Source organism: Telopea speciosissima, chromosome 3 (genome assembly GCF_018873765.1).
Source record: "Telopea speciosissima isolate NSW1024214 ecotype Mountain lineage chromosome 3, Tspe_v1, whole genome shotgun sequence".
Lineage (NCBI taxonomy): Eukaryota > Viridiplantae > Streptophyta > Magnoliopsida > Proteales > Proteaceae > Telopea > Telopea speciosissima.
In genome coordinates this window covers 12,451,539-12,595,717 of record NC_057918.1, presented here as the reverse complement: position 1 = coordinate 12,595,717, position 144,179 = coordinate 12,451,539, and the positions used below count along the sequence as shown (strand labels likewise).

General features: G+C 38.0%; 8 protein-coding genes and 1 non-coding gene across 19 annotated transcripts; 2 read left to right on the top strand and 7 right to left on the bottom strand.

Moving 5' to 3' along the window:
- Positions 1-17,666: 17,666 nt before the first annotated feature.
- LOC122654698 lies at positions 17,667-18,547 on the bottom strand. The gene has a single exon (XM_043848908.1). The coding sequence runs from the start codon at positions 18,410-18,412 to the stop codon at positions 17,909-17,911; it is 504 nt and encodes a 167-aa protein (XP_043704843.1). The 5' UTR covers positions 18,413-18,547; the 3' UTR covers positions 17,667-17,908.
- Positions 18,548-20,915: 2,368 nt separating this feature from the next.
- LOC122654697 (ribulose-phosphate 3-epimerase, chloroplastic) lies at positions 20,916-28,188 on the bottom strand. Of its 2 annotated transcripts, none has more exons than XM_043848907.1 (10): positions 28,000-28,188; positions 27,348-27,462; positions 26,478-26,618; positions 26,206-26,319; positions 25,292-25,370; positions 24,351-24,460; positions 24,182-24,238; positions 23,679-23,748; positions 23,373-23,485; positions 20,916-21,290 (listed from the first exon to the last, which is right to left on the bottom strand). In XM_043848907.1, the coding sequence occupies exons 1-9, from the start codon at positions 28,116-28,118 to the stop codon at positions 23,436-23,438; spliced, it is 855 nt and encodes a 284-aa protein (XP_043704842.1). In that variant the 5' UTR covers positions 28,119-28,188; the 3' UTR covers positions 20,916-21,290; positions 23,373-23,435. The 2 variants fall into 2 exon arrangements, with proteins under 2 accessions (XP_043704842.1, XP_043704841.1); XM_043848906.1 differs by having other exon boundaries at positions 20,916-21,226.
- Positions 28,189-31,506: 3,318 nt separating this feature from the next.
- Positions 31,507-37,540, top strand: LOC122655845 (galactoside 2-alpha-L-fucosyltransferase-like). Of its 2 annotated transcripts, none has more exons than XM_043850210.1 (3): positions 31,507-31,807; positions 31,976-32,047; positions 36,014-37,540. In XM_043850210.1, exons 1-3 carry the CDS (start codon positions 31,567-31,569, stop codon positions 37,465-37,467), a joined length of 1,767 nt encoding a protein of 588 aa, XP_043706145.1. In that variant the 5' UTR covers positions 31,507-31,566; the 3' UTR covers positions 37,468-37,540. The 2 variants fall into 2 exon arrangements, with proteins under 2 accessions (XP_043706145.1, XP_043706144.1); XM_043850209.1 differs by having other exon boundaries at positions 36,008-37,540.
- Positions 37,541-40,954: 3,414 nt separating this feature from the next.
- LOC122654824 (peptidyl-prolyl cis-trans isomerase NIMA-interacting 4-like) lies at positions 40,955-45,485 on the bottom strand. 3 transcript variants are annotated; one of them, XM_043849084.1, is made up of 5 exons: positions 45,394-45,485; positions 44,461-44,608; positions 42,800-42,909; positions 41,625-41,767; positions 40,955-41,133 (listed from the first exon to the last, which is right to left on the bottom strand). In XM_043849084.1, exons 2-5 carry the CDS (start codon positions 44,603-44,605, stop codon positions 41,091-41,093), a joined length of 441 nt encoding a protein of 146 aa, XP_043705019.1. In that variant the 5' UTR covers positions 44,606-44,608; positions 45,394-45,485; the 3' UTR covers positions 40,955-41,090. The 3 variants fall into 3 exon arrangements, with proteins under 3 accessions (XP_043705019.1, XP_043705018.1, XP_043705020.1); XM_043849083.1 differs by having other exon boundaries at positions 44,461-44,617; positions 45,394-45,473; XM_043849085.1 differs by having other exon boundaries at positions 44,461-44,626; positions 45,394-45,459.
- Positions 45,486-53,460: 7,975 nt separating this feature from the next.
- On the bottom strand, positions 53,461-55,622 carry LOC122654822 (transcription factor MYB106-like). 2 transcript variants are annotated; one of them, XM_043849080.1, is made up of 6 exons: positions 55,613-55,622; positions 55,311-55,510; positions 55,095-55,224; positions 54,324-54,618; positions 53,663-54,290; positions 53,461-53,582 (listed from the first exon to the last, which is right to left on the bottom strand). In XM_043849080.1, the coding sequence occupies exons 2-5, from the start codon at positions 55,441-55,443 to the stop codon at positions 53,688-53,690; spliced, it is 1,161 nt and encodes a 386-aa protein (XP_043705015.1). In that variant the 5' UTR covers positions 55,444-55,510; positions 55,613-55,622; the 3' UTR covers positions 53,461-53,582; positions 53,663-53,687. The 2 variants fall into 2 exon arrangements, with proteins under 2 accessions (XP_043705015.1, XP_043705014.1); XM_043849079.1 differs by lacking the exon at positions 55,613-55,622 and having other exon boundaries at positions 53,663-54,618.
- A 12,492-nt stretch (positions 55,623-68,114) lies between these two features.
- Positions 68,115-82,518, top strand: LOC122654823 (probable complex I intermediate-associated protein 30). 2 transcript variants are annotated; one of them, XM_043849081.1, is made up of 7 exons: positions 68,115-68,232; positions 71,289-71,402; positions 73,113-73,163; positions 80,593-80,684; positions 81,276-81,356; positions 81,544-81,642; positions 82,186-82,514. In XM_043849081.1, exons 1-7 carry the CDS (start codon positions 68,181-68,183, stop codon positions 82,372-82,374), a joined length of 678 nt encoding a protein of 225 aa, XP_043705016.1. In that variant the 5' UTR covers positions 68,115-68,180; the 3' UTR covers positions 82,375-82,514. The 2 variants fall into 2 exon arrangements, with proteins under 2 accessions (XP_043705016.1, XP_043705017.1); XM_043849082.1 differs by lacking the exon at positions 73,113-73,163 and having other exon boundaries at positions 68,166-68,232; positions 82,186-82,518.
- Positions 82,519-85,584: 3,066 nt separating this feature from the next.
- On the bottom strand, positions 85,585-89,327 carry LOC122654855 (F-box/FBD/LRR-repeat protein At1g13570-like; the record flags this gene model as incomplete). The annotated part of the gene is made up of 3 exons (XM_043849123.1): positions 89,265-89,327; positions 89,060-89,143; positions 85,585-86,559 (listed from the first exon to the last, which is right to left on the bottom strand). Coding segments are annotated over exons 1-3 (1,122 nt in total), but the record flags the coding sequence as incomplete, so codon positions are not given.
- A 2,940-nt stretch (positions 89,328-92,267) lies between these two features.
- Positions 92,268-140,293, bottom strand: LOC122656772 (60S ribosomal protein L44). Of its 5 annotated transcripts, XM_043851418.1 has the most exons (25): positions 140,132-140,290; positions 137,318-137,412; positions 136,965-137,168; positions 135,169-135,438; positions 134,948-134,974; positions 134,763-134,836; positions 133,832-134,521; positions 133,675-133,720; positions 132,878-132,970; positions 132,734-132,789; positions 132,369-132,525; positions 130,250-130,461; positions 130,107-130,170; positions 124,333-124,503; positions 124,199-124,229; positions 122,751-123,931; positions 122,050-122,124; positions 121,901-121,917; positions 120,794-120,797; positions 105,754-105,933; positions 105,512-105,586; positions 105,355-105,415; positions 100,866-100,874; positions 96,096-96,102; positions 92,268-92,277 (listed from the first exon to the last, which is right to left on the bottom strand). In XM_043851418.1, exons 2-22 carry the CDS (start codon positions 137,387-137,389, stop codon positions 105,356-105,358), a joined length of 3,759 nt encoding a protein of 1,252 aa, XP_043707353.1. In that variant the 5' UTR covers positions 137,390-137,412; positions 140,132-140,290; the 3' UTR covers positions 92,268-92,277; positions 96,096-96,102; positions 100,866-100,874; position 105,355. The 5 variants fall into 5 exon arrangements, with proteins under 5 accessions (XP_043707353.1, XP_043707355.1, XP_043707357.1 ...); XM_043851419.1 differs by lacking the exons at positions 92,268-92,277; positions 96,096-96,102; positions 100,866-100,874; ... (3 more) ...; positions 121,901-121,917; positions 122,050-122,124 and having other exon boundaries at positions 105,753-105,933; positions 123,152-123,931; positions 140,132-140,293; XM_043851420.1 differs by lacking the exons at positions 92,268-92,277; positions 96,096-96,102; positions 100,866-100,874; ... (16 more) ...; positions 137,318-137,412; positions 140,132-140,290 and adding an exon at positions 127,081-127,108 and having other exon boundaries at positions 105,259-105,415; positions 123,152-123,158.
- Positions 112,569-112,640, bottom strand: TRNAP-AGG. The gene has a single exon. It is a non-coding gene; the product is annotated as a tRNA-Pro (tRNA).
- Positions 140,294-144,179: the final 3,886 nt, after the last annotated feature.

Genomic DNA, 144,179 nt, shown 5'->3' with positions numbered 1-144,179 from the left:
TCGGTTATCCATTTACATCTCTATCTGCAAACAAGTAAAGAAGAAATCTGATTCAATGCAAAGCTATTTATCATCCATTCTTCTTCTAACTATCACCAATAATCCTAGAATTAGGGTTTCAACCTCAACATTGATATTCGATTGGACATGCATATATTTGGAGAAACACCAAATTGGAACACCCTTGGGATTACAAAATACAATCCGGCTACCAAGTGAACAACCATCAACAGTTAATTTTAACCAATTTTATTATTGGCTTCCACCAAACCAAAGATCCATGGAGCATTAGGAGGCTTAGGATCAATTCCAAAGGCACAAAATATAGAACTTTGACTTGTTAAGGGTCTTCAAATCTTCCTAAAAAAAATTTCTGCCCAAATCTGGTAAGGAAGCACAATCAGACCTGCCCCCCATATTTGTTTTCTGGTTTTTCATTAAGGGACTAGGGTTTCTGAATAATGAAAGATAGGCCATGGAAATGATGATGTAAGGGTGGTAGCCATATTGATAAATCATAACAGTTTGATCCAAACCCTAGAAATTGGAGTCAGAAACAAATTTTTTTGGAGTTTTTGATTCAATAAATTTAGGAATTTTGTTTCAAGAGGATTGATTTTCTGCTATTGTACCAATTAGAAGTAAACAAAGAAAGAATCAAACATGAAAATGAGCGATTCAAGAGAAGGTTGTTGAAATTCTTTTTAGCCGGCTCCAAAGCCTTCGCCCATGAACTGTAATTGTGAAAAGATTGGAAGATCTAACCAAAGAACGTGATAGCCCGATAGACTTGTTCCTATGATTTGATCTTTCCCAGTAAAACACAACATATTTAACTTCCAATCGCTACTTTTTTATTTTTTTGGACATTGTGCAAGAACCTTGAATCGATGTCATCTCGCCCCATGAGCAATAAAGTCAAAAATCACCGCTGATACAAGCTTACATTAATTGAATTGAGCAAACAGGACAAAACGAAGAGAACTTATCTGCTTTTCTTTCAATTTCAGTCCATTTCATTTCTTTGATACAGAAAATAAGTGTATATTATACCCTGGCCTCCTCCATATCCAACTCCAGCACGACATGATCAGTGCATCAAACAAAGTAACAAAATTCACTTTGTACATATTCTTCTCAAAATATCTGTCACTGTACTTGATTTGTCTCTTGAGGGACCCCAAGAGTCACAGATCGCTTCAGAATTCAGATGTGGTGGGGTTGTGAAAACCCTTAAAAAAAGTAGCAACAATAATTCTTTACTTTTTTGCCTTTCCTGGCTTGATTTTGTCTCCTCAATGAATAATGGAATAATGGACCTAGCGGTTAGGCTGGCAAGTGGGAACCCCCTTACCCATTTCCTTGAGGTCCCAATGTATGTAATAGAAGAAAGAATGAGCGTTTTGTCAAATAATGGAGACAGGTTCTCTTTGTTCAGTTAAAACTTTGTAAACCAATCCTCCATTCAAGCCTCTTATCTCATCCTCAACAATGGAGGCTAATAATCTCACATCACATCTGAAATCTAGCAATTATTTCGGTTTCGATTTTGGTTGAAGCGAAAATCGCATTCAAACTCTGTAAACATGCAATGCTTCTAAAGTTTCCATAGAAAACTCGAACCAACTCGGTTGAGCCATTTCGACAAATCGCAACTGAAACTAAAGATTTCAATAGAAACTCATATTTTGAGTTTTTTTACCATTCCATTTGCAATCTTTGCGAAACAATGTAACACAGGCTCCTATAACACATTTATAGTGAAGATTTAATGCAATACAATAAGATTTCTTGAAGATTCATAGTTTGAGGTATTACCCATTTTACCCTTTTACTCCAAAAGTAAATTTTTATTAAAAAAAAATTAACATAATATGTAATAGTTAGGCTTCAAGGACATGCCAATCTACAACTTAACGGAATTGGATTTATTTTCTTTATTTTTTAATTATTATTTTTTATTTTCTAGTTTAAAAAATAATTTTTTTGCAACAAATTTGTGAATTTCCATTGTTTATTTGATTTATTTTGATTTATTTTTGTATATTATAGCACTAAATTATGTGTAACGGACTATCTTTGAGAAATATACAAGCAAGTTATGTAGTATACTACCAACTTAGGGTACAAAACAAAACTAACATTTTGAATGTGTTTTTTAACAAACTAAAACTTCCGTTGTGTGTTTAGGATTGCTTAATTAGGATCACTGTAAAATTGTGAACCAATATATGAGCACTGAAATTCTGTGGTTTCGCAAAATATTTTGATTTCGACGTCGAAACCAACTTCTTGAATGGAGGACCAAAGTGGTAATTGAGGGGGGGAAAAAAAGCAAGAGAAGTGCAAAATCACTAATTTTTGGTTCTTTGATAACAGGCCCACCGGGCACAGTAGTGATGCACCTGAGATCGTATCAATAAGATGGAAATCCGACATTGCTCCTTTCATAAGTATCTAGAAGGGAGTTGGGGATTGGAGCTGTAATGTGCACCAAACCCACCAACCCCATCCCTCCTTCCCTCCCCCAACCACCACCACCACCACCACCACCACCACCACCACCACCAAAAATCCAATCAAGAGTCCAATCATCACCTAGTCTTTGTACACACAAAATCAGAGTCCTAGTTTGCATACCTTACATGCCAACCTGTGTTCTGTAGAATCCGAGGGGAATGTATCACAGTTTTGTACTTTCAACTCTGAAGCCTTCAATTGGAACCATGTGTTTTGGACGATGGCATTTACTTAGCATCCCTACCTGCAGAAGAAAACGAAACCCAGGAGGCACATGCAGGCATGCATATAGATCTGAATATGAATCTGTATTTCTCAGTTCCAAACATACACCATCATCAAAAATTCAAAATGATGAATGACTCTTTCCAATGCGTTCCTGTGTGAAGTGGATTGAATATATGCAGATCAGTGCATTTCCACAAGCTTATATGTCAGTATATGTACGGTCAAGCGGACAAATCTTACAGACTAACCTAACCAATGTAACAGAGCACCTTCTGCATCAAGTGCAGCACCATGCCCTCATTCAGAATTTACATACCCTATTCTTGCATCCACCTTGTCCAAGCCAAGTGAACAAATGACCTGACAACAGAAGTCTGCATTCCAGTTGAATCATCTTCATCTATCTAGGAGTGGAATTCCAACTTATGACACCTTTTATTACACAAATCTTTAGGCTCAACCAAGGCTTCTGTTTGAAGCAACTAAGCAAGCCTTAAAATCAAGAGCACCCTTTTCCATGTTAAAGGGCTTGCGATCCTGTGATCTCCCATGCATTCTGGTATACAAGAAATGGGACCCTTGAGGAAAGGACCAGAGCACAAATATTTTCTTCCCATCTCCATTTAAATGTTTCCTCTTTTTGTTCCAGTTCTCTTATTCATCAACTTCTGATTTTGCTAACTCCATCAAATGAAAGATAGCTTCCATATAATGTGGATGTCAATCCAGCTTCCCCACCCCCCCCCCCCAAAAAAAAAAAAAATCCAAAACAAAACAAAAAAAACACATAAGGGAAAAAATGGTAAAAAGAAAAAACAACAATAACAACTGTATGAGATGAGGCTAATATTCAGAGACGAGCATTTTCCTGTCAGAGATTAAGACCACGACATCCATGGTCCACATAAAAACCACACCATACGGTCCATACTACCAACAGTGCAGCACAAATTGGTAAGAAGGTAAACCACAGGTTTACATGGGATAAATGCACCACCAAGCTTCATAGTCCTCAGCGTATAGTTCTCAGTTAAAAGAAACAAATAAAAAAGGAACAGGTGACATCATCCAGTAGGTTCATGTGGTACCCATGGTCAACCATATTAGTTGAAGCCTGTGAAAGATGCAATACAATTCTTCTCTGGTCCAAAGTTCGAGATCCTGGAAATCAACTAGGATACAGATGGATCACAGTGAATCACATCTGATATCTCTAAAGATAAAAAATCACTGAATTTGGATGGCTCAAAAGATGGCAGCTATCACCACCTTTTTACATTCATGCAAGTACCCAAGCTTTTCTCTCTTTTGCTTATGGTTGTCAATGCTTGAGTAAAACCATCAATGTCTACAGGTAGCCTCAAACATGAAATTAGGATTCCACTACCGAATCCGGAGGCCTACTGTACTACAAAATAATATTCCAGTTATTATGCTTGAGGGTTGTCTAGCTAACAAAACTTATAAGTGGTAGGCTATATTGCTGAGTAAATCTACGTATTTCACATTTTCAGTAATAATTCGGTCAAAATTACTGCTTGGATGGTTCAGGGGATCATATTCATTAGGATTGTTTGCATGCTTGAACATATAGAAACAGAACTAGATTAAGATTTATCACAAAAAAAAAGACCTTTATCAGAAAACATAGACACCATGATTAAGCAATGAGGGTGAGGATTAGGGCCAGGGCCAGGGCCAGCATCAGAAAAAGAAATAACAAGATCTGAATAAGCCTTTTTATGACGCAGAACAAGTGATCAGACCTAATAGGGGCAAACTTGAAAAGTTGTCTACAGGGAATAAACAAAGACCTTTGAAGTAGTTCAGAGATTAGATAAGCCAGTGACTCTGCTACCCAAACACTTCCTGAACCCTGGACTACCTACATTGACAAGGTTAATACATGGGTTTGGAATACGTGTGGAACACTAACACACAGCAATCAGGCACTCAAACATGTCTCTAAAGAACAAGATTTAAACCCTCTCCCCCTTCTTCACATATAAACAACCATTTTTAACCAATTTTTTAGCCAAGCCGTATACATACACCCTATTGTAAAATAATCCCCAACCAGAAAATTCTAGTAGAAGACTAGTGCGGCAGGATGGCAGACACTGATAACAGAACCAGAATTGAGAGAAAATGTATAACTTCAAACAAATAAATCAGAATGTCCCAATATTTCAATCGAGTGGTTTATTCTACTGGTGGAACGAACCAACAGAACCTGAACTGATTTTGAATTTTTTATAACAGAATAGGTACCTTCAGAGTTGTTCTACTGCGACAGGATTTCAGGTAGCAACAATCTAAATTTTGCAGAACTAAGAACAGAACTTCAGAGAATGGACTAAAAGGAACTTAATTCTCAGATTATAACAAACTCAGAACAGCACTTTATGAGATTATAAGTGTTAAGTGTTATTAGGTGTTACCATTATTTTAAGAGTATAATTGGTAGTAAGTAATAAGATAGGGTACTGCTGTAATTTGTTTACTTAAGTCGTGTCCTTACTTGCAATTTCATATGCAATAGTCTATATATACAATGGGGAGGTATTAGTTAGACAATAGACATATTGTCTAACCTCTAACTCATCCTTCTTTCTTCTTTGTTTGCTGATTTGTTAGGGTTTGATACTATTACATGGTATCAGAGCCTAATTAATCCTTCTTCAGTAACTGTTTTGATTGTCTACCAAGGAATTTTCCTTTGTGGTTCGCAGCAACCTCTGCTGCCATATCTTTTTGTAACCCTAGTTTGATAATATGGAAATAAACTAGGGTTTCCCTCCTACATATTAACTAAAACAGTGCTTCCATGGGTTCGTCTGGTTTCAAGAATAAAGTCATATCAAAATAACTGCAGGCGGTACTGTACTCTGTTTTCTGGATTTGTTTGGGCTGAATCGATATCTACCAATTGGTATGCATCTATCCATCAGTTTAATCTGAAGTTTTAGGGACTTATTGGCCTTCAGGTAAGCACACTCGATCCTAATTGAGGCTGATCAGAGCCCCTTTATCTATCAAAGAAGTACATCAATATATTGCTGGCAGTACCCTGTTTTGGTATTCTTTTTTCAAAATCTCATTCTGCAATTAACCTGAATCTGACCATCAGACTCAGTTGGGGATCTAGAGTGTTATTCCCCACTTTGGAAGGTCTTTCGACCTTGGTTTGGAGGCCATCTGCCTCTCAGATTGGATTTAATTTAAAACCACCCAAATTCTGGGCTTTAGTTTCAGAATTACATTGTTTTTATATCGCTGGTCATTGGAACTTCATCAAATAAGGGTGATACCCTGGGGTTTACATCCCCAAGTCTGCTGTTATATATTATCAGATTTGAAGACTAATCCAACAATGTTTACACTGAGGTTTTTGTGAAGTATTCATTGCTGGCCAGAGGTTACTTTTCCTAGTCTTATCGATTTCTTTATTGTTGGATTTCTCTAGGGGCTGCATCTGTTATTTTTATCTGTTTTTAAGCAATTTTATAATGAAATAAAGACTCATTTTGGTGTGTCCATTAAAGTTCCGCTCTGATAATGCTCGAGAGTATACTCAACGAGCGATATCAGAATTTTGTTTTGATCATGACATGATCCATCAAACTATTTGTACATATACTCCTCAACAGAATGGTGATGGATGAGAGGAAAAACCGGCACTTGCTAGAAGTTGTTCGATCCCTTATGTTTCATATGCATGTTCCCAAGTTTTATTGGAGTGACGCTGTACTTTTTTTTTGGGTGAATAAATAATTCAATAAAAGAGAGAAGAGAACAAGAGCCCCAAAGAAGCTAGATACAGCGGAGCAAAAGAAAAACAATACAGCAGCAAGCCATCAAAGAGGAGGGACAGCTGGCTGTAAGATAGACAAAAGGTAATCCCAAGGAGACAACAATAAGCCTGTTCCTTGGGGAGTCTGATACAAGCTTGGGGGGTAGAAGAGAAATTTCGGAGCTAACATCAAAGGAGATGGCCTTCCAAATCTTTTAATGATCGAGAGTTGGAGGTCCATCTGCGGAGATTACGCTCCATCCAAATATGATTGATAGTGGCCCCAAAGGCAAGCTTGCCAACTGTATCACAAATAGAATTCCCCGGCAAAGGTCTTGTCAATCCAAATCCATTCTCTTGGAAGAGAGAGGATGCTTCAATTTCTTGGTCAACATTTCTTCAAAACACCTTTCCAAACAGTTGATGAGGAGGGGCAGCCAAAAAAGAGGTGCTCAACATCTTCGTACCATAGTTGTCAAGGCGCCTAGACGAACAAAGGTTATTGAGGGGGTAACAAACCAAGGCGACATCAACAAGCCGACAAGGCGTCGCCTAGGCAACACCAGAAAACAAGGCGAAAGAAAGACGCCTGGACGCCAAGCCGTCGCTTGACGCCTAGGCGACGCCTTGACAACTATGTTTAATACCATTCCAACATAAGCAACATGCGGGGGAGACCAGAATCTGCCGAACAAGGAGTAAGGATTGGGTGGGAAGGCAATTGGAGAGGGCCCTCCAGACAGTGAAGCTGTGGTGGGGGATGCGACCTTTGAACCAAACAATCTTACCTATGGAGATAACGGACCACGGGAACGAACGAAGTCCCAAACGGAGGAAGAGCTGGAAATGCCATTGGAGGTGGGGAGCCAAATCACTGAATCTCCTTTACCTACGGAACCCGGATGGAGGGGAGGTCAGGACTTCCAAATGTTAGCTAATGTCAGAGAGGAGGTGGTTGGAGGAGCCCAAACACCATAAAGGATAATAGAGGCCATTGTAGCCTGTCTATCAATGCCCGTAGAAAAGATCTCTCTAGCACCCACGGTAGATGAAAGGACGCCCCATAGATGCCAATTATCAAGCCAGAGGGATGTAGAGACATCATCCTCCATCTTGGAGCGGATGGCTCCAATAGCAATGGACCTAAGCTTCAAGATTTTGCATCGGAGGAAGTAGACATTGTCTAAAGAGACTCCATCTAGAGAAGGCCGAATATATCCAGTCTACCCAAATACTGTCTTTTCTAGCCACAATTTTTCATATCAACTTGAGGATACCTGCTGAGTTGACTTCATTTATCCTTCTCAAACCAAGGCCTCCCTCCTCTTTGGGGAGGCATACAGCAGCCCAACTCATTGGGTGGAGGAATCTGGAGGTTTCTGCTCCCTTCCAGAGAAAGGCACACATAAGGGACTCCATTGCCTTGATAGTGGATTGAGGCAGCCCAAAAACACCTGATTGGTACAAATATGAAGATTGGAGGAATGATTGGATCAGCTCCAATCTCCCCGCATAAGAAAGAAGCTTGACCTTCAAAATTTGGAGTCTCTTACAGATAAGATCAAGCACGGGAGTGCACTAATGAGCTAACAACCTGGTAGGATTCAACAGAAGCCCTAGGTACTTGATTGAAAGGCTCCCTATGGAGAATCCCATCATCTGAAGGAGGGAGATCTTTTCTGCATCAGAAACCCCTACAAGGAAAAGATGAGATTTAAGGAGGTTGATTCGAAAGCCCGACAATCCCTCAAACCGGTTCAAATAGGACATGATGGTCTCAATGGAACCAAGATCAGCTTTTGAGAAAATCATAAGAACATCAGCAAAAGCAAGGTGGGTGAGCCTAAGGGACTTGCATTAGGGAATGGGAAGATGAGGTGGAGATCCGTGTTGGATTGGATACTCCTAAAGAGAACTTCAAGAGCCAAAGAGAAGATGAACGGAGATAAAGGACAACGTTGGCGAATACCCATAGAAGAGGAGAAGCAGCCGGCAGGGCTCCCATTGACTAGGGCCAAACAAGGGGAGGAGATAAAAGAGTATACCCAATTGACAAAAAAAAGAGGAAAGGACATCCAGAGCATAACCTTGGAAATGAAATCCCATCTGAGGGAGTCGAAAGCTTTATGAATGTCAATTTTCATGAGGGCAGATAGATACTGGGATTTTTTGTCAAATCCTCGAACAATTTCATGGCAAAGAAGAATATTGTCAGATATGCTTCTACCAGAAATGAAGGCAGATTGGTTAGGGGGCTGACAAGGGAGTCAATAACCAACTGAATCCAGTTAGCAAGAATTTTGGCATGGGCCTGAAGTCTAACATGAGAGAAGTTTCTTTTTTAGGTATGAGGTGAAAGAATGGTTAATTCCGTTGATCTGATTGGGATTGAAGAAGAAGCTTTTGAGGGCTTTGATAGATAAATTTTAATGATGTCCCAACATAAGGAAAAGAATCCCATACTGAAGCCATCGAGACCAGGAGCTAGGGGTGTCAATTGGTCCGGTTCCTTAACGTTCCGGCCCTAAGGGTTCAGGACCAGAACCGAACCAATAAGCTAATCGGTTCCAAACCTGAGATCCATGAACATTAACAATTGGGTGTGTCGGTTCCAGTTCCTAAACGGTTCCAAGCAGTCCACAAAAAATTAATACCCTAACACATGCTACATATATTCCAGAATATTATAATAAGATACTAATTTCATTCAAATGAGATATGCTCATATGCAACCCACTATCATTTTTATTTTCTCAAATCACGAAACTAGTCCATATTACCTCTTGTTTTGTATTCAATAATAAATATCAACACCACCACCCTCTTAAGTAAGGATAATTTATAATTATGTTCTTAAGTTGACATTCCCAAATGAACGTTTAAATTAACAACCAAATCTTTGGTAAAAATAGTATATGAGACAAGTGGTACCAATCAAAATGAAAGACTTAAAAATAAAGGGTTACCTTAGCTCTCACGACCTTTAAGTCTTAAGAATTATACAATATATAGAGTTAGAATGTGAATTTGTTCCGGACTTCCGGTTCCAACAGTTCCTAATTGGTAGATCCGGAATCGGACCAATAAGTTATTGGGTGGGTCGGTTCTGGTCCAAAATTGACACCCTTACCAGGAGCTTTATTAGCTTTGTGGGAAAGGACCGCTGCGAGGATCTCATCAACAGATGGAATTGCTTGCAAAGAATCAATGAAATGGTTGGGGATGAATTTGTTGAGGAGCCCCTCAGGGAAGGGGACAGGAGGGAGAGGGGGGGAGGATAGAAGATCTTAGTGAAAAAGGAAACTGCCTCGAATTTAATAGCATTAACACAGTGAAGGGGAGAAGCGTCAATAGCAATAAGCATGGGGGTGGAATTAGCATTGGAACGAATTTTGAAGGACCTGTGGAAGTAAGCATAGTTGGAATCTCCTTGTTCCAACCATTTGATCTTGGATGTTTGCCTAAGAAAGCTTTCTTCTTGGGAAACAATGTAGATTAGCTGAAGAGAGGTTGCTTTTTCCTCTTCAGCCAGGGAGGAGCAGTGGCTGTCGGAATGAAGCCTTTGCTAAATGGAAGCAAATTTTTCCCGCCAAATGGAGACCAAGGAGGATATATTTCCAAAGGATGAGAGGTTCCAATTTTTAAGGGAGTCTTTGACATTCCAAAGTTTTTTGGTGAAGGCAATATGGGGAGAGGAGTGGGCATGGATGGTTTGTTCCAAGCTTCAATAACAGTGGGAAGGAAATCTGGATGAAAAGACCTCAAGTCCGAGATAGAGGGGTAGTTGACAATGGCATGGGAAGAGGGAAGGCTGAGAGCCAGGCTTCATTAATCATGATTCTGTTGAGTTTGCAGGCTATTCTAGTGTAGCCGCTCCTTCTATTGTGCCAAGTGGATTTTGGACCAGACCATCTTAGATCATTCACCCCAATGATATCAATAGTCATTAAAGGCTTCCACTGAGGCAGAATCAATGCCAACACCTCCCTGCTTTTCATGGCCAAATCTCACAAAGTTGAAGTTCCCACCCACCCCCAAGGAGGAGGATCCAACCTGTGGGAGATAAGATAAGGTCTTCCCACAAGGAAGCTCTCTCAGAGGAATGGTTGAGGGCATATATTGCAGTGAAGTAAAAGATGTTAGCACCATGGGGGTCAGATAATTTGAGATGGATGAACTGGGGGAAGGAAGAGGTAACAGAAATATGGATTTTTGTGGGGTCTCACATAACCCAAATGTGACCGAAAGGATTATGAGTAATTGGAGTGAAAGGACCATGAGGGGGCAATGATGGAAGCAATTCGCTCAGCATTCTGGTCTTGGACTCTAGTTTCCAGAAAACAACAAAAAACTGCATGATGCGATTTAATCTGATTTCGGACTTCAGCGTGCTAGCCAAGGTATTTAGGCTGCAGACACTCCAAATGAGCCCTTGCATCATTGGGTAAGGGGGAGGGGTGGTGTAAGAGCCGAGGAACACTTGGATGGGGAGCGGCAGAGCTGGAGGATGGAGTTTGGCTCTTATGCCTGTGTTGATATTCACATAAGGGGAGAGAAGGCCTGACTGAAGGGACCAAGGGATTAGAAACCTCAGCGAAAGGGAAAGAAGGGGCGATGGAAAGGTGGGAGAGAGGGGGGCTGCACCAGGGAAGTAGAGTGGAAGGACGAAGGGCTTGACAATTCGGGCGGAGAAGAACGGGCGATGGAAAGGCAAACTAGGTTGGGTTGATCACTAACCCAAACTGAGAGGACATCAAGCATTGTAGAAATAATGGGTCAAACTGGCAAGGAGAGGGTCGGGGTGGGGTTAAGAAGGGGATGGTTAACCAAAGGGGCACGAGCGTTTAGGTGGACCGAAAGGGTGGGGGAGGAAAGTGGGCCCCATACTTGCAGGTGACAGAGGTAAAAGGGGGAGAGTAGAAGGAGAAAAGGGAATAAGCTTTGTGGGGGGTCTTTCCTGTTGCAAAGGGATCGAAGACGGAGGAGCCAAGGGAGGAAGGGGGTTGGTGGATGATGGAACTGAAGAGGTAGAATGGTACCTGGGGGAGAGTGACCTGACTCTTCGACCAACCAGAAGGCTCGATGGAAATTGCATAAGCAAACAAGGACTCTGCAAGAAGGATAGAGCAGTGGGTGACATCTTCGCAAGCAACGAGGGTATCTAAAGTTGAGAATCAGTTCGGACCAATGGTCTCAACCAGAGGGACCGTAGGACAGTTGCAATCATTGATGGCTCTACTAAGAGGAACCCGAGGCAGGTTTTTCACGCCTTTTACGAGCTCTGGTTCTTCTCCAACCACGTTGGGGCTGCGAAATCCGATGGTAGGAAGGCCGACAGTGTTGTATGGGGGGAGGGAGGTAGATGATGGACTCCAAAGGGGATGGTTGAGGCGAATGGTGTTGGAGGGGTCGAGAGGACATCGGTTGCATCGCAGGAGACGCTAGGTTTGGAGATGCAAGACTTGGGAGTTGTGGCCAAATAGGTTGCATATCAAGCAATGTGGTGGTAACCATTCATAGCAGACCTCCTGGTTGAAGGAGAAACCCTCATCGTTGGTGACAATGATGGGGGAGCACGGAGGGCAATTCACGGAGACTTCGACGCAAATCCTCGCGAAGGCGAGTCCGTCCATCTTTTATGCGTTCATCAGTGAAGAGAGGATTGCTAAGAACTGACCCAATGGCACTGCGGCTTTTTTCACATCAAAAGTGAAGAGGAAAGCCTTGCCGCCTGGGAGAGCAATCCAAAGAGGAATGGTTTTGAGATCAACATTGTTGAGTTGCAAATACCGGTCCCATTCATAGATGTTACAGCGGCTAAGCGAATCAAGGCGGCCGAGGGGGCTAAAAAAGCAAGTCGACACCAACAAGGCGTCGCCTACGCGACCAAGGCGACACCAGAAATCAAGGCGGGAGCAAGGCGCCTGGACGCCAAGGCGTGACCTTGACAACTACGGTCCCATTGACGGAGGAAAATGGGCTTCTTCCCCACTGGCCTGGGACCTCCTTCGAGGGCTCTCATCTTGTCTTCTTTGTCAGAAAATTTGAAGATGAAGAACCTTTGATCCATCAAGTAAATATCCAAAGTACTTTTAGTTGTCCATTGTTTGCTAACAGAGATTTTGACAATATGGAAAGGGGGTCTGTTATTGCTTGTCAAACGTCTAATGTTGCTTATCTTGTTTCTCAATTTGTTATTGTATCGCATTTTCCACCTTTATTACGCAGATTTGCTTCGTCTTTATCTATTGTGTCTGTGCCTACTAAGTATCAGGAAACATTGTCGAATCCTAGTTGGAAGAATGATATGGATGTAGAAATGGATACTTTGGTGGATTGTTAGACATGGTCTCTTATTGATTTACCCTCAGGGAAGGAGCTTGTGAGGTCTCATTAGGTATACACTGTAAAGTACTTACCAAATGATTTGGTTGAGCACTAAAAGCTCGCTAGGTTGCCAAAGAGATACACTCAAACATATAGTGTCCACTATTTTAAGACATTTTCCCCAATGGCTCACCTTAACTCTGTTGGTATTCTTATCTCCTTGGCTGTCAATCTTGATTGGCCTCTGTTTCAACTAGACATCAAAAACTCATATCTTTATGGTGATCATGACAAGGAGGTATATATGGAGCAACCTCCAAGGTATGTTGCTCAAGGAGAGAATGCGTCCACAGTTTGCCGTCTTCACAAGTCCATTTATGGGCTGAAACAGTCTCCTCGTGCCCAGTTTGATAAGTATAGCAAATTTTTTGGTGGTTATGAGTTTATTCAATGCTTCTCTGATCAATCTGTATTTGTTCGTCATCAGGGGGCCAAGGTCATCATTCTAGTTATGTATTTTGATGATATTATTGTTTCTGGTAATGACTCTTCTGGCATTGAAATTGTCAAGGCATATCTATATCGGGATTTTCAGATGAAGGACTTGAGGATGCTTAGGTACTTCTTGGGAATTTATGTTGTTCATTGTAAGAAGGGTTTCAGTTTATCTCAAAGGAAGTGTAACGAAAACTTAAATTACCAACCAGAATCTGAAGAAAATGAGAGGTGAGAGATGAGAGAAGAGAGAATGTGAGAACTATATGATAGATTAAGAATGATCTACCACCAGCCCCCTTATTTATATTAGTCAAACTGAAAAACCCCAATCGTGACACATATCTTAACAGGAAGTATGTCTTGATCTTCTGTGTGAGACTGGTATGTTGGGCTGTAAGACCGTTGATAGGACCTTTATCCCCTCAAGTACAGTACACCCTCAAGTGCACCAAAAAGGTACATCTGACGGTGCACATGCACTTGGGGGAGTGTTTTAAACAAAATCACTTTAAGGTGCACCGTCAGATGTACCTTTTTGGTGCACTTGAGGTGTACTGTACTTGAGGTGATAAAAATTCCCATTGATAACCCTATGGATCCTAATCTGAAACTTAGGGTGTGTGATGATAAAGATTTTTTGGACAAATATCAGTACAGGAGGCTAGTCAGGAAGCTTATTTATTTGACTATTACTCGTTCGGATATTTCCTTTGTAGTTGGCGTTATTAGCCAATTTATGGAGAATCCTAAATAAGCTCATTGGGATGCTACTTGCCACATTTTGAGATATCTTAAAGGTGCTCCCGAGAAAGGTCTTGTATACCGACGTCATGGTCATACTGATATTGTAGGTTACTCTAATGCCGATTGAGTTGGTGCTACAGACGATAGCAGATCTACTTTTGGGTATTGCATATTGTAGGTGGTAATCTTGTGACTTGGAAAAGTAAGAAGTTGACTACTATAGCTCGATCAACTGCAGAGGCTGAGTATAGAGCTATGACACATACGGCAGTGGAGTTGACGTGGCTGAAATCCCTCATTCAATAATTGGGTTTTTCAGTCACCAAACCCATGGAGATGTATTGTGACAATCAGGTTGCTTATTATATTGCAAGTAATCCAGTGTTCCATGAACGGATGAAACTTATTGAAGTCGATTATCATTTTGTATAGAATGTTGTCAAGCAGAAGTTGGTTTCCACTCTGTTTGTTCCTTCCAGTAGTCAGCTCGGTGATATGTTTACTAAGGTGTTGTTTAAGCCTGCCTTCCTCAATGGTTGTTCCAAGCTGGGCATGGGAGATCTCTATGCTCCAGCTTGAGGGGGAGTGTAAAGTGTTATTAGTGTTATTAGGTGTTACCATTATTTTAAGGGTATAATTGGTAGTATGTAATAAGATAGGGTACTGCAATAATATGTTTACTTAAGTCGTGTCCTTACTTGTAATTTCATATGCAGTCATCTATATATACAATAGGGAGGTCTCGGTTAGACAATATGTCTAACCGAGGCTCTCACATTTCCTCTCTCTTTCGCAATCTTCTTCTTCTTCTTCTTTATTCTTTGTTTGCTGATTTGTTTGGGTTTTGATACTATAACAGTAAGAAGACCAGAACTGAATCTGAACTAAAAACAATGGTGCCATAGGGGAGAAAAACTGATAGAAATATGACCTGTGAGCTTGAAACAGAGATAAATTTGCTAGGAATCCACCTAAGCCCCACTTAGAATCTACCAAGCACACTACTGAACCCACAACAGCAAAAATTCAGAAATATCTGAATTGTATTACTTCTCAAATCGATGGGTAGGCTTATGGCCTTTACATCCATGTATAATGTGAGTTAACCCAAGTAGGATAGCATCAGAATTGACTACAGAAACTTATCCAAAAGAAAATTGATAATAAAAAAAGAAACCTATTTTAGTTAAATACTGACATTAGAGATAGAGATAAGCTAGAATTCTAACATCTTATCTAATCCAGATAAAATAATAAGATAATATGAAATATAGGTAACATAATTGAAAGAAAACAACTACTTAGTCCCTAAATTAATTAACTAATAAATCCTTTAATCCTACCTCCTACCATTCATTTAGTTTATTACAACAAAAGCCCCTTGGACCAAAGGCCCAACACATATGTAACTTAACCCGAGGTTAATTCCACTAAAATAAGCCCATTTCTCTAATTTATCTGCATCATATCCCTTTATGGATACATGTCATTGTAGCCTAAGTTTTGGGATTCAGGTGGATCCAATTCCTTGATGCATATAAATACCTGATCCCCATACCTAAACCCAAGTAATATAGCCATTGGCATTATAATTTTTCTCCTTCTGACAGGACTTCTGGTTTGAGAGTATCTGACGAGGTTTGATAGGCTGAAAGTCAACATTAGAAAACCAGAATTGCAAAGAACCAATATTGGGCAGAAACTGAACAGAGTTATATCTCTCAATCCAATCATCCAACGGGCTGAAACTTGAGTTGAATGGAGGTCCTAATGGGTAGGATAGGTGTCTAAAAAATATCAAGGCAAACCAACAATTGGATTAAAAGAAACAGGCATGATTAGAAAATAGAAACTAAGAGAATTAGTAACTCAAAGAAGAGACCATAACTCACAATCTGCTGGTCAAACACCTACCAAGTTCTGGTCGGAGATAGTAAGGAAGGAAAAGAAGATAATATTAAAAGTTAAAGCCCATCCGATGGTTAGACTGGAAGGAATGAAAGCCTGAAGTTCTACAACGTAGAATGGACAAAACAGAAACCTCATAACAGAGAAAAGTTAAGAAAACCTGCAGAATAAAGTGAGGAGTAATAGGAATGATCAATAAGAATTAAATACAAAAGAGAGTTCAGATATCACCCAAGGGTAGGCCATGGTTGAGAGAGTATGCTCGCTGGAACTGACAGAAACTGAAGAAAAAAGAAAAGGAAGAAGAAGAAGAAAGGACATGACTTGGAGTCACCACTAAGAGGGCTGGAACTGCATCACCACAGTCCAAAAGGACAACATCACTACTGCATCAACAAGGCTGGAGCCAAAACTCACTCGTTTTATTCAATCATTAGAGGGTTTAAGCCCCCTTTTTATAACTTCATAGGCACCAACAAAATAGGAAACCTCTAGTACGGTAGGAGGATCCCTTACAACTTAAGTCTTCCTACAAAAATAGAAACTATCTAGAACATTTACAAAATAGAAACTATGGCTGGATTGCAGCATATCTATTCAACCATACAAAATAGAAAGTAAGAAACAACAAAGTGAAACCCCAATCCCCATAAATGGCTGAAATATCATTAATAGAATATTCCCCACTCAAATCCCCTGTAGATCTTCTAGAACATCCTTCAAATCTCCTCCCTATGATCTTCAGCAGTATCTTCTTGCTCTACCAATTTCAAGATTACTATGAAGTAATTTAGGGAGCACTTAAATCTCTATTTTTTAATTATAAAATGTTGAATTTCTCAAGACAATTCGGCACATGATTTTCAAGTAACACTCTATAAGAATGATTCTGGACAAACCCTTTTAGTGTAGTTGAAATTTTGCTCAAATAAATAAACTTCCATTCAGGGATTGAACATAATTTGTGTTTAAATTGCAGAATCAGCATCCAAGTATTCTTGGAGAAAATAAAGTTTAAGGTTACAGGGATTTTATTTTGAAAAGAATCCAGGTGATCCTTTTCCAGGTCCTATTGTTCAGAGGATTTGAGGACATTGCTCGATGCAGTCCACTTGAGTTATCTTTTTGTTTTCATGCTGCCCCCCCCCCCCCCACCCCCACCCCCTTCATCTTTTCTTTTGATTACAGTTCTACTAAATGTAGACCTCATATGTCCTTGTTCTCTAGGGCTACAAGGGAAGGAAGTCATGAGGATGTAGGCCGAATGTGTTGAGTCATTGACTTTTAAATTTGGGAGCTGCTACAACTAGGTGACCTTCATAGATTTCTTATTTCATGAATGAAAATTTTTGAGCAATCTAATCTAAGATTCACTCTTCGGTATCATAACACATTCAGTAGCAATGGTAATAACCTCCATCATTCTATGGATATGCAATCAAAAATAATTATGCAGTAGAAAAGTAACAACCATATAACTAATTCCTCAGCCTCTAGTTTTATGGAACATATTTGCTGGAACTTTAATTAATTTTTGCCACAGAAAAATCTAGCATTGACAAGTGATAACAGAAACTTTTCCTGAGTTAGAATCAATGCTATTAGTAATTTTTTTTAACAAGAACAAGCATATTTAGTCTTGAAGAAAAGGCTACTGATTAGTTAAATTTAAGTATTCAGACTTGGAGACAAATTTAAACAACAAAAATCTCATCCATTTATTTATCCCCTATGGAGAACACCAGTGACATTGAGCATTAAAATAGCAGGATCTCCTACTAACTTGCCTCCAAGGATCTGACGGTCTAAATAACAATTAATTGTCAGCCGAAAAATTAAATATAAATAATTTTTATCATGAAACAAAAAATAACAAAATTGAATAAACCACTACGCTTCCTGTTTATCCTTTGGCTTCGTTTTCTGCTCTGATTCCCTCGAAGCGGCTTCTCGCTCCAATTCCTTGGACACCTCTTCTTCTGCTGCTTTCTCCGCCCGAAGTATCGGTTCGTAGTAATTTGCATGAGCTTCCATACACTTATGCAAAATTCCCGTGATCGCAGAACACTTTTCGACCACATCCTCCTGGTTCTTCTCTGCATCTTCGACGCATTTTTCCCAAGAGATGAAACTATCTCTGCATCCACCTCCCTTCATGTACAAACAAAACCCACATTCTCCCTCTTCCTCATCTTCTCCATCTTCACCTTCTTCGCTTCCAGAGACATTCAACTTATCTGAAACTCCTGAATCTTGGCCTTTATCATCGACAGAAAGGTCTGAAACTTCTGCAGGTGTTTTGATTTCAGAAGGAGAAGGATGGTTTGAGGTTTCAGGAGATTCGGAGTTCGCAGGAATTTCGTTCTCTAAACTTTTACTAGCAGAGGACGACATGATCGAAAATTTGACGATTGCTGGTGCTAAGTTGCTTTTGTTCTCCAATTCTAATTGTAGTTCGCGTTGACACAGCTTATTAGGACCTCCAATGGTTTTGTACTTCTGTTAAACCCTAAACCCACAGCAGTCACTTTCGCTGCAAGCGAAGCTTTGGTTTTCTTTATACAGGAGAGTCAGCAGTCAATCAGGACTCCGTTTTCTTGGTATGCGGCAGAAAAAGAAGAAGATTCTATATACGGTGAATTGCCTTTACCAGTCATAATTATAATTTTTTTATGGGAAGCAGTTTTCTGTACGGGAGTGGGGCCTACGCCAATGCTCCAATGTGTCTATCTCTCTCCTTCTTAAAACAAGGGGGCAGAGGTGTCTTTTCACATGGAAGATGAGAGAGATAGGCTCATGGGAGTGCTGGCGTAAGCCACACTCTCGAACAGAGATATTTTTCCCTTTTTTTTTTGGGAAGAATGTTTTCTGTGCCGCAGCGCAGCTTGCGCCCAGGCACATGGGCAGCCTGTGCAGGGGGGTAGGGTGGGCGCAATGACCACCCTACCTCCCGGCACAGGCTGCCCATGTGCCTCGGCATAGGCTGCGCTGCTGCACAAAGAAGAACGCCCCTTTTTTTTATTGTGATGTCAAGAACCTTTTGTGGGTTTTTTATTTTATTTTATCATGGTAAAAGGTAAAACCATGTAAAGGTAGGGGTGTGTCGATCATTTTGCACTTGGCTATGTCTGGGCGTAGGTACAGGCCCAATGCACGACTTGGTGGTGTTCCTTTTCCCTTACCTTTTAGAAAAAAAAGAAAAAAAAAAAAAGGAGGGAAAATCATGTTGTAAGTTTGTAATCAAGACTATAACTTTATGTTTTTATCCATTTATCCTATTTTTTAAAAAAATTAGCTTACTCGCGGGTAAAAAAAGTTTTCAAAGTAAGTTGAAAGTGACTTATAAGGCCACTCAATGTGGTTGAACATAACCAATGATTGAACCATTGATTTTTAAAGTGGTAGCTCTACAATGCTAGCAAAAATGTCCTTTTTAGTATGGCAAAAATTTCTGAGGAGACCAAGGTATTTCCCATGGTTTAAACACTTCTAGGAAGCCAGAAATCTGAGAAACATCTCCCTGAATGTTGGGGTGGGTATTAAGACTGAACAAAACATTTGACTTCTGAAAACTAATTTCTTGCCCAGACACAAAGCAATAGGCGGACAAATGTTCATCAACAATTAACCTTCAACACCCCTTGCCTTTGAGAAGAGCAAGCAATCATCAACAAATAATAGATGAGAATGGATGAAAAGATAGGGACTTAATGGGCATATCTGACAAAGGCCACGATGTGATTGAACATAACCATTGATTTTAATGTGGTAGAAAACAGTGGTCACACATTACATAACTGAATGCAACCAAATGATAGAAAACCCAAAACACTGAAGTAAATGTTCTAGAAAAGGCCATTCAACCTTATCATAGGCCTTGCATAAGTCAAATTTTAAAGTCATAAAGTCCAATTTCCCTTTGCCAAAACGCATCTGATGAAGGATCTCATGAGCAAATAAATAATGGGGGTTTGGGAGGGGAGGAATGGGGGTTTGGGAGGGGAGGGAGAAGGGAATAAATTTGCTCTGATACAGGCTAATAAGGGAGTTAAGTTCACAATTTAATCAATTCACAAGACATTTTTGCAATAATTTTGTAGAAAACAGTGCATAAACTATCGCCCTAAACTATTTCAAGTTAGTTGGGTGTTTCATCTTGGGAATAGAATGTTGATCGATAAAAATATTTGAGCAAATCCGAGTAGTGCAAACCACTGAACCACAGCTACAATATCAAGCCTAATAAGTTGCAAGTTGATATTCTAAACTTACTAGACATACCATCCATACCAGGTGCCTTGTAAGCACCAATATGGAAAGCAACCTTGTGAATCTCCTCGGCTGAGAAGGGTTGGCACCAAAATAAGAATAGATGGATTTTGTGTTTTTTCAAAGGAATGGCGAGGATCATTGTGATAATAATAAAGCTTGAATTATCAACTAGGTATACATTGGAACACTCACAGTGGGTGAAATAGATACCTTTTCTTTTTTAATTTTTCTGTGTGTGTATAAGTGCCATAGGCACATTAATACTTGATTTTCAATCAAGGAAATCATCAAATCGAACTGGCTATTTTTTTGAAAACTGATGATTTACTAAAAATCAAATGGTTTTATTCTAATATGTTTTCCAGTGCACTAGATTAGCCAGGGAGACCGCTCTGATTAGAAACTTAAAAATCTTCATGTTACATCCAAAACCTCTTGCCACCCATGCTGTGCCAAATCAATAAGCCAATCTCATCCGCATGATTAGATTCGGTTAGTTCAGTCATGGAGTAAATCCCATTAGAACCAGAGTTACTTTTTTATTAGAGATAATCTTTTACATTAACCTAACTGAATTCAATCTATTGCCAACCCTTTTTAAGCCAAAGAAAAAAACTCTCTATCACAAATTCTTTCAATTTAATAGATGAAAAGACAACACAAAATATTTGTACCAACTCCATGTCATTCTACCAATCTTGCAAAAAAACAGTTTGACAATAAAAAAAAAATACAAAGATGTAGGTTTAGGAACTGCCCAAGACATCAATTGGACAAATAACCAGTCAAGAAGAGATGTAATGAAAAATTCCTTTTATATTATGAGTCCCCTATACAAGATATGCTACAATAACTCACACCAATGTGAATTCTGGTTATCAGAGACTTCTTCGCCTATTTATTTTACAGGTCACCGCAGATCTTTAACAGAAATACCTGTACAGATGATGCCAATTAGCTAAAAAGTATGTCATTTATTTGGTTTTGTGCAATTTCTTATCTGCAGACATGAAGATGAACTACTGACCCAATAGTTAATATAAAAGATGGAACCAAAACAACGTTGATAATTACGAGAGCGCAAAACCCTTCACATGATTTAAAAGAATAAATAACAAATGCATTTATGCACCAGTAGCCAGCCTTATGAAAGCTTATTAAAATAATGTGAAATTTTTATTAGCAGAAGTTGGTGACAATTTTTTGGAAATAAATATGATTATTTAAAAAATACCATAAATATATATTTCAGAGAAGGAAAGAGGTAATTGGTATCCTTGTAGCAATTAAAGTTGACAATATATTTTTTTTATCTATGTAGTTTTCAAAACCTAGATTACATGTCAAATAAATTAATGAATAGTGTTTGCTTAAAGTTTAGCCCATTCTCTACCCTTTGAACCCATCTTGATTCAAACTTGTTGAAGATGTCAATTAGAACATTCAACAGGACAGCTGAACCATTGGGCAGCAGGAACATGTTTACTCATGCCAAACAGCTCACCACTGTGCTAAGACTTCAGCAGTGTCTCAGTATATCAAAACCCTAATAATGTCTATAAGAATCTTAGAAAAATCTATTTGACCCAGCCCTGTCCATCCTCTTGAATAAGTGACAATGACTCAGCCTCATTCATAGGTTGGTCGATTGACGAGGTTTCGGAACATAAGTGCAAGAGTATCTCATATTGAAAAGGGCTAATAGACTTTCCCTTTGAACTTTCAAAAAATGTTAGCTGCACATGATCAACACTGTGCACTCACAACTAAAACAAATTATTATGTTCACCAATTTATTATAATGTTTAGAGTTATTTAAAAACTCTTCTCATAATGTTAGTCATAATATTTTTGTTAAAAAAATATTTAAAATACATCAAATGATCATATCTTCATATTGTACCAAATTTTTATCATAATCATCAAAACTTTGAATCTAATTTTTTCATATTTATAAAGAAAATAATTTCCACAATTCCAAAACCTGAACCAACCCCACACTTTTTCCTCCTCTAAAAGGTTATTTCTTTCAAAAATTAGTCCTCTCTTGATCACAATTTAAAAGGAAGACTTCGGCATAGTGATACTCTCTCTTTGATCTTTTCTTTTAAGCATGATTTTGAGAATTTCAACCAAAATTTGTTTGAAAAAAAAAGGCCAGTATGGCTGCTTTGCGCAGAACAGAGAATTATGCGGTCTGCACATTTTTACTGCCATGTGGTAGGGTGATGTGGCTGAAATTTTATGGGCAATTAGACCTCAAGGTTTTCTGCTCACATGTTAAGTTCCAGCCAAATGGAGTTGGCCAAGTGGAAAATCAGAGCTTCAAAAAAATCCAGGACTATGGGAGGGTGCAAGCAAAAATATGAAAGGCTGAAAAATAAAAGGGTGCATGGACATATATGGAGGGGTATATGATTGAATAAAAGTCAAGAAATTTGACACGTGGCCAATTCAGAGCATTTTCTAGATATCCAACAGTTAGAATCGCCACATCACCCTTTCACATAGGACAACTAAATGGGCAGACCACAAAAGTTTTTCTACTCTGCGCAGACCAGAAAACCTTTTGCCAAAAAATAAAACATTATTTATTTAATTTTCGCAATATCTTATAATTAAAAAAAATAGCCATCACCTGCATATCATTGAAATTATTAATATTATGAATGTTTCCTAAGAGAATTCAGGAATCCCCTTCAAAAGCAAAATGCTGCAGCTAATCTTTCACCAAAATTGCAAATCATACATATGAACAATTCGCATACAAACAAGTCCAATAATATAACAACGAAAAACCTCTTGTTTTAAGAAGCATGATTAATGTCTGACGCATCCATTATACCAATATAGTGATTTATTACCTTTTTCTTTTTTCTTTTTCTAGGAAAGAGTACTTGTCCTACAAATGGTACACATCCATTTACAGAACAATTTCATGCATATCCAGAAAAAGGCATTAGTTTTACTCTAACCATTTATTCTACAAGGATTGACAAAGAAAACTTGATTCATTGCAAAACTGAACGCATACTTCACAAAATTCATTGAAACTATTAAATATATGAACAAGGACACTTACATGGAAGCAAAGAATGCCGCATCACTTACTGACTTGAGTCAGATTTTTTTAGAGTTGTTCAAACTATACTGCAACTGCTACAGGCTTTTTGCTGGTCTTTATTCCTTTTATAGCTGCAATACAGTTAAATTAGATGTCAAAACACTTTCATGTTTGAATAGTTCGATGTGTGCCTTCACTTTGATATTAATGAAAATAATCAAGCAAGAAACAACATAAGAAAGAGGTTCTCCCAAGCAACATTTCAGTAGGAATAATTTTATCAAAAAAAGAAAAAACATTTAAGTAGGAATAATGAGTCCATACCTTCAGCATAGTTTTTAGCTCCAAAGACAGCAGAACCAGCAACCAAAGCATTGGCTCCAGCTTCAATGACCTGCCAGCAGATTGTAGATGCAGATGAAAAACATTAGATCATAACCAAAAGCACATAATCCCTGAAATAAATACCAATGTATAGTGTTACAATTTTTTTTTGTAATGTCTGTGCGTGTAAGAATAACAGATTTTATTAATGGAAAAAAATGGTTGTACAATCCAAACAGGTTAATTGTACAACCCAGAAAAGAGCAAAAACAATGTCAAAACAGCTTGTAGATACAATACATAAACTTCCTTTCCTTCTATCCATTTCTCAAATCAGTATGCATATAGTGGAATAATATAAAACATATTAGAACGAGGCTAAGCCTCATCTAAATCTTCGTTATCAGATCCTCACATAAATTTTGGTCTCTCTTCCCCCGGTGTGCGTGAGTGTGTGTGTGTTGCCACTGAGAAAAAATGACAAAAAATTTTGAATGCGATACCTTATATGCATTTGCTGGACCAACTCCACCATCAACTTCAATCCATGGGTTCACGCCCTGCATAAGGAAGTAAGCAAATATTAAAAATGCCAAGGTATTTCTGTTCACACGCTGGAATTCCATATTAAAAACTGGAATCTTGATGAGGGAAATTCATGTCTCTTAGTACCTTCTCAGCACACATTCTTCTCAAGTCAGAGATTTTCTTTACTTGGCTCTCAATAAAGCTCTGTCCCCCAAATCCAGGGTTGACTGACATAATCAAGACCAGGTCAACCACTGCACATGCAGAGTAGATAATGTGGTCAACTCTATACACATTGGCTAAATAAATACCAATTATAACCAGGTCTTTAAAACATCATATTGGCAAAGATAATGAAATAAACATTTTTACTGTAACTTTTGACATGTAAATAAAAGTTGCAACCTAAACCAATGTTTATGTAAATAATCTCTTAGGCTTATTTATTTAAGTTGTTAAGGGGTCGTTGGAAGGGAAAAAAACTTAATAACCCATTTTAGAAACTAGATGAAAATTCACCTAAATAGCTAGTTCGATGTTCTACCTTCAAATTTTAGCTTGCTTGACTTGATGATACTATTCTGGTGCCACTACAAATGACACTGGAAAAAGGACATTCACCCTATTGAATCTAAAACTAGAATAATCATTTCCACACTCTCATCCCACCCACAGGCTTCCAAATTCCTGATCATGTCTGTTTAGTCCCTGACTATCATCTCTTTCATTTTTCATCAGTTTCCCACAAATGTATTCGATACTCGATGTTACCTTGTCTAAACAGCTTGCTTTCACTTCAGAAATGTAGTAGAAATCACAACATGAAGTTAGTAGAATTGTAGAACGCACACTTGATTGTCAGGCACCTTTTGTTCCAGAAAAAGGCTAAAGGCAGTTATCACAAACTAATCACAAAAAATATGGAGCCAAATACTCAATGGCATCTTAACCAGAAAAGTACATCAAGGTTTTCGGAAGAAGCTATGCAAAGAGGTAACTGTCCATTCACCTACAAATTAGTAAAGGCACTCCTCAGACTGACACTGTAAAAAAATCTTAGCATCAACTTTATATTCTAATATTACCTTCAAGTACATATTCTATGGCAGTAAGAGGGGTAGCAGGGTTTAGAACGACTCCAGCTTTAGCTCCCAGGCTCTTGATCTGAATCATAAGAAGCAGGTCCATATGTGTAAAGAATATACAAACAGAGTTGTCGAGCGGGGGGGGGGGGGGGGGCAGTATATTAAAATAAGAAACTAAAGCCATGAAATGGGTAAGATTTCCCTGTTCTTCACCTCTTACCCTCCCCCACCCTTTTACAGATGCTCCCTTGTTTCGGTTGCTTCGGAACCATGTTGATTAGTGACAGTTCATAGGTTCAAACTTGTACGAACCTTTGAATCATTGATTTCACTACAAAAGAATGGGTTTGACACCAAAATGGGTCAAGTGAAAGTCATTAGGATCTTGCCTAATCAATACTAATGAATACTCTTGACGTGGATTGTGAATAGATTTTTCAGCATCATATTACCCCTTTCAAGCATCTTCAAGACATTTCAAAAGAATGTGGATGCAGGCATACTACAGAATGACTGAAATATTCAGGCTATCCTGATCATCACCCATCCCAAATGAGTTATAGTACCAAAATTATATCCATAGGGACACAGAAACATATGTCTCGATGTGTAACAACAGCAGAGTGTTCTTTAGTCTGACAAAACACCAATACATTGAATGATCTGAAATCTTAGGTTTGTGGTATTTGTATCACTTTCATCACTACAACCCATCCAAGTGGGGGCCTCTCATCAAATGGGTACAGACAAAGTCTCATATGCTCATAGCATAAAAGAAAGGAAAACTTCTCCCCTTTACAGACAGATACAACTATTTTTTCACCCCCTCTCCAAATATAGGAACCTTAATCTGATATCCAACAATAAAAATTATCTTGAAATCAGGATAATCATGAAATCCAGAGAGATCTTACTTGATTAACTGTACGATGCAAATGTATGGTGGCAGTTTGCTCACAATGAACACTGACAATGTCTGCCCCAGCCTTGATAAAATCTGGTACCCTTTGCTCAGGCTCCACAATCATCTGAAAAAAAAGGTTTGTCCTTCACATTAGAGAAAATCTTATCTAGTTATATATGAGGAAGCATGCAACAAATATTGTTTCAAAATCCAGACCATGAACCAGTGCACCATGTAGTTCAGGCAGATAAAGAAGAGGAAGAAGAAGATGAAGAAGAATACCAGATGTACATCCAATGGAAGATCAGTCACTGGGCGCAAAGCATCAACCACAAGGGGGCCGATTGTTATATTTGGCACAAAACGGCCATCCATCACATCAACATGAATCCAATCACATCCTGCCACTTCCACTGCTTTTACCTAGTTAAAATGAGGATAAAACTAGATCATTGATGGGGTTTTTTTAAAATTTAATTTCCTCTTTCTTTGATAAATATGGAGCACATAAGTATAGAAGAACAGGGAAATGCCAATGTCAGTGTTCATTGATCTTAGTAGCCTGAGAAAAAGGAAGTATACCAGAAATGATTGCTCGTAAACAATTTATCCCTTCCTGAAAACTGATGTAGTGTTTGGTAACTTTTCCTTTTTAAAGTTTTTTAAAATCGTTTTTTTGCTTTTGCATATGCAGCTTCTTAAGCTTCAGGTATGAAAAACATTTAATAAAAATGTTAACAAACATGATGAATTGTAGAAATGGATGATAAATGATATAGAGCAAAGAAATGCAAACACCTACTATTACCATAAACAAAATCCAATGCAATCAAGGAAAAAAATTTGCCAGAAGAATAGTGAATTTTTTGAAGTACAAAGACATCACTACACTAAGATTCTGCAATGACTCCCCCAAAGTAGATGAGGTATACATTATAATCTTTCCTCAAAAATAAAATGGCTATGTTTGAGAGAACACATATATTTAGAAGCACAAAAAGGTGGGATAATGATGCAAGGTTTCTGATACATCAACTGCGTGAAACCCCAAAAAGCAGACTCCTGTAAATTTTATTGCCTCTGGTACATGTTTCAAGATGAATTGAGCTTCTCTAACTTAGAAAAATAAAAATTACAGTTAAAAAATAAAACCTGTTCTCCCAACTTGGAAAAGTTAGCGGAGAGAATAGATGGAGAAACAATGATGTCACTCTTAGAGTATTTATCAACTCGGGCAGATGCCTTCACTGTCACCTGATGCTTTCTCCTGGAATTTGATCAAAGAAAATTAACATGATAGCATCAGAATTGGGTTGACATGAACCAGTGAACCGAATTAAATAACCCAAAACCATCTAATAAACAACACATACGAATTAAATACATTCTTTGAAGGTCAAGCTTGTCACAAAATCACAAATATAGCAGGCACAAATCAGAAAGCCCAAAAGTTCAATTATGGGTACAAAAGCTTGATCCTTTCTTTATACATGAATCCTCATTTGCAAATCCAGATCCCACATGAAAGCACTGTTAGCGTAAATTAACAAATTACTTCTTACTTATAGATAAAAATTCAATGCTAAAGATACCCATAAGCTCTTATCACTTGTATACCCATAACAGTTTACGGAATCGAACAGAGTTTTGTGTTTTTTCTCATAAAAAGATCGCTATGTTCTAACTCGAACAACAAAGAATATGGGTATCCAGTGCTCCTACTAAAACATTAAATTAAACACCTGGTACCCACAAAACCAAATACCCAGAAAACAGAAGAGACAGAAATAATGAAGAAGATTACCTTGTCGAGGTGACTGAATTGGGAAGAGGGAGAGATGACCTTCTGAGCTTAAGCCCCCCACCGAACCCATTAATTTGGGATTGAATAGCAGTCGAACAGAACGAAACTGATGTCGCCATTTCTCTCTTTCTCTTTTCGAATTCTAATTCTTGGTATGTTTTTCCACGGGTTAGGTGTGAGAGGGTGGGTACTTTGCTCTTCTCCTCTCTCACCTTATTTTATCTTCAGCGTTTAGCCATCCACTCCTCCAGCCACAAATAATATATTTTTTTTATCGAATAATATGAGTTTCCCAAGCAACTGACCCTACAATGATTTTAAAACTCCCAACGGTCCATGGCTGTTTCCTTGTAATAGAATTCTTTAAAGGGGGAAAGAACTCTTTCTGTACGCCAGCACTCCCAAGAGTCTCTCTCCTCCTCATATGAAAAGACAGTTCTGTCCCCATAGTTTTAAGGACGAGAGAGATAGACTCATGGGAGTGTTGACAAAGGCCACACTCCCAGACAGAAAATTGCTGGACCTTTATCCCCTTAGGTTTGCTGATCGATACGGTTGTATGGTTCCTCTCATAGGGGGCTAAAATGACCATTCCACCCCCGGACCGAACACACTGCCCGGGTGAGGTCCATCCCCCTTTTATTAGAGGCACTAGGGAACTGTACCGGGCAGAGGAACCATAGGTGATAAAAATTCAAAACTGCTTCCCTTCCTTAAAATGTTTTTTGTGTCAGGAACTTAGAATTGAGGTAGCAATCAACCCTTCTCATTTGTAAATACTGTTAAGGGAATAAGATTTAGGGATCCAAGAACGCCATCTGGTTGGGGTCCAAGGCATCATTACTATGCCTAGACACAGTTGGGCGTGAAATGAACGCCCAGGCCCCACCGCCCCACCATGGCACCTGGAATTTTTGCCTTGGAATGGGGGCTGAGCGGTTATTCCACGCCCAACAGTGTCTAGGCACAGTGTCCACATCTTAGACACAACTGATTAGTGTTCTTTATCCCAATATTTGTTTCTACAAATGTATATCTAAACTATTTTTTGAACTAATTTCAATCTATACATCTCATTTATTAGTATTTTTCCCTCATAATTTTAGGTTTTTTATTATTCCTAAGAAAAAAAATTGATTTCCTCATCCTTGCCTCTATAAGGTTGAGGTTTTTATATTATTATTATTATTATTATTTAATGATAAATGTGTTTCCACTTTCCACACCAAATAAAGAGAAGGGTTAGTGAATGGGGTCTTGACCATTGTAAGTTAAAACGTTTTTTTTTTAAGATAAAATTACAACATTTAAAATTTTTTTTGTTTTTTTTTAATTAATTATTATTATAGAAATTTATAACTATTACATCATATAATATTAATTAATTTGACATAAGTTGGTCTTATAAATATGGTTTTTTCCTATTCTTTCAAGTCTAAACGTTCAAAACTTGTACAGTTGGTTTTCGTTTTCTTTCATTTTTTAAATATTTGACATATTTTTTATCGTCTAGTTCAAATTTTGAGCCATTTTAAAGTCATATCTAACAAAGTTTTTTGGTCATTCACATTTTAACTAACTATGGTCTCGACACACCTTCACTTGAAAGTAAAATGGCATACCCTTCAATAACTGCCACATGGCAATTCATGTGAGCTTGAAATTTTGTGTATATGTGACTCTGAGTTCCTCTATTAGTTAAACAATCCAATTCAAACTTCCCAAATGACAAAATAAAGTGTTGAAAAAATTAAGGAGTACAACAGGGTGTATGGACATATACATAAGAAATGATGTATTAAATCTCAAAATTTTGAAATATGACCAATCCATATCTATATTATTTTATAAATATCTAAAGATCAGAATTTCCATATCACCCTTCCATCGGACCAAAAAAAAAAATTGATATATTCTTCTACTTCAGGGTGAGAGCATATTGGGATCTTTTTTCTTTTTGTTTTAATATTTTTGCTAATTAAAATCTAGGTCTTGCTAATATTTCTTTAATTTTTTAAACTTTTATAGAAAGTGAAATTCCAACGATTGTGTTGAAGGGTGATTGCATGCTTGTTTCTACTTTACTTGCGAAGACCTCATGTGATAGCATAGTGTTGTGGTGAAAGGAAGGAAATATTTTGGATGGTGAAAGACGAAAGGTATTACAAGGACATGGTAACTCACAAAGAATTCTATATTGAATAATTAATATTCTAAGAACATAATTTGAGCATTGAGAGTTAAGATAAATCTGTCCTCTATTATCAATGTTTTAAAACTCAGAATCGGGAAAGGGATTGGTTTTCATTGTTTGGTTCAATATCGATTCGAATAATCTTTGAATCAGCAGAGTCAATCAAGAATCAGTCGGAGTTGGTTGGAATTGATCAGAATCACCCATCGAAATTATCAGATTTTCATTTAGTTTAGATTTGTTGACCTAAGTTTGGGACCAATGTAGGCTTTATGGTCTGATCAAAGATTGGGTCCAAACTAGGTATAAATGGTGTATCCAAAACCGAACATCTCAAATCAAACTCTTAAAATAGTTAACGAGGGCTCAAGTCGACATTGGATGGCCACAGGTCGGAATTAGATGAGCCCTAGGCAATGATGCCCAGTTGATGACAATTGATCTTTATTGAGCATCGACCCGAGCTGATTGAGTGTTGATCACTTTCTTCTTCTTTTGATAATTCTATTAATCTCTCACATGATTTATTTTTTTAGTAGAAAATGCAATCTATTAGAAAGAGAACGGATTACACATTGTCTACAGTAACCAATCGATACCATGAAACAAGGATCAAAATTGGGTCAGATAGTCCTACCCGTCACGGACTGGACCCTCATCTCACATGAATTGTGAACCATCATCAAAATAATACCACAATAAAATCACAACTGTAGATTAGCCCACATAATGTATGGCCTAGATTCTTTATCACATTAGGGTTATAAAGGATGAATGACATAAATTGGTGGTTTTCAAATAATATTTACATTAGTTGTAGCCTTTTGAAATAGAAATCATATCAAATCAACCCTAGTAGATGTCCAGTTATTGGGTTTTTTTTTATTATTGAAATAAAAAAAATCTCACGATAAATTGGCCATTTATTGAATCGTGTTCACCACTATTTGTAATGATACCACCGACAAGTTAAGAGTTCCTGACAGATGGCGAAAGCTAAACGATCCAAAGGTGACCTGCAAATTAAAAACCATAGAACATGGATAGGAGAGGAGATGAATTTCACTTTTTTTAATTAATTAGCCTTTCTTTCAGAATCTTAACACTCTTAACATTTTCGATAACTTAAAGATTTCTTCTTTAATTATTTTGAGTTGATGACTTCCCCATATGAAATTGTTCTGATTTATTGTAATTAGTGAACTGTACCAGCTGTTTTGATAGATACATACTTGTGGCAATCTCATTATTTTCTTCTGAGCATCAACTTCCCATCAGATCCAAAAACCCTTTTGAAGGCGAAAAATCACTTTCATTTTCGTGTGAAATTCATTTTTATGGATTAGAATTACTCGGATGAGCGTTTGATAGATATGAAGAGGTTCAAGGGCAATTCATCTCCATCAAATACCAACGATTCCTTAAATGACACTGTTTCTCGAGTTGCAGAGAAGAAATCTGGCTCCAACATAATGAAGTCGGTAGGAATCGCGGTCGTTTGCTTGCTGATTTTGCCCGTTTTGCTTACAGTTTCCTCCTTTTATCGGGAACCATCGTCGGGTGGACACAGCGGATTTGCAGAAGCAAGGTCTTTCCCAATGAAAGATGAAGAAGGTACTTTCTTACCTTCAAATATTTTTTTTTTTTGGAAAATAAAACATGGAATTTAATCCTTTTTTCGTGGGTTTTCTTCGTGAAAATGGCTGGTTACTCACACTCTTAGTAATTATTTTTCTTGTTGGAATTTTATGTTAATTCTTGATTTTGTCTTGCTTTGATCAGTTCAGCAACCTGCATTGGATGGAGCCCGAGAATCTGCGGAAGTAAGGGATTTCAAAACGGAGACTGAAAAAGGTACTTAACTCTGGTTACTTTAGGAAAAACTAAATTTGGTACTCTTTGTTGGCTGATTGCTCTTCAAATCCTTACTTGCTTTCTATTTTAAACTTCAATTGATGTTGTTCTCAGTTGTCTCTTGCGTTAAACAGATCTCCCACATGAAGATGCATTGTTTTGCTTATGGGACTTCTAGAAAAGTATGATTTATTTTAAGGAGAATGTTCTCTGTGCCACAGCGCAGCCTGCGCCCAGGCACATGGGCAGCCTGTGCAGGGGGCAGGGTGGTCATTGCGCCCACCCCATGTGCCTGGGCGCAGGCTGCGCTGCGGCACAGAGAACAGCGCCCCTTTATTTTAGTAGGTTTATTTATTTTTCTTTAGTTCTTTGCATAATATCCATCATCAGAAGATGGTTCACTTGGCCCTTGTTTTGGATCCCATTTGATTATTCTTCCTGTGTTTCTAATTTCTATAGTGTGGAAAGGCTGAGCAACTGTATTATGTTGGTCACCTCCATTGTGCTTGAATACCGGAAAATCCCAAGCTATGAGACAAGTAATCTAATCTGATGGACATATTATCTTGAAGCTGGTTTGTTGACTGCATTCTAGATGTTGAACTACTCTTGATGATTCCTGGTTACCGGGTACCTCTGAAACCCCTAAGTGTTGTGGAAGGTTTATCCTGAGTTTCAAATTTCATGATAAACTGTTTTCCTTGAAGTGTCTTGCTTTTTTGATTTATTCGTATTTGTGCTTAATTCATCTCTCTAATATTGTAATGGGAGTGAAGTGTCAGTTCTTGGTTTTACAGTCCCTTTGCAACTTAAGATCATTTTTGCTCCAACTGCAATATAACATATGATAAGGCGTGATCTATTTGAATCTTCTTTCAAAAAAGTGTTATTATTTTATGCTTTTGAAGCTTATGAAAAGAGAAAATAATCTGGATTTTTTTTTGTGTACAAGAAAACCCGAATCCCGTGAGGCTCCGCCAAAAAAAAAAAAAAAAACCCAACCCCCCACGAAGAAATGGGACTTGATCCCAAGTCACTGCTACAACTAGCAAGTGACCTTACCATATGAGCTAGCTGGCACCTTTATCTGGGTGAGATTTAATGATTGTAATGTTTTTAAAATAGTTGATTTTGGTGTTATATCATATATGAAGGTGATTGTGCGGGGTTGATGAAATCTAATTATGAATAAAACTATAAAATTCTAGTAGTACCTTTATTTTACTAGTTTGATTGGTCTTGGATGTTCTACAAAGTTTTTTGCTGCATTTGAATGTTGAGGATTATTGCAGTGTCTCAGGAATTGAAGGAATGCTTATTAATCGTGTATCAGCTAACAATATATTTCTTTGCCCTGGCTGGTCCTACTTATTTATTTATTCGATCTTACATTGCTTCTAACCCTACTGTGTTTCATTAATCTTCTTAAAACTATTGCAAACCAATTCCTATGTGTTAATAATTTCATGTCCGGCACTCTATGATGAAATCACTGTGATGGACACGGCAATATGGGTTTCATTTACTTTTGCTTTAGCACTCTGGAAGGTTCTCTGAGTCTTTGGATAATCAGTGCATCAAAGCTTGTCTGGCCCATGACACGCAAGTTCTCACTATCTTTACAGAATACAGTTTGGTTACTGTACATTCCTCTGGTCAATGAACTGCATGATGTGGTTGGGTTCTCTTTTTCTTCTTTGTGTTCATATGTTTCCCTTTTAGTGTTAGAACACAGGAGGCTATTGTCTCTGTGAAACCAGCGCTTATGTAGGAAAAGGATGTTTTGCTGAAACTTGTCCATTGTAGTTATTACTTGTGGAAGCTTTAGTTCTGCTCCATGTAACTAGCTCCCAAGCTAAAATTTTCTCTGACGTTGTTCAGTTGTTGTGACTGAATCCTGGAATTGATTTTATAACATAAAGTAAGCTACTTTCGTAAGGTTTTTAATTTTAAAGATGATTTATTTATTGCTTTTGGTGAAAGGCATGTATTGATGAACCAGCATTCAATATAAAAAAGTCTACCTTGAGTGTGATCTTGATACAGATAATTAATACTACAGAAAGGTGGTCTGTCTTTCCAAGAAGAATGGAATTTCTGGTTAAGAGCATTTGTTCAGCTATTCATATGCAGTAACCACACTGATGGTTACCCATTTGCATGCATATGTCATGTAGCTAGACATACCTAACATGATAGTGAATTTTGAAAATGACCACTGTTAAGGATTGTCGTTTTGTGTTTACAGATTTCTGGGGGTATTTTGGTCTTGTTTATGTTTCTAGTTTATTCTATTGTCTTAGGGGTATTTTGGGGTGTTTGTTTGTAATTTCTTAATGCTGATGTTATAAATAAGATTCCCCCCCCCCCAATTTGTAAAATCAATCAAATCGTGAGGGAGTTTTACCCTCTCAATCGATCTCTCCCTTCTTCTCGTCTTTTCTCTACTTTCTTCTTCCTCTTTGTTCTTCGCTGCTGATCAGACTTAGGGTTCCATTCTGTTACATGGTATCAGAGCACTAATTCTGATCAACAGTTCTCCCTTTTGTTGCTGTTTTGAAGGCTTCTCCTGCCTCTTGTTCTTTTGTTGTGGTCCGTAGCAACCAGATGCTGTATACTCTTGTCTGAACGCTAGTCATACCCTAATGAAGGACTAGGGTTCCCTGATATGCTGAAGATTGATCGGGTTTGTCCTTGTGCCTGATGCTGTTCGAGATTTCTGCTGATTGAAGTAATGTTTGTCTTCATCTGAGAAATCGATTTCTCAAAACCCTGTGGAATTTGAGTTTCTTTTCCTCCTGGGATTTCTTCTTCACATTGGCTGCTGGTTTGGGGACCTTTATTCCTCATTATTTGATGATTGTCTACACCAACAATTGATCGCATATTGGGCTGTTCAGCCTCTTTTCTGAAGTTTGTCTATTTTTTTCCCTAATCTAGGTTTGGGCTGAAATCGATTTTTTTTTGCCTTGTCTTCCTTATTGTTGGCTGTCTCTGCTCTCTACCTATCCCAGGTATTTTTTGTTGACAATATTATTTGATCTTATGGCTGATTCTAAGCCTCCCACGGACAACTTTAATATTCAGATTACTACCATTAAGTTGAATGGTGCTTCCAACTACCTTCTTTGGTCTCAAGCCTTTGAAGTTTATATTACAGCTCACCAGAAGATGTCTTATCTCACTATGACACCGCCAGATCTTACTGATGACAAATATGATGATTGGAAGGCTGAAAATGCAACCCTTCTTTGTTGGCTTTGGAATAACATGGAACCTTCCATAGCCTCTAATGTTATGTTTCATAAAACTGCCAAGGGTGTTTGGGAGGAACTCAAGGAAAGCTATTCTCAAGATACCAATCTGTCTCGAATTTATGATTTGTATGAGAAGTTTTTCTCTTTCAAGTAAAAGGAAAGTCTCTTGGCGAATATTACAGTTCACTGAAGGGGATGTGGGAAGAACTCAATGTGTACTAGCTTATCTCTATTGATGCCTCTGTGATTAAATCCCAACGTTCTGAGTTTCTGGTTGCTAAGTTTCTCTCTGGATTGGATTCTGATCTTCAATCCGTCAAAGACTTTGAATTATGAAAAAGTCAAATGTTGCACAAAAATGCAAACTATACAAGATGATTTGAATTATGAAAAAGTCAAATGTTTTTAAGATTTATTGATTCTTGTTCTTGTTAAATGTAAGTGGAATGCATATGTCATGAGCTAGACATACCTAACATGATAGTGAATTTTGAAAATGACCACAAAATGCGAACTAAACAAGATGATTTGTGATAGCTTAACAACATTTATTGACTCTATGTTCTTGCTAAATGTAAATTCCACTTACTATCAGGTTAATCATCAACAATTTCATTCAAACTTTTCTTGTATTCGGTCTTTTACAGTATTCTGGTTCTCATTCACATAGCTAAATTTCTGCCTTTTCTTCTCCCCATTCCAGTCACAGGTTCAGAGGAGGTTTCATCTCATTCAGTTGACTCACCTGAAGACAGACATCTTGGTGGCCTTCTGGCTGTTGGGTTGGAAGAAGCATCTTGTCTTAGTAGGTACCAGTCCTCCTTGTATCGCAAGGCACTACCACACAAGCCTTCCTCCTATCTTCTGTCCAGGTTGCGGAAATATGAAGCTCTCCATAAACGTTGTGGACCCTATACTGCACCCTATGACAAAACATTGCAACAGCTCAAGTCTGGGCACAACAGTGAACCTGCAGAATGTAACTACGTGGTGTGGATTTCATTTAGTGGCTTGGGGAACAGGATACTATCCCTGGCTTCAGCATTCTTATATGCTCTTCTCACCGACAGAGTCCTACTTGTTGACCGTGGGACTGACATGGCCGATCTCTTTTGTGAACCATTTCCGGACACATCCTGGCTACTCCCTGTTGACTTCCCCATTAATCTGTTCGACAGCTTTGGTCAGAATTCGTCCCACTGCTATGGGAATATGGTGAAAAATAATGTTATAAACAACTCAACGGCATCCTTGCCACCCTTTCTGTATCTCCATCTAGTTCATGATTATGGCGATCATGATAAGCTTTTCTTTTGTGATCAAGATCAAACCCTTCTCCACAAGGTCCCATGGTTGTTCATGAAAACTGATAACTACTTTGTTCCATCTCTCTTCTTGGTCCCATCTTTTGAGCAAGAACTGCATAATCTCTTCCCTGAAAAGGAAACTGTTTTCCACCATTTGGGTCGATTTCTTTTCCACCCCTCAAATCCAGTATGGGGCTTGATTACAAGGTACTATCATGCTTACTTAGAAAAGGCTGATGAGAGGATAGGCATCCAGATCAGGGTCTTTGATATTGGTACAGGCCCATTCCAACATGTTCTGGATCAGATCATAGCCTGTTCCCTGAAGGAAAAAGTTCTGCCAGAAGTAAATGCCAGGGAATCCATAATCCGGCCATCTGGAAACCAGAGGTCGAAATCTGTCCTCGTAACATCTCTTAGTGCTGGATACTTTGAGAAGATAAGGAATATGTTTTGGGAATACCCAAGTGTGACTGGGGAGGTGATTGCAGTTTACCAGCCAAGCAGTGAACAATACCAGCAGACCGAGAAGAAGATGCACAACCGAAAGGCATGGGCAGAAATGTATCTCCTAAGTTTGACTGATGTCTTGGTCACAAGCTCATGGTCAACCTTCGGATATGTGGCTCAGGGTCTAGGAGGACTGAAACCATGGATTCTCTACAAGCCTGAGAATAAAACAGCCCCTGATCCTCCATGTCGACGAGCCATGTCAATGGAGCCTTGTTTCCATGCACCTCCCTTTTATGACTGCAAGGCAAAGACGGGGGTAGATACAGGTGCCCTTGTCCCTCATGTAAGGCACTGTGAGGACATGAGTTGGGGTCTTAAGCTAGTAGATCATGATGGGTTATAGCTGCTTGTATCTCTATCATTATTATCCCACTGGATTTTTTGGTTATACATAGAAATCTGAGATAGATTTTGTTGATTATATTCTGTTGTAGGGTGTATTGTTTTGTTCTTTTGCCTTATTGAAATGAGAGAAAGAGGTCCCAGCCCGAACCTTAATTAAGCGTACTTTGTGAAATGTCTCCATGAAGTTTGTGGATCAACCAGAAGGATGTGTGGTCATAATTTCCTGTAGAAACTAGAAAGAGGCAACTTGTTGACTGAATAATTCTTTTTGATATGGTTGTCACTAGTTTGTCTCAAAATTCTTCTCAAGCAGGCTGCAGGCATCATTTGAATGTTGGGTCCTGAACTACTAAACACTGTAACTCTGTAAGAATTAGTATTGCTCTGTAATTTGTGCTCACAAGAGATGTTTTACATCTAAGCTCTCAGAGATTTAAAATGGTTAATTTGCTTAGGTACTCAGAGATCCAGAAATCCACAGTATTCATGCCAAAAATATCCCTTGGCATTTGCTTACTGGGTTATCAATGGGGAACAGAGGAAAACCATTCACACCAGTGCAAGGCTTGGGATTTTGGACAGAAAGTTTGTATACCTTGATGTGGTCAAATATCATGCAAGATGCTCAAACTTCCCATGGTCATGGAGGCCACTGACAGGCAACTATTGACCACTGCCCCAAGCCTTCTCAATCTCCTCATCTAAATAGCCTCTTCGAGGCTTCTATGATCCTCAAGAAGCAGCCACAGAAAATGGTTCACATCCCATAGTATTCACAGACAAAATGTCTCATTAATACATTTTGATAATTAGAAGTATCATGTTGAGGTTGCAGAAAACTTTCAAGTCATTTGAGGGTGGATCTTATTGGCTTGTGGATAGACAAAAGGCAGAACATTTTAATTATTGATTGGGACTTGGGAATCGTAATGGTACTTTAATAGCTTTGAACACCCCCCCCCCCTCTTTTCCAGCTCCTGTCTTTGGTTGGCGAGTGCTTGAGCTGAAAGAACAGGGAGTGAATGAAGAGAAAGCCATGCCTGCTGCTAATGTAGGTATACATCTGTTCATCATGCTTGATTGTTTTGTTTTAGGACTATCCTTTTTTTTTTTTTTTTTGTGACTATTTCATTTTCTTTTGCCAAGAGTGGATAGAACACCAAGAAGAAAAGAAAGCAAAGAAGCAGACGCATAAACAGCTGAAAAAGCCACCACAAATCCATATCCAAGTTTGCCATTAAGGAGATACTGGTTGAAGAGAGGAAGCATGTTCGTGGCCGAAAAGGTAACTGAGATGTAAGCCAGGAGGGGAGGTGGTTGGTAACTTATGCCGGACAGTTCCAACAGAATCTCCTCAGTGCTTGTAGTAGGGTGTCAGCCATACTAGATTGTACGGTTTTTAGAAGTTAATTTTGGGAAGTAGAGGTTAACAATGTGAATCATAGCCTTACTTCTTAACAAGAACAACAATACAGTAGAAATCCACTTCAGGAGGTCGGCCTAGAAAACTCCTTGTTTGAAGAGTAGTTAGTTGCATCATCATTTAGATTCCGCACAGAATTTTTAGAGGCTCATTCAGTTAAGGATCTACTCTTGATGATTATCCAAATCCTGCTATCTTAGCTAGGGGAAGTAAATGTAAATTAGACATTAGTAGATGATGTAATGTCTGTTATTTCCTTACCTAAACAAAAAAATTATCCAAATCCCTTCTCTAAAGAGAAAATGAAAAATCATGGTTGATCTCCACTGGAACACTCCTAGCATATTCCGTATGGCATGAATAAAACCAGGTGGTTTGCGTCCGAAAGAAATATAACCCTACACTCCCATTATTAAAATGTTTGAATCTAGGACCAATAAATTGACCAATCATCTACCAAAACCCATATAAGAATACAACATCTACACCAAATGATATATTGCTGCAAGAATCAATCGAGTGTAGCTCAATTTGCAAGGACCACAATTCACAATTAAGAGGTCATGAGTTATGCTTTGTGTTCTCTTATTTCTTTATTTTTTTTTTTATCGTTATAAAAAATTTAACAGCTACAGATCATAAACAGTTTAATATATTTCGTGGATGAAAATGAAATTGAATGGTGTATCATGGATGATCCACTTGGTTCTTGGAGCTTCTCTGGTCTATCGTGTTCCAGGGGACTGAAAAAAACATTGTAAAGATATCATGCATTAGACTGAGTTTTGCTTCCCCATGTTGAGGAGAGACCCTCTTAATCCACAGGATCTGATTCTCCAATTGAAATGAGTCAAGATATCTCGAAGAGGATGAGAATTAATGATGACAATTTAATCCAATTGTCCAATCATAGAGTTGAATCACCTTGAGAGATTCTCTCTTGTACCTCTCTTTATGCATTTTTACTAAATATGCATACACTAGTACGAAAAATGAAGCACCCATGTAACATGTGTGATAGTATATCTTCCCAGCACCCAGCGGTCCAGCACCATTGCATGCCGCCTGGGTACTCCCTGGCCGCTGTGCTCCTAGGAGAGGAGCCAGATCCCCCGGATTTTTATCTGCTCCAGTACTGGAGGCCCTGCTGTGCGCATCGTGCGGCGCAGCAGCAGCCATGTGTGCACACATGTCCACTGCTGCACCGCAAGATGGCACAGCAGCGGATAAAAATTCGGGATTCCCCCCCCCCCCCCTCTCATCTCACTCAAAGACCAAAACTTGAACTATCTTACGAGTAGATAAAGTACCCTTTTTAAATAATAGTTAAAAGTGGAAATAGCTATCCCACTATGACTAGAGAAACAATAGTTTCATTTCCGTCTCCAAATCATCTCCTTCACCTGAGAAAACCCCTAATTCTAAAACATGATTGAGGAATTTTACAACCTTCAATAGATAAAGAAGAATTCTCAGTCACTTTTCAACAAACAGAATTTTTTTGAAAAAAAATGGGACGAATTGAGACAATAACTCTCTTATTCAAAACACAACTATCTAGGAGAAAAGCATTCTTAAAGTATCCACCTTTTAAGATATGTGACCAAAAATCATTGAGCTGAGTAAGGAGTCCGCCTTGTCTTGTTACTTGTTAGTAAAGCACAAATCATTGAGCTGAGTAAGAAGTCCGCCCTGTCTTGTTAGTAAAGCATGCCTTATCAATGCAATAAATTCCATTCCTACTAATAAAAAATAAAAAAAAAAGAATATAGAAACCCATGAAATGGTGCATAGGAAGCTCCCCGACCGATTGGAGAAGCCACTTTTTCCTGCTACAGCCTGCACGTCAGATGATAAAACGCAACCAAAGTATAGAACATAGGCTCAATAGTGCTTCATTCCATTGCAGATTTCCTTTTCCATTCTTATTTGTAGAGTGGGGAGTGAGGGGAAAAGGGATTTTCATTGGGAGATATCCTCCACTTTCAACCTCCATAGGATACAAACTTACTACACCATGTTTTAACGTCAACATTTGCCAAGAAAATTTTACTCAAACAGTTCTCAGATACAAACTTTTCCTTTTAATATTATGCCAACCATAAGAAGTGCAATGTCAGGCATATTAATTACGGGGATGAAAATCTCATTTACATGGCGACATTGAGAATTATTCTTTGGAACTATAGTGGATTCCATCAGTTCTTCCTTCCTTCACTTAAGATTATGTGGTACCCATGCCTGCATAGATGTCCACAACAAAAACCAATGGTAAGTGCCATGGTTAAGTTAGATATTGTCATATAAAAACTACAGGAAATGACTTTTGAAATATTCATATTCTCAAAATGATATGGAAACCATAGTACTGGACAAGTTTCCTATATATCCAATATATACAAGAATATCTGTAATCAAGAACAGCATATTGAGAAACAAGCAAATACCTAACCAAGTAAAAGGTAAAGATAAACAAAAAGTTTCCCCCCATCAGACTGTTCATTAACAATTTGGTTCATGGATTTCATGACGCAGTTGGTATTCAATACCTTTTGAAAGTTATATTACCATTTTCAAAGGTATTGATCATTTTCTTGAACCAACATCTATTCACCATTTGCATAAAGATAAGCAACGACATTTGGATACAAATTTGTCGAAGTAACCCAATTGTACAAATTTATGGTAAAAAATCTATATGGAATCAATAATCAGCGAGTGCTTATACATACGTTGATTTAAATGGTGCACTGGTAGCTCCAACAGCTGTGCTGAAAGCAACATCTTGGAATGGACCTGCCATCTTTCCTCGAGGAAACCATCCAAGGTCACCACCCTTCTTCCCCGACGGGCACTCTGAATATTCAGCAGCTAACTGGAAAACGGACAGAAGGTGGAAATATAACAGTGAGGGACGCATAGAAGAAATTGAAGCAGTTGATGTTGTCCAATCGGGCCAATTGGACCACTTGGAAGACTTTATTTTGGCCCATAGTTCGATTATATGGGCCTTCGACCTTTCATTTTTGGGTTTATTAATGTATTGTGCCTCTTTTATAAGCCCAAAAGTTAGGATTCAAGGGGGTACACAGGATTAAGCACATAGATAAAATTGTGTGGGTCCCATGTGTTGTAAGTTAATTTAACCTAGAAAGAATCCATTTTAGTTAAGTATTTTGTCTTAATGTTTAGGTCAGTTTCCTTTTAGTTAGCATCCTTTTTTGATTTGTTTCTATTTTGGAATATTTTCTATTTTCAGTTTTCTAGAAGATTTGGGTTAGATTGGATCCATATCGAGTTTACTAATTTGGATTGCTTCTATTTTGTTAAAGGACTGCTCAATCTGGTTTTAAAAACTCCATAAGTTCTAGAAAGTTTCTATTTTCAGAAGTTTGGTTCTCAAGTTTAGGAATTTAGAAATGTTTCTAATTTGTGAGTGGTGTTAAGAATAAAAAGTAGAAGGGTTAGTTAATCTATAAATTAATGATCTAATATGCTATGTAATGCAATGATTGATAATGGAATGAGTTAAGGTTTAGTTATATTTTGAAGTGGAGGTTGGTGCTTCTCCTCTCTCTCCTCTCTTATTCATCTAAAATTACAGTTCACAAATCTCTTTCAAGGGCATGCGGTATGGGGAAAAAATCATGCAGTTTTCTACGTCAGCTAATACACGCCAGAGACATATAAGCTTCAGATTATATATCTCAAGGCTATGGAAAATTGGAAACCTGGAGGTCAAGTACTATTCAATTGCATCGGCAAAGTAAGCCAGCTATTGAACTGAATTTTGGGTTTGAAATTAATGTGCAGCATTCTGATGGTCGAGTTTCAGAATGATGATATTGAGGGAAGTTTCCTTTACCATAGAAGACCTAAAGAGAGGATTGTTTAATACGAAACTAACCTTTGCAAACTCAGCAGGTGCGACCTTGTCTCCATTGCTCAGCCAACCATCTTGTAGCTTCTTGTATGCTTCATTGATCTTCCCTTGCTTCTCACATAAGATATGCCTAGCTAAAGGAAAATAAAAGAGAAAAAAATCAAATGGCTTGACTAAATTAGGCCATTTGAAATTCTTAACAATAGATACCTTAGTGACACAAGGAAGATCCCATTTTTTAAGTGTTCTTATGCATTCCAAGGTATAAGGAAAACAATACACACAGAAATAGATGGTGAAGTAAATATTATAATTCATTACCATTTTTAGGTACTTTCTCCTAAAATCTGAATTTCTTCTTCATATTCAGACATAAATTTATATATCCAAGAGTTTATTTACTACTACCTCCCTAAATACCCAGTAAGGCCATCTTGTGGATGAAATTGTGATCTCAACAAAATCTCTTTCAAGAGACTGTCCACCTGTCTTTAAGTTCCAAGATATGCCAGGTTTTAAAATCTTCAAGGATTCTATTAAACCAAAGAAAGGAAAAATCACCTTCCAGGATCCTCTTTGGCTGTGGCAAATTTCAGTCAGATCACTTAGTAACACAACCATTACCTAATGGGAGATAAGTATAGGGCTTTAAATTTATCTTTTTTGGGGTGGGGGGGGGGGGGCTTGTAGTAATAATTAGTTAAATGATTAACAATAAAGCAGAACCATTCTGCTCAATTGCAACCTGTTATGCCACTTAGAGATGGGAATTGGGACTTTTATAAAATGAGACATGTGATAATCATATGTAAATTGGCCCATAATATCCATCAATTATGACATATTATGAAAGGAAACTATTAACTCCAAGGGGCTGTTTAGAAACGTCGGGTGAGGCCAAAAGGTGAACAGACCAATTCAATCCTCAACCCTCTCTCTAGAAAAGACAAGAGAGTGCAAGTTTTTCTGGTGCTGAAGCCACAAAAGAGAGCAAAAGAGGGGCCAAGAAACTTAGCACCGCATGATAACTACATACAGACAGGAAGCCGAAATGAATTTGACCCTGCTGGTTTTAGTCAAATAGCTCTAGTCGGGTTGTCATGAACTCCAAGAAGTTCATAATAATCATGTTTAATTCAAATACCGTATGAATACTATGAGTAGAGTTAATGGAAGATAGCTTAGCCGACTAAAATGTTTGGAAGGGTACTTATAACCTTCTGGCTAGACGAAAACAAGCAGTGTTTTTCATGTATTTTTTTTAAAAAAATTCATGCTTCAATAAACAGAAGAGGATGCAGGGGTAGAAATTTGGAATCAATTTATGCATTAAATCATGCAAGCAGAGAGGTACTGTCACCCATTCTATAAGAACTGCAGCAAATTTCTAACTAAACAGGAAAGGGAGCTACAAAGATGCATACTGCATATTAGACAGTCATCCAAATAAATTTAAAGGAATTGGAGTACTATAGTAATTCAGAAATTAGGTCATAATCAAATATGCCACTCAACAAATTCCCAGAAATGTTTTGATCATTATACTCCTTGGCTAGTAGCTAGTTAGCTCATACATAACAGGATAAAACTGACATCAATAATTCAGAGGCAACAAAGCCACCACAGAATTATATGTGCAAATGAGAGGTGAATGAAACCTAGCAAATCTAAGTATAGGGAAATACCTTTGACATATGTGCAGGTACCAAGCCCATCTGCAGCCTTCCCACCTTTCCCCTTTCCCTTTGAAGAGTTCTCATCACCTCCGCCCCCTGTTTGCTTTCCCTTTCCCTTACCTCCTGAGTCTTTTGCCTTTGCGTCCTTCCCCATCACCTTACAACCCTGATTTTGTTACATCATAAAAATCAAACCACCAACTTGGAGAGGGAAAACATGCACAAGGCCAACTGAAGCCGAAATTGGCTAACTAGGATGCGATGAATTAATTGAGCATAAATGGGGGAAAAGCAGATAATATAATTATAAGCGTGCATGAAAAATACTGAAATACTAACCACATGGATAAACCACACATAACAGCTCCGTTCAATTGCAACTTGGAATACGATAATTTCATTTCCATTTCCTATGTCGTTCTTATGGAATGGGATAATTTCTATAAGATGATTACATGTCTGGGTGAAAACGCCAGAAGAAGCACAATTGACCAGACACCGTGATTATTGAACCAAAGGCATTCAACGCCAGGAAGAAGAGAGTTTACAGATAATAAAATTCAAGCACTAATACAAGAAAATACAATCTACTGAAATCCCAACCAAAATTGTGATATCAGACAAGCGCAATTACTTAAAATCCCAACAAACTAAGACAAAAAAAAAACCCCTAATATTTTCCTCCAGTTAATTGGCGAACCCAAGCAAGGCCAAACTGCGGATTTTGCAGTTCTCTCACGGAAATCATGAAACTCGAATTGATATAAAATTAAGGAATTCTTTTACTAAAAGTAAGAACGAAAGTAAACCCACCAAGATCACATCAAATTTAAGCAAAACTAGAAGCAGCGAAAATATTTTCACTAAAAACAAATCAAGCGCTATAAAATCAAATAAATCCACAACGGAATTCGCACAATTTATCTTGATTTTAAACCTCACCTAGGATTAGATTAACGATGTCAAACAGCCAAATCTCCAAATCGAAACCCAGAAGCTTGAGCAGCAGCAATCCCGCAGCGTGAAGGCAACGCGACCGTCTTCTTGAATCCGAATTCCAAACCAGTCCGAACTCCAAAGTCCAAAGACCAAAGTCCAAAGTCCAAACCCAAGAAGGCCATAAACATATACTCAAAATCACACAAATACCCTTTATAAATCTTCTTCCTTTTCTTCTCCGGTTCACCAGGTCCAGGTCACGGTTTCTGGGCTACTACAGCAGTGATAGCGGGCCTTATGGGCTTCATATTATGATGAGGCCCATCTGGATAATACATTCATTGTTTGAGGTATCGGTTCGGGCGATAAGTAACGGTTTGTGCCCCGAAGGGCGAAGGGCATACGAGAATAATTCTCGTACAAGAACCTAATCTGGACTCTAATATATGCTCATAGGTAAATTGATTTCTAAACAACCCCACTTAAGGGCTTTCTTTACAACATTAAATATCTCCCACTTGAAGATTGTGATAGAGCCATTTTGTATATTTACCGGAATAAAAAAAAAAATAGAGCCATTTTGTATCAATGTCGTGATCTACATAATAAATCTGGGCTTAATGAAGTTGACCACATAGTAGAATGAAGTTTTGAAAATTCCATTAAAATTTTAGACCTTCTAAACAATGATTAAAAACACTAAGAGAAATGTCAATTTTGCGAGCCTCGTGAACCTTATAGCTCAATCAGATAGTCACAAAAGTATTGGATAGAGATAGACACAGGGAGACACTAACGTATGCAGTATGCTACGTAGTCTGGTAGTTGAGATTAACATTTCCTCATGCAAAAATGCCAGACTCTAAGATCCTGTTTGATCAAAAGGTGAGAGACTCTTCGGTGTGATATTTTATCTTGAAGTAATATTGATGCAAACTTGTCATTTTCCCTAGATAAAGGCCTTTTCTTTTCTTATGGCTAAGTTTGGTTTGTTTGTAAGAGAAATTAAATGATAGAGAAGTGAAAATTTTCAAATCTTAAAAAGACATATAGGCAAGTATTTTTTACAGGAGAATGAACGCTACTTGGACACGTGCAGTGCGCTGCCCTAGTGCTCATCAGACACAATGGCAGGTTCAAAATGACTGTCATACCCCCATGGAAAGACAGAATTTCTTTGGGAGGGGGGGTGGTCACTTCGCCCACTCCAGTGTTTGAGTGTCGGGGCAGCGTACATCACGCACCCAGATAGTGTTCTCTTTCCCATTTTTTCCAGATTTAAAAGAGAAACTTTTAAGTCCACATCGTACAAGCATAGGCAGTTACGTAGACTAGTTTGCCAACAAATTTCTTCCGTAATGCAGGCATTTCTCATAAAACCAAGGTCAACATCTTTTTATGATATGAAAATGATGTATAAGGTAATGCACATGGTTTAACCAATGAATTAATGCTGGTCCCTAAAAGCCTTTTGAACAGTGAAAACCACAACACACTATTGCGGGAAATGGATCGATTGGAACCATGGCCGACTTGGGATCGAAATGAATCTGTTTCGAATTATCTATTCAGGGGGAGTTGATTACTTTGATAAAATTATTGTTACTTGGGTTGGATGAACTTTCCGGGTTTACAGCCAAAGAAATGGAATGATTCTCTTTCACCTGGGGTAACAAATGCTCTCTTAGTTTTAGTATTTTTTAAAAGGGAAAAAAAATATTACAGTATTATCCTTTATAAAATATCCTTCAAGATTCTATTTCTTTGGTTATGAGCCTGGATAGCTAGAAAACTCTTGCAACCTGGGCAGCAACAAAATTTAGTTAGTTGTCTTTCCTTAAACAAGGTAGCTTGTTATAGAGAAAAGACTCACTGAGCTGAGCTGATCCAAAGGGTACTTTAATTAGCTCTCTCTATCTCTCATATATAGATCAATCATGAGAAATACACATTGACATTTTCTCTCCTCCCTCACCATGTGGTTTTCTTGTTAACGAAATTGTTTTTTACACCGTGGTTGGTGTGACATGGAATATTCTTCCTTCACTGCCGGCATAAGAAGCCTTCTGCAATAACACGAGGGGTCCCACAACCCTCAAAAGGGGTAAGAAATCTTCTGGCTAACATTAATATCCCTAGATACCTGTTTACATGATGTGATAGGGGTGATCAAAATCACTGTCTAAGATTAAATGTAACTTCCTTCCCTTGTCTTTTCCCTTGTCCGGTGAAAGGAGAAAGAAGATATCTACGCATGAGGTCATGAAGACTCACATCAGCTTTTTAAAACTAACTACGGGGGTGACCACTGAGCATCGCCATGGAGCCATCAACAAAGCAATCTCATAAAGCCTAATGACTCCCACAGTAAGTTCATCATGAAATCGCCCATACCTATATGATCATAGGGTCTTTTTTTTGGTTTTTTTCTTTAATGGAAGTATCATAGGTCTTCTCATTTGATGATAAGAGAGGGGGGGGGTTTACGTATGTAAATCAATTAATCAAACTCTCTCTCTTTCTCTATGGAAATTAAGAAAATTATCTCCTCCATTTCCCTGTCTAGACCAATCCCAAGTCCCTCTAATAAGGGGGGTGGATCCTACCCAGGTAGAGTGTTCGAACAGGGGTAGGGTGGTCATTATCCCCCCTTGTTAGGAGGGACTAGGGAACTGGGCTGGACAAGGAACTGAAGAAGATAAAGATCCCTCTCTCTCTCTCTTGTTTTCACCAAGGTTTTAAAATGTGAAATCAGTCCTCAGATAAAAAAAAGCACAAGAAGTTTCTAGGGTATTTGGATGTGAATCCACCGTATCGGGTTGATCACAACTGATTTCGATATGAATGAATCGATTCACCAATTCGATTCCCAATTCTTAAAACCCTAGTTTTCATAGTTGGTAGAGTTTGTTTGGAATCAAACGTGAAGAACAGGGGTTAGTTTGAACCTTGAAATTAAAAAAAAGCCAAATCCACTAGATAAGAAAAAGTATTACAAATCGAATAGGTTCAACTTTGTTTTACATTTATTTTCTTGTAAACCTACTTATTTTGTAATATTTTTTTTTATCTAGTGCTTGGAGCGTTGGATGTCCGAGCTGCCATGTGTCTGTATCTCCACCTAGTACTGCCGCACTGTTGAGCTTTAAGAATTGGAGAGGATTAAAGTCTATTGTTTGCAAGCACTTTTAGAGATTGCAAAGAAATTCCTAATTTAACTAATTAATTACAATAATAAAATAGAAAAAATGATGAAAATGAGACTTGGATTTGTTCTCTTGGCTAGATTCTTAAACAATTGTCACTAATCCAACTCAAGAAATACTTGGCAAGTGTGGAGGAAACCATACCTTCAAATGATCTTGCACCCAAAAGCTCACTATGTTGCGTAACGAAATTGCTGGTTTTTTTGGGGGAAAATAACTAGAATTTATTACTCAAAATCCGCAAAGGAAAATCTCTTGTCGAGGAAAGTACAATGAATTAAGAAAGAAGGGGCTTGAAGCCACCAAACAATTCGTGAAAACTAAAACTTTGTTATACTTGAAGCAAGAGAGTTGGTTCCAAATGTTTTTGTTAGTCACTTGCAGGGTAAAAGTTATCCACAACGCAGCTCAAAACTGAAATTGGACATCCCCTCACATGTTACTGTTCATGTGAGGAGTTTGGATCCTCTATACGTATCAACAGGTGAACGTACATGTGAGAGCCAACTATCTGTCCTATTTTTACCATTTACAAGGGGAGGAGGGGGATTTATGGAAACAAAATTAAAATGTGCTTCGCTCTCACATGTACGTTCACCCGTTGGTACGTGCAAATGATCCATTCTCCATGTGAGGGGATAATATCTCATAAATGTGTCTCCCCTTTTATGAGATTCCGAAAGGAGTTCCCTTATTGGCCCAAAACTACGCTCTGGCAGTGTAGGAACCCTGTCCCTCACTTATATGATGTAATTCCTTATTTCTCCTTTTATCTTCTCTAATTTTCCAACCTAGTCTACATCTTGCCTTGATCTATGAGTGGTCTAGGCCAAGTTAGGTTAAAGTTGTTTGGTAGGTCAGAAAATGTGAGATGTGTAACTCTTGCCTTCATCTATACATTTCTGTCTTTTTATGTCTATTTCTATGTCTGAATGATATATATTTGATGCTTGCAGTATTGAATTCTCGAAATATATTAACTAATTATGTCTCAATCATTTTGAGAAATTTTTTTTGAACAACCAAAAAATGTAATAATGTACTAGCTAGCCACAATTAATTCTTTCCGATATGATTTATGATTAGTTTGAACTCTGATGAAGACTCCATGAAACCATGTTTAATCAATCAAACTGTTTCTTAATTCGTTGTTTCTAAGTTTCAATTCTAAATTTGTCCACAAAAATTTTCCCTAGAGGCCTTATTGCATACTGGATGATCATTTTCCAAACAATTATCTCAATCAAGTAAATAGCAATTTTAATAATTGTGTCGCAATTATTTTCTTTCATCAATACTAATAGAATACAACCCATTGTTATAAGGAGGTGAACCCAGTTGCTGATTTGATAGTCAAGAAGAGTGCAACTTCACAGGTGTCTCTTTTTTGGTCCTCACATCTTTTGTGATGAACTATTTGGGATGTGCAGAGAAGATCCAAATCTTGTTTTGTAGCTGGTGGATAGTTCAGGTAATTTTTTGTCTTGAGATTTATGCTGATGGCAATGTCGAAAGTGGATCCTCATGTCAAAAGTAATATGTCTTGTGCACTACTGATGGCAACGCCAAAGGTGGAATATTAAGATATTTTTGTGTTTATTTTCTCATCTGGAAATACCTGAACATTTATCATGTATATCAATAATAATTAATAGATTATTTTACTAACCTTTACCTCCCCACGCCGCCCCCCCCAAAACCCAAAAAAAAAAAAAAAAAAAAAACAGAGGATAAAGTAAAAACATAAAAAAAATGAAAGCTTAATAGCCCTATACATATTAAGGGCCCTTAAGTATAAATGAATAGGACCACAAAATGGTCAAGAATGGCTGTCTTAATTGGATAGTCTACTTTGTTTGTTTTGGTTGATCTGATTGTTTGTTTCACATAAAATCAATCATTTACTACAAAGAAAAGAAAAAGAAAAGGCATAACTCCCCTTAATGGTCAACCAACTCATTAATTTAGATTATCATATAAAAAAATTTAAAAGAAATTAATTATCTTATTTAAATTCAAATCAATGCTAGAAAAATACAAAATAGTCAAAGGATCATAAATTTCTAAGGAATATTGATATTTACTTGATATATTTCATTTAAAAAGGAGATTGATGGTATTATATATATTAAAATTCTAAACATATTCTAAATAACTATATGATGTAAATGATAAATGATCTATAAATGGTTATCTAGTAGAAACATACGTACGGAAGACACTCCTCATAGTGTAACATATGTGATCATGTAGAGTTCTCTCTATATGTTGGTGAATTATTCTAGACGGTTGGTTTAAGTAAAAGGACCCTTTAGCTTTCGAAAAACGTGTAGGTGAATTATTATTGTTATAAGAGTCAATTATTTTTTCAAATGTTACAAGGTATCTATTTTGCCACGTGTACAGATGATGTCTTCATTCTAATCGTTGGATATAGTAATCATAGACTAGATTAGCCTTATTTCAAATTTTAGAGATTAATTCAATCAAATATCTTTTGGGAAAATTATACTGCCACCCCTTGAGGTTTGCCTTAAATACAGTGCGACCCTCTATGTTTTCAAAATATACACTTAGACCCCCTGAGTTTAGGGTATTTATTACACTCAGCCCCACACCGTTAGAGTATCCCCGTTAGTTGCTGACGTGTTGGCCATGGATGCCTTAAAATGATAAATATACCCTTGATATGATGTGAACTTACCATTTTACCCATAGAGCAGTCCAAACTTCACACCCCCTTCTTTGATAACCTCACCAATACAACAGAAGCAAGAAGAAGAAGAAGAAGGACACATGTTTCTCTCTCAGTTGCAAAAATGTTCTCAGTTTTACATTTTGATCTGGGTCAGAGAAAAAAGCTGAATCAAGCAAGAAGGGGACTGATAAAATGTTCTGCAGTGACAGAGGTAGGTGGGTTTGTCTCTGTTGATGGAAAGGATGAAGGAGCAGAATCAGAAGATGATCACGAGGTTCTTCTAGGGTCTACCGTGGAGGAACAAGAAATTGGAGAAAAGGCAGTTGTGGATTACGATTGGCGAGAGGAATGGTATCCTCTGTATCTCGCCAGGGACATTCCAGATGATGCTCCTTTGGGTCTCAATGTCTTTGACATGCAGATCGTGCTGTATAGAGATGGATGTGGTGTTCTTCATTGCTATGAAGACTGATGCCCTCACAGGTAACTACAATTGAGTTTTGGATTCTTTTCTGCTCATTTGGTTCTTAATTGGGTATCGGGTGGCTTTCTCCAGGGAGAAATGGCCACGAATTTCCCTTTCTATGGGGTTACTGGAAGAGGGTAGAGGATGGTAGACGGAGGTTGCAGCGATGGTGGGGCGGTGGTTGAAGAAGAAAAAGAAGAAGAAGAAGAAGAAGAAAGAAGAAGAGGAAGAAATAGTGGTGGGTCCCATTATGTTAGACAAATAAAAAATTAGAATATGATTAATTGAAGGGTAAAAGTTGTCATTTAAATTTTATAATTAACGCTATCCGGTCACTCAGGGGGTGTGGCTGTATAATTTAGAAACACAAGGGGGCACTCTGTATTTAGTACAAACCTCAGGGGGTGGCAGTGTAATTTTTCCATATCTTTTTCATGTATATCCATGTGCACGTGTATACTATATAGTACTCGATCTAGACATTATTGTGTAGTCTCTTAATTCTGAATAGAAACAAACAATATAGATTAAAAAAAACATGAGAAAAAGATCCTTGTTTAGTCACGCCCCCCTATGCCCTCTCACATGACACTATGAAATGACACCCTTGCCCATTGGCTGGATGCTGAGATGTCCTCTCTCATTAGCCCAAATGTCTTTTTCATGTCCTAATATATCAACTTTGTACAATAGGCGATGAATAATAATGACCTTAGATAAATGTCATTTCCTTTATTCATGGTGGAGGGAATTAAGCTTTCTCTTAAATAGTTAAATCTATATAATCGCCTACTAGATCGTATACCACTAATCTATGTTCCCCCAATCTGAATCCCACGGTCAATATGGATTGTGCCACTGTCGGCCAAATTCAATAGGTGTCGGTCAATATGGATTGTGCTAAGTGTCGACATCTCCATTCCGTACTACCGCGCTACACACTTCTAGAAATTGAAGAGGATTAAAATCCTCCTGCATACATCTCATTGGAGATTTTATTCTTCTCCAATTCCCTAAACTGTGCAATCGGGGTGGAGATTTCGATATATGGTAGTTCGGACATCCAACGATCTGATCTCATTAACTTTCTTTTTTTCTCTTTTTTGTTGAGTTCAACACCGTTGGATGTCCGAGCTGCCGCACATCGACATCTCCACCCGAAACTGCCGCAATTCACAGTTTTAAGAAATTGGAGAAGATTATTTTCCCTCTCATTGGACCCTTCACTGGTGCAGCGACCACGTAACTTGACAGCAATCTCTTGCCCTTTTTTTTAAATGGGCAATGTATTGGGCCTAAACAGAAGAGAACGACATGAAACCAACAGCTAGGGCTACTTGGGACCATTTTGCCATTTTGATCCATTAATCCGTCCCCAACTGTTACAGTTAACTACCATAGTCAGTCTCTTTAGTATTTAAGGAAATACTTTTTATTATTTCCTTCACCTAAATTTAATCATCCCCACTAAAAGAAAGAAAGACAATTATATTCCAATCTCCAAAGTTAAAAGCCTAGCTACACGGGTTCTTGGGTTTCCCTTTTCTTCTCTTATAGGGTGCCCGATCCGAAAACCCGTTTCAGAGAGAAGGATAGAACATAATTACATAAGGCCTGACATAAGGGACGCACGCACGGTACTCACACAAACACAATTACACTCACACTACGTTGCCTGGCAACTATGGACGATTTTGCCCTAATATCACGACTGTGTCTCCTTGGAAATGGATAGAAGGATGTTTCCTTTGAAACTTAAAACCCAGATACTATTTTTGGATTTTGAATCGCAATTTCGGCCGTCAACATTGGTTGACGACTTGATGTCTTGACGTATCTCTTCACCTTCGTAGTTGGTCATCCTAAAATTTTAGTCATGATGATCATCTTCCCTTTTTTTAAAGTTACTTCACCGGCGACGGCGATTCTAGAATACCGGCGAATCCGACGACGGGGAAGAGTTTACCAAGTTCAGTATATTGTTCCAGTAATTCTTGTTCTTTTCGTAACTGAACACTTCCTTTCCACCGTCAGTATTATCAGAATCTCCATCTCTGTCTGTCTTGTTCTGGTCGTCATCAGCGTTACTCAGAAGAAGATCCGTGAAACCATCCATGAAATTTGAAACAGCCACGTGTCCGTTTTCTGCTTTCCCAGATTCCGGTGACCAGGGTGACTCGACGGCGAAGATGACATCTTGGAGACCGGTGGTGACGGTAGTGGTGAATGTCATGGAACTCTCCATCCTATCCGTGAAATCTTTCCACTCTTCTTCACCTTCTTCTTTCACAATCTCAGACCCACCTTGGTTGCCGTAGTATTCCACCACGTTGCTCGGGTTATCCCCGAATCCGACGGTTTGAATTGGAAGTGGGTTTTCAGCAGAGAAGCTCAAAGTAGACGTTGGGGACTCAAGATCAGGACCGTTATTGATCGTTGACTTTGACCATGCTCCTTGCCAAGCCTTGAGAACATCCAAACACAGCGGCGCCGCCGTTGCTGGTGGAGCTTCTGGTGTTTTGTTGAGAAGCTGAGAAGCTGAAGCAGCCGGGTCGAAGGAGGAGGAACCAACCTGAGACTGGTTTTGGACTTGTTGTTGGAAAGAAATGGATCTCAACTTAGACTCTCTGACCAATCGAGCTTCAGCTTCAAGGCGAGCACTCTCCCACTGAGCCATGTGGCTGAGATTTGCGGCGGTTTTGGATTGGCCATCGACAGAGGTAAGTGCATCACTCTTGGGTTTATGGGTCACGGGATCGATTCCCATCTTCGCCAACCGTTTCTTGAGATGTGTGTTCCAGTAGTTCTTTATCTCATTGTCAGTTCTCTTGGGCAAGTGAGTTGCTATGGCCGACCATCTGAACCCACACTACCATTAGTTTCTAAAAGAAGGAAATTGATGGAAAAGGAAAAGTAACAGATCGAGCTTCTAATTAAGAAAGAAAGAATCTTGAGTAAGTAATGCGGAAAGAGAATCAATCGACCCATTTTTACAGATTTAGATGGAAAAGCTAGCATTTGATTTGGTAAATAAGGTATAGTTACTGCTTGGAAGTAATTAAGAAAAATTAAGAGAATGGTCATTAATAATAGTAAGTCGTACGTAGGTAAAGCCTCTCTGGTTGTTGATCACTGATAAAGACCCGGGTTGCAGACTTGCAGTAAGAGTACAACCCAGTAACCAACCATTGACCGGCCACCACACTCCACTTCAACAACAAATGAGAAGAAGAAAAATGAAGAAAAGCAAGGAAGAATCTCTGATACCAAATTAATCTATAGAACCAAAAAAAGATGAGATTGTCAATAAGTAATGTAAAAATCCATCGATCACCTGTTCCCTAGAAGTGCATGGAGCTGAATGATGGTCTGTTCTTCCTGCAAACTGAACTTCCCTCTCTTTATATCAGGTCTGAGGTAATTAGTCCATCTCAGTCTACAGCTCTTCCCACACCTCTGCAGCCCTGTCCACCACAAAAAAAAATAATAATAAATAAATAAAATAAAATAAAGCATCATAAAAAAAAAGGTGGGGGCCGGTAAACATCACCAGCTTTAGCCGGCAAGGCTCTCCAGCTTCCATGGCCTTTTTCTTCGATGTAAGCCAAGAGTTTTTGGTCTTCTTCAGGTGTCCATGGCCCTTTCTTCAAACCCACTTTCTCACAGCACGGAGATCGACCCATATCTTGGGGAGAGCTAATTGCTAAGACAGCTGGTGAACAAGGTTCAAACTGTTGAAGCTTCTTCACACTACTTACCAATAAGAGATGAGAATTGAAGAGAGAGAGCGAGAGAGAGAGAGCGAGAAAGAGTACAACTAGAAGAAGTGATCAAGGGAACAAACTGGAGAACGAGAGAGAGGGAGAGAAGAAGGTGTTGGTGGTGCTGAGTGTAGTGAGGAAGAGAATGCCAGACTGGGGTGGGGGCGGAGGAGAACTGATAAATAAGGTGATGAGGAGAGGAGAAAAGGTCAGCGACATATATGAGAATTGAGATAGAGAAATTAATTCTCCAACACCCCGTATGACAGAAATACCCTCTTATGTTATTACAAACTGATGTAGTGGAAGAGATAGCCAGCCGATGATGAGTATTTGAGCCGGTTGGACCAGTAAGAAATCCACTCGGATTGGTCAGAGGTATTAATCGATATAAGGTGAACTATATAATATCAAATCGAAGATTTTGTTGAGCTCTTTTTTGGATGGATCAGTGCCTATATATGCGTTTTTTTATTGTTTTCTTGTATTCCGTTCAAAGTTCAAAATTCAAATTTACTATTATTGATCCAATCGATTCAAGAACTCATCTGACATCTCTTCTATATTACAAAAACTCTACATGATGATGAATAATGAAATGTATATTCCATCATATCCTCAGTAGTAATTTATCCGAGTGAGAGAATTTTGTGAACTGGGCTGGGTTGCACCGGTCCCGATGGATAACCCTAGCCCATATCAATTAAGGGAATACCTAGTCAAACTTTCATCTTGGTCGTCCATTTCCCTACTTAAGAGAAAATTTTACATATTTGTGTGGCCAGGATTTCCCGATGACTTGTAAGTGAGACTTACCAAATATCAAAATTTGAGAAAATTATCAAACTAGGTTAGTAATATTCGGTGGTCCTATGTGGATAAATGCTGACACAATTCTGAGAAAACCCGACGTGTTAACCGAATTCGGCTTGGTTGGACTGAAAATAGTAGTTTCTCTAACTCGTTATTCCACTCGGGTCTAGGATGAGCTCAACCCAGTAGTACGGCCGAGTCATTGATTGAAAGCCATCAGGCCCCACTCCATAGCACCGATTTTTATATTGTGGAAAATAAGGCAATTTTGAGTTCGGTTAGTAACTCCACCGCAATACAATGAGGGGCCACCCATCCCTCTCTCCCAATCATGAAATGACGGGAATGACGAATATATGAGGAGAAGACGATCCTACCCTTCTTCTCCTTTCGATTGCCATTGCGTGGGAGAAGAGGAGACAGTGGAGGTGAGGTGCAAAACCGTCTTTCCAACCCTTTTGTCATGAAGCTCAATTTAATAGAAGCCTTGATCATTAATATATTGGTTCCGTAATCATGGGGCCCAATAAGAGACTATTAAATGAGCTATAGCATGCGTGGTCGGCTTAAGGGTAAAAGGGTCCCATCGCTTAATTCCTACATGACGCTCGGAGCGTGGCTCCTGCGCCCAAAAATAGGTTTATGCAAAATCCAAACCCTTGTGATGCTCTTGTGCAAGGGTGTCAAAACCTAGTCCGAACGGTTAAGATTGATCGAACCGAACCAATCTTTATTGGATTGGTTTTGGATTAGGGTATGACAGGATCGACTGAAAATTGGACCACACCAGATCGATCGATAACAAACCGAAAATCGAACAGAATAAAATCGATAAAAAAAAGAGAGTATAAAGTTATGAATAATTGAATTGATTTCAATATTAGTGACCAAATTTATGGTTGTAAGAGAAATTATTACAAATCAATGAGTATAAGGTTACGAAAATAGGGAAATTGATTTGTACCAATGCTTCTTCCATTGATCTTCTTTTTAAGTGTGGGGTTAATGAAATATTTTATGTAGTTAAAAAGAGAAAGAAAAGAAAGTAGGCACAAACTGAACCAAACTTGTTTTAAAAAACCCGGTATTGAACTGAATCCAAACCGCTATCAATCCGTTATTAAAAAGCGAAACCAACACAAAACTAAATTGCATCGAAACCGAAAAGTCCTTATTGGTTTGGTTTCGATTTTTCGAAAATCACATCGAAACCAAAAAAATCAGACCAAACCGACCGATTGACACCCCTACTTCTGTGTTTGTTCGTATTTACTCGCACTGGTGTTGAGGCCACGCTCCCAAATAGGAAACTCTTCCCCTTTTTTTATTATTTTTTTTAAGGTATATAACGATTGTGGTTGGTACCATATCACATATAGGATAATATCATATCAACTCCTCGTATTAAAATTACTAAGCCTTTTGTCTTGCGATGCCGACCGTCTGATCTTCATTGTCGGCTGACGGGCCCAGAAGCCGCGAATGGGTGGAAAGAACAATGGGGCCACCTTCTTTAAATCCTTCGATACCATGCCAGCTCCACTCTCCTAAAATGGTCCAACCATAGGACTACATCTGATAAATGAAACCACTGTAGTTCCACTTGTCCCATAACTAAAACACCACGCAAGCTCATATTCCTTCTCTCTTCTCTATACTAGCCCTAGGCTAAACGTAAGGATGTAAATAGATCGAATTCGGTCGGATAGTGGCATTATTACGTATTCGATTATATTTGGATGGATTCAGATAATAACCTATTAGTTTTTAGACGGGTTTGGATAATATCCTATCCGTTGACATCCTTACTGTTTTGCTGATGAGGGTTAGGGTTGAGATTTGAGAGTTCAACAACTATCTTTTCTTATATTCTTTGTAATCTTTGATTTTCGTACATGTTCTACTATCTTTGATTTTTTCGTGTATTTATTTTAATAGATATGTGATTCCATGTATAATAATACATAAAAAATATATATATAAACTAATAGAAAATCTAGAAAAATAATCATATTATCTTAACTTATAGAAAAAAAAAACATAAAAAAATAAAAAAACTTAATAATAGAGGAATACAAAGATATATTTCAGACATTTTATTATCGTCGGATTGCTAAACGAATCAGATAATAATCGATCGGATAGGGGGATTATCATATTCATATCAAATTCGTTTTCGGGAAGAATTTAGATTTTCTTAAACGGATACGAACGCGGATCGAATACGGATTTTGGAATATCTGTTGACATCCTTAGCTAAACGACAACCATGCACGAAAGATATTGAACTTAAGAACCATTCCATGTAATATTAGGGAGACGGTTTCCCATGTTGCCAGCGTGGGAAGGAATATGCACCTTATATGTTAATAATGTTTGGAAAAGATATCATTTATTTGGAACATGTTTTTTCAAATTAGATAAGAAATAAAAAGAAAAGAGATCGCTACTTGGTCGTGTAGCCCCTACACCAAAGTGGGGCCAATGACAACGCATGCAAGGGTATCAACATGGATGGGTCTTTTATTTTACTGGGATGGGACAATAAATTCACATGCTCTTGTCTAGATGTTGGAACTTCTTTTTCTCGAGATAAAAATAAAAATATATATGTGAGGCCCTCACTTTTTGTGAGAGGTGCAAAAGAATCTGCACACCGATAATGTGCGAATCTTTTGCCCAATATTTAATGAATCGTTATCTCCTCCAATTCTCTGCCCCCTCGAATTCTCCCAATTCCTCACATGGAACAGAAATGATCACCCTATCCCTTGTCCAAAAACACTGTCCAAGATGGGATCCACTCCTCCTATTATTAGAGGAATTGGAGGTGATAATTATTCATATATAATGGTATCTTTATGTTATAGGAGCCCATCTTTGTCAATTAATTGTCACCTTTGTTTGCAACTCTTTTGGGTTAATTTAGTGATGATCGATTTATACCAATAGCTACATTAGGGTTTAGTCTTAATTTAACTATTCTCATAAACTACTCGATTGTACTGATTGTATATTCTCCTAAAATGAGAGGGGGGAAAAAAAAAAAAACTAACTGTATCTCATAGGATGTTACAATAAATATATATATATAGGTTAAATGAGTGAGCCCTAGTCAGCTGTGATCAAATAGGAAATTGACATTGCAAGGATTGCATGAAGAAGAAGAAAAATCATAATTAAGAAGAAACAAATTTGTTCAATCCGACTCGCTTCTAGCGATCCAGATGATTACGGGACGGTATCATGCTGCTTGAGAAGCACTTAGTCTGATTGTGGAAATCCTTGACCTTCGTCAAGGCTTTGAGCAGTGTGTTCTTGTGCCTCATACCAGAGAGATTAACTCTTGCGCAGATCTCCTTGCATGCTTTCTTCGCTCCTGTGAGGAAATTCATTTCTGTATAAAAAGCCTTCCAATTGATCTCACCACTCTTCTGCAGGGTGACTCGAATGGAAGAAAATATTATAAGATGTTCGTCATATTTATTAATTAAATTCTCCTTATTCCAAAAAAAAAAAACTTTTTCAATCCCTCAGCATATATAGTAGAAATTAGTTACCTTAATTAGCAATGCAAATGGATAAATTTGGCGTGCGGGGGCAGATGAAAAGTTTGAAAGAGGATCCGATTGAATGATTTTTTTTTTTTGTTGGAGACAGGAGGGGTATCCGACTTTAGGCTGACTAAATCCCTCCCTGAGCTCGTTCATGACCCCCGCACCACGCACGAGATTGAATGATATTAGTAATGGCATATGAATGATAACTGCACCATAATAACGACTTTTGGTGTGAAGAAATACTCAAGTAGTAAAGAGCTTGGAAAATTGTTTGGTTTCAATGTCTTCATTGTTAACCAAAAATATTAAATACTAAATTGAAAAGACTATTTAAGTTTAACAAAGATATCAGGCCAGGACAATTTATTGTACTCTTCAATTCATCAAATGGAATTCAAATCTAAGCCCATATTTTACAGTGATCGATTCAATCATTTTATGGTTTCTGTAGCTCAAACTTATTCATCTTAATTCTAATTGTTTTGGGAGTAAGTGATAGAAGAAGAAGAAGAAGAAGAAGAAGAAGTCTGGATTAAAGAGTGTGCAGTACTGGAACTCGAGGAAGTTTTAACTCTCTGTGTTCTGATAAATCTCTTAAAAATCAACAAAGACTATATTGATTTTGTCTACCAAAAACATTGAAATTGGTTATTACCATTCAGTGCATGAGGTGAGTTATTCTGCTCCCAGCATTACATCTTTCTGATCATCTAATGCTATAGATTTGATATGATAGCTAGAAATTTTTTTCCTTTGAATGCGTTCATGAATTCACAAGACATGCTAGCTAGGGTAGTAACTGGTAATTATGGTTCTTACCCACACACACACACACACCAAAAAAAAAAAACCCTGGTAATTATGGCTTTTATGGTGAGACCAACAAAAAAAATAAAAAGCTTTAGATTCTATGCCTTAAAGCATTACTTAATAGTTATAAAGCTATTGATGATCATGAAAACCGTTATTACAGACACTCTTTAAAAACCCACATTTGTTGCAGGTCTGTGTAGAGATTAACTCTTTGACTCAGTTCTCATTAAAAACTTTTAAGCATCACTTTAATTTTTGCAAAATTTTACTATCTCCCATATTAATTGTTCATATCTGATCTCTTTCCATCTTCACTTCTTCATGAAAATATCTTCTTCTTCCTTTCTTTTCACCTTTTCCTATTGAAGCAAACTGGAATCTTGATAAACCCTGGCAGTGAATAATGAATTCAAAATTGGAATAGATTAAGGTTGTGAGTTGAACGAATGGGGTTATATGATCATGAACTAACTATATATTGTAACGACCTTTATTGAAACAAATTACAAGAAGTATATATGGTTTCTTTTTATAGAGATTTTCACTTTTCTTTTCCACAAAGAATTTATAACAATCTTGACAATCGTGCTATGATTAAGAGAAAGTCTTGGACGGTGGCCGTCGATGTTTACCTTCACAAATATAGTAATAACAGATGATTATGGTAGTTGTAGAAGCAATTGCTAAATTTAGAGATTGTGGGGTTCCATTGATCACAACAGTTGGAATTTGTAAATGGTCATTAGTAGCATTTACAATCAATGAGGGCAAGATACCACCTATACATCTCTAATCTCTATGCAGCAAACTAACTAAAAATAACTATACTGAAGAAGCCAAATGTGCAGAAGTTATTTATTGTGTTTGGTGATCATTTACAGGGAAGATTCAAAGCACTATTTTTTCTTTTTATCTGCTCATGTGTCCAAATTTTAAAATGTCTAATTTCACCTTATTAGAAATTAACAACGCAACATAATAATGATTGTAAAAGAAAAACGAGAGGAAATTATATATACATTGAACACAATGATTTAAGTGGTTTACTAAAGTTGGTTTGTTAGGCCCGCCCAAACCCATCGAGCCAAGACAGGGCCAGTAATTAGGGCCGGGGCCGGGCTGAGTTGAGGGTTTGTTAGGCCTTGGCAAAGCGGGTTGGGTCTGGGCTGAGTTAAAAGATGTTAGGGTTGGGTTAGGGTTTAGGGCAAAGGCAGGCCCATCCTGGCCTGTTGACACCCTTACTGCTCATTAACCCAACCGAAGAAAAAATCATTTGACACACCACGTACGGATTTGACTTTCCTGCTAATAATAATATTGTTAAGAAAAAAAAAACTCTGTCCAACAGTGCACGCCTACGTCCAAAACATCATCATCAATGCTAGTTTAGATTTTAGCAATAGTCAATCCCATAACTCTTTCCAACTAAAAAGTAGACTATGAATAAAGTAGAGGAGCTTTGAATCACCTTAATTTACCCTTTATTAAATAATGCTTTAGGAGGAGAGGAGCCCTCATGCATCTATTAATTTCCTATTAAGCAATTAGTAGTCAAGTGGATTAATGATTTCACTTGGAAGTCAGATAATCCTTAATGGTTTCCTCATCTATCCATGATAACTAATAATTAATAATACTTTTAACTCCAAGGTCCCTCCAAATGCCTGTTCAGAGAATCAGACCCCATGATCATTATTGGAAAGTCTCATTCAATAACATTATCCATACCAAAAATTAGCATGCATGATATGATGATTTTAGGATCCAGATCTTCTACTGCTGCACTGTCCGACAGGACTGTGTTGCCTAGACATAGTGTTGCGTGCAATGATCGCCTTACCCTCACTCTGGCAAGGAGCTTGGGCAGGGGTAATTAAGTCAGACATTGCGTGTAGCACCATGTCTTGGCAGCACGGTCTTGTCGGGTAACTTGGCAGTAGAGGATCCAAATTGGATGATTTTATGGTCCTAGACCTTATAATTATCAGTCTATTATGAAAAAATAAGCTAGTATCGAAATTATTACAATTAATTTCAATGTTGTGATGATCGATCAAGTGCATTTAGAACCTAAGTATGTAGAGGACGTACGATCGATTAAATGCATTAAAACCATAAATATCAAGATATAGATGACATCACTTTTTATATTATCAATACAATGAACATTTCTTTTGTGAAAACAATCAAAATATTGCTATAATGGAAACACTTTAGTGAAGATATATATATATAGTTTAATGATTTCATAGAGGAGACGGCCAAAAGCAAGAACAATCAAAATCTCTTTTAAGAGTAGTAATACAATTTTGGAACTATAAACATTCAAAATTAAATTGAATTGTTTTTTGACCATTCAAATGAATTTAAAAAGTTTAGATGAGTTAGATCGAATTTAATTGGGTCATTTTGACTTTCATTCAGTGCATCAACTAGGTCTAGCTCTGACCCATCTATATAGAATCCACTCCAATGCATATATGGTGTAATGAAGCGTGGAGTAGATTAATTATCAGCTCAAATAATACACTTTTACCGCTTTAAATGTTATTAGAGATTCTCCTCTAAATAGTGTAACTTTACTTGCATGTCAAGCAAGAACACGTACCAGCCACTACATCTATATGGAATTGAAGGGAAAAAGAAGGATTTTTTTTTTCAAAAAAAAGGGAAACAGAACTCTATCCGGGAGTGGGGCCAACGCCAGCATTCCCATGAGTCTATCTCTTTTTTTTTCCCATATAAAAAGACATTGTTGCCTCTTGATAAGAAATCGATGTGTGACTATGTAATGCCTGCACCAACACGAGAGACAATGAGAACGTATGCAACATGCAGGGACATCAACATCAACATACATGTAAATTTTGGTTTCTTGGGCGCATGTGCTAAGCGACCAGGTAACGTTGTTTTATCCCATACAAATTATAAAGTGCTAAATTAAGTTAAGCTGGCAACTGACATGCATTTTTTATTTTATTTTTTGTAGGTACAAAAAAGTCACATGCATTCATTCATGAGAGGGAGATCTTCAAAGCGGAGCAAATCCCGATTCACGAAGAAACGAATATATCCGATTCATGAATAGTAGTAGTAGTAGTAGTAGTAGTAGTGACATCTTCTTCGTCACTAGTACTAGAGAACCCAGAATGAACGAATAAATCTAGATTATTATCAGATTCCAAAATAATGATTCAACAACTCTGCCATTATAACAAAACTAACTTCAAAGATATCCATAATGTCTTCCATATTCCAGAATTGATCGTCAGAACGTACTGAAACAAATGGTGGTATTATTGATTTCTCTTCTAGCTTTCTGTATCAGTACTTATAGTGTAATCATTCATGTCGATCGACCAACATGATAAAGTGATGAAGATGAACCTTTGTTTTGTTGCTTAATTTCATTAAGTAAGTAATATTATTATTATTATTATTATGATAAACATGAATCTTGTCTCTTCTTCAAAACCTACATCTCGGAATTTATACCTGTAGTCGCACTGTAAACCTGATTACAAAATAAGTATCTTTTATTATATCTAGTAATCCAACGGTTTTCGTCTCCCGTCCCGCCACTTTATTGTTCTAGGGTAATTCTGTTTTTTGAATGTTTTGGTCACATTTGTGGTGATGATGGAGACACTGGTGCAGTGCCCAGGGTTGACATGATAGGGGTAGGTCAGAGGCTGTAAGTTATATGTATACTTGAATGCTATCCTGTTGTTGAACCCCCCCCCCCCTTCAAGACTTGTTCATCTCAGGGAAGTGCTAGATCTTAAAAGCTATTGCATTATTGGTAGGGATTAGGGAGTTTGATTCCTCTGCACGTACCAACAAGTGAACTTATATGTGAGATCGACTCAATCACATTTTAATTTTATTTTCATAAAAACTCATTCTTTCTTTTTAAATGGCAAAAATAGGATAGGTGATTGGCTCTCATGTATACATTCACTTGTTGGTACGTGTAAATGATCCATTCTCACGACTACGGACTTGAGATACAAAAATCTCCTTAATGTTTGAAAATCCATTGCTACCAAAAGGTCTTGATTTCAAATCTCTTGGTTCACACCTCCCCCTCTCCATTTTTTTGTTTGGTGGGAACCTCCCCCTGTCCTCATAGAATAGGATGAAGTAAGACTTATATAAAAACGTTAACTTTAATTTATTTAACCTCAAAAGCAACCACAAAAAGACAAAATAGTGAAGATATGGTAAATTATGTTACAAATACTGGTCGGTTACATCTAGAGACGACAGAGCCCTAGATTAGAAACCCTAGCTTCCATTGTCTAACTAACTTGATAATTATATCCAGAAAATCTGTTGTGACGTCAAGCATAATGTACATACAAATTAAAGTTAATTATTTAGGTTTCAGGAGATACATTAATGAGAGAGAGATAAAAGGGAGTCTCTTATCAATAGTCGCTCAAAAAATGCGAAAAGCATTTAAGATGGGAATGCCACTTCCCTGCTGAAAGATTAAGAAGTTTTGAAGGCCATCCAACGGTGCACCCTAGGATCCAGCCTATCATGTCATGTAAATATTAATTATGACTTATAGCTTATTTCTGATCTTGCATGCCTGCCTATCATGTCAACCTGCACTAATGTCCATGTCTCCATCATGACAAATGTGATGAGACAACACGTCCAGAACGAATTAAAATTTTCTGTAGTATCGACGGGACGGTGATGCATATTTGACACCACAACAAAAGTTATGTGTGCCAGGGGTGTCAATAAAGCCCGGCTAATTATAGGTATATAATATTACATATATATATATATATATATATATATATATATATATTATATACTTAATATAAGTATTTTCTTGACAAAAAAAAACAGAAGAGAATTGTACAGAGATAACTACTAGGTTTGTCATCATCATGAAGTGGGAACCCATAAAAAGAGTAGATCATCTACTATTTTGATCAGACCATAAAAAGAGTCACCGACATGATTGTTATTTAGTTGTAGCCCTATAAGCTTCCAGGCCTATTGAGGGGACACGCATAATGTAGAGAGAGAGTTTATACACACGCCATTTTTTTCAACATATTTATTAGTTGTCCCATAGGTTGAGATCCTATGTTACAAAAACATGGTCTAATGAGACACGTGGATCGGTGCCATAAATCAAGACCAACCCGACCCGGCCGACCCCGCGGTCAGGGTCGGGTGAGGTTTCTTGACCCTGACGGGGTCGGGTCGGGGTCGGGTCGTGGTTAAGGCCTCTAGGGTCGGGTCGGGGTTTAGGCAGGCCCGGCCCAACCCGACCCATTGACACCCCTACCATGTGTCATCTGGTCTCTGCTGTGTCATCGGATGTGCATTACCATCTCGTCGTACAAGAACCTTATATTAGAGTATTGGGATGTTCTGAGGTATGCCTTACACTATACTAGATATCCTCTAATTTTGAAAGGATATTCTGATACATCATGGTTCTCAGATTTGAGAGATAGTAAATCTATCAGTGGATATGTATTTATACTAGGTGGAACAGCTGTTGCATGAAAATCCAAGAGACAGACTTGTATTTCTCTATCATCTATGGAATCAGAACTTGTTGCTCTAGATTCTATAGGAGTTGAAGCAGAGTGGATCAAAGATTTGGTTATGGATATATTCCATTGAAAAGTTTGAAGTTGAACTTTTTATCTATTTTCTGTGATACTCAAGCTACGAAAACGATAGTTAATAACTCACTCTTTAATGGAAAAACAGAGACATATCAGGTTGAAATATGCTATGCTGAATTATCTGACAGAACATAGAATCATCATTTTAATTGATGTGCGATTGAAGGATAATATGACAGATTCCCTTACAAAGGGACTGAACAAAGATCGAACATTCAAAATTCTGAAAAAAATGAGATTAAAGACATTTTAGGTGGATCTTAATCTAATCCTATGTTATTTTGAATCATTCGAATCTCATCTAACCATAATAAACATTTGTGACAATTTACATATTTCAGATAATCTGGTAAGATTACTAAGTATGGAGGTTTATGAAACTATTTCAAATCTAATGGTGTAGCAAATTTCTGTATGACGTTTCTTTACTTTGTTATTCCACAAAGAAATATGAAAATTTGTTTTGATATGTTTCGTTGATATTATGTTTGTCTTTCAGTCTTTCATAATATGATGCGTCATTCCAAACTTGATAATACAACATCTGTAATTACTATGACGATTATAATATTTCAAAAGGAAACATTGTATGGTCCTTCTAAAAGCGACTATACATGATCTTGTTGTTGTATACAAATTTGACAGTAATGCTTATTATTGAATTTTGATTCATTTTCAACTATTATATGAATTGTTAAACACACATTTTCTGTGATTGCTATGACGATTATAATATATATATATATATATATATATATATATATATAGTGCAGTTATGGAGGTGGGAGATTTGCTCCTCTAGCTGAACTGCTCTCATGAATGCATCTGAGTTGTTAGACACACTTTTTTTCTTTTTAATTTTGAAAACTATTGGGTTATTGGGGTCGTGTAAAGGAAGAGGGGTTTAATTGAACCCGTGCCGTGATGCATGCGCGTTTCGTAACATTGTAACACTCACCACACTTTAGTTGTCTCGATTCTTCTTCTTTCTATTTTCTGCAACTTCGCCTTCTTAATTATTAACTTATGATCCAAAAAATAAATAAAGAGTTTAAATGTGAATACAATTTCGGCGGTAGACCCCAGTTTCTAATTTAACAAGCTATGATGATGTAATTAAGCTGAGTGGGATAAGCTGGCCCATCAGGTTAGAGACCCAAGCTTACGAACCAGCCCATTCCAATTTGGTCTCTAGAGGCCCAAACCAAGATATAGCCTGTTTATTAGTTAATTTTGCTTCATGGAAGGTAACAGTGGGTGGGTGGGCTCATTAGTCTACGTCGAGAACAGCGAGCCCATATCCTCTCCGACAGACAGAATACTCACCTCAAGGCCTCAGTCTGAGCTCGGCCCAGCCCAGTTCGCCCCTGATTTTGACCTTAACCTTAAAACCTGAAAACCCTGGCACGGCCGGGCCTGGGTTGAGTGTTTGTTAGGCCCTTGGCAAGGCCTGGCTGGGCTTGGGCTGAGCTTAAGAGCCGTAGGTTTGGGTTAAGGCTTAGGGCAAGCCCGGCCCAGCCCAGCCCGGAAACCTGAGACTGCCCAGCGAAAGACGGCAATATATCAAAAGAAACACCTGGGTATCCGTTGGATCGTTCAAACAATCCCGCCAGGACATTAGATTCCAATCCAAGTGCATTAGATACAAGGAATGTATAGCATTAGGTAGTGGATATGTGGATGTAATTTCAATTCCATCAGGCTCTCTTCTTCCCCTTTTCTCCTGAAAGCCAAATTTCTTTCCAATTTCTGCTAATCTCCATTACAGGGTGGAGAGTACAAACTCCACGACGCGAGAGGGACGACAAGTATGTCGAGGTTTAAAGAACTCTGGCGAGCTTCTATCACTGCCACCAAGAAAGGTACTTATAACTTGATGCAAGCAATTGTTCCTTTTTTATTTCGTTATTACATGATACCCGATAATTCGCGGACATTTTTTATTCTTGAGCTTGTTGGGGTTGTGGATCGTTCTTTTCCTTGTTCTTCGTTGGATTTTGATTGAAAATGTACTATTACTATGTTCACATAAATCGAGCTATTACATTTCTGAGGTGTGACCTTCTGAGTGTAGTATTAACGGTGAAAATATTTAAACTGTATTGGTTTCTGTTCAAATGCGTGAAAAATCTTTATAATTTGAGGCCCATGCTTCATACTTCTTATAATTAGTTTGCTTTCAGAAGGATTTAGTGATTTTTGAGATCCTAATCCTGTGTTCGTTTTTTATATTGTGTTCTTTTCACCCAATAAACAACAATCAAGGGACTTGCAGAATCTTGCTCAAACCAGAAATCTTTTGGACCTTCATTCGAAAAGGTGGGGCATGGGAAATGGATACTTCTGATTATTACATAGAGGACATTGGGATCAGAATGGTCTTTTTTGATTGACCAATGTTTTGTGGCTGCAGTGGCTTCATCAATAAATTCTTAATTTTGAGAGGGATATTCAGTGACCAAATCGTTTTCCATGTAGACTTAATAAGGTTGGGACGGTCTGAGTTTCTTAATCATATGCTAGGAAGATTTTACTTATATTTTGTATGTTCAATCAAGGTGCCTAATCAGATAGTCCTTAGATGAAGCTTAGAACTTAGAGGGAACGAGAAAATCCTTCTACTTACGAGTGGATAAAATTATTTTTAAAGAGAAAGATCTTATACCTTGATAATGGACAATCTTGGGGAATTGGATAGAGTATCTCCAGGTCAGGCCAGTTAGATCCCAAGTGTCAGCCAATGTTGATCTTGAATCTGTTACCCTCTACCTCATTTAATGCACAAAAAAAAAACCTCTAAACCTTCAGACATGGAGTCAGATCTTCGAAATAGAAGTTACACCAATCAATTACATGCATTTTAATCCCAGAAACCAATCTATGTTACTGGTCTAAGCTACAAAGTGTGTAAAAGGTTACCTGTTTTGACCTCAAGTCTAGCATTGTGCAGTCGAGGTGAGAGGGTAGACTTAATGATAGGACTAGGGCATAAGTATTCAAGTGTTTCATTGCCAGTGTTGCATGCTAGTAAACATTGCAGTTGGATATTGTATTCCAACAATTCAGACTCCATTTTATGATACAATTCACTAGATAACCAATGTTGAACACTCTGGTGTCCATCTACGTGCAACGGTATCATGTTCATGACTATTTGTGCAATAGGATACAATAAAAAACTTCACGAAAAGGAAAGATTACAAAGACTGCCTAATTGGACTCTCCCCCCCCCCCCCCCTTCCCAAAAAAATAAAATAAAATCATTCCACTATGCTCAGTAGCACCTCATATTTATATCTATATTTTTGACAGATACGAGGAAGTTATATTGATAAAGAATGGCCTGGGTATGAGAGATATGATACAACAACAACAATAGGCGTAGGCCTAATCCCCTAGGAAAGCTACCTCATAGGGTAAGGGCCTATGGCCTTACATACAGAGAATGCGTGTCTGTACCTTTCCTAGTTAATTATCAACAATAGAGTTAGCAGATCTCATTCTCCGAAGGAAAGAGACCAAGGGCCTTAACCTTCCTAATGAAGTTAAAATAGTGCCAAGGCATGAAGCTAACTAATACTCAGAGAAGAATCTCCCTCAACAGTCATGCTCCTCCAATGATGAATATTTTGTCCCCATTTGAGGTCGGGTTGGTATCCTTAATTCTCTCATCTCTTGAACCTATTCGGTATTTCCCGGATCAAAAAATGAAATGACCCCTCCTCCGAATTCCTTGGGGTTGTGAGACACATTCAAATTCAATAAAAGTCTCGAAAATGAAAACAAAGAAAACAAAATTGGAGGAAGATATCATTCATGATAAAGAGATGCGGATTCAATTATCCGTGAGGATTTCAATGCAGGATAATTTATGTTGTCCACTTGTCCAGTAGGTAGTTCCTAATTTCTTAGACCTGAAGGTTAGCTATATTGGAATGAGGTATGAGGATTGGTTGTTTCAGAAAACTGTTCTATATCAATAGAAATAAAAGTGCCAATTCTCAATAAAAGGGTTTAGGACTTTCAAGGATTGGGCAGTGGAACTTTACTTAATAAAGATTTAGGGTTATAGGAATTGATTATAGGGAAAATAAGCTTAGGAAGCAATGTTTTCACAGATTGTTGGTTCAGTCATTCAGAGTGTTCAGGTCATTGGCGATAAATGTTGAGTATCTGGCCCTAGCTCAAAACTGCTGAGTAGTCAAGATGGTCAGGCCTTCTGCCAGACATATGGAAATCCCCCTAAAGTTAGATTTTAAGGAGTTTCAATTGATAGGGCTTTCATTGCTCATGCTTTTATAGTCTGTGTTCCACGTCATATGGACTGAATGGTTGGATGATTGGATCATGTGTCCTACCAGTGGGGGTTGGTCTTTTGTTTTAAGCACATTGCTTTTAGGTTTTCTTGGTTTCTTCTCACAGATTAAGGTGGTTCTTAACCCAAGAAGTTTCTGAAAACAATAACTTAGTCGAGAAGTAAATTCTTGAATCAAAGAACTCTAGGATCAAGGCCTCCTGCTAAAGATTTATAATTACTTAAAAATAAACTAATATTAATAAAATAAAGATAGTAAAAGCTAAGTTAGAGATTCTTTCTATGGAGCTGTCTCATTCTCTTACATGGCAGTACATGAAGTGCCCCAGATGGCGAAGCAAATGGGCTGTATCCCATGGATTTTTTTAAAAGAGACTGAAGAAGCTCTGGCATTAGTTCTGAAGATTACTTGCTCAAATTCGTCATTCTGATCATTCTTCCTCTTGAAAAGCATTGAATCTAGTTCTTTTCGTTGCACATATTTCTGAAACAATACAATCTACTATTTAAGCAAGGCTGCTAAGTGAGTCTTGTTAGTCCTTGTCAAGTTCTGTTTTCTGTATTGGATACACTCATGTTTATTTTCTATCCATCAAATTGTAGCTCTCACATGGAATGCTGAAGATCTGATACCTCCTAGTGAAAAGTATATCTTCCGTTTCAATTCAATGGAGGAGCTGAAAAGGTGGCATCTATATTCAGATTCTGAATATGGAGGTATATTTATATTTTGCCATACATCTTTAGTTACTTCAGCATATATTCATTATATAGAAATTGCCTTGCCTTTAGTCACTGTTTCTGTTTTGTTGTTGCCCCTGTTTACTATTTATCATCTTTAGTAATACGATATGATTATTCTATTCCGGTTGTTATTACTGCATTTTCTAATATTTAATAAACATTTGTCATCGTAGTGGTGCCTGAGGCATGTTGGTCTCGTGTTCGAGACCCCCCTCCCCTATCGCCTGCAAAGGTTTAGGACGATGTGCTTCAATCACGCGGTCAGAAGTTTGAGTTCCCACGAATGCAGCGTTACACAGGGTGGGGTAATACTTCGTGTATCCGGGGTTTTCCCGTGCTCCTGAACCATAAACCCGGGCAGGTTCAAGGGTTTCCTCCTCAGCAAAAAAAAATAAATTTGTCATTCAGCTTTTGGACATTTCCACACATATGAGGAACTTTGCTGTTGTTGTTGTTGTGTGTGCACCGTGCACATAAGAAGAGGTTTGTTGTGTGTGCACTGTGTACATAAGAAGAGGAAGTAGAGACAGTAGTAATTGGTGGGTTTCAAGATTCTCTACTTTCAAAAACTCTTTTTTATCTCAAGAACTCATATCATTTTCAGTTTACGGAATTTGAAGTATTTCAACAGATCTTTTTCTGTTTGAGATTTTCTTTTAATTATAGCTAGGACCAGAAAAGCTGAGATTTAAAACCTGTTGGTTTTGAAGTTTGGATTTTCTTTTAATTTTAGCTACCTGGTTGTGTGGCCCACGTGGCTCCTGCACCTAGACACAGAAGCACACAAAAGTACTGTGCTGCCCCCATGGAAAGGTGGAAATGCCACCCAGGGCGATGCTTTTGTGTCTTCTTCCATTGGCCAGCGCGTACATGCAGGCTCTAGAGGCCCAGACAGCGATCTCTTTCCCTTCGGATATATACCTATCCACTTACTTGAGAATAGTCAAGTCAGAATCTATTCCCCTTTTTTAATTTTTTTGATAGGTAACAAAGGAATTTATTAGATAATAGAAACATAGAAGATACAATATAGAATCAAAATCTTTCTTTAATGGGCCTTAGTAGCTGAATATGGTACCACATGATATTAACAAGTGGTCAGTGAAGCTGGAGCAAAACTTAGACAGATATGAGGTTCTTGATTTGAAATGATCATTTAGTGCGGAGTAATGACCATCTATATCCAATTTCAATCCTAAAGGATATTGCATTGTGAAATTGCTATTTGACTTCTAGTGAACGGCTTAAGCAAGGGCATCCAATGAACACATCAGTTCACTCTGGTTCCTGTGGTTCCTGGCACAGTCAACCTTTGTGGTGGCTTTATCTGAGTTCTATTCTTAACTTTCCAGTGTAGAAAATTTATGGCAAATTACACTATCCTTCTATTTCTAATGCAACATTTTGATTCATTATAGTGACATGGTCTTTCATCTCATGGAGACAAGGGTGGAGAATGGCAATGCTAAGAGTGTAATTCATGTGTTTTTAACTTGAGCTCTTGTAGTCATGTCATTTGAATGCCATATGCCAAAAGATTGACTTGATTTTGCTATCCCTTTGATTAGTGAACCTTGACCATCTTCATGGATATTTTTACATTCTTTTCTTCTATAATGTTTAGTATAGACATCTTGTAAACAATCTTCTGTAATTCTGCAATTTTTTGGCATTCTTTCTCAGGTTTGTCCTCGGCATCATTGGAGATCAAGGATGCTGGAAATGGACTAAGTGGTACTGTGAACTCCATGACCCCTTGCATCGTGCAATATTATAATTTTTTTTTGATAATTATCATGGTATTGATAAAGAGAACGACTATATAGCAATACATAGTGCAAATAGTATGGCTTTTAACAAGGGTGTGAATATTTTAATTGGAATGGTAATCTCCCTCTTATCGTTTCAATACGATAGGGATGTGTACATTTATAGATTCAAGTTTGTAATTCAAAATGTACAGATAACGTTACAAGAGATAGAGTTCTATCGCAAATTGAACTCTTGCTGATTTGTAGGAGATGAACCACTTGGTGGTTGTTCACCATTGACGGACTTGTTCAATGCTGATTTCAAATATTCAAAATTTGAACTGGCCAAGTGATTTGCATTATCCATAACACGCCCCCTCAAGCGAAGCGGTCGGTTGCATACCGTGAGCTTGTCTCTTAGATGCTTGTACCTTGGTCCTGGAAGGCCCTTAGTAAATATGTCAGCAATTTGATCTTGGCTGGAGACAAATCGAATGAATAATTGTTGAGCTGCCACTTGTTCTCGCACAAAGAGATAATCAATTTCGATGTGCTTTGTGCGGGCATGAAACAACGGATTTGCTGCAAGATATGTGGCCCCAATATTATCACAATATATGATTGGCGGTGAGGATTTGATGCTGAGATCTTGGAGTAACTGACGTAACCATAGTAATTCAGCCGAGGCATTTGCTAACCCCTTATACTCCGATTCTGTGGAAGATCTTGCCACTGTATGTTGTTTCTTAGAACTCCAGGAGATCAAATTTTTGCCTAGATAGATACAGTATCCACTTGTGGAGCGCCTATCATGTGGGCATCCAGCCCAATCTGCATCTGTGTAGGCACTAAGTTGGACCGTGGGTGAAGCCTGAATCTGTAACCCAAGGCCTAGAGTATCCTTGAGATATCGTAAGATTCTCTTTACTGCCATCCAATGCTCTATGGTTGGGTTGTGCATGAACTGACAAACCTTGTTTACAGAGAATGCTATGTCAGGTCTTGTCAGTGTTAGATACTGTAGAGCCCCAACTACGCTTCGGTAGAGGGTGATATCATCAAATGCTGTCCCGGTGCCACGTGTAAGAGAAGCAGTGGAGCTGGGCGTAGGCATAGGCTTTGCGGCCTCCATGTCTGCCTTGCGGAGGATATCCATAGTATACTTTGCTTGAGAGAGATGAAGTCCGTGGGTGGTCCATATGACCTCTACACCAAGAAAATAGTGTAGGTCCCCAAGGTCTTTGATGGCAAACTCTGTGCCTAGTGTAGCTATAAGATCCTGCACCATTGATGGATTGGTCCCAGTGACGATGATATCGTCAACATAAACCAGTATATATACCAATTGGTTCTTCCATGACCGAACGAACAGGGCAGTATCTGATGTTGCTGATTTGAAACCAAGTGATAATAGAAATGATCCAAGTCTATGTGACCAGGCTCGTGGTGCCTGTTTCAAGCCATATAGCGCACGCTTTAGATGGCAGACATAGTGTGGATATGCTGGATCCACAAATCCTTGGGGCTGCGACATGTAGACATTCTCCTCCAAATTGCCACTGAGGAAGGCATTTTGCACATCAAGTTGACGTAGTACCCAACCATTAGAAACTGCTATTGAGAGAACAGTTCGAATTGTTGTTGGTTTTACGACAGGACTGAATGTGTCAAAATAATCTATGCTTTCCCGTTGATGGAACCCTTTGGCGACAAGGCGAGCTTTATATCTTGAAATAGTTCCATCAGAATTGCGTTTGATCCGGAACACCCATTTATTGCCAACCAAATTCATGTTGGATTGTGGTGGAACCAATCTCCATGTGCCATTTCTGAGTAAGGCATTGAATTCTTCACTCATTGCTTCTCTCCACTTGGGACTTTTACTTGCTTGAGTGTATGAGGTGGGTTCTTCAGTAGGTAGGGTTAGGTCGGTGAGTAAAACTGAAGGTATTGGATGTTTGGTGGCCAATAGGTTTAGTTTTGTAAGAGGTTTGGTCATACCAGATCTGGATCTAGTTACCATTGGATGAGATAGAGGACGGTTTATTGGTGCTGGTGGGTGAGGCTGTGGTAATTCGGTTTGGGTTGTAGCCGGTATTATGGGTGCATTTGATGTACTAGGAGCTGGTGGTGCTACGGTTGGAGCACTGTCAGTGGCCATATGGGAATGTTCAATGGGTGATATGGGGTTAGAAGGAGATGTGGTGGTAGCGGGTAGCAGGGTAGAAATTGGTGAGTGATGGACTATGTTATCACTTGTGATGAATAATGGCTGATTTGGAGGTGGTAGGGCTGTGGGAGAGCTGTTGGCAACTTTGTTGGCATAAGGGAAACTCTTTTCATCAAATGTCACATGTCGAGAGATAAATGTGCTCCCAATTGACGAATCATAGCATTTGTATCCTTTGTGGCAAGCACTGTAGCCTAGGAATACACACTCGGCTGATCGAAAGTGCAACTTGTTCTTGTTGTATGGTCTTAGCCACGGGAAGCATGCACACCCATAGGTTCTTAGCATCATGTAATCTGGTTCTCTTTGGAATAGCATTTGGAAGGGACACTGGTTTTGGAGCACCGGTGTGGGGAGACGATTTATCAAGTAAACTGACGTCTCAAATGCAGTTGGCCAAAAGGACATTGGAACTGATGCTCTTGCCATTAGAGTTAGCCCTGTCTCTACAATGTGCCGATGTTTCCGTTCCACCCTGCCATTCTGTTCTGATGTATGTGGACAAGAGTATTGGTGAGTTATTCCTTCTTGCTGGAAATATTTATCAAATGATTGATACTCACGGGCACCATCTGATTGAAACACTTTGATAGTACAGCCAAATATATTTTTAATATGAGCATGAAATTTCAAAAAAATATTGAAAGCCTCAGAACGGCGTACAATAGGAAATAACCATGTTGAATCGACTGTAATCATCAACAAAAGAAATGTAATACTCATATCCTTGGACTGATGGTGACGGAGAAGGTCCCCATATATCCGAGTGGACCAGCTGGAACGGAAATGATGCACTAGCTTTATTGGTTGCAAATGGGAGTTTATGAGCTTTACCCATTTGACAGGACTTGCAAATAGAAGATGATAGCTCGGCTTGAAATGGCAGAGCTGAATGATGAAAGAGATGGCTCATACACTTTGATGATGGGTGCCCTAACCGGTCATGCCATACCGATTTGGAGACCTTTTCTCCAACATGCACTGTAGGCTGCTTATTTGTGGTAGATGATGATGATGAAGACCGTGGAAACCGATAAAGACCTCCATCAGTTGTCCCGTGCAGTAACGTGATTCCCGTTTGAGGATCCTTCACATAACAACAATTTGGATGAAATTCTAATATTACATTATTATCATTAGTAAATTTACTAACGGATAATAGATTTTTTGTAATATTGGGCACATGTAAAACATCATGAAGTGCAAAATTATGTGAAGAAGATGCAATATGTGAGGATCCAATATTTTTTATTTTCAAACCTGCCCCATTACCAATGCGAACTTGATCAGTACCACTGTAGGGGGTACTCAGTGATAGGTTCCCCATATCAGAGGTGATATGATGCGTGGCACCCGAGTCTGGGTACCAAGCCGAATCAAACGAAGCATTCGGTGCAGCCAGAAGAGCTTCAGAATTTGATATTGCTGCTGGTGGAGTTGATGGCTGGAAATTAGGATTGAACCTATTATAGCACGTTGCAGCTGTGTGATTTGTCCTATGACAAATTTGACAAGAGTTAGGAGTAGGGAGCAGTGGAGTATTGTTTTGCTGCTGATGATATGAGTTTCCACGGCCACGGTAGTTGGAGTTCCAGCCACGACCTCTGTAATAGTATTGTGAACCACGGCCACGGCCACGGTTATTGCTGTTGGTTTGATTTGTGGTTGCTGTCCCCTTAGCAGCAACATTTGCTTCAACAGTAGGAAGATCCAAGTGTGAGGATCGCTGATCTTTAAGTATCTCCTGGCTCAAGAGAAGGCCAGTAAAGACATCCAAGGGCATAGGTTCAAGACGGGTTGTCACAGAGGTGGCGAAGCTTTCATAGTCGGAGCCTAGGCCTTGAAGAATATTGAGAATCACATCGGATTCTGAAACTGGTTGAGCAGCAGCGGCAAGGTTGTCCACGAGGCCCTTGACACGCTGAAGATAATCGGTCATTGACAGAGTTCCTTTCTTCAGTTGGAGAAGCTGATATTTCAGCTGCATAACTCGCGCCTGAGATTGGGACGCGTATGTTCTTTCAAGCGTACTCCAAGCGGCATAAGAAGAGGTGAGGCCGACTATTTGTGAGAGTGCACTTTCGGTTAGAGAGGATATTATCCAACTGAGTATGATCTGGTCCTGCTTTCTCCATGCTAGATACGCAGGATTTGGAGAAGGAACGGTGGGAGTAGAAGTGGATGAAGGAGATAGAGTTGGAGGTGGACTGGGGAGGCTTCCATCGACATATCCTAATAGGTCGTGGGCATGAAGGAGAGGCAAAAATTGTGATTTCCACAATAGGTAGTTCGTCTTATCGAGCTTGACGGGTAGAAGAGAAACTATGTTTGTTGGGGAGATAAGGGTTGAAGCAGTGGTGACGGAAGGAGTGGTGGTTGAATCACCGGAATTGGTCATGATTATCGGAGACGTTAGTCAGAGGCGACTGATACCATGTGAATATTTTAATTGGAATGGTAATCTCCCTCTTATCGTTTCAATACGATAGGGATGTGTACATTTATAGATTCAAGTTTGTAATTCAAAATGTACAGATAACGTTACAAGAGATAGAGTTCTATTGCAAATTGAACTCTTGCTGATTTGTAGGAGATGAACCACTTGGTGGTTGTTCACCATTGGAGGACTTGTTCAATGCTGATTTCAAATATTCAAAATTTGAACTGGCCGAGTGATTTGCATTATCCATAACAAAGGGAATCAATTCAATGAGCTAACCTTAAATAATATCAACATGTAAAGCATACTGTACAATCCACAAAGAGATGCTATCCCTAAAACAGATCGCCCCGGCTTTCACTACTGAATACAAGGTGCATTCTGAGAAGTTAAATGCGAAATAAGTCTTATCAGATGAGAACAGTGCCAAGGTTCTTCTGATGTCTTTCTCATCCACCGAATAGCATTTTCTGAATCTCCCTCCACTATTGCATGGGCCATCCCCTTTCTATTCAAGAACTCAACTCCTACTGTTGTCATCATCAGGTCTTCTGTTGTTAAATCACCTTCCCCAATGGGAGCAGAAAAAAAACTCCAGTGACATTGCCACCCCTAATGTTGGTACCCCCCCCCCCCCACCCAATATTTGATGACCCAGGATTGCCTAACGAATATCGAACAATATTCAATTTACCCAGTCTTTCAGGAGGAGGCTGCCTTTAGAATATCTGCCTATCTATCGTCTCCCTCATGACCCCAAATAGGTGATGTTTTGTAGTGAATTTAAAGAGTATACAGGTCCTATGCTAATGCCATAATGAGCAACTTTTCACCTGATCTTCTCAATAATTCTGAAAAATCAGAATAGCAATCTTGAAACAGTTTAGAACTTCTCCCCTCCCAAAAGCACCGACGAGAAGCAAGCAACACTCCTAGCCATAAAAACTTAACCTTCTCACTGCATTGAGCCTTGTGCCAAAACCAATTGAACGGCTTAACATCTTTAGGAAATCTGAAACATTGACAAGCTTAGTTGTGCCAAACTTGTTTAGCAAAAGAGCAATAAAGAAATAGATGGTCAACAGCTCTAATACGTTCATTCCTTACTTTATCCTTCCTAGTTTTGCCTCACATCCATCTTAACATCCTCATCTCTGCTACAAATAGCTTCGGTATATGACACTTCTTAACTGCCCAACATTCCACCCCATACATCATAGCCAGTTGGACAACAGTCCTATGGAACTTTCCTTTAAGCTTTAAAGGAATATGCCAGTCGCACAGTACTTTGGTCGCAGCTCTCCACTTCATCCGTCCCACTTTAATTCTCTGTGAAACATAATCATCTATATCACCATCTTTATTTATGGTTGACCCCAGATATCTAAAATAGTTAGTGGTATCCTTCTCCTATGAGAGAGAAATTGGGGGGGGGGGGGGGGGACTTACGAGAATGAGAGAGAGGAGAAGGAAACAATCCATTAACAGGACTTACGGAAACCGTAGCTCTTAGTGGTGTACATGAACCATAAACTTCATTCAATATTTAACTCTATTGTATATCGATATATTACATCCCATATAAATAGACTCAAAGCCATTCCTACTCGTAATCTAAAACAGACTTGAACTTGACTCAACTTCCTACTCCTATGCTAGCTATCAGTCTTGTTCAATAATAATAAAATGAATTACAAAAATAACCCTAACAGTTAAATAAACCCTTAAATTCCCCTTAGTAGACCAAAAGCCAGGTTTGGACCTAGTTCTTCTTGGTCTGGGTCTCCAAAGTGGGTAAAGTTGGTCCAGCCATGGAAATGCAACGGCATCACAGTCTATTCAGATTCTCAACAATCTGCACAATGCTAAATCAACCACCCAATTAGAAGGCTTGTCATTCATTCAATCTCTCTCTCTCTCTCTCTCCCTCTCTGTGTGTGTGTCTGTGTGTGCTTGTGTGCCTGCTTGCTCCAGTTAAACAATTCCTGGGCTAATTTCCATCAAATGTTACCTCAGATATTATTCCATTACTTTTCTCAGTTCTATTGGACTATTGTAGAGCATTGTCACTATTCACTAATTTAATTGGATCCCACAGCTTCATCTTTGGACTTTGTTAAACCGTAGTTTTAACTCTGGGCATCAAACTTGCAGACCATTGATGCCTAATCTTCATAACTGAGAATATAAAGAGAGAAGCCTCCTCTCCTACATTGGGAACCAAGAAGGCAATTGAGTCCAAAATTATTGACCCACCAAGGAAGTGAGAGATTTATGCGATTTTGCTTCATTTCAGTGTGTTCAAATTAGTGCTCATCACTAGATTCAACTGTGGTAAGTGAATAGTGTACTGTTGTAAATTGAAGAACTAGAAAGTTTTGAAGTTTATAAACCTGTTGGCCACAATGGTGAATTTTCCTCTTACCACTACTGACAATCGTCGACTGATTTATGTCGTACTGAAGTTTCTTGGTTAGTTCTTCAGTTCTCAACATAAGGGTAATCATCTCCCAAATCATTTTGTTGATGATACATTATATCATTCCTTTCATTCTTTTTAAATATCAACTGTTGTGGTTGAAAATCTACTGACTTATGCCTCATGTTTTGCTAGAGCTGATAGCTGTATATGGATTAGCTATTAGTATCTACCAATATTATATTTCCGCTACCTAGTGGTGATGGTCATTGTTTCACCAACCCTTTTCATCATTTAATTGATGATTACTTCTTGTTTGATAGGGATTTTCTCTGGGAACCTTGCTTTGGATCTAGCTGAGGATTCCAAGTGGAGATTGAATCGTAGTGGTTTTTGTGGAATGAGATCCAAGAAGGTAAATTGTATTTCCAGCATCCTTATGTATGTTCCTGCAGATGAAGAGCCGGCAGGAATAGTGTTTCCTAACATCCTTTATGGAGAGTTTTATTCATTATGTTCAGTCGTCTTGCTCCATCTAATGCTTTGACTTGCACTGGATTACAAGCCATTCTTTTGTAGGTTGGCTGGTTCACCATGACATAGTTAAGCATAAGATGTCATATTTTCCATCACTGTTATCAATATTTTGGTGAATTATTCTGTTTTTTTTTTGGTACTAAGTATTGTCTTATTCAGAATGGAATAGTTTATAATGGATGATTTCCAAGCCAAGTAGGTGTACTGTGTACATATTTTAACAGTTAATCAACATGGAGTGACTAGTTTTCTTTATTTGAGATTAGTTTACTTTGTGCTTCTCAGACTTATCCCTAGTTTTCAAGCTCCCAGTTAACAGCCTTTTATTTTAGTAATTATGTTCTTTCTTTAACACTCCAAGCTGACTATCATAACAGAGATCAAGAAATGATAATGCTGCCCCCTCTTTTCCCAAAACAATAGTTGTACCAGTGACAGTTCCTTATTAGTTTATTTATTTGATGTGCAGTTTAATGGCTTCATTGACTTGGATGCATATGATACACTAGCTTTGAAGATTAAAGGGGATGGAAGATCCTACATATCCACCGTGAGTTCTCCCCCCCCCCCCCCCCCTCTTTTATCTTCCCTTTTCTTGCTTCCGCAGGGGAGGGGGACAACAAAACCATAGACATTTAGTGATGCATGGAGAAACAGGTGTCATCAGTAGTTTCTGAGTGGAATTAGTTTTGTAAGTTCTTTACTAAACCTCTGATAATTAGTTTCTCTAAGTGCAGATATACACGGAAAATTGGGTAAACTCACCCGGGCAACAAGAAGACAATTCATGGCAAGCTTTTGTTTTCGTACCAAAAGACAACTGGTACATTGCAAAGGCAAGTTGCATACTCCTCGTGCCACTCTCATTGCTAACCCCTATTAGTGAAAATTGCAATTGCATTATCAATTATATTACAAACATCTCAGATAAATAAACAGTGGAATACATGGGACCTATCATAGGCTGCTTCTCTATTTAAGATATGGAATTTTTCTTTTGTTCAGCAGCATGAAATGGGTTTTAAGTTAGTAATAATATAAAAAGGTTTATACCTGTAATATTTTTAACATACAATTTTAACCATACGATCTGTATATTTTTTCTTTTTTCTGACTGTTTACCATAGTTTTATTTGATTATGTGAAACAATCATTTTAGTATATTTTTACAAAAAGGAAATTGAAAAAATGTGTTGATTTATTGAGTGTCTTCTGATTATTCTGATTGTCGAAAACATCTTCAGATTTTGAAAGATTGGAGAAATTTCATAATTATGCTGGTGGCATATGTTTGGGTGCCCTTTTTTCTCTATTCACCTGGATTTTGGAATTAGACTTCTGGTCATAATATCTAATATTTACTGCCATGAAACTTTCAGATTCCACTTGATCAGTACTTGCCGACATGGAGAGGAAATGTTATAGATGCAGATTTGGAAATGAATCCTTCACGTATCGTTGGCATGTCTCTGTCTGTCAATGCTGAAGGTGGTGTCCCTGGGGCAAAATCTGGACCAGGTGATTTCAAAGTAGAAATTGACTGGATAAAAGCCTTAAGAACAGAGTGAGTTATTTGTGGAGAAACTGCATGGTTAAATGACCTGGTCTCACAGTATAAGATCTCCATGATAATTGTTCCTTGTAAATTTTACTGTAAGAATTCAAAACAAGGTGCTAAAAGTTTTGGGATCACGTAAAACACCCTTTTTTTTTTTATAAGGTTTTGAATTCTCTGTGAACATTATTGTGTTCAAGATTTTTATATTACAAGCCTTAGACAAAAAATTGCAGTTCCAAACTTTTAAGCAGCTTACAGATTTTGAGTAGAGATTATCAATGTTGTATTTCTTTTACACCTTTAGATTGTTTTTGCTTTTCAATTTTCACATCTCACATCTCATTTATCAACAACAACAACTCAGCCTTATCCCAGATAAATGGGGTCGGCTACATGGATTTTTTTTCATTCAATCAACTCTATTGAAGGTCAACTTGATAAGTTTCAAACCCGTAACCAACAGGTTGTAATAGCACAACTTAATTGTTGCAAAAGCTCAATTATTTTAAAATTAGATGTTAAACTTGGTGGTCTAACTCAAATATGTTTTACTCTCTCTCTCGATTACTCAACCATTTTCTTACTATTTATTTCAAACCCAAAAGCTCTAATTGGGCTGCAACGGGATTTGTGCACCAAATTCAATTGCCCAACAGGTTCCACACGGCAGCTCTACCTCCTATTGTGGTGCTTGGACTTTTGGATGTGGAAGATGTGGAGGGTTAGGGAGGAAATAAAACTGTGTGGAGGGAGAAGCAAAATTTGTAAATTCACACATGATAGAATCTTGTAGAGAAAAATTATCCAGAGGGTTAAAACTGGCAACCAAATGCCCCCTATGTACATGGGTAACTCCCAGTAAGAAGTAAGAACCGCCTTCCCTGCCACCTGAGCTCCGAGCAAAGAGCTCAAGAGGTATAAATAAAGATGGTTCCAAACAAGACCTTAAGGACATAGCAAGGGGCAGAAAGAAAGTGAACACTCAAATGCTAAAACCCTGAAGACGAAGCACCCTCATTGACATATAATCCTAGTCGAGATCTGAAAACATAAGTGCAGATTTTTACGATGAGAAGGTCTTGCAGAGCTCATGATCACAGTCCACTTGAAAAGTTGGAAGTGAAAATTAGAAATTAAGAAACTTAATTAGCCAACACAACCATTCAAAAGGAGAGGAACGGCTTAATCATAAATAAAGAAGTGATTATTTTAGGGATTCAGGCTCAGTCATAAATAAAGAAGATGATGTTGCTCATAGAATTAAAATAGGATAGATGAAATGGAGAAGTGCGTCTAGGGTGTTGTGTGATCGGCGTATTCCTTTAAAACTTAAAGGAAAATTGATACTGTCATATGACTTGGCTATGAATTATGATGTATGGTGTGGAATGTTGAACACTTAAGAAACATTAAATAGATAAAGTAAGTGTATGCTGTGTAACAGAAATGAGGATGTTGAGATCGATGTATTGCAAAACTAGGAAGCATAAAGTAAGAAATAACCATATTAGAGTTGATTTGAGAGTAGCTCCGATACAAGATAACCTACAAGAAAGTTATTTGAGGTGGCATGGCCATATGCAACGGATGTTTTTGAATGCGCCAGTACAAAGCAGTAATTTGATTTAGATTAAAGGAATTAAGAAAGCCTGCAGGCCTAAATTAACTATAAGAGAAGTGAGGAAAGACATGCATAGCTTAGTACTTGTATCATATATAACTTCGAATGGTGATTGGAGATAAAGGAACCATGTAGCGGACCCCATTTAATTGGGATAAGGCTATGTTTTTGTTGTTGAGTGTGGGGGAGGGTTCATCACATTACCAATGTGTGTTGGGGGGGGGGGAATTTGCACGCCAAATGGGTCCCACATATTCAACGCAGATGAAAATTGCACTCTGGTGTTGTTTGCAAGTTTTTCAAAATACCAAATAATGGAATCCTCAGATTTTTTAGGACTTGAAAAGGGTTTTCAAAGAACATGTGCGTGTATGGGAGAGAAAGCATGGTTTGAGGGATCGTATAAGGGTGATACATAACGGTTTTGCAAGTGATCGATCCCAATATCATGCCGATGTACGGATTAGGAGTAAATTGATCAAAAACCCATTTTTAAAGGAGAATCAAAGGCAAATTTATCCAATACGGCCGATTTGTACCTTATCTATGTCGTATCAGTTTTACTGGTCGTCGATGCACTAAAACAATGGGAGATAGAGACCTGAAAAGCTGAAACCCTTTTGGTCAATGCTGTAAGAAGCAATTTTTTCCCATTTCACTTTCGTTTGCTCCTGAAGCCTTTAAAGTCTAAAACGTCGGTGCTCAGTAGTATGGATAGTTAAGAAATTCATGGTTATAAAGTTCAATATTAAATACTCATCAACAGATAACCATTCAGTCAAATGTGCTGAAATGTTTAAAGAGAAAATAGAATTTTCAATCAATAATTACCATTCCAAGAATCTTTAACTAATTCTCCTCCAAGTCAAAACATGTGCACCTATTTGAGTTAATTTTGAAGTTGGATTTTTTACAATACTTGCTAACTTGTATGGTTACAAGAAAGATGATTAATAAGATTTATAGAATTGTTAGCTGAACATTTGCAAGCTGAGATTCTTGAAGAAGCAACTTATATATTCGTTTACTTTCTCTGGTAGATACCAAGCATTTGTGATCATGGGTCTTCCATTTGCCATCTCCAAGATAAAATCTAGGATGAGTGTCGATCAACAAAGACTCAAGTGCAATAGCATTCTTAAGAATGTAAGATACTATGTCAATCTGTTCTTTGTAACCAGCAAATCCATTTACCTCAACAAACTTTAGGTTGATATGAGGAAAATTAGAAGGCCTAATAATTTCTCGTGTTTCAGATTCATCTTTTAAGTGAGATAGCTGCACGGGAAAAAAAATGTTTTGTGCAATTAGATCTTTAGAATAAAAGGATTAATGCACTCAACTTTGATTTATTTAAGATTAAGACTTACATGGAGTTGGAGTTTTTTCAAGAAAGGTGAAACCTTCATAAGGGTAGTAATCCAGAGGAAGAAATCTTTTTCTGGTGCTGCAGCAACCAATACTAATTGAGTGAGCTTACTATAAGTTGGTAAGCTTTCTAATGGAAACAGTGGCTGCACACCAAGAGAAAAAAATAAAGAAGTATGAGACGAAAAATGTACTAACAATATGCATAATAATATATACAAAGAAAAAACATAAGAAAAGTGTCATTAAATTATTTACCTCAAAATAAAGCCAGGTATTGTAAATGACTAGAGTCTCAAGTTGAGGGAGATAGGTTGGAAGTTTTGTTACGGCATAGGTAGCTCCATCCATGGTATAGAAGTTGCCCCCAATATGAAGCATTACATTTACTAGTAGTGGAGCATTCTCAAAACAAAAATTTACCATGTACCCTGTGAACTCAAATGTGACAAGACTTGAAGCACATAACTTGATTTCAACCAACTGAGAAAGGTCATTTACGCCAAGATACTTGAGTCTCAGGGATGGACTGGAGATCCTTAGATACACTATACGGTTGCATTTTGCCAACTTCAGCCATTCAAGGTGAGAACAATGACACAATAGATCCTCCACATCTTTGTCAGTTATAAATACATATTCTAGTGAGAGGGTGGTAACTGAATCAAAACCTTCAAAACCAGGGTAAGGTCTCAAGATGTCGAAGGTGCAACAACTCAAATATAAGTGATTCAAGGATGATATTTTTCCACAAGCAAGAAGATCAGAGGGAAATTTGTAAAGCCTAGAATCTAGTTTGGAACTACTTTTGTTGTAGAAGTCAAGATGGAGTTCTTTGACCCCTGATATTATTGCAAATTTGATCCATCTGTAAAGACAACTGACATACTTGCTATCCCAGTGAGAACAAATCCTAAACCTTTGAACCTTAAAATCCTGAAGAAGCTCCAAGGTTTGATCAACCACTCCTATGAATTTGGATGTTCTTTCTTGACAAGCTTGATGTGTTGTTGGGGGGTTCCGGCTCCCAAGCATGTTGTCAGCAGCAAAATCAAGATTGGAAACTGATGTTCTCCAAAGATACTTCCACCTTCTTGATAAAGTGCTAGTTCGCACTGCTTCTCTCAAAGTCAACAATGATATAATGTAGCTCAAGACCTCGTCCGGTAGATTGCTTATGTGATCCTCCCTAATTAGCTCGATCTCCTAAATTTTCAATTTTCCAACAACATAATTATCTCTACAAATCTCATATTCTTAATATAAGTATGTCAAGCTAAATAAGATGTAAAAAATATACTTATCCAAAAAAAAAAGATTTAAAAAATAATATAAATTTAAATTATTAAAGTTCAATTCCTGGCAAGGCTTAAATATTGTATGGAATGATGGACTATTCATATGTTAATTAGTTGGAATAACCTGGAAAATTCATGAAATAGATGCAAAACTCAGAGAAAATATTCACAAATTCTTATAAATTAATGCAACATACAAGATTCATCAGCTTACCCTTCCCCTAAGTGCATGCATAAAATCATTTGTGAAAGTAAGCAAACTTATAAATAAATCAGCTTACTTCCTCCCGGAAATCTGATAAGCTGATAATTTTACATAAAAAAAAAAAAAAAAAAAACTTAATTTTTAAAAAACAGCTTTGACTATAATTAAAATAAAATCAAAATGTTGATCAAAAACTTAATTGGGCAAGAGATAGTTGTCTGGTCGTGCAGCCCCTGCATCAAGATGAGGGCAATGAAAGTGCACAGGGGCATCGACATGGATGGTTTTTTTTATTTATAATAGGCAGAGTGGTAAATTCACAATTACTCCTGTGTGAGCTCAGAAACTAGAAGACCAAGCAGCATTCTTTTCCCCTTCTTAATTTTTGTACATATAATTTTTTTTGTGTGAATCAAAAATATTTTAAAAACAAAGAGCAAAGTATAAACATAAAGCCAAAGAAAGGCAAGCCTTAAAGGGATCTTAAACAAAATATCAAAACATAAAACCAAAGGATGATGCATAAAAAACCAAGGTGTGGTGAAACAACTAAACAAATGATGACAGAACAGTTGAACAGGTTGTGTAGATGGTATTTTGAAAAAGTAAAAGCAAAACCTTAAAAAGAAGAAGCATAAATATTCATCCTAGGGATAACCCAGGGCGTGCAATACCCTAATTAGTTTATAATTGGTTTTCTTAGGGAACCATGGTTTGATCCCTGAACCGTAGTTATACCTATAAGATCACCCAATTCATCCTTACTCCATGCATAACGGCATCCAGGCAAACTCATATTTCTTAGATCCTAGGCCAGAATTAAGTAGTAGCAGATGATTCATAGCAATTCTAGGAGTTGAATCAAGGGAAGTTACACCTTAGCTCTACTTTTTATTTTTGTCGACATAAACTACAGAATTAGTTAACAAAATAAATTCCTTCAAATTAAGTTATTATATTTGATCACAAAAATTAAAACATACTTTGATTTGTTCACCAATTTTTAACCATGTGGCGGGTTGATGTGGTAATTCTAACAATTGTATAGTTATCATTAAAATTGGATTGATCACATATCAAATTTAAAAACCTATTTCTATCAAATAACCTCTTTTGTATTGACATGAATATTTGTAATTTTCAATAATTCTTGTATGTCTATGCACCCTTATGTAGTTCTTAGATTTTTCAAAGCTTTATTTTGACACTTAGCGAACTCTGTTGGATCCGGCTCTTCTCTAGGGAGTTCAGTGCCTAGGGCACGCCCAGGGGGCATCCAAAGGTTGGATTGTGCTACATACATCTCGACGTACGTCTAGGATGTGTGCGGCACAGCCCAAAGGCTAGATGTCCCCTGGGCGTACTGGGCTCCTTGGAGAGGAGCTCAATCCAACTCTATTTAGACTAAAACTTGACACATGCTGGGATTTTAGTTTTGCCTATCTGCAAAATTTTGGTCTCATCCAATCTACCATGTGGCAAAAACTTAGACCATCTGAATAAACTTTTCAGGATTGCCCATCTTGGATAACTTAGCCCGGCCTAATCCTATCAAGTTGCAGTTCAGCAACATATTAGGCCCATACGTGGGTCCGGATCCAACAGAGTTCGCTATAAAACCCAATAGATTTTAACACAACATATGAATTAAGTTATTATATTTTGAATTCTCAAAAACATAAACGATGATGAGAGAAATGGATTACCTTAGTGATAATTGAATTCTGATGAGAGACAGATATGTTTTTACAACAAATAGAATTACCCATTAACCCGTCAACAAGATGACGATTGAATTCAACTGTTTCAACGTAAAGAACCCCTCGATCTGCAAAAACACTAACAAAAAAACAAGGTTTTTATCTTATTTTATGTTTAATCTAATAGTCCCAAATAGATTAATTAATGAATCTACAAAAGGGTGATGAACTAGAGGCACCAACCGTTGGATTGGAATCCAAGAACAGCACAACAGCTAAACCGCCAGCGTTGTCATGATCCTTATGAGGTTATCCCCGTAGTGTATAAGGGCCCAAAACAAAATCTTTCTTTACTCGTAGGTTTCCTCTAGTCTAGCCGATGATACCTCCTGAACTCTTAACTCATTAAACCCTAAAAGACAAAACAAAGAAAAAAAAAAAAAAAAAAAAAACTCTAAAAGTAAAACAATAATATATGAGAAGAAGAAGAAGAAAGAAGGAACCTGAAGCCGCTTCTTCTCTTCCAGAGCAAATTCCCAAGCCAATGCTGTTGAACCTAATTGGAGAACACGAGAACAGGGTCTCTCCTGGTTATGGATGCATAATCATTGACCATTGTTCCAAAATTGATAAGTTTAGAAACAATCGAGAGAAACCGAGGTGACCTCTAAGAATATGGCAATATATGTGTAAATGTTAAAAACTTACCAAAAGAGAAAAGACGTGGAGTGTGGGTGTACTGGACAGGTCAACTTGAGTTTCACTTTTCATTACCCATTGAGAGACTATAACGTTTTTTCCTCTCTCTCTCTCTCTTTCTCAATCAGTTTACAATTTACTCGGTTTCCATGGGTAGTCACCGCTTCAAATCTGAAGAACCCTAAAAAGGTAAGTTGCAAACAGAAAGGATTCTTCCTCACAATTCATGTCTCTATTTGGCATAGTCAAATAGTCAATAATCAAAGTCTTCTTAATAGTTAGTTAGTTATAGATAAGTATCGGAGTAGACTGGGATTCTTTTTTTTCGGGTAAGTAGACTGTGATTCTTTATTACTTATATATCTCTTTTTTTTAATTAATCAAATTTATTTCTACGTTATTTTTTCTTTCTTGGGTCTCCTTCGCTAGCACCTAGTCATGGGATTGTATCGCCCGTAACGATTTGATAGTTGTCAATCCTGATATCATATCGATGACATGTTAAGAATACGAAATAAAAGAGTAAAAAATCCTATTTTTTAAGAGAAACCAAGGGCAAATTTTTTTAGATGCAATAGATCTATACTGAAACCGTAGTGGTATCATATCGGTTTTACAAATCATTGATATCATACATTAAAACCATACACTTAAGTGGACTTGGCTCCTGTGCAGCATCTTGTCCTGGCTGCACGTGCAACACCAGACATAACGAGGCATGAAGAGATCGCCTTACCCTTGCCCAAATGTCTTATCCGAGTAAAGATGAGACGGTCTTTTCATGCTTCACTGTATCAAGTACTGCACGTACAAGCTGGGCAGGATGCTGCGCAGGATCCTTTTGATGCACCTAACAGTTCCTTCAAATATTGAGAATAAAGTTTAAGGTTGGTGACTGGAGAGTGGACACAACTTTGTGGCCCTGGCTACTTGATTTGACAATAAACGGTGCATGCTAATCTGTTAATGAGGGTCCACACTTTACCATACCGGTCAAAGTTAATTAGCCAATATTAAAGTCAACCACTTTATAGGGAATTGCCCTTTTGGCTCCAAAATAAATTGGTTTTAGTTTCCGATGTTGAAAGTCTCATCTGTTTGTGAGTCCACACTAGTAAACTACACAAGGAGAGAAAAGGCAAATTGGGAATTTTATTGTTTTTTTCACTTTTAACTTTGGACCGACTTCCCCCTGACCTACGATCCCATTCTCCGAGGGGAGAAGATGGAAATAGGTATTGAAAGCATATTTTGAAATATATAAAAACTCGAGGAGAGGTTTGTAAACTGTAAGATGGTGAGTGCATCGCCCTCTATAGATGGAGGAAAACTTTATTTTTTAATTCTTGGAAAGAGTTTTCTTTTACACTGTTTAAAGGGAAAGAACAGTAACAATGATTGTCAAAATCTACCTCCTATTTACTAATGGTTGAAATTGTCTTGCAATTGATGCGGGATACCCTTTAAAGATCATTCAAAGGCAACAGTAATGGAGTGGCTGAAAGAAAATTCGGTCCTTTTCTTTTGTTTTTTTTTTTCTTTTACCTTTTAAGGAAAGTTGCGTTAAGGAAAAGACATCCAAATTCGGTTCCTCTATTTTTGAATGATCGAATTTACCTTGCAACTATTGCACAATTTTTCAAGATCATTCAAAGCAAGAATTGAAGGGGTCTAAAGTTATAATAAAATCCTAGGAAAAATATCTCTGTCCGAGAATGTGGCCTATACCAGCACTCCCATGAGTTTATCTCTCTCCTCCCCATGTGAAAAGAAACATCTGCCCCTTTGTTTTAAGGAAGAGAGAGAAAGATACATGGAAGTATTGGCGTAGACCACACTCGCGTACAAAAAACGGCTTCCCTAAAATCCTTTGCAGTGTGAGCATCCTGTGGTGCATTGCAATGTGGCCCTAAGAGCTCGACACATGGAAGAAACTTCATCCACCAATGCGAGCTCGATGCTAGACAATTTTTTTTTTCCTTTCCGCTCTCGACACCATTGGATGTCACAACTTCCACGAGTCGAGCTCTCAGGCCCGTATTGCAGTGTACCACAAGATTAGGTGACTCTAGAGGATTTGTTTTCGTCTAAAATCTGATCATGTAATTGGGAAAGGAGATGGGTTGGTGCTATGATCAAGAAGCGCCTGAACATGTGTATATAAAGAGAGGAGCCTTTTTTTTTCTTTTTTTTTTTTGTAACCATTGAATCCTCTCCAACACAGGTGGCAACATGAAAGGTCTCACTAGGAGATCCCAGCGACCAGCACCCCACGCTAGAGAGAATCTAAATCCTCTTATGAAACCCTCACGGCTAGGCGGGAGAGAGAGAGACTGAGAATATGATGGTACTCTGGCTGTGGGAATTTTCTCTCGTAAATTAATTAGATCATTTTTTAAGGAAAAATAAATAAACTAACTTCTCGGATCATGTGATTTGATTCTTGAGTATTACAGTCCCACTCCGAAGGGGTAGAAAATACCCTTAACCATGATTTGTAATCTTGGGGTCAGATCGATCCATCCGAATCAGATCGATATCAACTGAGACCAATTTCAAATATTGAACAATCCAATAACAAGCTACTTATACGACATACGATCCAAGAGTAACAAAATAATAAAACTCAATTTATATTAAAAAGCATAGGCAATTCAGGGTGTTCCAACGGTTAGATCACCAATACACTCCTAGCCCATACTGATACTCCCTTCTTATACATATGTAATGTGGGCTCTCATTGTGCGGGGCAACAAAGCCTGTCAACAAGGTTCGAAATCTCGGTATCGCATCGGAATCGGTTGAATCAGATCCGGATGGTCCAAACTCAAATAAATATGACACTTTTGCCCCTGGTTTTTTGTAAAACAATCTGATTTTTTTAAAATCTTTTTACTTTTGTCCGTACAAGTGGATCAGATCAGTATCAGGATCGGTCACAGCCGATACTGATCTTGACTGATCCTGATACTGATCTGATCCGGCACAGCCGATACTGATCTTGACCGATCCTGATACTGATCTGATCCGGCCAAAACAGGCTGATCCGATCCCAGATTACGAAACTTGCACGCCAGTGATCACCCTCCCATTTCTTTTTAATGTTCATTTTTTTTAATCATAAATAAAAGAGCGTTCGTGAACCAGGGATTTTCCCTATTCCATTTCGGTCACGAGAGAATTTCCAAGAGGGAAATGGTGTAACATGGCTCATACGTAACTAACTATAAAATTCCAAGAGAATTTCCAGGAGGGGAGTGGTGTAATTTGGTTCACAATATGTAACACAGCTATAAATTCTCAACTAACATACAATAATAGGGTTTAGTCTCGGTTTCCACATGTTGTATATTGAATCAAACCGACCAAAACAAAAATCGAAATTGAACCGATTGACACCCACAATTGAACACCCTAGTTTTCAAACGAAACTCAGATCACCTCTTGGTTTTTGTAAAAACTCAAATCCCCTCCTCTCTAAAATACTGGTGTTAGGTTTCATCTTGGAATCCAATGAGGCATCACAATTGAATTTAAATGAACCCGGTCTCAGAGGAGTCCAAATCAGAAGGGGAGAACTAATTCTTAGTTGTAATTGCAGAAAAATACTCAGCATGCAAGCTAAGTGCTGCCGCTATTACTTCCATAGGCAACCTTCTCTTCTCTGTGAATAATAACTCATTCCGAGCACACCATAAATGCCAACATACAAAAGAACATCTTGGAATCGAATAACAAATCCCACGCCGTTACGTTTCATCTTGGAATCCAATGAGGCATCACAATTGAATTTAAATGAACCCGGTCTCAGAGGAGTCCAAATCAGAAGGGGAGAACTAATTCTTAGTTGTAATTGCAGAAAAATACTCAGCATGCAAGCACAGTGCTGCCGCTATTACTTCCATAGGCAACCTTCTCTTCTCTGTGAATAATAACTCATTCCGAGCATACCATAAATGCCAACATACAAAAGAACATATGGATAGGGCCACTCTTCCCCGTGCGCCTTGCCCTAGGATACAAATGACGCCTTTCCCTAGGATACAAATGACGACCATCCTACCATCCATTGGGAGAAATGCAAATTTATAGGAATGCGTTGAAGGAGATTGGAGCCGAACCCACTCACGGACCGATGGTGCCAACACCAAATTTCCTCCAATTGTATGACGATTGCAAGCCACGTTAACGTGCCCAAAACATGCTCCAAGTGTCCACAACTGCCCCGTAAATGGCCTCATTTACATACTGGGAGGCAAACTATATTAGGGCATTTACCGAAACAATGTCTATTCCATTAATAGTTTGGCATTTCATCTTGGCCACGTCAGAATTACAAAAATTTTCGCAATTGCAGCAAGATTTCACTGAGTTGTTGAACTATGACCTGTTGTGGTTAAAAGAGAGAGCAAAATGAGAGACGTATGAGATCATAGTTGTTACACCGTCTTAGAGACCCAAGGTGTTGGAGGGGGCTTGGATGCTAGGGTAGACCAAAAAGGCGTCCAAAGCTAATGGATGCAAAGACGACAACAAATCCTGCATTATTCCCCCTAGTTTGAAAAATCTACCACACGAGTTTTGTATTAGGGGAGGATTTCCAACATACGATTAACATCCATCCTTGAACCTACAAAATCATTGATCAGACGGTACAAAATCAAGTAGAAGTAGGTTCATTGTCCAAGATGGAACATGGAATCATGAAATCAATTGGACAGATGTTATGCTCCTCCATAAGTTGATCGCTAATGATCATTGATGCCACTTTGTTCTCAATCATTTGTTCCACCCATTGCTCAACGACTAAAATGAGGTTCCTAGGCTAATAAGGAAACTATAGAAAATAGAAAAAAACTAACAATTTGAATCTGGAATTTATAATTCTTATTCCAGTCCACCTAGACAACTTTATCAATAATAAATTAAAGAAATAATTCTTAAAATCTACCTCTACACCCAACGGGAGAGAGTGTAAAGGTCGGGGGGGGGGGTCTAACCCTCCCTCCCTGTTTACCCATCTAGGTAGGGAAAGTGATATCCTATATACTATAGAATTCAATGCACATATTAACCCATAGCCAAATCCACATAACAAATACCCTATATTTACCATATAATACCTCTATTATGCTTATCACAAGACAGATCTCTCTGCATTGATGTTCTTAATTCAACATGGACAAAATCGCATACCAATTTTCTTATTCTTTATATAATTTCAGCCAAATTTTAATTTTTGTCTCTTTGTTAACAGGTTCAACCACAACTAAGAGCGGTATTCTAGAACACAAGATGGAAATTGTTGGTATTTATATGCTAGAGTTTCCACATCATTTGAACCAGCATCAATTCGAAATGTGGTACAATTGATAGGATTTTTTAAAAACCTAAATCAACTAAACCACCAACTTACAAAAAGAAAGAAAGAAACATTTGCAATCATGGAAGCTTTTAAGGATTAAAGAATGATATGAATATCTGGATATTATTTCTGCAAATTTCTAGGTAAAGGTGGAGTTAAAGAGGGTGTTGATGGTGGGGCTTCACGAGGGTGATTGATGGAAGTGGTGGTAGTATTGGGCATCTACATTGTAAAAGAAGATGATGATTTCGAAAAGATTTAAGTTATTTTGGTCTTGTCAAATTTTAGCACATAGATCAGGTCAATTATGCTTTTTTCAAATTTCAAAAAAGATAGAGAAGAATAGTTCGATCAGTTCTTAGTATTTAACACCTGGTGTGAACTTATTTGGATTTAGAGGGATACAGTAAGGGTGGTACGTGGTAATTTTAGGGAGCATGGGGACTTGTTAGCGCATGAGGAAAATGTGCATTTTTGGACCAGTAGGCGTATTTAACTCTAGATTAAATAAGGTTCAATGTGGTTCTGTTGCCACCATGCCCATAGAATCAACCCTCAAACCGGAGACTGGAATATTTCTTACATGTAAAGATTACAAAATTTTGCGTTGCCTTGGATTCTTCTCCTGTTAAAAATATTGGAACATATCAAGTCTCATGGAAGTCTAATGAAGCTTTTGTTTTCTGCACCTTTTCTGCTAGTAGATTTCCCACATAAATACCCAAGCCCTGGTACAGATTAAGAAACAAAAAACTATGGGCATAGACACATCCATAACCTAGTGGTGCTACATGGTAGGTCGGATCTGTTTGAAAACTTTTGGTTAGGTTATCCAACACCCCCACAAACCGCCCCCCAAGGTTCCAAATCTCGAGATTAGTCAGCACCGATACCGATCCAAAATCGCCCTAGATCGGCTAAAAATGTTCATATATATATATATATATGAGGAAAGCAGTTTTAGGGAAACATCAAAGAACAAAAGAAAATGAAGAGGTTAAGATAGTTCAATTTTTCATACTAGCAAATATCCATCAGAAACAAAAGTAACTACCACCAACAACTATATGAGGCAGACCTCACAGCTACCATCAACTGCAATAAAAAGAAAAAAAAAAACCACCCTAAGCTAACAAATATGAGAGACAACTTATAGCAACCATCAAATGCAAGATGAAAAAAATAACCAACCCTAAGTGAACAACAGAATTACTCCATCAGATTGACCCTTATAAGACAAGACGACAAAGACTATAAATCATTTTCACCCGACTTCCTGCACCAGGTAATCTAAAATGTGCCAATAAGATACTGATGATATCATCTGTGGCCAAGTGTCAAGTTACGGACTGGGAAGGTGTTAAGCACCCAGTCCACCCCGTCGAAACCTGTCGTTCTTCTCTAGACCATTATTATGCATAAACTTGCTTGCAAACTCTAAAGCTAATTATTCTAGATCTAAGTCATCCTAAAACTGAACACCTAGGACTAGGTATCTATGTACAGACTAGACAACCTTAACCAAATTCCTATATCATTCTACCCTAGGGTATTTAAAATGATTAAATTAGCATAACAAACAATTAAAATAAAAAAAAAAAATGACAAATATGTACTATCTAATCACATTAGCACACGCAATATATAGCTAAATTACTCTAATTTGGCTAGACATGGCATGCATGGAATTCACCTAATTAAAACATGCAAATCTACTAACCCTATTCATATCAACTATGCAAAAAAGAATTGCTAAACATCTACAGGCTAGATGACGGGGCTAGCCCAAATCCCGTCCAAGACATCCACATCCCACGAGGTCCCAATATATCTCGTGTCTCAACTCATGGCCACCAAATGGACTCTTTCCTTCTCACACATTCCAATTCTAAGGCCAACCAAAAGGCAATCAAGTGATACATTCCCGAGATACCACTTTAGACGGTAACATGCACTCAAACCCGAGAGTGGGTTATAGCCTCTCCACTCACAACCCAATCTTGGCCGATTGACTGATGCCCAAATTAAAGCCAAAGCCAACTGGCCCCAAATCAATATGGACCTAAATTGGAAATGCGGTCCACACCCAAATCTGAACTAAACCAAATCCATATCTTGAGACCTCAAGCTCAAACCCATTTCTTAATTAATTGATATATCAATGTTGGAGGCCCAGCCTGAACCTCGGCCCAAAATCACTCTTAAATTCATTCACATTGAAACCCATGAGCCCAAATTGCTTTAACCTTCCCATATCATGGATCCATGCTCAATATACTATTCGGGCCAGATTTGCCTAGAAACAGGCCTAAAGGCCTAAGCCGGATTTGACAAAATCCTAAAACCGACATGGAAAGCCAGTTGGCCTCAAATCAATATGGACCCAAATTAGAAATGCCACCCACACCCAAAATCTGAATTAAACCAAATCCATGTCTTGTAATTTCAAGCTCAAACCCATTTCTTAATTAATTGATTTATCAATGTTGGAGGTTCAGCCTGAACCTAGGCCCAAAATCACACTCAAATTCATTTTCATTGAATTAATTATCCTAAAACCGACAAGGAAAACCGATCTCATTTATCCCATTAAAGTCAGCCCACAGAGCTTCACCAAATCCTCCCTTGGTCCACTTTCATTTAATTTATTTGATTCATTTTGATATATGCCTTTGAACCAAGTCAGGACCTCTCATTAGGACCAAGATATAATAGACAATCAGAGGAATGGTAGTCAACAAAATCAAAGAAACATGGGTGAAGTTGAGATGGGATATGCAGACATTGGATCAAACATAGTATACCAACATGAGATGGGTTATTCTAAGCAAGGGGAAGGGGAGCATGCAACAGATTGTAACAAAGCAAACATGAGATAACAGTGTTCGATCTAAAATAGAACAGCAGGTGATTGGGGCATGGCAGCACAGCACATAACAACGTTTCATGGATTCATGAATAAGCTAAAATAAAGGAAATGAAGCAGGGAAATGGGGACAGATTGCACATATGAATCAGAATAAAATAGAGCAAATGAAGTGAGGATAAGAATATACCTGAGGGTCTTCGTGTGGCTCCACGACGCAATCGGCAGTGAACTTTGAAAGCAGGGGATAGGGACTTATTACAAGTTGGGAATCAAAATGGGGAAGGGATTATTACAAACCCACTCAAAGAGAAACAACATGATAAAAATGAACAAAACCAAATTAAGAGAAGAAGATACCAGCGTGAATCGCCGCAGCACCATTATCTCTTTTCACTCCATGGACGTTGCAAGCCGGGCTCTCTGAGCTTGATTGGTGCTGCTAGTTGTGATTAGCAGATGGAGATGGTGGGTTTAGGGGAACACGATTGAGGATCTAGCTAGTGGGAATCGAGAACAGAAATGGGAAAATGGGTTTTATGATTCGATTGTTGGTGGACTCCGAGATAAGGATGAAGGTTTCAATCGGAGAAGAGAGATGGGTCTTGGCCGGATTTTTTGAGGTTATAGGCACAGAAGAAAAAGGAAAAGAAGAAGAAGAAGAAAGATGATCAACAACCGATTTTCCTAAGGCTCAGAGGAGCTTCTGGCAAGCACTGTCTCAGTCCATCTCAATCGCTCTTTTCTCCCTCTCTTTCTTACTATGTTTTTTTTTAATCCTCCTTCCTTCCCACCTCTCTATTCTCTGAGTCCTCGTTTTTGCTCTTTGTTTCCCCCCTTGCTGAAATCCATTTTTCACTATTCTCTCCTCTCTCTTTTCTCTCTTTTCTCTCTTGGGTCTCCCTTTCTCCCTGTTTATCTTGCTCACTGTATCCCTTTTTTTTTCTCTTTTTTATTCTGTTTTTCTTTTGAATCCTCTCCAGTCTGTCTCTCTTCTCTCTCTTTTTCCTCTTTTTCTTGTCTTTTCTCTCTCACCTCCCCTTAGAGAATGATGGCCATGCTCCTTAAAATCCTCTTTTATAGTTTTTTAAAACCCTCCCCCATCCTCCTTTAGGGTTTAGGTGTTTTTATTATTTTACCCTTTTCATAATCCAGGTCTAGGTTTTTATTTTGTTTCTTTTCTATTTTATCCCTTCCCTCTCTTTTAGGTTTAGGTATTTTTTTGTTTTTTTTTATTTTAATTTTAAATGGAATCTCATCTTAGGTCTCTCTTTTTTTAATTTTTTTTTTATTTTACACTTTTACCTTTCTCTTTTGATTTTATAAATTATTATTTTTTTTTTGTTTTTCATTTTACTCCTGTTAGATTAAATCCTCAATGGATTTAATCCAGTAGATTTTCATGGATCGAGACCTAGATAGTTTAGTTTTTTTTATTTTATTATTATTATTATGATTATTTATTATCATTTATTTTTTGATATCTGAGACAAAGATTATCGGTACTTCAAGTATCGTCATCTTCACGTCATCGCCAGGGATAACCAAAATTAAATGTCTACGCTAACAGATACTCGATGGATACGACGATCCCTATACGACACTTAGAACTGTGGTCCCCACGCGTACTTAGAACTGTGGTCTCTACGTGCCTCTCCAACGTCGATCTTTATAAATGATACTCGGTGATCCCCGTACGACACTTAGAATCGTGGTCCCCACGTGCCTCTCCAACGTCGGGAGAAGGGTCTCCATAGCTTCTTAATTCACCGTCTGTTCGGCTTTTGAGTGCTTTAACACGACAGATCTTTTGCTTGTTGGGGTGGAGAAATTCCACCGAGAAATGCACATGATCAGTTAGTCATGATGTAGAGATTGTTCCATTTTCATAGATGTCAAATTTCATTAAAAGAGTCTGGCGCGATGTCATATGATCACACATTGAGGTGCCCAACCAACCAGCCATGTGTTGGGGCAATAGAATGGATAAAGGCCATGCGCCTGCCCCCGAGTGTTAAGCCATGTCCTTATAACAGAATGGGCTGGTTCACCAAATGTTAGGGACTTAGAATTGGGAAAGAAAAGAATAAAGTTGCAGGAGAAAGAAAAAGGAAGTGTCATTAATTCTTTTGTTGCCTTTACGGTACCTTACCCATTACATTTATAGACTAGCATTACCCTATCATCCTCTAACCCATTCTTTATAAACACATGGCCTTTATATATTCTCTTGCCCCAACACATGGCTGGTTGGTTGAGGTGATCGTATTGATAACATTTATTAACCATTGACGTTGAAGAGGTGCGTAGAGACCACAATTCTAACTTCTGAAATATCGCCGAGTACGATTTGATATCTGACCAATCCCTAAATCAGGTACAGTGATTCTTGTTGATGTAAAAATGTCTAGGAAATAATGAGAAGGCAAAAGCTGGTTTCCTTGCATTTGAATTCTTTTGGTTGGTGTTGGAACTTCGAAAAAGGCCAAACGAAAACGAAAACGTTACGTTCTGATTCTGACATGGGCACGTGACTTTAAGTTCCGAGCAATGCCAAACGTAGCTCAATCGTACGCATTAGTTTTAAAAGTAATTAAGCGAACGATTAGAATCACCCAGAAGATATCGGACCTAAACCATTGGATTAATAGGATTAATGCACTGTTTTGTGTTTTGGTAACCGGATTAATGCACTTACATCTTATGGTTTAAACCGGATTAATATTGACAGCACTTCCGAGAATGATCGTAGCAAGCGTTCTCCCATTTCATATGGGAAAGGAAATTTCATTCCTAATAATGCATTTAGTCTTTTTAATTCAAGTCTCTTTCTTTCGGAGCTCCATGGTAAAAATGAATCTTCAATAGTTTAATCGAAGGTACCTGACTTTACAATAAAGTTGATCAGATTTGGGGGACAGTGGAGAGATTTCTGGTCAACAGTAACATTAATAATATACCTCCCTAGGAAAGGAAAAAGGGTTTCATGGGAAGAATCCAGTTGCCTCTTTCCTGTATTGATCCTAGCCTTGCAGGTGGAACCATTAATTCAGCCAACCGAGGATGGAGAAGAGAATGCAAATGTAGATAGAATGCAGGAGAAGCAACAGAAGACAAAAAAAACCCATCAATCCAAATTCTTCCCCCACAAGTAAAACCAAACTTTTTGTATGTCTCATCAATCTATCACACACGGTTCTCCAAAGCTAAGATTGATGAGACCCTTCAGTCTTCACAGCCACCCACATTGAAAACTCATCTCTACTTAACTCTTCTCTCTCTTTCTAGCTGTTTCTGTGTGTTTAGTATTGTCAATCAGTCAAAGAAATGAAGATACTAAGATAAATACTAGGGAATAAAGAATTGGTTCTTGAAGCACAAAAACCCAGCATTCATTCATTCAAATCTCTGTTTTTTTATAGGAAAAGAGTTTCAGAATTTCAAACAGATCGGATCAAATTATCAGAATCAGATCGATCAATCTACAAGTTAATCGAGGAGTGAAGTGAAGAGTGAAGACTCAAAACCATCCATAGCCCCACACTCTCCACTCTGGTTGCTGCTACCTACTGTGAATGCTCTGTAATTTTTGCTGCAAATTACTGCTGCACACGCCAAACTTTTTTTTGATAAAAACATTTCATTAAGGTGAGAACAACGTTCCCAAAACATCCGCAAAAACACAAAAGGAAGAAGAAAGAGGAAGGGATTGAAAGCCAGTACTTGTACTGCTGAAAACCTGCAGCCGAGGATCCTACACTGTTGATCTCACGGAAAGCATGCACACGCCAAACTAAGCCGGCGACCTCGATGCACAAATTTATTTATTTATTTTTTATTTTTTTGTGGGTTTTAGAGAATTCATTCATTCTTTCTTTGTTATCTCGAAAAAAACCAAAAATCATAAATTCTGCTCTACAGAGCAATAAATGTTTCTTATTTAAAAACTGTAACAACTCCCCACGTTCAGTCTGTATCCTGTGTTTCTCCAGAAGTCCATTAAATATTGGGATCATATCTCTCCCTGTCTCTCTTGATCCAATTTACGTTCTGTTCTCTTATTGGTATCTATCTAATTAATGCATCTGTAACTGTTTGGTTGGTAGCCCCAAACAAAAATTTAATAAGCCTCTTGGGTTTCATATTATGTGAACTTAATAAAATTTAATGCAACCAATCAATTTACGTTCTCTCTCTCTCTTTTTAATTTGTTACAAGATGACTGTTTCCGAAGGAAAGAAACAAGGTTCGTACCAGATAACAGTGTATCAGAGGGTTAATAAAATCAGGGTCCACATGCCGATGAAAAAATTAATAAAAACAATTGAAAATAAAACGACATTTTACACAAGTTATTACACACAAAACCGGATTAGTATCCGGACCCTGATCTTCTACAGTGCCACGGGTAGAGCGGCCTGAGCGAAGCACATACAGGTCGCCTTGCAATGATCGCCTTACCCCTGCTAGAGCACTTTGCTCGAGCGGGGGTAAGGCGATCATTGCAAGGCACCCTGTTTGTGTGCCGCCCAAGCACTTTGCCCGAGTGGGGGTAAAGCGATCATTGCAAGGAGTCCTATTTGTGTCGCTCAGGCCGCTCTGGATAAGACGACATAGACAATCTGAATACTGATCCTCTCCAATTCCTTAAAGCTCAATAGTACGACAGTGTTAGGTGGAGATGCTTACACATGGTGATTCGTATACACTGTAATGTATCCAATCTTCCATTTGCTAGCATCTCCACCTAACATTGTCACACTACCGAGCTTTAAGGAATTGAAAAGAATAATTTTTCGACAACCAGCGATCTCGGTCAACTCTTTACCGTTGAACAAGGACTCTCGGATTGTAAGTCATTTAGGCGGTCCTCGGCCGTCGATGTTTTTCTCGTTTGCAATTCTCCTTTTAACACCGTGAGATTAGTGACTGTTGGAGAGGATTAAAACTGGGAAACTTGATGCCTTGTCTCTTAGGCCTATCTTTGTCCGCCACTGTAGGAGCAATCTGAAATTCTTTTTGCAAGGTTTTTGTTTAATAATTTTTTTTCAAGTGAGGTATGTGTGAGAGAATGTGACCCGCCCATTTTGACACATGGGACCAAGGTTCAAAATCCAGGTATCGAACTCGGGATTGGTCATGGCCGAAACCTTTTTGGACCGGGATCGGATCGGTCCAAATCGGTTAGGATCGGTCAAAAAAGCCTCCAAAATCGTTTTTTATGGATCAAGTCATGTATCGATCAGAGTTGGTGGGTGTTGTGATCTCGTGATCGGATCGGTCAAAATCGATTGGTATCGATTGGTATCGGTCAAGATAATATAAAAAAACTAAAAAAAAACTTAAAAACTTAAAATATATATATATATATTCAGTTGGATCGGTCAAGGATCAGATTGGATCGGCCGATCCAATCAAACCTTGTTGTATCGGTCAAATCTTGGGATCGGCCTCAATCAATACCGATCTGATCCGGCCAATATCGGCCGATTCGATCGGATACCCCAAACCATGCATGGGACATTATAGCCATTCAAATCAGAAGTAGCATGAATCCGTGCTCAGGAACCTTAGAATCAGTTCTCATCCAAAAACATGGAATTTATAGAGTTTTGGATGTGAATCCTAAAAACTAGGATCGATCACAACTGATTCACCGATCTGATTCTTAATTCTTAAAACCCTGCCTCTAGATCTCTCTCATTCGATTCTTTTGGAAGGATCGCCTTTAGGACATTTTTCTTTTCTTTTCTTATTTTTTTATAAAAAAATTCATAAAATGGTGATATGTGTTCACCATGAATAGGAAATGTGCATTGCATCTTACCAAAAAAACCAAGAAATGTGCAATGCAGGAATATGAGGAATCGGGTGGAGCAGCTGCTCCGTTTCACGATATGGGAATCGGGTGCAAATAGGTTAACTTTGATGGCTAGAAAACGAAAATCTCAAGAGAATCGGAGCCAAAACATGATGTAAACGGCAATTTCATTCATTTTTAGAAAAAGTTGGGGGATGAACGAAGCGGTTTGGAGAAATGTCAGCGGTGGCATGGTAAAATCTAAGAGTCGTAATTATGGGAGGATGATATTTTATCCTTCTATATTTATAAGGGATGACACGATTTTTTTTTTGGGAGAAGGAGAGGGGGGTGGTTTGTGTTGACTTAAGACTGTAAACGGATCGGATTTGACTCGGATAGTGTTATATCTGCATCTACATATCGGACGGATTCGGATAGTGCTAAACAGATACGAACACGAATACGGATCGAATATTTTATCCGTTTACGTGTAAATACAGCTTTTCGGATAACTATAGCCTATCCGTATCTGCATCCATTTAGCTTTTGAGCAGATAAAATTACGGATTTCGACAATTCATTTACACCCCTACGTGTTGTTGGGGGTGGGATTAACCAATTAGGATTAAAATCAATAGCCAATGGTAAAGAGAAACTAAAATTCATGCTCTAAATTTATGGACAAATGGGGAAGAACAAGAAACCCATGCAGAAGCTAAAATTCAATTGTTGTTTTGTAATAGGGCACTTCGTCAATATGTCACCCCAACTAGTTATCTTATAGTACCTTGGAACCTTCTTGGATCTTTTATAGAACTTGCAGAACCTACGGCTAACTTTACAAGTGCTCCCTTTAGCTGGTTTGATCTTCAATACTATATTAAACCTAACATAATGTAATCCGGAACAAAAGAAACCCATGCAGAGAGGCACGCCAGGCCAGTACTATAGCACTTGCATAGGTTGTATACTTGTTTTTTATCCTTTCAGTATCGCTCATTTTTTTCAATGAAGGTAAATCTTATCATTTCACATGAACAGAAATTATTCTTGAAAATTACAGAATATGAATCACTTTTAAATTATTTTTGAAAATCCTTTTACATTCAGACTTTAAAAACTTCTGCAATTAAGACAAAGGGTCACCACTATGGAGAGTGAATAAGTTCGCTTCACCATCTTTTTATCTTTTGTTGAGTTGAATTGAGGGGTAAAATTTGTAAATCCACATATTATAGAATCTTAGGGTTAAAACTGGCAAACAAATGCCCCATGTTCCACCCTAATGCAAATGCAATAGCACTAATGAGAATGACCTTAAACCCCAGTGATGTGAAAAATCCTGCATTTATTAGATGCCCAATACCCACCGAATGGGCTCTAATTGGACCCGGACTGGTGCAGGGGATACACAGCCTGGCAGTTGGTCCCACCTCACATTTAGTTTTATGTTCAAGGTTTTCTTAATCATAAAAAAAAATTTCCACAGTGAAAGAGTTGTAATCTCTAGACTGGAATATACGTTTTGTTTTTTTCTCATTTTGGATACCGTGAGCACTAGGAATTTTACCTATTCCGTTTAGGACACGGAAGACAAATTCCAAGAGGAAAATGGTGTCATTTGGTACAGAACATGCAATCCAACTATAAGGAGGGAAAATTTGTAATTTGGTTCGCATGTAACCTAACAATAAAATTTTATAAGTAACAAGCAATAACAGGGTAGGAAACCCAGTCACCTGGAACATGCAAAACATGTTATTCCAGTGCAATGAAGAATAGACAAGTACGGTTGTAACCCACTAAACTGAAAGTCAAAAAGGTTCAGCAACTTGGAGCCTGTGACACAATACAGCCATCTACGCATGAATTAGGCAATGAGAATCAAAAATGGAACCACCATCAAATAAATGGTAAGATAACCAAAATTGTAAATTCTCTTAACTTATATAAATCCCGCTAAGATAACCAAAATTGACTGGAAATTGTTACCACACTTGAAACAGTACAGAACAATTCAGCAAGGAAAATCCTAAAATGGCTTGACAAAATTCCTACGCTGTCATCTAGAATAGAGAAGTTCCCTTTCCCTTCTTGTCCCCACCAATCTCAAAATGCTTGCACCGCTGCAAAGACATACAAACAAATGAAATACTAATTGAGACCACAAGGCAGGGGACGCAGTAGAAAAGAAAAAAGCAACATCATGTCAAGATGCTAACCTTGATGGCATGCTGGGACACATGTTTGCAACCTTGGCATTGGAGTCTGAGTACAATCTTCTTGGTAGTTTTAGCCTGCAGGGTTGGAAACACCATTCAGCTTAATCTCTTCCAACAACCATCTAATGAGTCAATACACCAAACAACATCCAAAATGGGACTGTAAGTTCTTTCATGTAAAGAAGCAGGTATACAAATAATATAAAAAAAGAATGGAAGAAAACTGCTGGAGCTGATTTCACCTTCTTGTGGAAGACAGGCTTGGTCTGTCCACCATAGCCAGACTGCTTACGATCATAACGACGCTTCCCTTGGGCAGCAAGGCTATCCTTACCTTTCTTGTACTGGGTGACCTTGTGCAAGGTGTGCTTCTTGCACTCCTTGCTCTTGCAATAGGTCTTCTTTGTCTTTGGTACATTCACCTGTAAATATAAATCATGTTTTGGTTTAGTAAGCATCTTCTTATAAAAGATAGGAAAAAAAATTGATTCTGTAAAAACTAGAATTATGGCATATGACGTGCGACTGTGTACTCTCAACTATAAAATTCCGTGGGCAAGATTTAGTTCTTAATAATGGTTCTGTAAGCTGCTAAAAGAAGGCATGGAAATAAGTTGGTAAATAAGAATAGAATACAAAAACATAAGAAAACGTCGCAGATACACCTAGGAATCGAAGGAAGCCATGTCATGGGAACAAATAGGTAAAAAACTAATCAAAAATATTACAATCTGCTTAACATACACTTACAGAAACCAACTCCTAAAACTTTGACTACTTTTTAAAAAATGAAAAAGTTACCACTCAAATACCATCACAAAACCATACATATTGGTTGTCCAACACGAAGAACAGTTGTAAAAATCCCAACTAAACCTGAGGACTCCGTTGCTCAAGATGTTTCACTGCCGACTCTAAACTAACTAATTACAGAAATACCACTGAATTACAAGGTTCAAGAGAAATGGAGTAACAAAAAATCATTGAATTTGTCCCAGTATTTCAGCCACCCTCAAAACTAAGCACTAGTAATTCTTGACAAAAACCATACTCAATGAACCCCGATATGAGCACGAAATTCCTATAATATTTGAAGGAGATTGAATTCTACATTTTTATTGATTTCTTCTTCTTTTAATCAGCATTCCTGTCATATTATCTCCCATCCTTTGGTAAATTGCAATTCTTTTTTGTACGTTGCAAGGAAGTGTATTTTGTATGGAAGGTGGACAAAAGCAAACTAGCCAACACGATGTGTCGACAACCTCAATGGGTAGCATTCAAAATATATAAACTAGGATATAACAGTTGGCCTTTCTTCATAGAACGATTCCTTGAATATTCATAGACAATCACTGATTGAAAAAGCTTTAGCTGGTTGATGGCAGTTCACTGACCAGCATTTTACGGTGACCTTGGCACCAATTTTCAGAGTTCTGATTTTCAGTTATTATATACTTAAACCAAGCAGATGCTTCATATCTAAACGGGACATTCAGATGACAAGATACAAACAAGACTTCTGACTATAATAGAAGTGTGATACTATAACCTTTCTCTCCTACCAATATTAATGTTTGCTGACCTAAAAGTGGACAAATATCCATTGCCTAATTCCTGACTTAACAATGTTAATGTTGATGCCAACAGACCCAAAAGAAAACGTTTCATGGCAAGAACCTGGAAAAAACAATCAATAAAGAGCCATTTTAAAAAAGATGAAAAATAGTCCAGCAGAGAGGATGTGATCAAACCAAGTTTGACCACCATATGAAGCAGAGGAGCCTGGCTTTCCAACAATACTGATTATGGTTTTCAATAACTAAAGAAATCCAATCATGAAGTGTAAGATATCTAAATTCATAGGAATAAGACTACCAGTTAAACTAAGTAATAAAAAAAACAACCTCGTTCACTGGAAGGGGTGGAGCCATGCGTGTCAAAATGAAGCAATAAGACTAATTTTTAAAGATTCACAAGAGTTCCACAAGTGTACAACCCACTGAATTTCCAACAACTAAACCATGGTACTTAGGCACTAGAATGTGCAAACTCAAAAAAGCAACAATGGACATTAACAACACTAACAAAAACTGCCCAATGTACAGTCTTTGAAATGGACACGATAAACAAAGAAAGACAAAAGAACATTTACTTTCCGGAGCATGATATCCAGACTCACTTAAATGAATTGAATGGCAACTAAACTAAGAGATATTCACTTAGTGTACCAGGTTTTTGAAACTCCACAATCCACTGGAATCATGTATACGATTCGGCTCGTTATGGTCGGCAGGGAAATTAGAGAGAAGGAAAGTGAATTTTTTCAAACAACCAAATAAAACATAACTCAAAAATTCAAAATACAGCAAAACATATGCTTTTAACTTCCCATGGCGACAAATGAAGCTTGCGATTTGCAACTATAACTTAAGAAATTTCGAAGCATGATCCATACTGATCAATGAATGAATTTACTAAAAAAAAGAAACACCGCAACGACAAGGTTTTTCGACTTCGAATACTGCAAACCAACTAATTAAAAGATGCCATCACCGTCAAAGATTATTCTGAGCGGCTGGGCAACAAAATGACACCGACAAAATATATAGTTTCTTCAGATTCTAGATCAGATTAAGCTTAAAGGCCGTTTGGAGTTTGGTAGTACAATGAAGATGAAAAGATGGTGTAGTAATGAACGAATCAATAAAGCCAGCTTAGAAGAACTCACCATCGTTGCAAGTAGATGTAGATCAACTGCTAGGGTTTTCAGATCCTCCTCCTCCTGTGAGTCTCCGAAGTCCAAAGCAGAACACAAAGGCTACGAAATTATCAACCCCAATCCCAACAGCCCGCCGCCCTATAAATACCTTGAACCCTAATTAGGGTTGCAAAATTGGAGGCTATGGTTTGATCGGGTCGGTTTTCATGTCGGTTTAGAAACAAATGTAAGCTACCAATTAGTTAGTCACAAATGCAACTGAAGGGCCTTTATGGTATCATAATTTCATTTAATTTCATTTTGTTATTGACCTTTTTAAAAAAATTCATTAATAAAAGCATTTTGATAAAAAAAAAAAAAAAAAAAAAAAACTGTTTGGTAACTACTATCTACCAAACACAATAGATTATAGAATAAAAAATAAATTTGGTAACTATTTAATGTATAAATAATTTTTGTAATATTTTTGAACAAATACAGCCAAATCTTGGAAATTCAATATTGAAATTAGGTTTTTTAGAAAAATTGGCCCAAAGCCCATATTAATTTTAATGGTAGGAAGAATTTCTCCAATCACCAATCTTCTTTCCCAAATCAACTTTAAACCCGTTTGATTAGAGAGGTTTTGATGGGATGGGATTCTTGTATGAACACCCCCACCCCACCCCCAAAATAACATACTAGATCATTTGGTTAAGGGGTGGGAATTTGGGTAGACAAGTTAATTTTTCTTGTCAGCTCAGCTAACCAACCATTTCTCCCACCCCACCCTACCCTTTACAAAGTTCTGCGAAATCAGTGGGATTTTGCCAAAATTCCTAGACTTTACATCATGTTGCACTCATCCGCCATGATAACAATGGCTAAACACTATGAAAGATTCAGGTCGACATTCTCCAAGCACTGAAATTAGAGGACCCGAAGATTCAAGTCGATGTTCTATGTAAACAAGAAGCTCCAACGTTGTTCACTGATTGCATGGCCTGAAGATTCAAGTCCACATTCTTCCTCGCCCTGAAAGAATCGGCTCATCTCCAAGCACTGAAATTAGAAGCTCCAATGTCGGTGCAACCTCTCCTATTGGCTCCGATGACCAGGTGAAAGGCCCAGACGCCAATCCAAATCGGGGGCGTCGTCCTCCGCGGCCACACCCTCTGCCACTACATTCACATCATCTTCCTCCTTCACCGAAAAATCCTAATACTTCAGAGGGTCGGGTGCCATCTATAGGAAGGGTTTCCATCTTGGGGTTGAACGGAAGAATTGAGCCTCTCTCTCTCTCTTGTCGCTCTCTCTCTCTCTCTCTCTCTCTCAAAATTTTTATAAATCTAACCAAGCGACTTGGGGTGGAGATGAATAGTGATTCTCCCACCGTTTACCTTTTCCTATCTTTTACCTCTATTACGGGTGGATCCCACACATCAGACTCTCCCACCCCACTATCTTCTCTAGACAAACGGGGCCTAAGGGATGATGATTCATTGCAGATAGATAGAGAAGGTTGAAGGATTCATTTCAATTCAATGAGATATTTCCATATTTCTTCTGAAATGAGCCACAAATACATAGGGTTGTAAATAGATTGGATTCGGCTCGGATAATGCTATATCCGCATCCGCAATCGATTAGCTATCAGACGGATTTGGATAGTGCTAAATAGATACGGACACAGATACAGATCGGATATTTTGTCCGTTTACATGTAAATATAGTTTTTCGGATAGTTATATTCTATCTGTATCCACATCCGTTTAGCTTTTGGACAGATCCGGATAGTGCTAAATGGATACGGACATGGATACGGAAACGGATTTTGACTATTCATTTACACCCCTACAAATACAACATTAGGTTGGTTTTTTGTACCTGATGAAAACTTAAAAAGTTTAAAGACCACTCTCTTTTTCTAACTATGGGAATTAATTTATGACTGAAATGGTTGTTGCAATTGCTATTTCTCTTCCCAATCTAGTCTTCAATGAACCATCAATTTGAACCATACATTCTACTTTTCTTGTTAAACCCACCCTTGAAGTCTTTTTGTTTATAGTTCAAAGTTGAAACCCACAGGTCACAAAACAAATCTATCTAGCTTGGTTTGTTGTATCCACAAACGGATTTGGCAGTAATGGTGACAGATTTTGTAAGAAAAACTTCATCCCAGCTTTGTGATATAGTCTATATATTCAAGTTAGATAGGATTGACCATATCAGCCTTTGTGGCTCAAAGGAAGCCATTGAACAAGGAACAAATACAACTCATTTAAGCAATGCAAAGAGCTAATTCAACTATTGGAGGAATCGAGAATCTATAGAGGAGGGAGAAGGTTCAAAAATGGATGCTGAGGATGAGGAAGTGATTGAAGAGATTTGAGAGGGATAGAGCTAACTGAGAGAGGTGGCGACCATTGATGGGTTGGAAGGAGAGAAAGAGGGAATGCACGAAGGTCTCTATGAGATTGGGAGTGGGAACTGGGCTATGGAGGATAGGAAATGATGGTGAAAATGGAAGATTGATGAAGCGGCAATAGACTAGGATTTTCGGGGAGAAAAGAAAATGGGATAGAGGGATATGTTTTGCAGATGGGGACCAGCTGCTCAGGAAAGTAGGAGAGGACATGGAGAATAGCGAAGATGAGAGAGGGAGGTCGCAGGGCTTGAGAAGAAGAAAAAAAGAAGGGGTAGGAGCCCACCTTTCTAATAATAAAAGCAAATGATGCTTTTACCCTCAACTTATAGGGCTTAAGAGCACGTGCTCATTTTAAACTAGTGAAAAAATGAAGGAAGAATGTTTGTGGCCATTATTTTGGGGGTGTTTTCATTTATTTTAAATAAAAATAAATTTTAAAATGATACCAAACACATGAAAAAAAATGAAGAGTTGTCAGAAAATGAAAATGAAAAATGATACCAAAAAGACCTTTTGTTTAGTGTCTCATTGCTTTCTCATTTACAGTTTCCAATCTTTTTAAATTTTACATTGGTAGTTAACCACTAACAACACCTCCAGTATTTAGTATTTTTTATAATAAAAAAAATTGAACAATTATACTTCCAATATAATTTAAAAAAAAAATACTAGATATCTCCAGTATCTAGCTAGTATTGGTATCTAGTGCTTCCCTCAAAACTCAAAATTGAACAATTATTCTTGCTACTCAGCCTTTTAAATGGCCTGATCATATTCTGATGTGAACACAAATTCTATAGTCAAAGTGGATGAACTCTAGTGATTTCCATGACTCTTGATTCTCAATTTAAAGGTAAAATGGTTAAAGAATCAGCGGGACACTTTCATCAGAAGATGCCACTTAGTGACCATGGTGTAAACATCCTCTGTTTCTTTACTTTAATGAAAACACTCAAAACAGTTATGAGAATCAGCCATGTGGGACCTTTCAATGTTCTTTGTGAAAGTATACACTGAAAACGCAATCAATTTGAAGAACATGTAAATATAGCCCATTGTAGAGACTTTTCCCATATCAAAACCTTTAGGTCCTATTTATTTGACAGATAAAAAGGGGTGGAAAACTTGTTGTGCGTTAAATTGACAAGGATGAGAAATAATAGAATATGCATTTTATAGTAGGTAGGATTTAGTGGGGAAGAGAGGAAATGGACATGGGGTGGAATTCCATGGGAAATAAAGGAAATAAGAAGAAGAGAGAGATAGACTCAAAAGTAATTTTTTTTATGAATAACGCCAAAAAGAGGGGTGCCATCTCACTAGACAGGAATAAGTACATTTAATGAGCTTCTCTGGAAGTTTTCGAATCCAGATCAGCTACCCACATGGGGACGGGTGGGGACAGATCTGAACCCTCCATGGGTAGTGGATCCCACACCGTAGAGATGGGTCCCACACCCCCATGGAGGGTTTAGATCTGTTCCCACTGTCCCCATGTGGGTAGTAGATCCAAACTCGAAGTTTCCCACCTCATTTAACCAAACAGTCACATTTGTGGTAGTTTGATGGAAACAAGTTTTTTATTTTTTTTTGGTTAATTTCTGTTGCTTAATTATTCACCTTAATGAATTTAGAAGCCTTCTTAATTATTAAAGAAAACCTTAATTCCAACAAAGAAAAAGAACAAATAGAACAAATTGATTCATTAATACAAGATGATTTTATTTGGTCCAAAACAAATCCTATTTCAAGATTGAAAGATATTTTCCTCTCATCTAGAAATAGAAATCATTCAAGCAATCCTACTATTATCTCATTGGATGAATGGTTTCGATGAGACGCTTATGATTACAAAGGTAAAAAGAAAACCTAAATAAAACATGAAACTAAGCATCCTCAACAAGGAGGTACCAACAAACACCATTGGGGCATTCCGAGAATTGAACTCGGGACCTCTCGCACCCTAAGCGAGAATCATACCACTAGACCAAATGCCCTTGATTTGTAAATCTTCTAAAAGGTTAACTTACTAAATTAGGCTCTTCTCTAGTGACCTATATCACTGGATTTTGTTGTTAGTAAATGGAGAAATACCTACCGGGGCAAGCAATTTTCAATTTGCAATATAAACGTGTTTTTTTAATTGATCTGGTTCTGCGTTCAGAAATTTATAATGAGCATGCTTACTAACTTTGGCAGCATGGGATTGGTTAAAATCCATAATAATAATAATACTTTTAAAGGTACAAAATTTCTAGCTCTATGATACCCTTTGGCTTGATAGAGTGACTCAGTAATTCTTATTAACACAATATGTTATATTTATTCAGATGTTCTGTGTTGCGTGCTGTTCCAACATATGACAAGTCACTCCCGCAGTAATATAGTCTGATTTTATTTCTCAAAGTCACTGAAACATGGTTTCAAGAATCGGGAATTGGATGGGTGAAACCGTCAAATTGAATTGGAATCGGTTGACAGCGATCCTGATTTCCACCTCTTCTAATCGCTACTTCCTGTATTGGAATTGGATCAATTTCTAGTCATTTCTTTATAATCTATCTTGAATTGGATCGATTCGATTTTCATCATAAAATAGTTTTCAATTCTTAAATCAATTCAAATCGAAATCCATTCTAACTCAAGTGCATTGGATCTTTCTACCAAAAAAGTGCATTGGATCCTATCATCCTACTATTTGAGTTTGGTTTTGAGAATTCTTTCCATATCATGCTTTTACTTTCCATAATTCCATGCACTTGCATTTTTATGATTTGATATCAAATGAAAGACTATCATTTATTCAACCAAAAAAACAAAACAAGAAAGATTATCATTTAGTGCAATCAAAAGCACAAATCATATAATATTCTCTACGTAGTAGCACCCATTCCAATAGGGAGTGGACCCTATTCTATACGTGCTACCCCTACTATTGTAATCATCAGATATGATATTATTACGGAAAAGATTTCACTACCCATGTTTTTACGATTGGATTCATAAGTGTGATGTATTGGCTAGTGCACTGCACTTAAAAGGATGAAAATCTAGGAATGACAAAAACTTTGTCAGAATCCAAGGGTTCAACATCTCCAGATGGAACATCTTGAACAAAAAGGCAGAATTTTCCAGGGGGTTTTGACTGTTGTTTCGTCCGTCCTTTTGTCTGAGTGCATGGGTAGTGTATCGAACGTGCATCAAATAGCATTTTCTTTCCATAATAAAAATTAAAGCTTAATTAATCTGTCATTTTGCTCTTGAGACAAATACAAAACCAACCATTTAATCATAATTGGTTTAAAACCCTGAATCGACTGATCAACCGATTAATAATTGGTTGTTATAATTACATTTAAAAAAAAAAACGATTAATAATTGGTCCTGTGAGTACATCATGAAATCAAACAATTTTAATAATTGAGAATCACGATTTCAGAGAAATACTTTCTATAAAATTATGCAACCAAACACACCCATAAACAGTTGACCCTCGTCCAGATCTCATTGAACTCACCAAAATGAAATTTTCGTGATATGTTTATGAAAAAAAAATTATAAAAATAGATTATAATCTGCTTCTTCCTTCCGTCTTGACTTTATTTGTTTTCATCATCGTCTGAAGTAAACCAATTACTTTCCTCTCTGATTTTGATTCCACTTCATCCGTCATCAGACAGCCATCCATCAAGCTTGCGTGTTAAGAGTTGTGGAAATTGCAACTGGAGACTGTAGAGGGAGAGTGAGAGACATGTCCGTTTCTGTTTTTAACGTTCCAGCACAACATTTCGTTATAAACGGTTAATTCGGTTCATTTTGGTTTGATTTTTTGTTTTTTGTTTTTTGTTTTTTATATATATCGAATCAGATTGAAATTGAACCAATAAGGTGTTCGATCTTTAAAGTCCAAATCAAAACTGATATTTATGGTTCGGTTGATATAGGTTCCTTATCGATTCTTTTTACCGGTTTTTTTTTTTTTTATCAATTCTTTATTGGTCTATTATTTGTCCCGTCTCTAATTCATGACAATTGCAAGAGAACGCTAATCAGTCATGTAGCCCTTACACCAGTAAGGGGGCCAATGAGAATGTGCATAAAGGTATGGTCTTTTCACGTGCTCTCTCGGCGCAATAACCATGTGACCAACTAACCTTTTTTTTTTCTGTTTCATAATTAAAACATTGAAAAAGGTTAAGTACACCGTTGTTAAACAAGCTAGCCCTTGTTGCATGTGTCTATCTCTTTCTTCCCCTTTTGAGATGACTCTCTTGCACCTCTTATGTGATGCACTGTCCTGTACGCCCAGTGGTGCCACCAGTTAGCATACAACATGTGGTGGGCGGATGTGTTCAATCGTTCTGATCATTCAATCCAATCTGTTTCGATGTCGGATCAGGATCATCTCCAGGGAACCCAGGGCTCAAGGTGCTCCCAGGGAGCATCCAACGATTGAGTTGTGCCGCACACATCTCGACGCACACCTAGGGATATGTACAGCACAGCCCAACGGCTGGCAGCACCCTGGGCGCGCTTGGCTCCTTGGAGACGAGCTACATTCTTCGATGTCTTAGAGTTTTTAAAAACCAAAACCAATAAGAATTATGTTGATCTGTTTTCGATGTAATTGGTTCGGCCCGTACAATCTGGTCGGTCTGGTTTTTTTTTTTAAAGCGCCTAGTTATGATAATGGGGAGTGCCCCCTTCGTCACTTTATCTGTTAAAAGAGGAGGAGGAACAGGAACAGGACATCATCATCTGTCCCTGCTTACCCTTTTTCAAGTCTTCCCATTGCTTGCGGTTTCATCTTTCATGGACAGAACCTGATCTTCCATGTCGGAAGTAGATTAAAAGAAGAAGAAAGAGAGCTGAAACAAAGTTAGTATTATAGGAGGACAAGATTGAACAACAGAAGAAGAAGAAGAAGAAGCTGCTGCTGCTGCTAATAGAATCTCTCTGGTGGTGGGGAACGGTAGTGGTGGGAATAGAGTGGATAGAGAAGAGGTATCGAAAGGTTCTTTCTTCTTCCATGCCGCAAATAACATATTATGCGACTCTGTTTTCAGTTCTTTGGAGAGTGGTTTTCTGCTTAGCCGAAGCCGTGGCTGATTTCTTCACTCACAGGCTTTAAAAGTTTAAATCATTTAACATTCTTTTCTTATCTATCAATCTCTGTGTCTCTACTTCATTCTGGAATTATTTTGTTACTCTATTTCAGGTGAGATTTTATTGATACCTGTAGTTTTCCTTTCTCCTTTTACAAACATAAATAATGTTCCCTTGGTTTCTGATTTCCTTGCGGAGTGCCAATTTCTCTTATTCTCTCCCCTCTCCTCTTATTCTTCTCCAATTTTCACTCTTCTTTGTGGCGGGCTTAAACACCTGAGATTCTCAAATCCTTAGTGGGTTTGAATAGTGTTTATTTTATCTTTGACTTTAAAGTTTAGGATTTCGGTGGACTCCTTCCTTCATCTTCCAAATTTGGAGTTTTTAAAGAATCTGAATACGATGAACTGTAGTGAATTACAGAGGACGGGCTCTTGTTCATCTCCGGCGGATTTGCGATGGCTGTTGAGCCAGTTCTCAGTTCTCACCCCCTTTCCCCAATCCACAATTCCACATATTGCGCTCTACAACTCTGGGAATCTGTGACCCAATAAAGGAATTGAAGAAGGATTTTTCTTGTGATTCCTCTTTTGAGCAGCTTTCTTTCCAAGAGGAGAGAGCTTGATGAGGGAGGGAATTAGGGGACATGGATGGATGTGGTGTACATGGTGACAGAATTGGATGCATAGTTTAAAATCGCTAGAATTGTTTCTCGGTTGTTTCATCTAAATTATTATTATTCCTGCTGTTTCTGTTTGACTGATTTTATTGAAGGGTTACTCTTTTACTTCGTTCTTTTAAAACACAAGGAAAGGCCACTTTCTTTCTTTTTTTTCATGCTTCCTCTCTTGGGTAGAAGGATATGATTGTGTTATTACCGGAAAATAATCCTCTTCAATTCCTTTAGTAGTGTGCACTTTGGCAGTTTGGTGGGGGGAGATGTCTATAATTGGCAGCTCGGATATCCAACGGTGTTGAGCTTGAGAAGGAAAAAAAAATGGAAGTCAATGAATTTTGACTGTTGGATGTCCGAACTGCCGGGTGTCGACATCTCCACTCCAAAGTGCCGCACTACACACTTTAGAGAATTGAAGAGGATTAAAATCCGTTCTTGGTCGGTCATGTTGTTGTCCGTAGAATGAAAAAATGCAACTGGTGGGTGTTATATTAATGGGATTTGGAATCTCTGCGGCCTGGGGTTAGGCTATTGTGCTATGTGCAACTCACAGGCCGACCAATGGAATTTATGCCAATCCAATGGTTGGTAGATGGCAGCCTGGCATTTTTGAATTTTGAATAGTAATTTTGATATTTGAGTTGAGCTCGTCTAAGAAAAAGTACATCGGTCCACCCAATTAAACTGATCTCCTTATTTATATGGTCCAAATTAAACGTAACATATGAAAGAAAAATTAAGGTGTGAGGATACTAATAAGTCCAACTCATAAGTCATAATCTAAAATAATTCAAGGTTGAGTGCAATTTTTCAATCTAAAGGTGTAATTTAACAACTCATTTTTTTCCCGTGCAACTCATCAATTAAAAAAAGAATCTGAAACAAGAAAAATTAATAGAGCTTCTAATGTCCCTCATAATTACCTAAATTTTGTTGAGGTAATGGGTTTGCTGATTAAAAAGAACAAATTGACATAATAACTTAAATTCTTAAGAATACTATTGGACTTAGCCACTGATCAACACTCACCCTAGATTTATCTTGGAGATGACAAATGGAAAACCTATGATCACCAATGGTTCTTATCTACTAAAAAAAAGAAAAACGGATATATAAGTTGCTTCTCTCAACCTACAGGTGTTCGACTAACAATTCTATAAATCTTATTGATCAACTTTCTTATAATCATAACAGTTGTCAAGTGTTTTAAAGGATCCAATTACAAAGTTCCATCAAAAGTTGATAATTTTGTGAATCTCAACCTCCTATATGATACCCCATTTCACACCCCCATTGGTGTCGTCCGCTAGTTTACAGCAAACAGTCGGCGTGTGTCTATCCCTCTCCCTTAGAATATACTTCTCTCCTTTCCCTAAGAAAAACATACACCACCCAATCCAAGCATTGTGTTAGAGATGAGCATGGATTCAGTTATCCGAATCAAATTGGACGCAGCCAATACCAGATTGATGGTACAAAAATCAAAGAGCGTAAAATACTAAAAAAGAAAAAGGGAAAAGGAATGCTAACCGATGCTGTATATGGGCGTGTACCTGCTCCCCGACACAGTCTGGCAGAAAAAAACCGCCGCACCTGTGGACCTTTCCACCTATCCAAGGGTGTGTGGTGGTCTTTTCACACCAGGCTATGTCTAGGCGCAAATACACACTCACAGACAACTCTGGTTAGCATTCTTTCTCAAAAAAAAAAAAAAAATTGGAATATTGGGGTGGAAGGGGGGGGGGGGAGGGAGGGGAACATCCATGTCTGGCTACTACGACCAATCCAAATGTATCGGTATTAATGGCAACCAATACCGGCATCGATATTGTGAACTAAATCCTCCTTGGACATAAGAGAGAGAGAGAATGCTCAACTTTAATTTCTGTTGATGACAAGGGCAATAGACATCCGCCACTGACGAGGCAGCAGTATCAGCTGTCCATTTTTGCCACAAGCATGTCTAACGTCGAGTAATTTCCTCTAGTTTAAATTCACTGTTATTGAGATCAACAATTTAAAATGGATTGTTGAAGCAATTATCAAAACCTAATTTTAACACTCGGGGGCAATTTATGCTAGGCTAAAAATAAAAAAATGTTGTTCTGTGACAGGTGGAAATTAGCCTAACCAATCTAACTGGTTGACTGCCACCCATACTTCAAAATGGCTTGAAAAAACCTTTATTATAAACCATTCTGATTCAATCAGTTTTGATTAATAGAAGAATGGACTGCCTTGACTTGCCAAGAGGTAGAATGAATATGTCTAATTATCAGAGCACACTCAAGTTGATTTTCAAGTGAAAACTCAAGAGTAGTAGTAGTATACTTGTTGCTAGAGACACAACATAAGGGAAACCCCATTGTACCGCGATCTGATCTGATCTGATCTGATCACAACTAAAATGAAATGTAAAGTGAAATTAAAGTTTTTCTTTTTTTTAAAATAAAAAAGACCCATCATATTTTCGTACTCAAATAGCAAATAAATTTGTTAAAAAAGAAATAAAAAATTTTTTTAAGTGAGAGGGTTCATCTTTTCCTATTCAAACTCAAGTAAATTTGTTAAAAACGAAATAAATTTCATAGATAAGGGGACAAAAGTCATTTCATGTGACGAAAGAGATAAACAGAGAGTGCTGGTGTACACCCTCCGAGAGGTTAAAAATTCTCTTTTTTTCAAATGCAAATTACAGATTAAAAACTATATTTAATAAGATTAATCACACAATCGTTGATGATTATAAGAAATGTCTGCACTCATTGTGTTATTTTCAATAGCAAATACAATACAACCCAACATGTCATCTACAGACTGCACAACTCGTTATACACTCGTGCATCATCCCTGTATTCATCCTCCTGGTATTCCTGAAAATTTTTGTACTTCATTTGCAATTTGACAAAATAGTTGAGCTAAAATATGAAATGTAAGCAAGAGAAAATTTCAACCCTCTCCAGCTTGCTGTGGTAGAACTAATTATCCATTCAGACTTCACAGTGAACATGCCATCCAAGACTTGGATCTACATGGTCCATAAAATTTCAAACCATCCAGCTTCCCATGTAGCAGAACTAAGTGCCTATTCGTAGATTTCGGAGGACATGCCATAAAAAACAAAACACCCTGCTCCCAGTTTGATTTCCCTACAATTTGCAACCAGAGGATTTTCACCTTCACTTCAGGTCAGAGATTTCAAAAGAGAGGGGACACTGCATTGACCTGATACAAAGGACACGAATTTTAACTAATGCTAACAGTGACCCCCCCCCCCCCTCCCCTCACCATAGATCTTACCATGTTCACAAAACAAAATCAACAGTTATCCTACACAAAGAAATCAGTGTCGATGGAGAAAGGAAATAAAAAAAATAGTAAAAGCGATGGATGAAGAACGATAAGTGACTTGCCAATTACAATACAATGTCTGAAACTTCAATTACTCACTAAGATAAATAACACCGATTTCTTCACAAATTTAAGAGAACAAAAAGGAACAAAACTTAAAGTTGGAGTATAATTGACGAATTTCCTGTAAGCCTTGAACAGGGAGAAAGGTTGTCAATGAAAATACAGAGAAGCTTATCCTTTTCCCCGCAGACTCCCATAAAAATTTCCTCAATAATCTAACTAATCTCAAATCACAGATGGCTTCAAAAATTTATTGTGAAGTTCCAACACTGTCGAATCAAATATCTATTTCAGATAGCTTCACCAACTTATTGTAAAGTATGCGATTATCCCTCGCTGTGTTGCTTTCTAGGAGTGCACTCTGCACAAGTTCCTGCTCCATGAAAACATCCATAGTCATGACGGCTCACAAAGAGAAGGGGTGAGGGGTTGGGGAGGCAGAAGTAAGTAGTGAAATTTGACAAGAGCAAGAAACGCACCTTCACATCCCTGTGGGAAAGGAAGTTTCCCAAGTTATGAAGAACCAACCTCAAATCCTCAACCTGCAAAAAGCAAATAGATATACTTTTAATACTGAATATCTGTCCTTGAATTATATGACCATCAAGGCAGAGAGTCATGATGAATTACCTTGATGTAGCCCACTCGATTTCGATCAAAAAATCTAAAAGCCTAATGGAATAAAAAACACCACATCAGAAGTAATGACAGAACCCATTCTCTGTTCAATTAGAAGCAACAAGTATGAATTGATACGAAGTCTCAAAAACCCACCTGTAATAATTCTTTATCGACAACTGGATTTGCTTTCTTATCTGGCTCCATCGCTGCACAGTTATCTTTTTCTATTTTTTCCTGTGTCTCGACAACTTTCTCCTCATTCTTCTGCTCCTGTCCACACTCCACTTCAACCTTTACATCACCTAACTCCTTCGGGTCAGCCTCTGCATCAACCATCCTGTGTTCATCAGCCTGCAGAACAATCTAATATTATAAGTCATAGAGCTGATTGACAAGCAAAATCCACTGTTACAACATTGCTAATGTGGTAGTGGCAACTCATGCAGCTCCAGTTTCAGATAAATGAATACTTAGTAGGGATTAAGTACAAAACTAACAAGAAATATAATATATGTGACAATGCACTTTGATCAGCATCGTAACCATTTAGCAAGACAGAATTCTAGCACAGAGATAGAGTTGCTTAAATATCTTTCATTGCATTATAATCATTCCACTAGATTCCGAGTTGATTCTGTCTCATCATCAAGCAGAATATAGACAAACTGAAAATCTGCAGCTCGCCGAACTAGGAGAGAGGGGGGAGTAGACATGATATTCAATGTTGTCAAGTGTATAAAATAACGAAAAAGAAGAATGGCCTACAAAATTTGGGACAGACAAGAGAACAAGAAAGACTGCTTTTTTTCTTGAATCAGCTTATGTCGTAATTATGTTTAACTAACTATACGATGACAAAGTAATCATCAAAATAAGTGCCTTTTTTTCGCACCAATAGAATCTTTTTCATTAAATTAAATAATGTAATAAAAAAAAGCTTACCTCTGTAGGTGAGTCATTCTGGGGGCTTGCATCCTTCATTTCCTCATCTTCACCCACATCTTCCTCTGGATCTTCTTCTACTTCATCATCTGTGTCATCCTCCACCTTGGACTCCTCAGTCCCGTCGACAGTAGCATCCCCTTCCTTGGCCTTTGTTTCTTCACCATCTGGATTAGGAGGATCTGGCTTTTCAGCTTTTGCAAGTTCCTTCTCCACAGGAGGTTTGTCAGTTGTTTTAGACCGCTTCCTAGAAGATTTGTCCTCATCATTTTCTTTCTCAGGGTTGTCATCACGTTCTCTTTTTCGTTGATTTCTTTTGCTCACAAATCTTTGGCGTAATTTCTACAAATAGAGCAAGCATATTTACAGACTCAGCAATTATCCTTGGAAAAGAATGAAGTCTATACAGAAACCAGGCAGACTTATTTTTCATAACCAACCTGAAGAAAAGACAAAAGACGGCAACCCATTTGGTACTGAAGCATTTCATAAAGTGACTCCGCAAACAATGAAAGCTGCAAAGATGTGAAACTTGAGTTTCAGAAAAATACATTCTTAACATGGATTAATGTAGAAAAAGAACAAAATTATTATAACACCATAATTCCATATACAAATGAAATCATTGAGGTAGAGAAAAAACAAACCTCAAATGTTGATTCCTCAATATCATTATCACTGTAATTCAAGAGAGAGTCCAATGAAAGTGACAATGAGCGAAGCTGTAGGATAAGAAAATAATATTAGATAACTAGATATATAAACATCCACTCCATTACAACTGTTTTGATAATCATAGAGCTTTAACAATTTGTCTAATTAAGATTATGTTTTTCCGATAATGCTAAGATTATATGATTATTCATTTAAGTTTGGGAATGTCTGAATGACATCTCTGTAGGTGTATTTAGAACTTGACACCTCCTTTTAATTGCCCCTAATTTTATTCTCAAATGGTTTTTAAATTAGGAGTACAAAAGTGTTTTCAAAAAATAAGTTGAAAGTGATTTATAATTATGTCATTATCAGAAGGTGTAATTGTCGTGCATATTTTTCGAGTACACGTGATCTGACATTATTATCCTCATTGGGAAAAAAATTGTCATATCAAAAGGGCAAAAAAAAGTATGGTCACAAATTATTTGACACCTAGAGGAGTGTCAATAAGAAAATCCCTTTATCTGACAAGTGAAGCAAGCATCTATAAAGGGGATTTGGCATAAGATCTCCCTGAAACCCAAATAGGTTGGCAAATTTCTGCAATCAGTAAAACTCTCAATGGTATCATTTACCTTTCCTAGTATATTTAGTGCCATATAAAATGAAAGCAAAGCTACATGCAACTTACCTTGGGTTCTTTGTTCCATTTTGTTTGTAAAAACAAACCAGGATGCTGGGGAGGTTCCTCAGGCTTTCCCTTTTCTTTCAATTCTTTACTTGTCTTGCCCCTAGATTCATCTTTCCCATCTTTGTTTCTTTTCTCCTTTACAACTTTTGTCCTTTCCTTCTTGCCATCATGAACATCCTTACTAGGAACTTTTTCCTTTGAAATCTCAGCCTCCACTTTAGCACCAGACCCTTTTTTATTATCTGATTCTGCATTTTCCTTTTTACCCTCTTTTTCTGTTTTGGGATTCTTTTTCTTCTCTGATTTGATTGCCTCATCCACCTGCTTAGCTGTATTTGCAGTTAATTCAGCCACGTTCTCTGTTTCATTTCCTTTATTAATCTTATTCTCATCCTTGTCACCATCTTTCTTGCCTTCCACATTACCATCCTTTTCTCTAGTGTTGGTAGCCTTTCGTTTAGGCACCCTCTTAATGATCTTCTTTTTCACAACTGTTTTCACACCAGTTTCCTGTACAGCAGAAGCATCATTGGGATCTACCTTAACCTTCACAATATCTTCTTCACAGTCCAATTCTTTCTCAGCTTTCACCTCAGCTTCCATGTCATCAGAAGCTCCAGCTTTGTTTCCCTTCTGAGAGGTCTTACCAACAGGAACTTTTTTTACAATTTTCTTTCTAGTAAATGTTTTAACACCAGAGGGATCAGCAGAAGTCTCATCCTGTTGAACACTGTTTTCAGGTTTAACTTGCTTGTCTCCGGCATCTTTCTCGTTCAACTTTTCATTTTGTTTCCTGACTGTAACCTCCATGCCAACTTTCTTAGCAGCAGCCTTCGGTTTGACAATCTTTTTCATAATTTTCTTTTTTCCAGGTTTCTGAACCTCAGTTGCCTGAGCAACAGAAGGTTCGTCTACTTCCTTCTCAACATGCTTGCCTTCCCCACCAGCTTCTCCATCTTTTCCCTCAATTTTTCTGTCACCTGCAACCTCCCCCCCAGTGGCATTTTCCTTGACTTCAGCACCATCAACTTTCTCCATTTTGTTTACATCAACTGCTTGTTCCGTGGGTGTAGTATGTGGTGCTTTCTTTTCCTCCTTTCCATCCTTTTCTGAACTACCTTCAGCATTGGCATTTTTGTTGGAATCAGTGCTTTTATCTGATTTAGTGCGACTTCGATCCCCTAAAGAAGTAATGTAAGAAAATTAGTAAGATGCAAAAGTGGAGACATTGACATAAATCAATACATTAGTGATTATAGTTCCAAATATAAAGTCACACACACCCCCACCCACAAGCCATTCCACAGAAAACACTAAGAAATTGAACCCATGAACCAGTCAACTAAGCCAAGTTGTGAGTTGACTAATCAAGTTTTAAGACCATGTTTTGCTGACAAACATATTATAGACCTTCTCAGCACACAAGAATGTCGATGTACTTGAGTTACCTTTAACTGCTACTTTCTTCTCAGTAGATTTCTGATCAGAAATAATAAGAACAAAATTAGCTTTTATCAAAATTTCTTTGTTGGAGGACAAAGCTCATAGAAAATCAACTCGAAACAAGGTGACACTAACAGACCTTTTTCAAAGCAAGCTGACTCTCTCTTTCAGCTATGGCCTTCTTGTGTGCCACCCAATGGTCTCTCCACACTTCCAAGGAAGGTAGGCAATCTGATAGATCTGGAATAAACAGTACAGTAACCTCTTTATGGCTAAACAGCCCATCTTTACCAACTCTATCATAGTGTATCTGTAAAGTCCAAATAAAAGGTAAGAGGAGGGCCAAAAGAGGAGAAAAAGTTGAATAACAATTGAGAGTGCAAGCTAATCCCCATGTCAATCAGTCAATATTATACATGAATGCACAGAGTTTCCCAATTAGTTTCAAGGTAATTAAAAGCTCCAAGTTCTGCTTCTAAATTTCCCTCCTAGCTATTGTAACTTTTCCAAAATAAAATCAAGACCAAATAAAAATGATTGCAAAGACAAAAAAAAAAAAAGAAATTAATCATAATCAAATTTGCAAATAAATAACCAAGTTGGTAAAATCAGATAGATAACAAAACATGTCTCCCAAGCAAGCTTTGAATAATACCATAATTAGCAAATCAAGTAGAACTATTGGGGGGCCAATGTTACAGATTACCTTTCTTTCCCTAAAAGGGAATATTACACACATACGCCAACCAGTCTATTTCATGATCACTATTTTGTAAGGATTGGAAACAAAATTACACATTTAACCCCTCAGTGCAATTGCTGAATTTCACAATTTACTGTAAAATCCAATCTTTAACCTAACCAATCAGAATTATAAGTGTGGAAAACTTACGAAAAAAAATTGTAAATTTTATAATTCGCACCTTCTGATTTGCAATTTGATTTTTAATCCCTGTCAAATCCCAAAAGTTCAGATTTCTCATGAAGGGTGACAAAAAAAATGAATACCAATTTTCCAGCAGAGATGTCTTCTTATGGAAGATCATGCAAATTTGTGATACGACCATTGTGGAGGTGCGTTATGAGAAGGGGGAATCCTGAGATAGGATTTCAGAGTTGCAGGGAAAAGAAGGGGAGGGGAGGATCGCAAACAACCAGCCACGCAGACTCTTCACAAACACAAACTCAACTTTCAATCTATTCAACGATAGGGAATTACACCATACATAAAGAGAAATAAAAGACTTAAAATAAAGGCTAACTCTCTAACTAGGAAACTTATTCAAATAAGGAAACTAAGAACAATTGGGAAACCAAATATCCTACGCAGCTAAGAATAAAATAAACTAAAAGACATTACTTCCTCAAATAACATAAATTCCTAAAATCCGACTAGATCCAAAACTCAAACTGGACTTGGTTCATCTCCATCTGGATACCCAAATGGGTTTGGCTCGGTCCAAGGTAGTGCACCTGCATCAATTCCCCCAATGTTGAGAAAAACTCGTCTAGAACAGAAGAATTAAAAAATACGAACGGGTGCTATCGTCTCCTTGTCGGCAACTTGAAGAAAATCCAAAATATGAAGCTTTGGAGCTGCATCCATGGCAGGAAAGTCATGGGCATAGTTCTAAAACTCGCCAAGATCTCGGAAAACTCGATAATCTCGACTTGGTTGAGATTACGGTAAACTCGACCGAAATTTCGGTGAAATCTCGAAAATCTAGGATATCTCGACGTACTTAAGATGAAACTACTCTTGTTTCTTCTTGAACACTATGATTCATATGTCATCCAAACGGAAGCCGATGCACGTCGGTTCCATTGGGCCATGAGTGGACTTGATCCAGCATGTCATTATATTGTAATGTTGAGACATGGAAGACTATGGTGTCTAAGACATATATATTATTCACTGTACTTGGGTATATATGACATATGTATTGTTCACACTGTACTTGGGTGTGTATGACATATGTATTGTTCACTGTATTTGGGTGTCTATTTAATATGCATTGTTCACTCATCAAACTTTGTAGTTTATACTTTAAGTCCTTAACTATTTCTTAAATAATTATTCAATATTTCAATATTATGTGTCTTCATCCATTATGTCTCATAGCACTCAAACAATGTGTATAGGCAAATATTACATAAGGATTCGATGTTCACTGCCAACCAAGTGTGCAAATCCAAAGCACAAAATTGGGTGTTTTTTTTTTTTACAATTTGAAGATTTAAATATGTTTATTAAACCTAAAACAAGCTTCTCTTAAAGTTTCAAAGCCAACTATGGCCATTTTCCCACCGAAACAAAAAAAAAATGCATTGTCTCGCCGAGATCTTGAGAATCTCGACCTGGTTGAGACACCTCCTCGAGACGAGTTTTTTAACCTTGGTCAGGGTGAAGAACGAACTCATGATGTGGAATAGCTTGCACTACATTGAATTACATCAATACCTATTCCATGATCTTCCCATCTTTCGCTGTCACTATTTGTTGTTTTGGTTGAGGCTGCATCACTGGTGTTGCCTTTGTTGGCTTTGAGAAACTTCATCAACTAACCCATGAAGAATGAATGTTTGGCGCATGTGAAAAGGATGTAAGGTGCACAAGTTTCCTTCACGATCAATGAATCCTTTTTGTAATTCTAACCACTCGTGACCCAATTTAATAAGATGCTGAGGAGAATCAAACACTTCACAATATGCACAGTCACAATATTGAGAAACAGAGAATTCAACGAATACATAATCCTTAGAGTGAATCTGGTCATTCTTTGATAATATCTCTACCACAGATCGCGAAACAAAATTGTAACTTTGCCTTTCATCAATAAACAGAGCAGCAAGTTTTCCATTGGGCAAGCGCACTCTAAACTTGAACACAAAGGAATCCATGACCAGGGTTGTATTTGGAATCAGTATGGGTCTACACAAACAACAGGATACTCAAATCAATGAGTTAATGGCAAAATCCATAATAAAATGAGTTTATCACAAGAATGGCAAATAAATTGAATGCACAATATGGTAGCACTACCGTAATTAGATGAAGTTCAATTAGAATCGCACAAGAGAATAGTGCATATGAGGGAAGAGCAAAATTGAAAGCAAATTAAAAATACGACAAAAGGGATAAAGGATAAGGTGAGGGGGGCACTTTAGGAAAAAAGAAGAAAATATAAAGAAAGAGTGAATAAAAGGAATCCTGGGAGGGATACCGTCTTCTACTAAGAGTGAACCAGAGAGGAAAGACTACCGAGGAAGCCGCTGTGAGCTGCAACAGAGTTCGGCAAGGAGTTTTAATCGATCTAGGGTTGGAAAGTTCAACTTCAAACCAGCGGCGGGGACTTCGATGGGAGGAGTGCGATTTCGAAAGTGATGTACATCGGCTGACTAAAACCAGCCGCATGTGTAGGGATTCCTCTACACCAGCATCGTGGGCTAGTCTTTTATTTTGTCTTTTATTTAGTCTATGCTTTGCTGAAATTGTAGTCCTAATTAGGATTCCTAATTTAGTTTGAATCCTAGTTAGAAACCCTAGTTCTACTTTTTTCTATGTTTAGGCATTGTGGCTATAAGTATAGTCATAATTGCTCAATTGAGCCCATGAATTTATGAATAAAAATATTGCTTCCAAGCAAAATTATTGCCCAGAGATAGCCTTCCCTTTCCCCCTTTTTCTTCTCTACTCAATTTATTCTTTTCTTCTATTTTCTCTTTGATTTTTAAACCTGAAATCAAGCAATCAAGAGTGTGTTCTGGAGTTTACAACAAGATCTGAAGATCCAAAAGTCAAGCTTCAAATCACTGGTTCGATCATTGATCCAAAGTAAGCAAACCAGATCTGCCGGCCATAGTTGTTTCTATTTTCTGATTGAAGATTCGAAGACCCATATCTCATCCTGCTGCCAATAGGACTGAGAGTTGGAGGGCTGTTCCTGCTTCATTCAAGCAGCACTCGACCTAATTTTGAAGGCCTGTGGAGCACAGATCTGTCTGATCTGGAATTTCCTCCTGGGAATCATATCGGCCCACTGGTTTAGGGTTTTCTCCGCTAAAATTTCAAGCTGCAACTACTTCTCTTATCCAGTCCATATTTGAAGGGTTGGTTCCATCCTTGGAGAGCTCCACTCGATCCAGGTTAGAACCATATTCGTTGGCTGAATCAGGCCCTAGTTTAAACCCTAATCTAACCTTCTAATTCTGATTCTGCTCCTATTTCGGAGGTCTGTTAACTGCTATTTCACTGCAGGGTTGTTTGGATCTGTTTTGAGGATTATCTTTTGCGGTCAGGATTGTTTACAACCTAGCCTCACATTAGAAAGAGAGCGACTCGTACCAGGAGCTTAAAAAACCAGGTATGAGTTTTTTTTTTTCTGCCGCACGCGCTCTCTGCTATTCTCTTTCTTTTCACTGGCGGATCCCTAGACGGGAGATGAGGAGGGCAGTGGAGTGTTGGTCGCTAGTGAATGTGGGATATGTCACAATCAAGGTCAGGGTTCTGGTTTGGTGCTTTTTTTTTTTGGGTTGCCATAACCCTAGAAAGGGATTCAATTGAGGTACAGTGGATGTTGGTAGGGTTCTCTTGTGAGAATGATTGGGTTTCAGTGGAGTCGGTGAGATGGGGTTTTACTAAGGGAATCGCGAGGGATGGGTCGACGAGCGGTGGGATGGGATGGGGGTGAGGCTTCTGAGAAGGGAGACCTCTCTTCTCTTTTTTTTTTTTGTCACTGCTACTGGTACGTAGAGCAGTAATGCGAAAAAGATTTGGGAGAAGGGAATGAGACACGTTGATAGGGGAAGGAAATGGATCCTTCAGCTCTGATAACAAATTGGTGGACGACCGTTAGGAGAAGGAAGAATCCTGAGATAGGATTTCAGAGTTGCAGGGAAAAGAAGGGGAGGGGAGGATCGCACACAACAGGCACGCAGGCTCTTCACAAACACACACTCTAACTCATCTTTTCAATGTATTCAACGATAGGGAATTACACCATATATAAAGAGAAATAAAAGACTCATAAAATAAAGACCAACTCTCTAACTAGGAAACTAAGAACAATTGGGAAACCAAATATCCTACATAGCTAACTTCTAAAATAAACTAAAAGACATTATTTCCCCAAATAACATAAATTCCTAAAATCCTACTAGATCCAACAACTCAAACTGGACCCGGTTCATCTCCATTTGGATACCCAAATGGTTTGGGTCAGTCCAAGGTAGTGCACCTGCATCAGACCAGGAGTACTGCACCTAAACATATCTGATCCATAGATGAAGCTCTGCACTTTTACATGACATCTCATCAGTGAATAAATTCAATTTATGGTTGTCCATATATACAAAAGATATTTGATATAGACGTATTCAATTTCCCAGATTGTATACATCTCAGTTCAATGTTCTAAGAAACTTATAATTTACTGAAAAAAATCCAACCCAACCTCTTACAATTCAAACTGATCTACAAACATTGATTCAAATCTGTGTGCTTCACCTACTGCATCAACCAAATAGGAAGGAAGAACATCAGGGAACAACCGTAATCATCATTACCTACTTTTAAGTTCCATTTCCAATCTTCTGATAAGGTTCTATTATCCAATTTCCTCAAAGAAATATTCCCATTCACCAAAGGTAAACCAGAAAAGTATACCCAAAGCCTTACAGAAGTAAATCAAAGAACGAAGAAGTAAACATGAAACCAACAAAGAAATACTGCAATCCATTTAGTCATATCTTATAGCCAAATTGGCATTAGAATGTCAATATCAAGTCATAACTTAAAATGATAGGTTACGTATGGATATCATCTAATGGTAACCAAGGATGATATGAGGTATACAAGTGATGAAGCACTAAATCATGAACTGAGAAAGCAAAGATTCGACGACAAGTGGCTACCTCAAGGAAACGATTCCAATGCCGACAGTTATGTAAATCAAGTTGGGTCAAATCTTTTGCATATCTGCAGAAAAAACATATCTTCCATTAAACTGGCAATCATTCAGTCATATGAAACCATGCAGAGAGATTTCAATGCATACCTAATAGCCGTTTGAATCAAGGATGACTCATCAACCAATTGGTCCCCACCATCAACATCATCCAAAGGGCCCCCGATTGCCATAAAGGAACGGTCTTGCCTGAGAATAGCAAACCTCAAGATATTACTGAAATGCGGTATACGGTCGTCGGAACCTTTATCAGAAGATAGCTCCTCCAAGGCATCTTTACTGATACCACTCATCAATATTACCTGAAATGAACAGAGAAATAAATACAGATAGCACATTATATAAAAAAGCGGATATGTAGAAGCATCTCTGCACTACTATGTTACATATATTACAGCAAGTTCCCAAGACACAGGTAACAGAAGAAATGACTGGATTCCTAAAGTGAACTGTGGGCTTCAAGTCATACCCATTCACCTATATCTCTGGCTCTCTTTGGTATGATTTATGTTTGTGGGCTTCAAGTCATATCCATTCATCTATATCTATGGCTCTCTTTGGTATGATTTATGTTTCTATTTATCTGACATATTTCTATTTTTGCAGATGTTTGGTATGATTTATGATAATTATTTCCATTTATAATAAATGAAGACTCTTCATACCAGCTAAATAGACTTCTTCTTAACAAAAAGGTCAGATAGATTGTTTTGTAAGGACTGTAAGGTTATACCTGGGGAGAGTCTTAACAATTCAACATAAATTGGTGGTCCTGGATATGTACCTCACCTCGAGTTAAATTGGTTTTCTTAGTTTCCCTAGTTGAGTTAATTTCTATTTCTAGTGTGATTTTTTTTTTATATTGGCTTGTACCCAATGATACAGATAGAATGAAAAAAATAATAATAATAAAATTGAGTTTTGGTTGAAGCCTGCGAGGCTGGTTGTGTGCATGTGCGATCTTCTCCCCCCACCCCTCTTCTTAAATCTTCTCCACCATACTATGTTTTCCGGCAATAGTGGCAGACTCGAATCTGAGGTCAATCAGTCAATGTCCGTAATCCCCTTTCTTTTATTCCTGAAAGTGGGGCTGGAAGTACCTCTGGTATAGGCAATACAAGTGTCCAAGTTCCAGCTCCTAAGCCATCTTCCATCTTGAGATTGCAGCCAAGTTCCTGATCTGAAACTACAGGTACCACAAGTGACATATTCAGAGATTTAATCTCTGTTAGTTATGGATCGATAGAGCTATTATTGCTTGTATTCTGTGCAGTATTAAATTAGTAAACTATCCCTGAAACCTCGCCTTGATCATCTCTCTATTGAGTGAGAACTCAAAATTGCAAGTTGGAAGTTCTCAGCTGGTTTTTTTGCAAGTCACGGGCTGGAGGTTGAAGACAACCCAAATTGTGGTTGTTTTTAAAACCCATATATTGTAGTTTCCAATATTACCCTCGCCTTCTATCTTTATTCTCTTTTGTCCTTATTTTATGCTTCCTTCCAAGTTTGTCCTCTCACAATAAATACTAATCTCCATTGTGTCCTCGCCTATTGAGTTAACCAATAGGCCCTTTAAGATTCTGTTTACAGCCCTGCCACTCCCCTTGATAACTTCAGATTATTACCGAATTGCCATCGTTTCCTTATAACTTGGGTATTTGGTATCTGGGTGGGCCCATAGTGAACCCAATAAGGGTCCCGCATCATATTAAGGTGTCCTATTACCCCCAAAAAAGAAACCATTGGACTAAAGGCCCAACACGTATAGACCCAACCCAATGCTTATTTCTATTAAAATAGGCCCAATTCTGTGTTTTACCTGCAACCCCCAGTCTTGCACAAATATTACACATGCAACATATGTGCCCTAAACTAGTTTCAATAAAGATGGGATTAAAAATATCAATCAGCCAAGCTAGAGAATTTCTCTAGCCAAGCTAGGCTTCTATATAGTTTGAGTTATCGCCTCTATTTGAGTGTTTGAAGGAGATGCATCTTTCTTTTGTTGCTTGCTCAAGATAATTCTTTGAATCTTTACATGTCAGCTTCTACTCAATGTTCAAATTCACAAGACAGGCTCAATCCCACCAAAACTGGAATAAGCTTTCCTACACCACGAGGCAATCGGTAGCACCATTGAAAATCTAAAATCTTCCCATGACAAAACTAGGAAGAATCATAAATAAGTTGAATTTTTTATAAGTTCTACCTTGGCATTCCACACTATTTTTCCACACATTGGCTTCCTCGATTCTTCAGCTGACAGTTCAGTTGATGATTTCCTCGATTCTTCAGCTGACAGTTCAGTAGTAGATGACTCTTGCCGCACTCTTGTGCTCTCTACTTCAACAAGATCATGCACAAAGCTGTTCCACTCAACATGAAATCAATGGTTAAATTAGGGAAGAGAAACAGAAACTTCCAACATAAGAGTTGATATAATACAGACTTGTGACATACTTGACCTCCTGATAAGGGTTTATCGAAGCAGCAGAATATAGCCAAGAGAATACAAGAAAAGGGATTGCAAACCCTACAGAGGCAATTTCATGGAAGGAATTTTTAATAAGGTACCTGACAGGAGTATGTAAAGAAAGCTTCAGACTCTCCTTTGGCCAGTAAACCACAACCTAAAGACATGGACATCGGGAGGAATATCAATGCAGAGTGTACAATGTTGCTATCGTTTCCCAACTAAAAGAATTAAGAATTCCATACCTTAGAGAATTCTGGAGAAATAAACAAATTTGGATATCGCTTATTTACAGACAAATAATCCCTTTCAACGTCCGCTAAACAGAATGGGTAAACCTGCAAATTCAATTGCCACAAAAAATAAGCCGAATAAACCCATTGACACAAAAATAAGCTGAATAAACCCATTCATATTTGAGCAAAAGAACAGGAAAAATGAAGCAGCCAAATAGAAATGATCAACATCTCTAGGCAAACAACAGTTACAGATAAAAATTCAAAGCTTTATGTGGCTCTCAAGTATCAACTGATGTTATTGTACAATCTAGCCCTTCCTAGAAGGATTTGTAATAAATTATGGATATAATAGGTATGACAGCGTTCACCATGAATATCAGTGCAAAGTTTTAAAAATTAAGCATCGCAGCAACTGAAGTGCACGCTGGAAGCAACTGCAAGATAGCTTTAACACAAGAAATAATTTCCATAGATTGATTCCTAGATTATAATAGATGACCTAATTCGCCTGCTTGGACTCTAGAGAATTTTACACTAGTATCTCCAAATAATTCTGCTGATTTGATTCAGAGTACTAAAGATAGTACTCTACGTTAGAAGGAAATAAAAGACCTTAGGAAGAAACTCTGAACCTCCCTTCCAATGGTTAAGAGGAAATAAAATAAGATCTTGAGGGGGGAAAACCCAACTCCAAGCAGAAGGATGAGAAGAAAGATGATAAGGTCCAAAACCCTCAACCCAGATCCTCACGGTCGAAACAGGTCGCAATATCATTGAATGACTAAATTCTAGTGTGGTTTTACCTTGCAGACATATTCTCTCCTTTTTTCTTTAATGGGTGTACGACGCCTTCAGAATAGCAGAACACAAAGTTAGTCAAGAAGCCCGCACCATGTAGGAAGCAGCAGACTATTTAAAACTATATAGCAGGACAGAAAATAGAACGTCAAAATCCACCACCTATGCAAAGCTTCATGACGGGGAGAATCTCTTCGTGAAGGTCTCTCGTCCCTCAACAGTGCGGAACTGTGTCGCTCCTTACTGATCCTTGCTGGAGTCCGTTCACGCCTAAGTTCGAGCCCACGTTTGTGTTCTCTTTCTCTCTCCTTCTCCCGACGCTCCAAAAGGCGTTGCCTTTCACGCTCTCTTTCTCTTTCACGATCCCGCTCCCGCTCCCGTTCCCGCTCTCGCTCCTTCTCCCTTTCTCGCTCCTTCTCTCTCTCTCGCATGTGCTCCCTACGACGCTCCTCCTCCCTTATCTCAAGCTCCCGACGAAGCCCAATCCTTTCATCCTTTCTTTCATCAATCCTAGATCCTCCAATGCTTGAATGCCCACCGTGTGACAGGATACTACTTGGATAATCAGACTCATGAGAAGCACCACTTTTAAGTCCTTTTCCAGTGGCATAGTCCCGACCAGGAGGCAGGCTCACTCCATAACCTGAACTTGATGAACCTTGCGCATACATGAGATCATCAATATTTCTCCGAGGAGCTGCCCCCAGGATTGATGAAGCACTTTGTCCACCATAAGAAGCACCAAGCATTGATAAATTGCGAGGATCTGAATCCATTCTTCCACCATAGGAGCTAATATCTTGAGTTGAATGATGAATAGCAGCACTCCTTGCTGCAAGATAATCACTTTGTCTGCCAGAAATGTGTATGCTACTCAGTGTAGTAAGAAATATAAGACCATCTAAGAAAACTGCCCAAGGGCACAAGCTATTGCCAATGAGAAAGAAAGGTATAACCCATCAAAGAATGAGACTGGTTGAGCAATGACACACATTGGATAAAAGATACACAATTAGCTGTTCAGAAGCAAGCTACAGGATGTTATCAACAGCATAAACAATTTGGATCAATCAATGTGGCAAATGAAAAATACCTAGCACCCCCATCTAGAGGAGCAGATTGTAGAGACTGGGCTTTCAGCATTTGTTGTTGTCGGAGCAATGATGCCTTGCAAATATTTTAGCCAGAGTTAGCCACCAGAAGAAATGTATGTATGTTTAGAATATCACTTCCAACGGAAGAAATGTGTGTGTGTGTGTGTGTAGTAAAATCCAATACCTGATCAATGGGATCGTAAATCTCAGGCTGTAGCAAAAGCCAAAACAACCACATTTGGGTATTTATGCAAACAAAGGAAGAAAAACAAAAAGGAATTAAGCAAAACAATTGCAACAGAAGGATATTTTAAAAAATTTTTGCAACAGACGGATATTTAATGAAAAAAATATAATATAATATATAAATGAAGTGGAGAAAAGAAAAAACTGCGATCTCTATACCTGACCAAGACCAACAGGATCAGTGAACCGTCTACTTGACTCACTTTGCAACTCCCTCCCACTATAAGCATTTTGACGGTCACCATACTGTCGTCTGTCCAGTGAAGTATAGTCAGAAATTATCCCCGAGGAGAATTGATCACCTTTGAGACCATACCCATGGCTTGATGATGGCACATAGTCACCAGGGGACTCTGCCATCGCTGAACCATAACCACCACGACCATGAAGGGCTGATGAACCAGCTACTTTGCCACTCATTGCAGCAATCTGTACATACATATAGCCATCTAGTAATGTTACAGTTCAATTTAACAATACACGTTTGCCTACTACAAATAATAGGTTACAGTAGCAATCATGCTAGAGCACAGTCAGTCTCGAAACAAGTAAACAGTAACAACCACATTCAGTCTCGAAACAAGTAAACAATAACAACGGATGGTGGTGTCAAAAATGAATGATAATATAGCAACCATGACATTTGAAAACCTAATCAACATGCCTCAAATTTCATGTGCTGGAAGTTTTTCCTTTATCAACTCTTCCATCAAGTCATTATGTTGAGTAATTTAATATCCTAGATCTTTGCATCCAAAAAAATTTCAAGCAACAACACAAAGTATTACAAATTCAATGCACTGCGATATCCAAGGAAACTGAAAGAAAAAGGGAACTGGAACACCAATTGTCGTGAACTTCTCTAGAAGTCCAAGCAAAAGGAAGAGTAGACCTTATTTTTTCCGATAACTTTTAGAAGGATCCCATTTGTACCCTAAGTGAAACAAAAACAAATGTACAATCAGACTCAAACTTCCCTTAGAAGCATTAGATGATGATTTACCCCAAAAACAAAAAACTATTCTGGAAACGCAGCTTATTCCCAATATGTGCATCATTTTTACGGCTATCCGGGAGTATGAAATCCATTTGTTCCTTCAAATTTGAAATCTGGATACACTTCTAACATTCTTACAGGATACTTCAAGTTGCAATCTGTAACCTATTGCAGTGTGTTGGATGAATTGGAAGAAGTCTAACCGCTGCACATCTTTTGAGAAGAGAAAATCTGATGTTTGAATTGATAGAGAACTACAACAAGCTTTAGGTTCATCAACATGAATTTGACGAAAATTAGCATCTGAAAAGCTGTAAAGGTAAATTCCAAGGCGGACACCAAGGTATGCCTAAGCAATATAGCTGACAAACCGAGTGTAACCAATCACAACCTAGACCTCCTGCTGAATTAACAAATCAGTGATACAGAGGGATATTAGGTCAATCTTTTAAGCTGGCTGCTGTAGGCTTCAAACTATATCTTATAAATTTGTTATTCACTATATCCCACCACCAAAACACAAGTCCCTTAGTGTAAAGAAATGCCTTTAAAAAATCCAAAAATGATATGTATGTAAGTTCCATAAGATTGTTTAGGCATATGAGACCAAATAAGAAACTCAATACATCCACAAGCAGAGGTGTATTGAGTAAAAGTCTAAAACACAAGAACAAATGCTATAAGTTGAAAGTGGGGAATGTGGGAGCATTTGGGAGATTAAAAATCATGTGCAGAAAAGGAAGGAAAATTCTCTCTCCATAAAACCAGAGAAGAAGCTACAATATTTCGCTTTTCCATTCGTAGCAAAAGAAGTTCCTTAGAAAAAGCAAAGAGAATGAGGGGAATAAAATTAAACAAAAAATACGAATACATTATAAAGATGACAACAGATACATTTATATAGACACTAATAAATTACACAAAAATTTATTTGATCTTGCAAGGGTCAATCTCTGACCTGTTGAGCATTGCTCAAAGCAGATGAGCCATAAACAGCCCCATATTGTCCCCCATAGTGAGCAGCACCTGAAGGATGCGCTCTATATCCACCAACTTCTGCTTCTTGAGAAGAACCAAGAATAGTGGAATGCCGAGAAGGAATGGAAAGTTGAGACCCTCCATCAGGGCCTACAACTGAACTTCCAGAATAGGGAGGTACCGACTGCAGAGATGCAACAAATAAAAAAGTTGTCAAAAAAGTTCACCACCAATCAGTAGTCAAGAAGACCTAATTCACTAATTTGTAGTTGGACAGACCACTCAAATAATAACCTTTTAATGGAAATATATTGCATCAAACCATACACTTACATTTTGCCCATATGCCTGTTGTGTAGCATATGACTGCTGCCCATACGCATTACCCCCCCTAGAGGAATACATTTTGTCTAATGGAGAAGCAGAAGCTGCATGCCATAAAAGTAATAGACAGATAAGAAATTCAATTAAATATACCAGTAGCATAAATTCAATATATACATGTCAACCTCACAAAGGAGTTGAATGAACAAATTTCAGAAAAAGGAAAGTGAATTAATGAGAAACGGCCAGAAAAATGCATAAGGCTCCAAATTAACAATTATAGCAATAGATGTGGCATGTCCGGAACTCAACTCCTTGAGGCTTGTCTGGAACACAACTGAAAAAATCCATCTAATGGGTCATCAGGTCGCTGTAATAATGGAGTTTGTCTTGCAAATACCCTTGATACTCACGCGAGAGAGAGAGAGAGAGAGAGGGGGGGGAGGGAAATTTGTGGAGAAACGAGAAGACGTTCTTCGGCAACATATTCTAACACCACAGTGTAATCCCATATGTAATATTTGCACCCAACTTGCCTTGCACTCTTGTTGGATGAAACAGCAGAGCCTCCATCAAACAATAAATTGACATTTAACAACACCCCATGGGAAAACCATGGTAAGAGGAAAATCAAAGGAGGAAGATGCCAAATCGATAATAATGTAATAATTGATCAAGTCTAAAGAGATCCCGATTAAATAGAAAAAAAGATGGCAAGATCTAGATAAAAAGCCAAAAACGATGCCACAATTGAAGTGATTCAATGGCCGTGATTCAGGTATTACCACACAATAAATCCACTCAATTCTCAAACGATATATTCAAAACTGTGCTACAGAGTAGCCATCCAAGCCTATATTCATATTCTAGACTCCTTTTCCAAATAGCAATAGAAATCTATGAATTAGACAAGGAAAATTCCACATTAAGCATTCCTAATGAAGCTATAACTCACGACTATTAATTGAACTCAATAAAATGATTAAAGAATTAAAGAGAATTAAAACAAAATTTCTACGGCCGGTTTACACACGTAATTTAGCTTTATATACCCATTATAACTTAAAATCACGATATAAAAGCCCAAGACCTAATAGACAACATCGTATGGGACCAGACTTAATAAAATATGCTTCTTTTAACCTTAGGCTGGTCCATAGATGAACAATTCCAAGGGGAGAGACATAAAACCATACCGCCTTTTGGCTTTAATAAAACTAATCAGCCTGCATCAATCAGCATCAATGAGTCTGTAAATTTATTTATTTTTTTGTTTATCATATCTAACTGCCCAATGGGACTTCAACTCCAACTATAAGATATTTTTTAACCACTACATGGGGGAGGGGGTGCCTTATGGCACAAATGTGAAACAGGAGAGTATCCCTCGACCTCCTGAGGGCATGCACTCTACAGTCAAGCCACCGACCAAATGACCAAGCAGCTGTTCGCAATGAACCTGCAATTAGAGATGGTAAACATCTGGTGCAAGTATATGGAAGATCACGTGACTAGGTGTGAGGCTTTGATAAGACAGATGCGTAAAGTAGTGGGGCATGTGATAGGCAGTGACAACTGACCAGAAGATATAATTGGTCATTCAAAAAGACAAATAGTATTGATCATTAAACGAGACACCATCCACCATTTTAGTTGTAAAAATCATCCAGAGAACAGTAAAAAAGCATACAGCTAATGAACATTTAGAGGTCAAGAATGTAACACAAATATGACTCGAGGGTGTGACTTCAAGTTTAGGTAGGAGAGTTACTTCAAAGGGCTTACTTAAAAGCCAAGGTCGACAGAGGGTATACCTCCCATACACGCACACGCACACGCACACACACAAAGACCAACATGAAGCCCCAGCAGTCAACAAATTATCTCTGATAGGATGTGCCATTCTCTCACCGTTACATTTACAGTCTATTAATATTTCACTTTTCAAAATTACATGTCAGATTTCACTCAGCTTGATGGATGAAATGAAAAATGTATACGCAGGTCATTCATGCAGTGTCGATGTTATTGAAATAGCTTTCTTATGATTTCTCGCTTATCCTAATTTATTATTTTTGCGGTTCCCCTTTAAGGAATCTAAAAAGGGGTAAGGTAGAGAAGGAAAGATCATTAACGCAGCAAAGACAAATTTAACATCTCAGGATTTAGAAGAAAATACACAAAACCCAACACCTACAGAGACTGAAACTTTCCAATTAGTAATTCTTGCCCAACTCTAGAATTACCCATCTTTTCAGTGAGTAACGAAGATTTTCCAACCGAATTCAGGCAGAAGCAACAAGCCTACTCAGGAAGAAGTACAACAAAAATCAGACTTTGAACAGTAGGAATCGCAATTATTGAAGAATACACTAAAGCAGCTGTTTGTATCGGCAAATCAGCTGACAAGCAGTTGCAATATCAAATCCTATACATTAAATCACTTTCATTACAATTACAACCATCAAGTTTATTACATCGAGTACTACAGAAACCAGAACACTTGAAACACAATCAATCTCCGATGAAGCTTAGAATCTCTCACACCAAAAGCATTAAAAACACAAACGTTTCCACAAGCTCGAAAGATTTACAGCACTCTTGCGAACTAAGACTTTAAGAGGACTGAAGATTATCTTCATATAAAGAATAATCTAAAATCCATCCCGCGTACTTCCCGCAACGCAAGGAATTGAGAAGCAAATACAACAAAAGAGTCGTTACATACAAAGAAACTATTTTCTGGTACTGCCACAAGGGGCGAACTGATCGGAAAGAAGGTAAAATCATAGATTTAAAAAAAAAACTGTGTTCACGAAATACCTTCAGAACGCCAACATGAACGAACGCGAAAGATTGTGTTTCACCCGTCAATGTAAAGACAGATGATTAGGGTTCCACTGCGTCGAGTCAAGTCGAGTCGAGAGGATAATAACCTACACGGGGAGTTGGCAGAAAAACCCTAGTTTCATAGAAGATTTTAGAGGCTAATTGGCTAAAGGTTGAAGGTCTAATATTTTGTCTTTTCCGGAACTTAAATACTCAGATGGGTATCGGCTAACAAGTGCGACGCAATGTTAGGAATGCCACGCAAACTGGCGTCCACGTGTCCTATCTAGTGGCCCAACGATGTGGCGTTTTTGTTTTGTTAGATGAGTAAATCCCCAATCTGTGTGAGTCTGGCCAGGCCTAGCTCCCACGCAGATCGAGGTTGCGAGCAGACCTAGCTCCCTTTCCGTTTCAATTTGTATCATTTACTGTCAAGCTGCCTGATAGGACTGTACTGCCTAGACACGATGAGAAGTGTAATGATCATCTTACCCCTGTTCGAACACCTTACCCCCACGAGGTCCTTTTGGGTGTTTCATCAAACATTTGGTGGCTTATAATTACACATTTTTTAAATAAAAAAAATCGTTTGAAGTTTTTTATTTTATAATAAAAATCAAATAGATTAAAGGTTCATAAATACATTGTCCTCATAAGAAACAGAACAACATTTGTCTTTCAGGGGGCTACATAAGCAAAATGTTGCAAAAAGGATAAAATGTTAGTATCATTCAGCTCTCTGTATTGAATTCCAGTGGAATTTGCAGATGTGAATAAAAACTTGGGGATAAGAAGTCAAGACCAAGGAGTCCCATTTGGTGAGGGAAGAAGACGAGGGACATCTTTGCTGCTACTCAAAATTTCTGAAATCTTGAAATTCAACTGGAGGGCATGCTTCAATCTCTTAGCAATGCATGAGATATTAGCTTCCAAAATCTATCATGTATCAAGAAAACCTGCAGCCACCAAAGTTATGCTTATGCGCCCTTCTAACAAAAAACAATAACTCCATCTTGATCTATTCAAGGTTGGATCGATAGTTCCTACACAAATCAAAACTAGGGAGTGTAATACAAGTAATGTAGCATTATGTAAAGGACAAGTATTGGAATCGTTTAACTAAATATATGCATCATTGGGATAAATATTTAAGTTTGATAGCCATCTAGTAACATTCTGAATAACCCAATGGGGGTCTGGCCTAGCTAAGCCATGAACCATATTGTTTTAAAGACGCCAAATAAAATAACAAGTAATAATAACCACAAAGAAAAACCAACGAAGAGAGTGTTTGTCTAGCTGTCTAGCAGCTAAAATAAAAGTGCAAAGATTTTCCAAAGAATGAGAATATAAGAATTCCGTTCCTAGTCCCAACGGACCCACAGCCCAAATTTGCTTAACCCATTCACATGACATGAAAAGATGTCAGTACGACTCCCCACAAGATCCACAAAAAAACACAAAGTGAATCAATCGGTATCCATTTGGAGATAATTGCTTTAACTAGGACTCTTGCATTTAATTCCTGCAAAAAGAAAATTTTAAATTTAGGATGTACAGAAATTTTCTAAAAATATCGCCACCAATAAGATCTCTCTCTAAAAACAAGAGAGATTCTCGGTGAAAGTCAGAATTTAGCAACAAGCTTTGTAGAGAATCTTCCATCTTTAGTAAGAGTACACCACCATCTGTCATTAGCATTAGATATAAGAATACTAACAATTGAGTTGGTCATAATGGCGGGTAAATGTAAAGTAAGAGAAGAAAAATTCCAATGAGAGCCATTGCTAATAAAAGAACTAATAAGAGTTCTGGTATCTCAACCATTAGACAAATTCGTATGGCAATGCAAAATATATGGGGATAGATGGAATCCAAGGGTTTGTCCAAAAGAAATAATCATTCCCATTACCAATAATTTTGAACACTATAGCCTTTATAATAGGTATGATTTGGGTAATTCCATTCCAAATCAAGGACCCCTTCTTAGCTATGACCTCAGGATAAAAAATGGAATGAGAAGGGAAGTATTTAGCCTTGAGAACTCTGACCCAGAGTTCATTGCTGCAATTAAGCAATCTCCACCCCAATTTTTAGGATGAGGGATTTGTTATGGATCTCAACCTTACAAAAACCGAGACCACCAGAGGAGAGGAGAGAACAAATTTTATCCCAAGCTATATAACAAGGTTTCCTTGTCTGACCTATCGAACCATTCCAAAATTCAAGCAGACAGAATCCATAGCCTTGCAAACCTTGACTAAAAAAAAAGAAAATAAGACATAGTGTAAGCTGGAATGGAGGCAATAACAGAATATGAATTTTTCTTGTTTGGTGGCCTTAGTGTTGGCTCTTCTGCATGAAATCTTCAGGGGATGAAATCTTTCCTCCCGTTTTTTCAAGTGATATCGTCACTTTGTTCATACCCTCTTCCTATTGCCTCATAAAATTTCCAAAACATTCCTTTTTAGTTATTTTTGTTATTTAGAGCATTGTCATTCAAGACTTCAAGTCATTTTCGATGGCCCCGATAGTAAATTCAACGAATCGAACTACTGAGCCAGAACCCTTTCGCACATCAAGGGTAAATCTCTTGATGTTCTTTTTTATTTTTATATATAAAATTTTCAATATTTTTTAAATAAGGGTAAAGATGTTTTTTTCAACTTAAAACTACTCTTAAAAATGCTTGTATATCTTTAAATTTCTGGGAAAATAGGATAGGATATGATGGTATGCTATGTATTTGATGTATTCAGAGATATGAGTGGCCAAAATGTGATGTTTTATGATGCTCTTACCTTCGAAGTGTTTCAGCCTTTTTGTCAAAATAGGATTCCAAAAATTTTAAAATGTTGGGTTGTTTTGTGTTGATGTGAGAAAAATCATTTTGAGCTACTGTGTAGTAGATTTGGTTTGAAAAAAAAAAAAATGTTTCAAAAACCAAATAAGAGATTTTTACCATTTTTTCCTTTGAGGGCGTTTAGGTCTTTTTACTCTAAAAATACTACGAAAAAAAAAATATGATGTGTATTTTCATGTTTCATGTCTATTTAAACTTTCCCCACATTTTTTTGCGTGTAGGAGCACACATTCTAATATTTTAGCCCCTAGGGGTATTTTGGTCATTTGGCCATTTTTATCCTAGAAAATACCCCCTTTTAAAAAAAAAAAAAAATGTATTCAAAAATAGGATTTGCATTGCTAGCAGTATGTAACCATGATTTAGGCCATATCCCACTGATTTAAATGTTAAAATGCATTTTTATTTTTTCAATTAATGATGACATATTACGGGTAAGTTTAGGCATCCCAACCCTTCCCATGCATTTAGGGCATTTTAGGAGGTCGTTTTGACTGTTTTTAACCTTCAGGAACGTTTTGGTAATTTCAGAAATGATTTAAGTATTATGTGATAATCCTGCGGCAATGATTTAAGAGATTATGCAATTTGTGGTTTGCGATATTTGAGATCGTACTTAAGAGTTAAGACATTGCAATGTATAGTTTATGATTCCGAATGAGGCCTTCTACCATTAAGCTTTTGATGTCATTACATTTGTGTCTTTTGGTGATCACATTAAGGTGTGTAATGACTCATGCCCAAAAGGTTGTAGGGTAATTTTGTTTGGACATCGAATTGACCAATGGGTTGATTCAATAAAGTATCACTTTGTATGGACATGTACCTACGATTCGTGAATTGAAGTTCACTTCAAAAATTATGATGCTCCCCATTGAAATAAATTTTGTATTGTCATACATTCAGTTATAACTTATATTGTTTACTAGTCACATGGCAACATAGGCCAAATGGGAGAACGTAAACTAATGTAGCCTTTGTACCACATCGGAAAAATTGGTGGGATGATGGAGATAATCAACTGATAACCACCTTGATGGGACGGATTATTGGATAAGTTAATATACAGGTAATTGGGTCCTTGGTTTTTGTATTGGGAGGCCCTACTCTCCATCTGAGCAGCCATATGGAAATACACAGAAAGTAGCAACACCCGCTACCACCACCATTATCATTACC

Bases quoted from the DNA above. Each gene is read 5' to 3' on its own strand.
- LOC122654698 (XM_043848908.1), bottom strand. From the start codon at position 18,412: ATGTCGTCCTCTGCTAGTAAAAGTTTAGAGAACGAAATTCCTGCGAAC.
- LOC122654697 (XM_043848907.1), bottom strand. From the start codon at position 28,118: ATGGCGACATCAGTTTCGTTCTGTTCGACTGCTATTCAATCCCAAATT. The intron at 24,461-25,291 runs GTAATATTAGAA...CTGCATGTGCAG, and splicing joins CATAGAATATGTACTTGAAG to TGGTTGACCTGGTCTTGATT. The intron at 23,749-24,181 runs GTATCGCATTCA...ATCTGCTGGCAG, and splicing joins GTCCAGCAAATGCATATAAG to GTCATTGAAGCTGGAGCCAA.
- LOC122655845 (XM_043850209.1), top strand. From the start codon at position 31,567: ATGAAGAGGTTCAAGGGCAATTCATCTCCATCAAATACCAACGATTCC. The intron at 31,808-31,975 runs GTACTTTCTTAC...TGCTTTGATCAG, and splicing joins CCCAATGAAAGATGAAGAAG to TTCAGCAACCTGCATTGGAT. The intron at 32,048-36,007 runs GTACTTAACTCT...TCCCCATTCCAG, and splicing joins CAAAACGGAGACTGAAAAAG to TCACAGGTTCAGAGGAGGTT.
- LOC122654824 (XM_043849084.1), bottom strand. From the start codon at position 44,605: ATGGGGAAGGACGCAAAGGCAAAAGACTCAGGAGGTAAGGGAAAGGGA. The intron at 42,910-44,460 runs GTATTTCCCTAT...ATTTTCCTTTAG, and splicing joins TACCTGCACATATGTCAAAG to CTAGGCATATCTTATGTGAG. The intron at 41,134-41,624 runs GTATGTATAAGC...ACATCTATGCAG, and splicing joins AGTGCACCATTTAAATCAAC to GCATGGGTACCACATAATCT.
- LOC122654822 (XM_043849079.1), bottom strand. From the start codon at position 55,443: ATGGGTCGATCTCCGTGCTGTGAGAAAGTGGGTTTGAAGAAAGGGCCA. The intron at 55,225-55,310 runs GTGATGTTTACC...TGTGGTGGACAG, and splicing joins AGCCTTGCCGGCTAAAGCTG to GGCTGCAGAGGTGTGGGAAG. The intron at 54,619-55,094 runs GTGATCGATGGA...GTGTGGGTTCAG, and splicing joins CATGCACTTCTAGGGAACAG to ATGGTCGGCCATAGCAACTC.
- LOC122654823 (XM_043849081.1), top strand. From the start codon at position 68,181: ATGTCGAGGTTTAAAGAACTCTGGCGAGCTTCTATCACTGCCACCAAG. The intron at 68,233-71,288 runs GTACTTATAACT...ATCAAATTGTAG, and splicing joins TATCACTGCCACCAAGAAAG to CTCTCACATGGAATGCTGAA. The intron at 81,357-81,543 runs GTGAGTTCTCCC...CTCTAAGTGCAG, and splicing joins GAAGATCCTACATATCCACC to ATATACACGGAAAATTGGGT.
- LOC122656772 (XM_043851418.1), bottom strand. From the start codon at position 137,389: ATGTATTCCTCTAGGGGGGGTAATGCGTATGGGCAGCAGTCATATGCT. The intron at 123,932-124,198 runs GTAACTCAAGTA...TTACTTCTTTAG, and splicing joins GAAGAAAGTAGCAGTTAAAG to GGGATCGAAGTCGCACTAAA. The intron at 105,416-105,511 runs GTTAGCATCTTG...ATGTCTTTGCAG, and splicing joins TGTCCCAGCATGCCATCAAG to CGGTGCAAGCATTTTGAGAT.